Consider the following 144,179-nt stretch of genomic DNA (forward strand, 5'->3'; position numbering starts at 1 on the left):
CATTACGCACACCTGGGGCTCTTAAAGGCACATACACCATAATTGCTCTTAAAGGCACATACACCACAATTCCTCCCCTTCTAGCTAACTAGTACATCATATTTTAAGTAATTATTAATTACATGTTATATGCAAAATAATATACATTGCTGTATTAATTAATTATAAGTTAGTCTCTCAGGAGGCTTCCTGACTCGGTCCGGATAACGCCTCGGGGGTGTAGTAGTTTCTGGTGGTGTAGTAGGTTCTTCTGGCAAGGCTGATTCAGTTTGAAGGCCAGTGTCGGGTTCATCGGGCTCCAGTATCACCGGATCGGAGGTAGATATGGGTATCTCTACTTCATCGTTAGATGTATAGAGTGGTGGTGTAGGTTGTCCCTTTTCGGATGACTTGATGATTTGGTCAGCATGGCGCCTTATTATGCTGTCTCCGATGTCCATGGTATACATCAGTGGTCCTAATCGTGTGCAGATAGTTCCAGGCTGCCATTTCTCGGTACGGTAGTCCCGGGCCAAAACCGGTTGGCCTATCTGGAAGGCCCTAGTTGGCCTTTCATTCATGCCCTGAAACTGCCGGTTCTCCACGTCCCTTTGGATGTTGGGCTTGACCAAATCCAGCCGGCATCTTAGGTTTCTATTGTAGAACATCATGGCGGGAGTTTGGTTAGTAACCATATGCGTTGCATTCCTATATGCAAATAAGAAGTTATCCACCTTGTGCTGAAGTTTTATGTCTTCATTACCCATGGCCTTGATGGCCTTCTTGAAGGTCTGGACAAACCTTTCAGCCAATCCATTGGTGGCGGGATGGTATGGGGCGGACGTGTAGTGCTTTACCCCATTGTTCGTTAAGAACTTTCTGAATTCTTCGGACACAAATTGCGGTCCATTATCAGAACATATCTGATCCGGCAGCCCATTCCTGGCAAATATGGTCCTTAATACTGTGATGGTTTTTTCCGTGGTGGTGGAGGACATCTTTATTACCTCCGGCCACTTGGAGTGTGCATCAACTGCGATTAAGAACATTGAGTCCATAAATGGACCAGCAAAGTTGATGTGCACCCTTTGCCAGGGAGATGAGGGCCACTCCCATGGATGTAGAGGGGCCTGTGGCGGAGCATTTTGGACCTTCTGGCATCCTAGGCAACTCTTGGTCATGTCTTTGATGTCTCCATCGATACCTGGCCACTATACAAACGCCCTAGCTAGGTTCTTCATTTTCACTCCACCCAGATGCCCCTCGTGAAGCTCCTTTAGCACTTTATCCTGGAGTTTGGGTGGAATCACCACTCTGGATCCACACATCAAGGTTCCTCGGCACACTGACAGCTGTTCTCTTCTTTGCGAGAATGCTGGCAACAGTGGTTCGCCATGTGCTGGCCATCCCTTCACTGTTAAATCGTAGACCCGTGAGAGAGTAGGGTCATTTCTTGTCATAGAGTCATAGAGTCATAGAGTTTTACAGCACAGAAAGAGGCCCTTCGGCCCATCGTGTCTGCACAGAATTTGTCACCAGTAGACATTCCACTATGGTAGAGTGGAATATCTCTACTGGGTCTACTGTAGGTGCCTCTTCTATCGTTGGCAACGGTAGGCGTGATAAACCGTCAGCATTCCCATGCTGTTTTGGCCCTTTGTATTCAATGTTGTATTGGTGTGCCCCTTGAAAAAGGGACCACCTCTGTAGTCTTTGTGCCGTCATAATGGGGACACCTTTTTTAGGGTTGAATATGGAGATGAGGGGTTGATGGTCAGTCAGCAAGGTAAATTTTTGTCCGTGTAGGTAATGGTTGAATTTCTTCACTCCCCATACCAGGCTGAGTGCTTCCCTGTCTATCTGGGCATAGTTACGCTCAGCTGAGTTCAATGAGCGTGACGCAAAAGCTATCGGCCGTTCCGAGCCATCAGGGAATTTATGGGACAATACCGCTCCTATGCCGTAAGGGGATGCATCGCACGCCAGTCTGATTGGTAGTGATGGGTTGTAATGAGCCAAAATTTTCTCGGATGTGATTAAGTCTTTACATTTATGGAAGGCACGTTTACAGTCTTCGTTCCATTTCCAAATCACTCCTGTCTGTAGAAGATCATTAAGAGGGTGTAGAATAGTTGATAAATTCGGTAAAAATTTATGATAGTAATTTATTAATCCCAGGAATGACCTTAATTGTGAAACATTTTCAGGTGCTGGGGCTTTTATAACTGCTTCAATTTTTTCAGGTGACTTATGCAACCCTTCCTTATTAATTATGTGGCCACAATATGCTATCTGATTTTGGAAAAATTCGCACTTGGGGCGATTTGCTCGTAGGCCCCGTTCTTTCAGCCTAGTGAGCACCTGCTCCAAATTGGCAAGGTGCTCGTTGTCGTTTTCTCCTGTTATAAGGATGTCATCTAGGTAGCATTGAGTCCCCGGAATCCCTTGCAGGACTTGCTCCATAGCTCTTTGCCAGATAGCTGGAGCTGATGCTATTCCAAAAACCAGTCGATTGTACTGGTACAGGCCTTTGTGTGTGTTTATTGTGAGATACTTTTTAGAGGTCTCCTCAACCTCCATCTGTAGATATGCCTGTGCCAAGTCAATTTTTGTGAAACGTTTCCCTCCGGATAGTGAGGCGAAAATATCTTCTATCCTCGGAAGAGGATACTGTACCGTGTGAAGGACCGGGTTTACAGTCACCTTGAAGTCCCCACAGATGCGAATTTTTTTCTGTTCCTCAGAGTTATTTTTCAATGTTTTTTTCATGACTGGAACGATGGGTGTTGCCCATTCGCTCCAATCTATTTTGGATAATACGCCTGCCTTTTCCAAATTCTTCAGCTCTGCCTCGACTGCCGGACGTATTGCGTATGGCACCGGTCTTGCCTTAAAAAATTTTGGAATTGCTGTATCTTCCACTTTTATTGAGGCGGTGATGCCTTTCAAGGTTCCTAGTTTCTCTTGAAACACTTCTTTGGTGTTGGCCAAGATGTCTTTTAATCGTTCAGGTATGATGTCATCATTGTTTTTTTCCTTACTGGTCACCGTCAGTGCCTGAATGGAGTGCCAGTCTAAACGTATCTTCCTTATCCATTCACGTCCCAACAACGGTGGACCACCATCTTGTAGAATGTATAAATACAACTTTTGTATTTCTTTGCCGTTGTATACCACAGGCACCCTTATTTTTCCTTTGGGGTAGACTTTCTGCCCCGTATATGTTTTTAAGATAATGGATGTGTCTTTTAGAGGTATATGCAAAAATAGCCTCTCATAATCTCGTTGATTTATTACGGTTAGAGCTGACCCTGTATCTAGCTCCATTTTAACTGGGGACCCTGCTATTGTGAGGGTAACCCAAATGGTTTGGTAATCCTCTTTGGCAAGTACATTATGTAATTTGAGACAGCTTAGTCTCTTGTTTCCGGAGTCGCTATCGCTATTCTGGTCTTCGGAGCTATTGTCCGTCATCATTTGTACCTTCCTGTACTTTTCTTTATTGATTTTTTGTTTTCTGTCAGTGGATTTATTTTGTACAGATTGGCATACCCGTGCAATGTGTCCAATCTTACCACATTGCCTGCATGCTTTGCCCTTGAACCAGCAGTCCCTCTGGTTATGGGTGGACCTGCCGCAGCGATAACATCTTCCGAACTCCTGTGTCATTTTATGGGTGCCGAAGTCCTGTGTCTCTTGTTGTATCTCTGCAGCTCCTTTTGCTGCTGCTTCGTATGATACAGCCATACTGAAAGTTTTGTCCAATGTTAAATCTTTTTCAGAAAGCAGTCTTTTTTGTGTTCCTTCACTTAAGAGACCGCAAACAAATTTGTCTCGAAGATAATCCGATAGTCCTGCTCCGAATTGGCAGTACTTTGATAGCTTTCTTAATTCGGTTAGGTAATCAGCGTTACTTTCATTCTTGTGTTGATTTCTCTTGAAGAACTTGAATCGTTCCGCTATCAACTATCAGTGTTGGGTTTAAATGCTCCTGCAGGGTATCAACAATTTCTTTAAAAGTCTTGTCCTTTGGTTTGGCTGGAGTGATTAAATTTCGTAACAGCCCGTATGTGTTCGCGCCCATTAAGTTCAGAAGTACTGAAGCTTTTTTTTCATCTGTTATTCCATTTGCAGTGCAATAAATCTCTACTCTTTCCACGTATGTGGTCCAATCTTCTATTTCGCCATCAAAAACCTCAATATTACCAGATTTAGGCATTTCAGAAAAGATATGGCGCTTCCCGCGCTTTTTTTTTCTCTCTGTAGCAACGATATGGTGCTTCCCGCGCTTTCCCGCCGCTGCTACCGATAACAACGCTGTTTTACTGTGGTTTCCGTTTATTCACTGTTGGAGACTCGTTCCTGACGGAGGTCTAAACGCTGACCTGCTTGCCGCGCCGGCCGTCTCTTGAGTGCACCCTCCCAGTCCGTTATTGCTTGCCTCCGATTTCGCTGCCTGTCTCAGCTGTAGAGCCCGCCGCTGGAGCTCCAGCCTGACGCCCAGGAAGGATTAGCGCAGTACCTGTCACCAGCTTGGCCAGCTGGTGAAACCACAGTTTCTCTTACTTCCTTGAGTCTTCTGGACGCTGGAGGAATCGATGTCCTTGAGGTGCTGCCGAATTGCAGGTAAGTCCGTTTCCACTTCGTCGCCACTGTAGTGTCCGTGTGTAGATAAAGACACTGAAGACAGGAGTTGGTTCATAGGTATTTACTAAGCAAGTCTGGGGGGGGTTTCTAAAGGATATACACAAAACACAGGCTTAGATAGCCCAAGTGGCAATTACCGGCATTACGCACACCTGGGGCTCTTAAAGGCACATACACCATAATTGCTCTTAAAGGCACATACACCACATACCCCACACACTCATCCACCATCCCCCACACACACACACCACACACCCCACACACACAACCCATACACACACACCACACACACCCCACACACACACCACACACACACCACTCACACAAACAACCCACACACAAACCACACACCACACACCCCCACACACACACACCACACACACAACCCCCCCACACATACCCCACACACACACCCCACACACACACACCTCACACACACACCCCACACACCCCCACACACACACCCCACACACACACCCCCACACACACACACACACCCCACACACACCCACACCCCACACACACACCCCACACACACTCCTCACACCCCACACACACACCCCACACACACACACAACACACACACCCCACACAGACACACCTCACACACAACAGACACACCCCACACACACACCCCACACACACCTCACACGCACCCCACACACGCACCCCACACACGCACCCCACACACGCACCCCACACACACACCCCACACACACACCCCACACACACACCCCACACACACACCCCACACACACACCCCACACACACACCCCACACACATACACAAACCACACACACACCACACACACCCCACCCCCCCACACACACACACACCACACACACCCCACACACCCCCACACACACACCCCACACACACACACCCCACAAACACACACACACACACACACAACCATAGACACACCCCACACACATACACACCCCACACAACTGCCCACACACCTCCCACATACACATCCCAGCCACACACACCGCACATCCACCCCACACACACACCCCACACACACCGCACACCCACCCCACACACACACCCCACACACACCCCACACACACCCCACATACATCCCACACACACAGTCATACACACATCCCACACACACACCCACACACACACCTCCCACATACACCCCACACACACACCCAACACACCACCCCCACACACATCCCACACACACCCCCGACATACACCTCACATGCACCCACACACACACACCCCACACACACACCACACACACCCCACACAAACACACCTCACACACACACCCCACACACACACACCACACACACAGACACCCCATACACACCCCACAGACACACATCAAACACACACCAAACACTTAACACATACGCCCCACACACACACCCCACACACACACCCCACACACACACACCCCACACACACACCCCACACACGCACCCGACACACGCACCCGACACACGCACCCGACACACACACCACACACACACCCCACACAACCACACACACACACCCCGCACACACGCACCCCACATACGCACCCGACACACGCACCCCACACACGCACCCCACACACGCACCCCACACACGCACCCCACACGCACCCCACATACGCACCCGACACACACACCACACACACGCACCCCACACACGCACCCCACACACGCACCCCACACGCACCCCACACACGCACCCCACACACACCCCACACACACCCCACACACACACCCCACACACACACCCCACACACGCACCCCACACACGCACCCGACACACGCATCACACGCACCCCACACGCACCCCACACACGCACCCCACACACGCACCCCACACACGCACCCCACACACGCACCCCACACACGCACCCCACACACGCACCCCACACACGCACCCCACACACGCACCCCACACACGCACCCCACACACGCACCCCACACACGCACCCCACACACACCCCACACACACCCCACACACACCCCACACACACCCCACACACACCCCAGACACGCACCCCAGACACGCACCCCACGCACGCACCCCACACAGGCACCCCACACACACCCCACACACACCCCACACACACACCCCACACACACACCCCACACACACACCCCACACACACGCACCCGACACACGCATCACACGCACCCCACACACGCACCCCACACACACGCCACACACACGCCACACACACGCCACACACACGCCACACACACGCACCCCACACGCACCCCACACGCACCCCACACACGCACCCCACACACGCACCCCACACACGCACCCCACACACGCACCCCACACACGCACCCCACACACGCACCCCACACACACACCCCACACACACACCCCACACACACACCCCACACACACACCCCACACACACACCCCAGACAAACACCCCAGACACACACACCACGCACTCACCCCAAACATAGCCACACACACCCCAGACACACCCCACACACACACCACACACATACCCCACACACACGCACCCCACACACGCACCCCACACACGCACCCCACACACGCACCCCACACACGCACCCCACACACTCACCCCACACACACACCCCACACACACACCCCAGACACACACCCCAGACACACACCCCACGCACTCACCCCACACATAGCCACACACACCCCAGACACACCCCACACACGCACCCCACACACGCACCCCACACACACCCCACACACACACCCCACACACACACCCCACACACACACCCCACACACACACCCCACGCACACACCCCACACACACACCCCACACACACACCCCACACACACACACCCCACACACACACACCCCACACACACACACCCCACACACACACCCCACACACACACCCCACACACACACCCCACACACACACCCCACACACACACCCCACACACACCCCACACACATCCCACACACCCCCCCACACCTACACCCCTCACACACACCACACATCCCCACACACCCCACACACACTCCACACACACAACAAACACACACACTGTAGGAATGTTTAGTTCCTATCCAAAAGACTGAGTGCCACTCAGGTGATCAAATAAACGAGGTTTAATGTAAACTAACAGAGTTTAACGGATAACTACAGGAGAACATCGAATACAGGTCTAGTCAGTTCGGAGGCTCCATGAGGACTCCTGGGGCGGTCCCGTGGCTGATGTCATGACATGATCACGTTTACCCGCGCTATTAAAGTGATCGCGCTCTGTACATGTAAACAGGGAAAACAAAGATACAGACTCAGGCTGTAGCCAACATATTATTAAAGGGAATTATATACAATTGATTGGAGTCCCTTAGTGGCTCCGCCACAACACCCCACACACACACCACACACACACACCCCACACACACACCCCACACACACACCACACACACACACCCCACAGACACTCCACACACACACACCGCACACATACACCCCACACACACACACCAGACACAGCCAACACACACACACCACACACATACACCCCACACACGCACCCCACACACACACCCCACACACACACCCCACACACACACCCCACACACACACCCCACACACACAGCCCACACACACACAGCCCACACACACACAGCCCACACACACAGCCCACACACACACCCCACACACACACCCCACACACACGCACCACACACACGCACCACACACACGCACCCCACACACGCACCCCACACACACACCCCACACACACACCCCACACACACAGCCCACACACACACAGCCCACACACACACACCCCACACACACACAGCCCACACACACACCCCACACACACACCCCACACACACAGCCCACACACACACAGCCCACACACACACAGCCCACACACACACAGCCCACACACACAGCCCACACACACACCCCACACACACACCCCACACACACACCCCACACACACACCCCACACACACGCACCCCACTCACACACACCACACACACACACACCCCACACACGCACCCCACACACACACCCCACACACACACCCCACACACACACCCCACACACACACCCCACACACACACCCCACACACACACCCCACACACACACCCCACACACACGCACCCCACACACACGCACCCCACACACACAGCCCACACCCACACCCCACACACACACCCCACACACACACCCCACACACACACCCCACACACACACCCCACACACACACCCCACACACACACCCCACACACACAGCCCACACACACAGCCCACACACACACAGCCCACACACACACACCCCACACACACACCCCACACACACACCCCACACACACACCCCACACACACACACCCCACACACACACCCCACACACACACCCCACACACACACCCCACACACACACCCCACACACACACCACACACACACACCCCACACACACACACCCCACACACACACACCCCACACACACACCCCACACACACCCCACACACATCCCACACAACCCCCCACACCTACACCCCTCACACACACCACACATCCCCACACACCCCACACACACTCCACACACACAACAAACACACACACTGTAGGAATGTTTAGTTCCTATCCAAAAGACTGAGTGCCACTCAGGTGATCAAATAAACGAGGTTTAATGAAAACTAACAGAGTTTAACGGATAACTACAGGAGAACATCGAATACAGGTCTAGTCAGTTCGGAGGCTCCATGAGGACTCCTAGGGCGGTCCCGTGGCTGATGTCATGACATCATCACGTTTACCCGCGCTATTAAAGTGATCGCGCTCTGTACATGTAAACAGGGAAAACAAAGATACAGACTCAGGCTGTAGCCAACATATTATTAAAGGGAATTATATACAATTGATTGGAGTCCCTTAGTGGCTCCGCCATGTGCGCCCCCCCAGAATTGTCTTTAATAGCAAAAGTAAAATGGCGAGGAGGCCTGGCACACCTGTCAGATCGACTTCTGTAGCCTTGAAGTGGAAGCTGATGGACGGCGGGCGAGCTGGCGGGCGGTTGCGTTTGTTCTGGCATGGTGACTATGGGCGGTCGGCCACGTTTCGGCGGTTGTGCGATCTCGACTGGGCGGTCAAGGTCCAAGTGAGCCGGCTTCAACCGGTCAACCGAAATGTGGTCCGGTTTACCTCCGACATCGACCGAAAAAGATTTGTCTCCCGGCTCTATCACACGGAAAGGACCAGTGTAAGGGGGTTTGAGCGGGTCCCGATGAGCGTCGTGGTGGATAAACACATAGTCAGCGTTCTTCAGCTCAGCTGGGACGTGGGAGCTCTGCAAGCCGTGATGCGACGTAGGCACTGGAGCGAAACTTCTGGCTGCTTCCTGGTGGCTGTTGAGCTGCTGGGACGCGGACCATGGCTCTGTTGGAGACGGAAGGAAATCCCCTGGTACACGTAGTGGCTGGCCATACACGAGCTCCGCTGAAGACGATTGAAGATCTTCTTTAGGTGCTGTACGAAGACCCAAAATGACCCATGGAAGCCTGTCCACCCAGCCCGCACCTTGAAGGCTGGCTCGCAGTGCGGCTTTGAGCGACCTGTGGAATCGTTCGCACAGGTCGTTCGCCTGTGGATGGTAGGCAGTGGTGCGATGTAGCTGGACGCCGAGCCCCTGAGCCACAGCGTTCCAGAGCTCCGAAGAAAACTGCAGCTCACGATCGGACGAGATGTCCGCCGGTACCCCGAAGCGGGCGACCCAAGAGGAGATGAATGCCCTGGCGACGTCTGCGGAAGTGGTGGAAGACAGAGGAACCGCCTCCGGCCATCGAGTGGTGCGGTCCACCATTGTAAGAAGATGAGTAAACCCATGCGAAGGCGGAAGTTGCCCCACCAGGTCCACATGCACATGATCAAACCTACATTCTGGAACGGTGAAAGTGGCCAATGGAGCTGCACCTTGGCCTTTTGGCAGACCACGCAGGTGTTGGCCCAGTCACGAACATCCATGTGAATGCCTCGCCACACGAATTTGGACGACATCAGCCATTGCGAGGCCTTCATGCCAGGGTGCGACAACCCGTGTATGGCGTCAAAAACTTTTCGGCGCCAGGCGACCGGGACGATAGGGCGAGGATCTCCTACGGAGACGTCGCAGAGTAGCATAGTGCCCGCGGCATGGAATTTGACGTCAGCCACTTGGAGGCTAGAGGGGTTGGCGCTGTAAGATTGGACCTCCGGATCCGAGGCTTGATCCGCAGCCATGAGGGCATAGTCGATGCCGAGCTGGACTGCATGAACGGTCGCGCGGGAGAGGCAATCTGCTACCAGGTTGTCCTTACCGGACACATGCTGAATGTCAGTGGTGAATTCTGAGATAAACGTCAGCTGACGTTGTTGCCGAGCTGACCACGGTTCGGCGGTCTTGGCCATAGCGAACGTTAGTGGCTTATGGTCCACAAAAGCCGTGAACGGACGCCCTTCTACCAAGAACCGGAAATGGCGGATGGCCAGAAAAAGGGCCAGCAACTCCCGGTCAAACGTGCTGTACTTTCGTTCGTTTTGCTGCAGTTGACGGCTGAAAAACGCCAGCGGTTGCCACGTCCCATGCACCCACTGTTCCTGCACTGCGCCGATGGCGTAGTCTGACGCGTCGGTGGTAAGGGCGATGGTGGCACCTGGCAGCGGGTGTGCCAGCATGGTTGCGTTGGCTAAAGCGCCTTTTGTGTTGACGAACGCCCGGTCCATGTCGACCGTCCAGCTGATCGGATCCTTGCCGGACTTGCCCTTGAGGGCCTCGTACAGGGGCTGCATGAGCAGAGCTGCATTAGGGACGAACCGGTGATAAAAATTTACCATCCCGAGGAACTCCTGCAGGGACTTGACGGACTGCAGGCGCGGGAACGAAGTAACTGCCTCCACCTTCATTTGCAGGGGAATTGCGCCGTCTGATGTGATGCGATGGCCTAAAAAATCAATCTGCTGCAGGCCGAACTGGCACTTGGCCGGGTTGATGATCAAGCCATGTTGACTGAGGCGTCTAAAGAGGGTGCGCAAATGGCAGATGTGCTTTTCTTTATTAGGGCTGGCGATGAGGATGTCGTCGAGGTAGATGAATAGAAACTTGAGGTCCCGAAGCACGGAGTCCATCAAGCGCTGGAAAGCCTGTGCAGCGTTCTTCAATCCAAACGGCATCCGCAGAAATTCAAACAGGCCGAATGGGGTGATGACTGCAGTTTTCGGGACGTCTTGCAGGTGTACGGGGACCTGGTGGTAGCCACGGACAAGGTCGACTTTTGAAAAAATGGTATTTCCCGCCAAATGTGCAGAGAAATCCTGAATATGAGGGATCGGGTACCGATCAGGAGTAGTGGCGTCGTTCAGGCGTCGGTAGTCACCGCAAGGCCGCCATCCGCCGCCAGGTTTCGCAACAATGTGGAGAGGCGAAGACCAGGGACTATTCGCCCGGCGAATAATCCCTAGTCGCTCCATCGTGTCGAATTCCGCTTTCGCAGCCGCGAGCTTGCCAGGTTCGAGGCACCGGGCCCGTGCTTAGACCGGGGAGCCAGTAGTGGTGATGTGATGTTCGACACCATGTTTCATGGCCGTGGGTCTGGTCAGGTCTGGGAAATCTCCGAGGAGGTGAGTGAAGTTATCCGGAGGTGGGGACGCGCAGGAGACAGTGCGTGCCACAGTGTTACCGCGGTGGCACGGGATGGAGTGAAAAGTGGCAGCATTGATCAACCGGCGGTGCCGTACATCCACGAAGAGGCCGTTGGCTTGAGAGACTTTGGCCGTGATGAAATCCCAGTAAAACCGCTGGCCGCCGAAGCACACCTGGACCCGCCGGCTTCCGAAGGTCCGAATGGCCCCGCCATTAGCCGCCTGGAGGGAGGGGCCGTGCCCCCCAACTTGTAGATCAAGATTTGACACGGGTAGGATGCTACACTGCGCCCCGGTGTCGCAAAGGAAATGTCGACCAGATAGGGAGTCGTTGATGAAGAGGAGTTTTCCCGAATTATTGATTGCCATCGCAGCCACGGGGCGCTCGTTATAACCGATCCTCTTTCGACAGGGTGGCTGCTGTATTTTTTTGAGCGAAAAGCTGAAGGGAGGGCGGCAGCATCTTGCTTTCGTGCCAAAACGGGTGTGGTAGAAGCACAACCCCGCAGGTTGAGGGGCTGGAGCGGCATCTGTGGGGGATGGGCGCCTCGTAACAGCGCAGTACTGCTGTGTCACCGCGAAGATCTTACCCGCGCTGTTAAAGTGATCGTGCTCTCTACATATAAACAGTGAAAACAAAGATACAGACTCAGGCTGTAGCCAACATATTATTAAAGGGAATTATATACAATTGATTGGAGTCCCTTAGTGGCTCCGCCACAACACCCCACACACACACCACACACACACACCCCACAGACACTCCACACACACACACCGCACACACACACCCCACAGACACTCCACACACACACACCACACACACACACCACACACACACCCCACACACACACACCCCACACACACACCCCACAGACACTCCACACGCACACACCGCACACATACACCCCACACACACACACCAGACACAGCCAACACACACACACCACACACATACACCCCACACACACCCCCCACACACACCCCACACACACACCCCACACACACACCCCCCACACACACACCCCACACACACACCCCACACACACACCCCACACACACCCCACACACACACCCCACACACACACCCCACACACACAGCCCACACACACACCCCACACACACACCCCACACACACACCCCACACACACATCCCACACACACACCCCACACACACAGCCCACACACACACCCCACACACACACCACACACACACACCCCACAGACACTCCACACACACACACCGCACACATACACCCCACACACACACACCAGACACAGCCAACACACACACACCACACACATACACCCCACACACACCACACACACACACCCCACACACACACCCCACACACACAGCCCACACACACAGCCCACACACACAGCCCACACACACAGCCCACACACACACAGCCCACACACACACAGCCCACACACACACAGCCCACACACACACCCCACACACACACACCCCACACACACACCCCACACACACACCCCACACACACACAGCCCACACACACAGAGCCCACACACACACAGCCCACACACACACAGCCCACACACACCCAGCCCACACACGCGCCCCACACACGCGCCCCACACACGCGCCCCACACACACGAGCCCCACACACACGCGCCCCACACACACGCGCCCCACACACACGCGCCCCACACACGCGCCCCACACACGCGCCCCACACACGCGCCCCACACACGCGCCCCACACACGCGCCCCACACACGCGCCCCACACACGCGCCCCACACACGCGCCCCACACACGCGCCCCACACACGCACCCCACACACGCACCCCACACACGCACCCCACACACACACCCCACACACACACCCCACACACACACCCCACACACACACGCACAGCCCAGGCACACCGTACACACACACCCCACACATACACCACATACACACACCCCACACACCCCCCCACACATACACCCCATACACACCCACACACCCCACATACACACTCCACACACACCTCACACACACCCCACACATACACTACATACACACACCCCATACGCCCCCCCACACATACACCCCACACACACACCCCACACTCACCCCACACACACACCCCACACACCTCCCACATACACACCCCACACACACACCCCACACACACACCCCACACACACACAACAGACACACCCCACACACGCACCCCACACACGCACCCCACACACACACAACAGACACACCCCACACACACACCCCACACACACACCCCACACACACGCCACACACAAACAGCCCAGGCACACCGTACACACACCCCACACACACCCCACACACACACCCCACACACACAACTCACACACACCCCACACACACCCCACACACAAACCCCACACACACACTCCACACACACACCCCACACAACCCACATACACCCCACACACACCTCACACACACCCCACACACAACTCACACACACCCCACACAACCCACACACACACCCCACACACAACTCACACACACCCCACACAACCCACACACACACCCCACACACAACTCACACACACCCCACACAACCCACACAAAGCCCACACTCACCACACACACACACATCCCACACACACACACCCCACACACACTCCACTCACACACAGCCCACACACACCCCACACAAACCCCCCCACACACACACACCCCACACTCCCCCCCACACATCCCACACATCCCACACACACATCCCACACACACCCCACACACACACCCAAACACACACCCCCCACACACATCACACACGCACACCACACACACTCCACACACACACCCCACACATACCCCTGTAGAATTCGCAAAATTGAACATTGTCCTATAAGGGTCTATTGGCAGAAATGGCCTTAAGTTTTAAAGACTGTTTTAAAAGAAGCCCAGAAAAAAGGACACACAAAATGGCCGCCAGACCCCGTGACCAGCTTTTGGGACACTTTAAAATGATTCCTGCAGTCCTCAGACAGCTTTTGTGGATTCAGCCCACAGTAGGTTCTGGAAGGTAATTTCAGGGAAAACGAAACCAGACAGAGCCCCATACATATAGATTGGATGCAGATCCGATCAGATCGGCCTGCAGATAAAGGCCATCAAAATGTTTACCCAGACAAAGGGAAAGTTTCATATTCATAGGGGGAACATCAAGCAGCGTTTAAGACATCAGAAGGACATTAAAGACAATACAGGGTCGTTCCAGACCAGAGATGGCCGTTACCTTTAAAAACAAAGACTACCCCGCTGTGCTACAAGCCCGCCAAAAGTTAAACAAAGACGAACCTTGATTTGGCGGGAGATAAGGGCCTCCACGGAAAAGTATAACTGGAGTCCCAGGGTAGCCATCGGTAGCTTTGCTTGGAGCTTTTTCAGCCTGGAGCTTGTAGCTGGTAGCTTTTGAGCTAGCTTGCTCTTTCGAGAGCCGTGGAGGAACGTCGATCCGGAGACCAGCCAAAAAGGTGATTCGAGTCTGCGTCCCTCCCCGGGGTAACCATCGGGAGATCATCGACAAACCCCGGGCCGTTGACGAGACGAAGGACAGCAGCCCTTCAGAAGAAATCTATCTGAAAATGGTAAACCAGCTGGGCTCTGCGAAGAAACCGATTTGACCATGATCAAATAGGTGGTCTCCGTCCACGCCGCCATCCAGGCCCGCCAGCATCCAGCCTGTCCATGACGTTCACCTCGAGGAAGAAGAGAGAGAGTCGTAGCCCGCAGCGTTGACCACGTGGAGACAGGACGCCTGAAAGGATCAAAACGCAGACCTTTTTCAAAACTCTATACTTTCCAACGGGATTGGTGAGCATGTTTCTGGCCCCTCACAATCTGATCTAGATAGGCTTAGGTGGTGGGCATTTTGGGTATAATTTTAACAATGAGTTGTTGTTCCTCGATGTTCCGTGTGTTTCCCCATTTCGTGATGACTTTTGTAAAGTATAATATGCCTGTATATATGTTGGTTAGTACTGTATTATGATTTGTTTTTCCCTCCCATGTACCTTATTGGCTCACATTCAATTTGTTCCTTTATGCAATAAAGTTTCATTTCGTTTTTCATTAATCCTGGTCTATAGAGTATTCTCTGCATTGTAGTTCCTGCCTCAAAGTCCAGTGTACAGAATCTAAGGGAGAGTGGGTCGAACCACTCGAAAGTTTACTGTGCAAGAGAGAGAGGCCTCTGGAGGGAGAGAGAGACCTCTGTGATCTAAGAACCCCTTACACCCCACACACACATACCCCACACACACCCTCCACACACCACATACACCCCCTACACACTCACCCAACACATACCACACACACACCCCACACACACACAATCAACATGCACCCTACACACACGCCTGACAGACACACACCTCACACACACCCTCCCCACACACACCACACACAGCCCCAACACACCCCACACACAACCCACACACACCCCACACACACACCCCACATACACACCCCCACACACCCCACACACACACACCAGATACACTCCTCACACATACACCTCACACACACCCTCCCCACACACACCACACACAGCCCCAACACACCCCACACACAACCCACACACACCCCACACACACACCCCACATACACACCCCCACACACCCACCAGACATACTCCTCACACATACACCGCACACACACACCTCACACACACACACTACACACACCCCACACACACACCACACACACCCCACACACACCCGACAGACACAACCCATTCACACCACACACACACACCCCACACACATCCCCCCCACACCCCACACCCACACACACCCCACACACACACCCCACACATACCTCACACAGGCACACACCCCACACACACAACCCACACACACCACACACACACCCAACACACAAACCCCACACAAACCCCACACACACACACCCCACACACATCCCCCCCACACCCCACACCCACACACACCCCACACACACACCCCACACACACACCCCACACACACCACACACACACCCCACACCACAAACGTCACACACACACCCCACACACACCCGACAGACACAACCCATTCACACCACACACACACACCCCACACACATCCCCCCCACACAGGCACACACCCCACACACACCCGACAGACACAACCCATTCACACCACACACACACACCCCACACACACCCCACACACACACCCCACACAGGCACACACCCCACACACACAACCCACACACACCACACACACACCCCACACACACACCCCACACACACAAACCCCACACAAACCCCACACACACACCCCACACACACACCCCACACACACAAACCCCACACAAACCCCACACACACACCCCACACACACCCGACAGACACAACCCATTCACACCACACACACACACCCCACACACATCCCCCCACACCCCACACCCACACACACACCACACACACACCCCACACACACCCAACACATACCCCACACACATCCCCCCACACCCACACACACACCACACACACACCCCACACACATCCCCCCACACCCCACACCCCACACACACACCCCACACACACCCCACACACACCCCATACACACACACCCCACACACATCCCCCCACACCCCACACCCCACACACACACCCCACACACACCCCACACACACCCCATACACACACACCCCACACACATCCCCCCACACCCCACACCCCACACACACACCCCACACACACCCCACACACACCCCACACACACCCCACACACACCCCATACACACACACACCACAAACGTCACACACACACACCCCACACACACAACACACACACACCCCACGCACACCCCACGCACACCCCACGCACACCCCACGCACACTCCACGCACACTCCACGCACACACACCCACACACACACCCACACCCCACACACATCCCCCCACACCCCACACACACACCCCACACACACCCCACACACACCCCATACACACACACACCACAAACGTCACACACACACACCCCACACACACAACACACACACACCCCACGCACACCCCACGCACACCCCACGCACACCCCACGCACACTCCACGCACACTCCACGCACACACACCCACACACACACCCACACACACTCTCCACACACCCATCACACACACACACCCAACACACCCACACACCCCTCACAAACACACACACCACACACACACCCCACACACCCACACACACACAAACCCCACACACACACCACACACACACCCCACACACTCACCCCACACACTCCCCCCACACATACCCCACACACACACCCCAGACACACACCCCACACACACCCCACACACACACCCATCACACACACACACCCCACACACACCTCACAAACACACAAACCCCACTCACTCTCACATACATACACTCACACACACTCACACACACACACTCACACGCTCACAGACTCTCACCCACTCACACACACACACACACCCACACACACACACTCACTCACACACCCATCCACACACACACACACCCATCCACACACTCTCACACACACTCACACACACCCCCATCCAAACACACACACACACTCTCACACAATCTCACATGCACACACACCCATCCCTCCCTGTAGTGTATGTACCTTTAAGAGAGAACTACTTTTACAGCTCCTGTATACTGTAGTACCGGCAGTGACCACACCTGTATATAAGCCCTGAGCAGGCATCTGTACTGTTAGTTTTTAGACTACCCTCATCCAGTAAACACCTGTTGATTGTTGATCTGCAGTCTCCGTCTATTTATTGAAGAACACCATACCTTAAGATTCACAGATTTAATAGTGGCGACGAGGTCGATTCGAACCTACCTGCAACTCTGCATTTCCTCCCAAGGATTCGCTCCTGGAGGAGAGTGGAAGAAAGTCGAGGCCAGAAGCACGGACGTCAACCACGAGCAACCGCCCAGTCATCCGGCAGAGAGTGAGCATCGCAGGGGAGGCTGTTGAGAGCTGGGCTTGGTTCTCCAGCCACGACGATCCAGTAACAGGCTGGCAAAAGATACAGCGCAGACCCTTCCAGGACAGCGGCGGCTGGAGCCGACCGATGGGACAGAAAAGGCCGAGCAGTGTCGACGGGGTAAGAGAGAGGGTAAAGCGCACAGGGCGCAGCCGGGGGTTGAAGACCGAGCGGCGTCGACGGAAAACAAAAAGAGAGAGAGGGTAAAGCACAGCCGGGGTTCAGGACCGAGTGGCGGCAACGAGAGAGGCGCACAGGAAAACGCACAGAGTGCAGCCAGGGCTCAAGGGCTGAGCAGCGTCCGCGGGGGAAGAAAGGAAGCACGGGAGATGCCATTTGAGCCGCGGAGAAGAAGGGAGAGCGCGGGAGACGCCATTTTTGAAGCCGCAGCAGAGAAGAAGGGCGAGCGCGGGAAGAAAGGGAAGCGCGGGAGTTGCCACTTTGAGCCAGTGGAGAAGAAGGGAGAGCGCGGGAGACGACATTTTAGCCAGTCTAACCACACCCAGGGATGCCGAAGAGTGGCAGTGTCACAGAGTTCGACAATGAAGTCAAAGATTGGGTGACATATGTGGAATGCATTGAGGTGTACTGCAAGGCGAATGAAGTGCCAGATGCCAGGAAAGCACTGGTTTTGTTGAATTGCATGGGTGCAAAAATGTATGGCTTACTGCGAAACCTAATAACCCCAGAGAAGCCAATGGATCAGGATTTCGAAAACGTAGTGGAAATCCTACAGGACCACTTAAACCCCACACCGCTGCTGATAGCAGAAAGATTTAAGTTTCACAAAAGGAACGAGCATAAAGACGAAAGTAATGCTGAGTATTTAACGGAACTGCGCAAGCTATCGAAACACTGCCAGTTTGGAATGGGACTAGCAGATACGTAAAGGGACAAGTTTGTGTGTGGGCTTCAAAGTGAAGGAACCCAGAAACGGCTTCTATCAGAAAAGGATCTTACGCTGGACCAGCCTTTCAGCATGGCAGTATCACACGAAGCAGCCGCATGGGGCGCTGCAGAGATACAACGGAGACCGCAAGAATATGGCACCAATGAAATGTCATATGGAGCAGGGAAGTGTTATCGCTGCGGCAGAACAGCACACGACCAGAAGGATTGTTGGTTCAAGGACCAAGTGTGCAGACAGTGTGGAAAAGCAGGACACATAGCAAGAGTCTGCAGGTCGGGGAAGAAAACCAGCAGCAAGAAATCTCCACAAAAGAAGTACAAAAAGGTACATAAGGTGACGGAGAGTAGTTCAGACGAACAGAAAAGTGATACGGACTCCAGAAGCAAGGAGCTGGGTTGTCTGAAACTACATAATGTAATCAAAATGGAGGATCACCAGACTATCTGGGTCACGCTCAAGATAGACGGAGTCCAAGTGAAAATGGAATTGGACACAGGATCAGCCCTAACAGTCATAAACCGAAGGGACTACAAGCGGCTATTCTCACATATACCCTTGAGAGCTACAGAGATTGTCTTGAAGACGTACACGGGGCAAAAAGTCTACCCCAAAGGAAAAATAAGGGTGAACGTGATATACAACGGCCAGGAAACACCAAAAATGGACCTATATGTATTGCCAGATGGAGGACCACCACTACTAGGACGTGAATGGATCCGGAAGATACAATTAGATTGGCATTCCATACAGGCACTGACGGTAGAGGCCAAAAAGGATGACGACGTCACACCTGGACGACTGTCAAAAATGCTAACTGATGCACAAGAAGTGTTCCAGGAGGGACTCAGAATACTAAAAGGCATAACAGCGATGATTAAAACAGAGGAAAATGCAAGCCCAAAGTTTTATAAGGCCAGACCTGTGCCTTATGCGATCCGCCCAGCCGTCGAAGCAGAGCTGGAAGGGTTGGAACGTTCAGGAGCACTGTCCAAAGTGGGCTGGAGCGAGTGGGCTACACCCATCGTTCCTGTAATGAAGAGGTCGTTGAGTAATACGCCTGGGGAATCAAAGAAGTTTCGCATCTGTGGGGACTTTAAGGTGACAGTGAACCCAGTCCTTCACACGGTACAATATCCGCTTCCGCGGATTGAAGATATTTTTGCCTCGCTATCTGGAGGAAAACACTTCACTAAGATTGAGCTGGCCCAGTCGTACCTGCAAATGGAGGTAGAAGAAGCCTCGAAACAATACCTCACGATCAACACTCACAAAGGTCTCTACCAATACAACCGGCTGGTGTTCGGGGAAGCATCAGCTCCGGCTATTTGGCAAAGGGCAATGAATCAAGTCCTGCAAGGGATTCCAGGGACTCAGTGTTATTTGGACGACATCCTGGTCACGGGCAAAAATGACAGTGATCACCTCGCCAACCTGGAGCAGGTGCTCACTAGATTGAAGGAATATGGGCTATGAGCTAATCGCCACAAATGCGAGTTTTTCCAGAAGCAGATCTCGTATTGTGGCCACGTTATTGATGAAGAGGGGTTACATAAGTCCCCTGAGAAGGTTGAGGCAGTAGTCAAGGCTCCAGCACCGGAAAATGTGTCACAACTGAGGTCGTTCCTCGGGCTGGTGAACTACTACCATAAGTTCTTACCAAATTTGTCTACAGTATTACACCCACTGAACACCCTACTGCAGAAGGGGGTACCATGGAAGTGGAATGACGAATGTAAAGGAGCTTTCCAGAAGTGCAAAGAATTGATCACATCAAAAGAGGTGTTGGCCCATTTCAACCCAGCACGACCAATTCGTTTGGCGTGTGATACATCACCCTATGGTATTGGAGCAGTGCTGTCGCACAAATTCCCAGACGGGTTGGAGAGGCCAGTAGCCTTTGCGTCTCGGTCACTAACCTCAGCCGAGCGCAACTACGCCCAGATTGACAGGGAGGCCCTCAGCCTAGTATGGGGAGTAAAAAAGTTCAACCACTATCTGCACGGGCAGAAGTTCACCTTGCTGACTGACCACCAACCACTTGTCTCCATCTTTAATCCAAAGAAGGGCGTTCCGGTGATGACTGCGCAACGGCTACAAAGATGGTCCCTTTTTCTAGGGGCGAACCAATATGAAATAGAGTATAAGGGCATGAAACAGCATGGAAACGCTGATGGGCTATCACGCCTGCCACTGCCTACTGCAGAGGAAGCACCAGCAGTGGACCCTGTCGAAATATTTTATTCGTCGATAATTGAATGCTTGCCAGTAACTAACGCGGATATAGAGAAGGAGACCCGAAATGATCCGACACTGTCTCGGGTATATGATTTGACGGTGAAGGGATGGCCAACACATGGCGACTCACTGTTGCCAGCATTCTCATCCAGAAGAGAACAGCTGTCAGTATGCCAGGGGACAATGATGTGTGGATCCCGAGTAGTAATTCCACCCAAGTTAAGGGAGAGAGTGCTCAATGAGCTTCACGAAGGCCATCTGGGAGGGGTGAAAATGAAAAGCCTTGCTAGGGCTTATGTGTGGTGGCCGGGAATCAATCAACAAATCGAGGACCTAACAAAGAGCTGCTCAGGATGCCAGAAGGTCCAAAATGCACCACCACATGCCCCTCTACACCCATGGGAGTGGCCCTCCTCTCCATGGCAACGGGTGCATATTGATTTTGCTGGTCCATTCATGGGCTCAATGTTCTTAATAGCAGTGGATGCGCACTCGAAATGGCCTGAGGTGATCAAAATGTCCTCCACCACTACGGAGAAAACGATTGCAGTCCTACGGACCATATTTGCCAGGAACGGCTTGCCAGAGCAGATTTGCTCTGATAAAGGACCACAGTTTGTGTCCGAAGAGTTTCGGAAATTTATGAGAAGGAATGGGGTAAGGCATTATACATCCGCCCCGTATCATCCTGCCACAAATGGATTGGCTGAGAGGTTCGTACAAACCTTTAAAAAGGCAGTAAGGGCCATGTGCGATGACGACATTCCACTGCAGCATAAGGTGGACAATTTCCTGTTAGCCTACAGAAATGCGACACATGCAGTCACCAACCAGGCCCCGGCCATGATGTTCTTTAACCGAAGGTTGAGATCTCGTCTGGATTTGCTCAGACCAAATGTGCGAAGAAATGTTGAGAATAAGCAATTCCAGCACATCAATGAGAAGCTGGCAAGGAGCTTCAATGTAGGACAACCAGACTTGGCCCGCGACTACCGAACAGAGAAATGGCAACCCGGAACGATATGCACACGGCAGGGGCCACTAATGTACCAAAAATGTCGGGGACAACATTGTGAGATGCCATGTCGACCAGATCCTAGCGTCACAGGAACGAATCAACCCCATGTCTAGCGTACCTGGTGATGAACCCGACATACCGGTAGCACCTACCCCAGAAACAGTAGCATCGGAAACTGATAAACTAACCGACGACAGGGGGCCAGAATCGCCTCCGCACCAAGAACAAGACACTCAGGAAAGGGGCTATCCAGAAAGGATCAGGAAGCTGCCCCAAAGACTGAATCTATAAATGGACTATTTCAGTTAATGTGCATGTTAAAAGAGTTAACTGTTATTTGAATGTTATGGTACTGTTAATCTAAAAGGGGAGGAATTGTAGTGTATGTACCTTTAAGAGAGAACTACTTTTACAGCTCCTGTATACTGTAGTACCGGCAGTGACCACACCTGTATATGAGCCCCGAGCAGGCATCTGTACTGTTAGTTTTTAGACTACCCTCATCCAGTAAACACCTGTTGATTGTTGATCTGCAGTGTCCGCCTATTTATTGAAGAACACCATACATTAAGATTCACGGATTTAATACTCCCCACACACACACACTCACACACACCCCCATCCGCACACACACACACACACACACTGCTTCCAGCTTGATGCAATGGATAGAATTTCCTCCTTGGTAATTTTCTGGCTCTCTGGCTCAGGTGCACTAAAGCCCCTCGTGCACCTAACACTACCTCGGCTGAGATGAGCTAATTCAGCGCAGTTGTGCGAATGAACCTGGGACCTTTGTGATCTGTATGACTCAGGGCCAAATTGTGCAGAACATTTATTGGCCAATGAAATCTCTGGAGCACTCGTGAGGCTATCGCTCACAACTGCAAATCTCTAGCAAGTCAAATAACGGGCAAGCAAACACCCTGTTCTGCCAACTGGCCCAGAGCTAAAGGACTCTTAAGGTCAATTGTGCATTAACTATCTGACGGTGAAGTCTATAAACTCCCCCTCCCCATAGTCAACCATCAGTAATGTCCCAGAGAGATGTTGATATATTGTTGACATTAAACAAATTGTTGTACCCCTAGATGATGAATTGGACCTTTTCATTGCAAACTACAAAAGAACACAATATGTGCGTTATATCAAGGATACTTTATGTTGAATGAGGCTGAGAGAATATATATTTATGCACACACCATGTAAAACTTCCAATCCATCATCTTTCATAATCCATTGTCAAAGCTATTCAAAGAATACATTTACCATCCCAGCTTTCTCATTCTGTCCTTAGAAGGGGTAAATTTGTCAAAGCTGACAGTATTTGGGAAAAAAATATTTACACCAGGAGTACATCTTGCTTTGGAAAGGCCTTGTGGGAACTGTCAGAGGGCAATATCAAACAGTTTGATGTAAATTTATTTCAAAACTACCAAAAGTCTAAATATATGTCTCCTAAAGCCAAGCAATTCCCTCACTGTCCCTCCAGGCTCACTGAAGTTGCCCATTAAAGGTCCCTCAAGTCTAAGCTCTTCACTTCATTTCAGCTGCTCCGGGTGTGGAACTTTTACATAGGGGGAGAAATTCAGTTGGTTAGTGTCTCCCGTTAGCGCCTGGGGGGGTGGTGTGTGGGGGGAGTGCTAACGGGGTGCTAAGGGGTTAGTGACCAGGTGCAGCGAATGCAGCGACGCCCGCCAAATTCATTTCCGGTTTAGCATTGGCGCTACCTCTTACCGCCTGGGGCTCGAGCGCCTCGCACATTGTGAGGTCATCTAGTGTGCAGCGCCCCACTAACGCCCGGATGTGACATTGCCTCCCGTCTCTTGCTGTGTCGCCAGGCATGATCAACGGCAGGAAGAGGAGGCGATGTCCACTCGGTTGGCCGCTTGGGGAGCACTATTTAAAGGGAAGGGTTACCAGGTAGGTCAACCTTTAATATTTCCACCAGTCTGTTTCCTGCTGAAAGTTTTTGGTCGCTTCATTGCTAACAAGATGTCCAAGCCCTCCACTATGTGAGAGTCTTTGGGGCTGTAACGGCAGTCGTGCAGGTCGCCTTGCAATGCAGACCTGCCGACAAGTGGGTTGTGAAGCAGCACTGGCCCTTCCCTTTAAGTGAGGGAGGCAGCCTCCGATGCCATTAGCGATGCGCTCCAAATTGTTCATCGCTCTGCCACTCCCACCTCGCTCCTGGACTTTAGCGCCCCAGGAGAAGTGGTTAGTGCCTGATTTAGCACTCCACATCCCTCTTGGAGCGCTAAAGCTGAATTTCCCATCAGGAGGGAATCATTAGCGCCTGGCGCTACTTTTCCTACTTTTCTAAAGTTAGTGCCCCAGCCGGGGTGATACTCAATTTCTAACCCTTAAGGACGAAGCTGAGGGAGGCTGCTCAGCCTGTCTAGCCCACTCCAGGTATAAATCGCTCTTTGCGTGAAGGGGTCCTCCCTAAACCTGCCCTTTGCCAGTTGGCACCTATGCCCTCTTGCCCTGCAGTCACTGTCGTGTATTGATTGCGAGTTTGACACCAGTCAATACGGCAATGTAATGTGCGAGTTTAGCACCATTAAATATGGTAATGTAATGTGCATTGCATTATGGGAACTACCCGGGAAAGCTGCAGTCAGCCATTTTACCAATAAAGTAAAGATCACAGCTAGAAGCCTGTCTGCCTGACTCTGATTTAATTCGACGTATCTACATGCTTGATTGAACGCATTAAAGCATAGATGCAATATTGGCGACGAGGACAATGAACGGAATCATTTTAGATAAGTAGTTGGCCAAGTTTTAGTTAGCTAGGATGGAGAAGACCGGCATTCAAAATTTTGCTTGTTTCGCCGAGCCAGACACGTTGGGTCCAAGGTGGTTAACGTCTTTTGAGCTTTATGCCGACGGCAAAGGACTCATTATCGATGATACCTCTACAGCTGCCATGAAGCAGAGGAGAAGAGCTCTACTTCTACACCTAGCAGGACCAGATGTCCAGGATATCTTTTCGACTCTACCGGACACAGGAGAGCCAGCAGACTTCACGGCGGCGGTTAGTGCTTTGAATCACTACTTTGTGCCCCAGGTCAACGCAGCATTTGCTAGACAGACTTTTCATAAGTTGTCCCAGAAGGCAACAATTTGCTACTCGCTTGCGGCAGGCTGCTAAAGACTATGCTTTTGGGGGGGATGCGGATAATCAAATAAGAGACGCTATCCTGAGTAGGTGCACGTCAGCCTATGTGCGGAGGAAATTGCTAGTGGAAGGGCATGGTCTAACGCTCGCCCGCACGTTACAATTGGCCTCACGATGTGAAAATGTCGAGGAGCAGATGTCAACGATGTCATGTACAGAGAAGGCGGAGACAGATACTGTTCGTCGTGTTACACAGAAAAGAGAGTATTATGCAAAAAGCTCGACAGAGAAACCAAAGGGAAATGGCGATAGGAACGAAAGGAAATGTTACAGATGTGGACACACAGACCACATGGGCAGAGATCCGAAATGTCCAGCACGCGGACAAATGTGTCATAAGTGCAAGGGAAAGGATCATTTCTCCAAAGCATGCCGCACAAAGGGTACAAAGAAATACAGTGTGAACAATGTAGAGGAACAAAATAACTGTGCATTTGCTGTTACTGGAAATAATGTGACAGAGAGACTTACCTTTTGTGTGGGGGGAGTAAACCTGAGAATGTTAATTGATTCGGGTGCAACTAGTAATGTGATAGATGAGAATACATGGGAAGGATTAAAGTCAGAACACATTAAGTGTCAGTCACATGTCCCTAAGACAGAGAGAAAGTTATTCTCTTATGCTTCTAGCCGACCACTGTCAGTTAAAGGTGTATTCACATGTGGGATTACAATAGGTAAGAGAACTGAGCAGGCGGAGTTCATTGTGGTTAAAGGCCATGGAGAGCCGTTGCTAGGAAGGGAGACAGCCATGAAACTGGGAGTTTTAAAAATAGGCGCAGATGTCTCAGCTGTGGTAGATGTAAGACAGCTACTAGAACAGCGGTATCCAAAGGTGTTCCAGGGAGTAGGAAGGCTGAACACAAGGGAGTAGGAGAGGCCTCAGAGCAGTGGCGGCAGGCAGCGAGAGGCGGGAACTGTGGGAGACTCGGCGGCGGCAATAAAAGGCGGCAGCGGGGCCAGGAGAGGCCTCAGAGCAGCGGCGGCAGGCAGCGAGAGGCGGGACCTGTGGGAGACTCGGCGGCGGCAATAAAAGGCGGCAGCGGGGCCAGGAGAGGCCTCAGAGCAGCGGCGGCAGGCAGCGAGAGGCGGGACCTGTGGGAGACTCGGCGGCAGCAATAAAAGGCGGCAGCGGGGCCAGGAGAGGCCTCAGAGCAGCGGCGGCAGGCAGCGAGAGGCGGGGCCTGTGGGAGACTCGGCGGCGGCAATAAAAGGCGGCAGCGGGGCCAGGAGAGGCATACCAAACTCCAGTCTGCGAGCTCGGAAGTTGCAGAGAGGTAAAAAGTAATCGGGGTGTGACGTCACCAGGGAGCAGGTAAGTGATTGGTTGGTGAGTATTTCTCTCTTTTCATTACAAGCTTGAATTCTGTGGTGTTAAATTTCTAGGGGCTCTGTGTTGTAGTGAGGACAGTTGGTAAATAAAGCGCCCTAGAGTATACCTGTAACTGGGGTATTGAATAAATGTTTAGATTAATTAAAGGAGTAAGTCATGGCAGGAGAGCTCAGACCCGTGTTCTGCTCCTCTTGCTCCATGTGGGAAGTCAGGGACGCTGCCAGTGTCCCTGGCGACCATGTGTGCGAGAAATGCATCCAGCTGCAGCTACTTGTAGACCGCATTGTGGCGCTCGAGCTGCGGGTGGATGAGTTTTGGAGCATGCGCGATGCTGAGAGGCTCGTGGATAGCACGTTTAGCGAGTTGTTCACGCCTCAGGGTAGGGCTGCACAGGGGGTGACCATCAGGCAGAGCAACAGAGGCAGGCAGGAAGTGCAGGGGCCCCCTGCGGACATCCCCCTTTCAAACAAGTATACCAAGTTGGATACTGTTGAGGGGGATGACTCACCAGGGGAAAGCAGCAGCAGCCAGCTTCCTGGCACCAGGGACGCTTCTGCTGCTCAGAAAGGGAGGAAAAAGAGTGGGAGAGCAATAGTGGTAGGGGATTCTATCGTAAGGGGAACAGATAAGCGTTTCTGTGGCCGCAAACGTGACTCCAGGATGGTTTGTTGCCTCCCTGGGGCCAGGGTCATGGATGTCACTGAGCGGCTACAGGGCATTCTTAAGGGGGAGGGTGAGCAGGCAGAGGTCGTGGTCCACATTGGGACCAACGACATAGGTAGGAAGGGGGATGAGGTCCTGCATCAAGAATTTAGGGAGCTAGGTAACAGATTAAAGAGCAGGGCCTCAAAGGTTGGAATCTCTGGATTACTCCCAGTGCCACGTGCTAGTGAGTATAGGAATAGGAGGATAGAGCAGATGAATGCGTGGCTAATGAGTTGGTGTAGGGGGGAGGGTTTTACTTTCCTGGATCACTGGGCCTGCTTCTGGGGAAGGTGGGACTTGTACAAGTCGGACGGGTTGCACCTGAACCAGAGCGGGACAAATATCCTTGCGGGGAGGTTTGCTAGCACTGTTGGGGGGGGTTTAAACTAACTTGGCAGGGGGATGGGATACAGAGGGGAGCTGAAAGAGGGGGTGATGTGCTGCCAATTATAGAGAAAAAAACAAGTCAGCTTGGTAGACAGGGCAAATATACAAGGGCAAGGCTGGATGGCATCTATTTTAATGCAAGGAGTCTTGCAAATAAGGTGGATGAACTGAAGGTGTTGATAAACACATGGGAGTATGATATTGTTGCTATCACGGAGACATGGTTGAGGGAGGGGCAAGACTGGCAGCTCAATATTCTGGGGTACAGAATCTTCAGGTGAGACAGAGGGGGGGGTATAAGAGGAGGGGGTGTAGCAATATTAATTAAGGAGTCAATTACTGCAGTAAGGAGGGATGACATATTAGCAGGTTCCTCTAATGAGGCCATATGCGTGGAGCTTAAAAACAAGAAGGGGGCAAGCACTTTGCTGGGAGTGTACTATAGGCCTCCAAACAGTCAGGGGGAGATAGAGGAACAGATATGTAGGCAAATCTCAGAGAAATGTGCAAATAATAGGGTAATAATAATGGGGGATTTCAACTTCCCCAATATTAACTGGGATAGTCAGAGTGTGAAAGGCACAGAGGGTGTAGAATTCGTAAAGTGCATCCAGGAGAGCTTTTTGAGCCAGCATGTAGAAGGTCCTACAAGAGAGGGGGCGGTACTGGACCTAATTCTAGGGAATGTGGCCGGCCAAGTGGAAGAAGTGCTAGTAGGTGAGCACTTTGGTGACAGTGACCATAATATGGTGAGATTTAAGGTGGTCATGGAAAAGGACAGGGATGGGCCGGAAATAAAGGTTCTAAATTGGGGGAAGGCCGATTTTAATAGGATAAGGCAAGATCTGGCCAAAATGGACTGGGATCAGCTACTGGTAGGAAAATCCGCATCGGAGCAATGGGAGGCTTTCAGAAGGGAGATTGAGATCATACAATGGCAACATGTTCCCGTAAAGGTCAAGGGTGGTTCCAAAAACCACAGGGAACCGTGGATGTCAGGGGATATAAGAGAATGGATTAGAGAAAAAAGGAGGGCTTTTGGCAGATACAAAAGGCTAAAGACGGAGGAAGCCCTAGAGGAGTACAAAAAGTGCAGGGGGATACTTAAAAAAGAAATTAGGAGATCAAGGAGGGGCCATGAAATAACACTGGCGAGCAAAATAAAGGAAAATCCTAAGATGTTTTATAAGTATATTAAGGGTAAGAGGATAACTAGGGAAAAAATAGGGCCCATTAGGGACAAAAGTGGCAATCTGTGTGTGGAGCCGGAAGATGTAGGAGGGGTTCTAAATGAATTTTTTGCATCTGTTTTCACTATGGAGAGGGACGATGTAGACATAGAAATAGGGCGGGGGGACTGTGATATGCTCGAACACATTAACATCGAGAGGGAGGAGGTATTGGCGGTTTTAGCAGGCCTAAAAATGGATAAATCCCCAGGCCCAGACGAAATGTATCCCAGGCTGCTGTGTGAGGCAAAGGAAGAGATTGCGGGGGCTCTAACACACATATTCAGAACCTCTCTGGCCACAGGGGATGTGCCAGAGGACTGGAGAACCGCTAATGTAGTTCCATTATTCAAGAAGGGGAGTAGGGAAAAACCGGGGAACTGCAGGCCAGTGAGCCTAACATCAGTGGTGGGAAAATTATTGGAAAAAATTCTGAGGGACAAAATCAGTCTCCACTTGGAGAGGCAAGGATTAATCAGGGATAGTCAACATGGCTTTGTCAAGGGAAGATCATGTCTGACTAATTTGATTGAATTTTTTGAGGGGGTGACTAGGTGTGAGGATGAGGGTAACGCAGTGGATGTGCTATACATGGATTTCAGTAAGGCCTTCGATAACGTCCCGCACAGGAGACTGGTCAAAAAGGTAAGAGCCCATGGAATCCAGGGTGCCTTGGCACGTTGGATACAAAACTGGCTTAGTGGCAGAAGGCAGAGGGTGATGGTCGAAGGTTGTTTTTGTGACTGGAAGCCTGTGGCCAGTGGGGTACCACAGGGATCGGTGCTGGGTCCCTTGCTGTTTGTGGTCTATATTAATGACTTAGATATGAATGTAAAAGGTATGATCAGTAAGTTCGCGGATGATACAAAAATTGGTAGGGTGGTAAATAGCGAGGAGGGTAGTCTCAGTCTGCAGGACGATATCGATGGGTTGGTCAGATGGGCGGAACAGTGGCAAATGGAATTTAGCCCAGAAAAGTGCGAGGTGATGCACTTTGGGGGGACTAACAAGGCAAGGGAATACACAATGAATGGTAAGACCCTAGGCAAGACGGAGGGTCAGAGGGATCTGGGTGTGCAAGTACACAGATCCCTGAAGGTGGCGGAACAGGTGGATAAGGTGGTAAAAAAGGCATATGGGATACTTGCCTTCATTAGCCGAGGCATAGAATATAAGAGCAAGGAGGTTATGATGGAGCTGTATAAAACACTGGTTAGGCCACAGCTGGAATACTGTGTGCAGTTCTGGTCGCCACACTACAGGAAGGATGTGATAGCTTTGGAGAGGGTGCAGAGGAGATTCACCAGGATGCTACCAGGGCTGGAGCGCTTCAGCTATGAAGAGAGACTGGGCAGATTGGGTTTGTTTTCCTTGGAGCAGAGGAGGCTGAGGGGGGACATGATTGAGGTGTACAAAATTATGAGGGGCATAGATAGGATGGATACTAAGGAGCTTTTTCCCTTAGTAGAAGGGTCAATAACTAGGGGGCACAGATTCAAGGTAAAGGGCGGGAGGTTTAGAGGGGATTTGAGAAAGAACTTTTTCACCCAGAGGGTGGTTGGAGTCTGGAACTCACTGCCCGGAAGGGTTGTGGAGGCTGGAACCCTCACAACATTCAAGACGCAGTTGGATGAGCACTTGAAATGCCATTGCATACAAGGCTACGGACCAAATGCTGGAATATGGGATTAGATTAGACAGGGCGTGATGGCTGGCGCGGACACGATGGGCCGAAGGGCCTCTATCCGTGCTGTATAACTCTATGACTCTATGAGATCAGTTTGTATATCGACCCACAAGTGAAGCCTGTGGCCCAGCCACTCAGGCGTATACCATTCAATTTAAGGAGGGCAGTAGAGGCCAATATAAAACAATTGAGGGACATGGACATTATCGAAACTGTAACTGGTCCCACCCCATGGGTAAATCCTGTGGTTATTGTACCCAAAGCGGATAAGGATGTATGCCTAGACATGAGACGAGCAAACCAGGCAATAGTGAGGGAACGATATCCAATCCCTACCGTTGATGAAATACTCCAAGGTATGAACGGCTCGACGGTGTTTAGTAAACTAGACCTGAAATGGGGTTATCACCAGCTAGAACTGACCCCTGAGTCACGAGAAATCACAACATTTGCAGTACATAATGGAGTATGCAGTTCCAAGAGGCTGATATTCGGTGTATCTTCAGCTAGTGAGCAATATCAGCACGAGATAGCTAATGCCTTAGCTGGAATAGAGGGTGTTGAAAACATCTCAGACGACATTATCGTGCATGCACACGACCAGGAAACGCACAACAGACGCCTACACACTGTCATGACCAGACACTAAACTCAGAGAAGTGTCAATTCAACATGGACCGATTGATTTTCATGGGAATTCTGTTGTCTGAAAAGGGCATCGGACCAACAGCAGAGAGAGTGCGAGCGGTGGCAGAAGCTCAGGAACCAGAGAATGCTACAGAGGTGAGGAGTTTCTTGGGTCTCGTTGGGTACAGTAGCAGATTCATCCGCAGTTTGCAACGCTATCAGAGCCACTGCGACACCTGACGAGAAAAGACACACCATTTAAATTTGGATCACAACAGAGGCAGTCATTCAGTGCACTCAAGGAAGAGTTGGCCAGAGCCGGCACTTTAGCATATTTTGATAAGGACGCACCAACCAAGGTGATAGCAGATGCCAGTCCTGTAGGTTTAGGCGCAGTACTAGTTCAGGACCTACAGGGACAAGAGGTGCCAATATGCTATGTAAGTCGTAGTTTAACAGACTGTGAGAGGAAATACTCTCAAACAGAGAGAGAGGCTTTAGCTCTTGTATGGGCTTGTGAGAGGCTGCATCCATATGTGTATGGCCAAAAATTTAACTTGGTAACTGACCATAAGCCATTACAAGTGATATACGGCCCACACTCTAAACCCTGTGTCCGTATAGAGAGATGGGTACTTAGATTACAGCCGTATGATTTCAAGGTGATACACATTCCAGGCAAGCAAAACATTGCAGACCCTCTGTCACAATTGCTGGGGGAGACAGCAAAACAGGAGAGACATTCTCACGGCTCAGATGAATATGTGAAATTTGTAGCTGTGAGTGCGACACCAAAAGCACTCACTACTCGAGAGCTGATTGAGGTACAGAAGGCAATCACAAACGGACATTTTGAGAACTGTAAAGCTTATGCAGCAATTGCAAACGAGCTGTGTGTAGTGGGGTATCTAGTTCTTCGGGGAACATGCATCGTGCTACCCACAGAGTTACACGCACGAGCCCTGGTGTTAGCACATGAAGGACACTTGGGAATAGTTGGAACAAAGCAACATCTCAGAACCAAGGTTTGGTGGCCTGGCATGGACAAGGCAGCTGAAAAACACTGTAAAGCATGCCACGGCTGTCAGATAGTAGCCAGATCCAACGACCTGAACTGTTGAGACCAACACCATTACCGGAGGGCCCCTGGCAGGATGTAGCTATAGACTTACTGGGACCCTTGCCATCCAACCACTCCATTCTTGTGGTAGTTGATTATTATAGTCGCTACTATGAATACGACATCATGACCTCCACAACAACAGAGAAGGTTATTGATAGTTTAGAGTCAATCTTCAGCCGTCATGGTTTGCCAATCACCTGCAAATCTGATAATGGTCCCCAATTCAGATCTGAATTATTCAAAGAATACTGTGAAAACAACGGGATCAAACACTTGAAAACGACAGCAAAATGGGCTCAGGCTAACGGAGAAGTCGAGCGCTAGAATGCATCGCTGATGAAGAGAATCAGAATTGCTCAGTCAGAAGGACTAGATTGGAAACGTGAACTTAGAAAATCTGTGACTGTGTACAGGAGCATTGACCATGCCACGACAGGAAAGAGCCCGGCAGAGCTGCTCTTTAAACGGAAAATGAGAGGAAAGCTGCCAGACTTCACAGAGTCGCGCGCAGACATGGAAGTACGTGACCGGGACGCAGAAAAAAAAGGCAAGTACAAACTGTACGCAGATGAACAGCGGAGAACACAATACTCAGAGGTGGAAGTTGGCGACACGGTGCTGGTACGGCAGGACAAAGTGGACAAGCTCACCACTCCTTTTAATGCCACACCGCACAAAGTTTTGAGTAAATCAGGGAGTCAAGTAGTAGTGGAATCTCCAGAAGGAGCACGCTACTCGAGAGACACTACGTTTGTGAAGAAATACAGAACCAATGGACCAAAGGAGACACTCCATGAGCAGGATGAAACACAAGGGACTGAGGACAGTATAGTAGACCCTGACAACATACCACTGTGACACAGGCAATACCCACTGACACCAACATGTCAGACATACCCAATACAGCCAGACCTCAAAGGGTTAAAAGAAAACCCCAAAGACTGTCTGATTATGTCACAACATAAACTGTGCAAGAACTGCATGGGTGATGTTAAATGTTTAAACCTAGGAATTATTTAGTTGTGTGGTAAGACACAAGTTTGTAAAAAGTTTATAAATCAAATAAGCTATGCAATGTTATTGTAAGCAACTGTTTGTAAATTGCAAGTTTGTTTCCAAGGAAAAGGGGGATGTTGTGTATTGATTGCGAGTTTGACACCAGTCAATACGGTAATGTAATGTGTGAGTTTAACACCAGTAAATACGGTAATGTAATGTGCATTGCATTATGGGAATTACCCAGGAAAGCTGCAGTCAGCCATTTTACCAATAAAGTAAAGATCACAGTTAGAAGCCTGTCTGCCTGACTCTGATTTATTTCGCCGTATCTACATGCTTGATTGAACGCATTAAAAGCATAGATACAACAGTCACGATATTGGTTAGAGCATGGACCAGTTGGGCCAAATGGCCTGTTTCTGTGCTGTGCTCACTATATGTAAGTAGAGCTCATGATACTGCAAAGCCTTGCAGTGTGGACAAGGCCTCACTGGCGTTAGAGCTCATTTATCAATTAGCTAGCATTTACAGCACAACAAATGGTGTCATATGGGATAGGAAAGAGATTCTGCTTCACTGTTTTGCATATTACAGAGACTGAGCTATTGGACCAGAAATTCGGGTCGGGGGCTTCCCGCAGGTGCAAGCCCCCGATCTGCACTCACCTTGCGCGCCGGCCGTTGAGCTGTGGGCCCCCGTGGAATTCTGATCCTGGGCCTGCTCCAGCTGCCGGCGCACAGTGCTTTCGTATCCCGGGGCACAGTTAATTCGATACGTCCCCTGGGATCACGTGGGCCATGGAGAGCCAATCGGAGCAGGGAATGCTTCATTCATAAGTTTGACAGGAAGTGCTGTCAAAACTTAGAAATACTACGGCCCCAAAACATCACTAAATCTTGAAATAAATTTTAAAAACATCACATTTTTTAAATAAACTATAAATTACATGTAATAACTATTTTAAACAATAATTTAAATTTTTGAAGAAAATAATTTTATTTTCTAACGGGGCTAAAAATAAACTTACCTTTCTTTAAAGTATTTAAAAATAATAAACCTGTGGAAAAAATGTTTTAATTTTAATTAATTAACCACTTACCTTGTAAAAAGCAGGCCTTATGGCTGCTTTTTAAATATCTAACTTCTGGAGACTTACCTGGAAAAAAAACGCTAGTTTGATGCGCACGCGCAGCCTCTGCTGCACACGCGTTCGACCTCTGAACCCCTGCTTTCATTGGAACGGAAGTGCCGGTTTCCCGTGCATGCGCAGTGCATGCAGGAAACCGGCACTTCCATTGGGCCTATGGGTGAGTACCCCATGCGTACTCACCCGTGGAGACCCGAGTTACTGCCCCCTAGTCCTTGGCAGTATTTACTTTGGTGTAAACTCTATCCCTCAACTCCTGACAATGATGTACAACTGCTTGTGCAAATGGAACTTTCTAGGGGCACTTTTAGTGCTCACTAATGGGAATATTGTCCATGTTGGTGACCAGAACATTTGCCACTCAGTATCAGCATCAAGTACTCCCAGGTCATGATCTGATGGAATGACCCCAGACAAGGGGTCCTAATGCTACACCCATGAGCATATCTTTCCACTCTAGTCAACCTTCTAGCCTCTCTCCATTGAAGATTCCCCAGGGCAGTGTCCTAGGCCAAACCATCTTCAGCTGCTTCATCAATGACCTTCCCTCCAACATAAGGTCAGAAATGGTGATATTTGCTGATGACTGCACACTGTTCAGTGCCATTCACAACTCCTCAGATAATGAAGCAGTCCATGCCCGCATGCAGCAAGACCTGGACAACTTTCAGGCTTGGGCTGATAAGTGGCAGGTAACATTCGCGCCACACAAGTGCCAGGCAATGACTATCTCCAACAAGCGAGAGTCTAACCACCGCCCCTTGACATTCAACAGCATTACCATCGCTGAATCCCCCACCATCAATATCCTGGGGGGGGTCACCATTGACCAGAATAACTGGACCAGCCACATAAATACTGTGGCAACAAGAGCAGGTCAGAGGCTGGGTATTCTGCAGCGAGTGTCTCATCTCCTGACTCCCCAAAGCCTTTCCACCATCTACAACCACAAGTAAGGAGTGTGATGGAATACTCTCCACTTGCCTGGATGAGTGCAGCTCCAACAACACTCAAGAAGCTCGACACCATCCAGGACAAAGCAGCCCACTTGATTGGCACCCCATCCACCACCTTAAACATTCACTCCCTCCACCACCTGCACACCGTGGCTGCAGTGTGTACCATCTACAAGATGCACTGCAGCAACTCGCCAAGGCTTCTTCAGCAGCACCTCCCAAACCTGTGTCCTTTTCCACCTAGAAGGACAAGGGCAGCAGGCGCATGGGAACACCATGGCAAGTTCCCCTCCAAGTCACGCACCATCCTGACTTAGAAATATATTGGCCATCCTTCATCGTCGCTGGGTCAAAATCCTGAAACTCCCTCCCTAACAGCACTGTGGGAGTACCTTCACCACACGGACTGCAGCAGTTCAAGGCGCCGGCTCACCACCACCTTCTTAAGGGCAACTAGGGATGGGCTTGCCAGCGACGCCCACATCCCATAAACACATTTTTAAAAATTGCCAATTTCGCAGCAAATGATGGTCAGTTTTGTGCCACATGTCTACAGTGTCCAGGAGCTGAGTGGAAGCTCAAGTAGGACACTTTCAGCCATCGGAGAGTGAGAATCCACCCTCACTGTGGACTCCATTCAAACCTGTGCTCCAGAGGTGAAAAGGCAACTTGCTGACCAACCACTTCACCTAGTCTCCTTAAATAGATAAAACACTTCTGTGGTTTTTAATCAATTGATACACCCAGGACAGCAAGCTGTGAGTCAGTCAGACGTGACGGATTTCCCAAATAACAACAGAAAATGCTTGAAAAACTCAGCAGGCCAGGCAACATCTGTGGAGAGAGAAAGAGAGTCAACGTTTCAGGTCGAAACCCTTCGTCAGGACTGAGAGAAAACACAGGAAATGAAGCAGATTAAAAGGCCAGTTTGGGGGCTGGGAAATGGGGAGGAAAGAACAAAAGAGAAGTGAAGAGACATTAAGAGGTATTCAAAACAAGACGAGATGGTGATAGGGCTAGTTTCATCCCTCAATCAACATCACTAAAACAGATGATCTGGTCATTATCAAATTGCTGTTTGTGGGATCTTGCTGTGCGCAAATTGGCTGCTGTGTTTCCTGCACTACAACAGTGACTCCACTTCAAAAGTACTTCATTGGCTGTAAAGCGCTTTGGGACGTCCTGAGATGGTGAAAGGTGCTATAGAAAACTCCTTAAAAATAAAATTAAGGAACAAACATTACAAATGGTACAGAGTTACAATTTCCACTATAGTTTGAAGTATATGAACATAATGAGGTGGTTTGGATAGAATGCAGAGCCCAGGAACAGTGACCAGAATCAAACTGCTTCAAACTGGGGCTGAAGGTGATGAGAAATATTTCGCAGCGTCTGGAGGATGACGATGCTGAATTTCCACTCGGCGGTGGTAATGTCACGATACTCTATCATTCAGCAGTAATCTGACAGCCTGACACAAACAGAATACCACTCTCTCCTATTTTATTACAAAATCTGACAGGCAGCATCATTTCTGGTTTCACAAGATGGAGTCATCAAATCATACAGCACAGGAGGAGGCCATTCGGCCCATCGTGCCTGTGCCGGCTCTTTGAAAGAGCTCTCCAATTAGTCCCACTCCCCTGCTCTTTCCTCACAGCCCTGCAAATTTTTCCTTTTCAGGTATTTATCCATTTCCCTTTTGAAAGTCACTATTGAATCTGCTTCCACCGCCCTTTCAAGCAGCACATTCCAGATCACAACAACACCGCAAGCTACCACAAACAGCAATGTGATAATAGCCAGATAATCTATTTTTTCGTGATGTTGATTGAGGGATAAATATTGACCAGGACACTGAGGAGATCTCCCCTGCTCCTCTTCGAAATAGGGCCATGGGATTTTTTACATCCACCTGAGAGGGACGATGGGGCCTCGGTTTAATGTCTCATCTGACAGTGCAGCACTCCCTCTAGTACTGCACTGGGAGTCTCTGGATTAGGTGCTGAAGTCTCTGGAGTGGGGCTTGAACCCAATACCTTCTGACCCAGAGACAAGAGGTGCTGCCCACTGAGCCCCAGCTGACACAAGAGAGTGAGGTGCCGCAGGAAGCTGTTTTTAATTGCAGCCTAAGACTTACAATGTGGAGAATATAGATCATTTGTCAAAAATAACAACAGAAAACGCTGGAAAAACTCAGCAGGTCAGGCAGCATCCGTGGAGAGAAATTTGAGTTGACGTTTCGGGTCGAAACCCTTCTTCAAAACTGGAAAGAAAAGAAAATAGATCGAAGGCAAGGCTGCGATCGAACAAAAGAGACAATAAAAGGTATTCGAAGCCAGACGAGATGGTAATAGGCCCGTGGAGATAAAAGGCAGCTGAGATTAGGTGTGAAGTGTACTGGCAGGTAAGAGACAGCTGCCAGGTGAGAGAGAGAAACAAAAGGAAAGGAGGGAGGCGGGGGGGGGGGTGGGAAGGAGGACCCAAAACAAAGGGGTGGAAAAAATTATAAGTAAAAAAGTAATAGGGGCCGAGGTTATGATCTGAAATTGTTGAACTCGATATTGAGTCCGGAAGGCTGCAAAGTGCCTAGTCAGAAGATGAGGTGCTGTTCCTCGAGTTTACGTTGAGCTTCCGTGGAACAATACAAGAGGCCAAGGACGGTGAGGTGCAAGTGGGAATGGAGCGGTGAATTAAAATGACACGCGACCGGAAGCTCGGGGTCACCCTTATGGATTGAACGGAGGTGTTCCGCAAAGCGGTCACCCAATCTGCGTTTGGTCTCCCCAATGTAGAGGAGACCGCATCGTGAGCAGCGAATACAGTATACTAGAGTACAAGTAAATCGCTGTTTCACCTGGAAGGGGTATTTGGGGCCCTGGACAGTGGGAAGGGGGGAGGTATAGGGGCAGGTGTTACATCTCCTGCGCTTGCACGGGAAGGTCCCCTGACTTCTAGAATAAAACATTGCATTTTATTTACACAAGCATATTTTCTAGTCCCATAATGCATTGTGGCCTTGCCCCTCCCTATCTCTGTAACCTCCTTCAGCCCCGCAACCCCCCGAGATATCTGCGCTCCTTTAATTCTGCCCTCTTGAGCATCCCTGATTATAATCACTCCACCATTGGTGGCCGTGCCTTCTGTTGCCTGGGCCCTAAGCTCTGTAATTCCCTCCCTAAACCTCTCCACCTCTCTACCTCTCTTTCCTCCTTTAAGTCGCTCCTTAAAACCTACCTCTTTGACCAAGCTTTTGGTCACCTGTCCTAATATCTCCTTATGTGGCTTGGGGTCAAATTGTATTTGATAACGCTCTTGTGAAGCGCCTTGTAGAAACAGAACATAGAAAAATAGGAGCAGGAGTAGGCCATTCGGTCCTTCGAGCCTTTTTACTACGTTTTACTACGTTAAAGGCGCTATATAAATGCAAGTTGTTGTTGTTGATAGTTGCTCCAGAAGGGAAGATCTGCAAATGGCTATGCAGAATGTCAAGCCTTTTAAAAAATAGGCTCAATTATTCCACTAACAACTTATACGCTGAAATTATTCACAGTCTTTGGTTTATTTACATGGAGCTTAATGCATTTACCAGCTGAAAACGAGCAGCTGGACCTGAGGCAAGTGATTTACTGTGAGGCTGAGACATTACGGTGCGAAGCACTGAAGGAACATTCAACAAGGAAGCAGCATTTTACTTTGATGTATTACATCCCAATCTTCAATAACCATGTTGCTAATGTGCTACTGGTGTGAAATATCTCTGCTGTTTAGCATCACTGAAGTGTTTACTCATTTCTCCCAAAGGATGAATTGAGCCCGGGGCTAGAAGGGTTAAATTATGAGGACAGGTTGCACAGACTGGGCTTGTATTCCCTGGAGCAGAGAAGATTAAGGGGGTGATCTAATCGAGGTGTTTAAGATGATTGTAGGAGTTGATCAGGTAGATAGAGAGAGACTATTTCCTCTGGTGGTGGGGTGGGGAGAGTCCAGGACAAGGGGGCACTCACAATGTTGCAGTGCAGCACGGTGAACTGAAGCCATTTGGGGTTTACACCATCATGTTTCAAGTCCGGTGGCTGCCATATATAAAACCAACTACAATGAACGAACGATGATATATGTTTACATCAGGAAGATGTGGGCCTAGAAATTCAGTGCCCTTAGCGCTGATTTTGCGGCGCTAGAGGGCCTAGCGCTGCAATTGGCGCCGGCGCCTAAATTGCCTGGGGCCCTTCCGCCGCGGTAGACCGGTAGCGCTGCGCCGGCACCGATGACGTCATCGGTGTGCGCAGCGTCCCGGTTGCCATGGTAACCCGCCCGAACTGGGAAATTGACTTGCGGCCGCCTCGCCCGTGGCAGCTGCAAGCAACGTTCTGGCAGAGGTGCCTTGCACAAGTTTGCGCTGGCGCATTAAAGGCCCTGCGGCGGCCGGCCGCTTTCCCGCCGCCCGCCTGGCCGCAGCTCCCTCCCCGGACTTCCCCCCCCCCCCCCCCCCCCGGAACAGAAGCAAGCCCGGCACTTGTCCGAGGTGCCGGGCTCATTTTTAATAAGATTATCGCGGGCCGCGGCCGGGTGCAGGCAGGTCCTCCTTAAGGGAAGGAGGAGGCCTGCACTTCCCGAACCTGCCACACCGCAGCGGGCGCCGAAATTCAGCGCATAGCGCCAGTTTTCAGGCGCTAACAGCTTTCAGCAGCGCCGGCAGCCGTTTGGGCGCAGAAGTAGTGAATTTTTGGCCCGACCAGCGCGACTTAGCTCCGGCACTAACTTCCGGCGCTAAAGCCGTTGCTGCGCCAAAACCCAATTTCTAGGCCGTGGAGTTTAAGAGGGAAAGCGTGCACAGATTATCTTTTCATAGAATCATAGAATGACACAGCACAGAACGAGGCCATTCGGCCCACCGTGCCTGTGCCGGCTTTTGGATAGAGCTGTCCAGTTAGTCCCACTGCCCTGCTCTTTCCCCATAGCCCTGCAAATGTTTCCACTTCAAGTATTTATCCAATTCCCTTTTCAAAGTTATTACTAAATCTGCTTCCACCGCCTTTCCATGCAGCGCATTCCAGATCACAACTCACTGCATAAAAAAATTCTCCTCATCTCCCATCTGGTTCTTTTGCCAATTACCTTAAATCTGCATTCTTTGGTTACCAACCCTTTTACTGTTGTTTCTTTTATTTTTGCTCCACACTCAGGCTCTTCTCAATGGGCGATCCAAACATATGGGTAATAATATGCTTTATTAATTGTTTCAATAATTGAGTGACTATTTGATTACCAAAATAATCTGTTGGAAATGCCCCCCAGTGGAGATTTCAATTACACTGCCCATTCAAAGGGCGTTGTCAATCTGTGTCTGAGCGGTTAAACAGCGGGACGGCCAAACAGCTAACGACACACAGCCCTGTATAGAAAAACATGAAGTTAACAGGGTTTGTACCACACTGGCACACTCCCAGCACAGGGATATTAATTCAATCCTCTTGCCCCTGTACTTCCTGTTTGCTAATTTGTTTTCATCATAATCCTTGCAAGGCTTAAAACAATGAAATGTGATAATCCCTCAATAATAAGATATAATAGCTTGCAACAGTTTAAGTTTCAGAATCTTCCAAAGCCACTTGTAAGTTTGCTGAACCTGACTGACAGTGAAGTGCATTTCACATAATCATTTTTTTTAATGACTAAAATCATGATTTCTTTCTCTGGATCGAACCACAGAGAAGCAGTTAACTCTACGAGTTGCTGTCCAAACTGAGTCTACAAGCTTTTTAAAATTCATTCATGGGATATGGGGGCCACTGGCAAGGTCAGCATTTATTGCCCAGCCCTAATTGCCCTTGAGATGAGCCACCTTCTTGACAACTGAGAGTCTTGCTAGGCCATTTCAGAGGGCAGGTAGACACATGTAGGCCAGACCGTGTAAGGACGGCAGATTTCCTTCCCTAAAGGGCATTAGTGGATGATGACAGCCTTCTCGGGGCCCACCCTGTTACGTGATCTTAGATCACAACTAATGTCATCTCAAAGGACACCGAACTTGTTAAATCGACCTCCCGATGACGGTAGCAAACCAAAAAATCGAGTGGTCCTCTCCAGGACCAAAGAAAACTACATGTAGGCCCAGCCATCCGAATATACCAACTTAACATCAAAGGCATCTCTCGTTCAACATGCAAATACCTTGAAGGGCTACTGAAGAAACACAGCGTCGATGTCCTGGTGCTTCAAGAAACACACATCGAACACATCCACCAGCTCGACACAAGAGGACGTATCATAGGTTTTGACCCAGTCACTTTCTGAGGATTCTGAGGACCAAGGTGAGATATTTTCAAGGGCACCGATGCTGCTGGAATAGATGGCAGGTGAGGTTGAGGTGACAGAAGTAATCTGTCAATGTTGAGAGAGGTTGTTCCAATGAGGTGACACTGGATTGAGAGATTACTCCAAACACTTCAAAAGTGCATAAAGCTCAAAAGTGGGTTCCAAATCAGTAATGCTCCAGATTCTAAGATTGGGAAGTGAACAGATGTGAAATGGTAGGTTTTAGGCCACTTTTGAAGCTTTCATGTAGTAACAGCAATCCACAGTCATTGAGAACCCGACACAATTACCTGACATGATACCCGCTCTCCGGGAACCTCGTTAAAAGCCAGGTAAAATGGTTCTTAAATAACAGTTAATAAGCTTTTAACTATCTAAAAATTGGCTGACCCGCCGCTTGGTGTCGAGTCTGTTCAGGAATGACAGACCCAACAGTTGGGAAACTGACAAGGATGCGGGTTTACAGCGGGATACCGACCCGCCGTCAAACTTTGTGACTGACTCTACGAGCTGGTGTCCAGACTGACTCTACAAGCTGGTATCTAGACTGACTCGATGAGGTAGTGTCTAGACTGACATTATGAGCTTGTGTCTAGACCGACTCTATGAGCTGGTGTCCAGACTGACACTATGAGCTGGTGTCTAGACTGAGTTTACGAGCTGATGTCCAGTCTGACTCTACGAGCTGGTGTCCAGTCAGACGCTACAAGATGGTGTCTAGACTGACTCTACAAGCTCGTGTCCAGACTGACTCTGTGAGCTGGTGTCCCGACTGACTCTACGAGCTGGCGTGTAGACTGAGTCTATGAGCTGGTGTCTAGTCTGAATCTACGAGCTGGTGCCCAGACTGACTCTACGAGCTTTTGTCTAGACTGACTCCATGAGCTGGTGTCTAGACTGTCTATATGAGCTGGTGTCCAGTCTCACTCTACGAGCTGGTGTCCAGACTGACACTACGAGCTGGTATCTAGACTGAATCTATGAGCTGGTATACAGACTGACTCTACGAGCTGGTGTCTAGACTGATTCTATGAGCTGGTGTCTAGACTGACTCTTTGAGCTGGTGTCTAGACTGAATATACAAGCTGGTGGCTAGACTGACTCTACGAGCTTGTGTCTAGACTGAATCTATGAGCTCGTGTCTAGACTGAATATACGAGCTGGTGTCTAGACTGACTCTACAATCTAGTGTTTAGACTGATTCTATGTGCTGGTGTCTAGGCTGACTCTATGAGCTGGTGTCCAGTCTGACCCTACGAGCTGGTGTCTAGACTGACTCTACGAGCTGATGTCCAGACTGATTCTACGAGCTGGTCATAGAGTCATAAAGTTATACAGCTCAGAAAGAGGCCCTTCGGCCCATCGTGTCTGCACCGTCCATCAAGCCCTGTCCAATCTAATCCCATTTTCCAGCATTTGGTCCATAGCCTTGTATGCAATGGCATTTCAAGTGCTCATCCAAATGCTTCTTGAATGTTGTGAGGGTTCCTGCCTCTACCACCCTTTCAGGCAGTGAGTTCCAGACTCCAACCACCCTCTGGGTGAAAAAGTTCCTCCTCAAATCCCCTCTAAACCTCCTGCCCCTTACCTTGAATCTATGCCCCCTTGTTATTGACCCCCCTACTAAGGGGAAAAGTTCCACTTTATCTACCCTATCTATGCCCCTCATCATTTTGTACACCTCAATCAGGTCCCCCCTCAGACTTCTTTGCTCCAAGGAAAACAACCCCAGCCTGTTTAGTCTTTCTTCATAGCTGAGGCGCTCCATCCCAGGTAACATCCTGGCGAATCTTCTCTGCACCCTCTCCAAAGCAATCACATCCTTCCTATAGTGAGGCGACCAGAACTGCACACAGTACTCCAGCTGTGGCCTTACCAGCGTTTTGTACAGCTCCATCATAACCTCCCTGCTCTTATATTCTATGCCTCGGCTAATGAAGCCAAGTATCCCATATGCCTTTTTAACCACCTTATCTACCTGTTCTGCTGCCTTCAGGGATCTATGTACATGTACACCAAGGTCCCTCTTTGTCCGTCCAAAATGCATCACCTCGCACTTTTCAGGGTTAAATTCCATTTGCCACTTTTCCGCCCATCTGACCAACCCGTTTATATCGTCCTGTAGCCTAAGGCTTTCCACCTGGCAATTTACCACCCCACCAATTTTCGTGTCATCTGCGAACTTACTGATCATACCTTTTACATTCTCATCCAAATCATTTATGTAGATCACAAACAGCAAGGGATCCAGCACCGATCCCTGAGGTACCCCACTGGACACAGGCTTCCAGTCACAAAAGCAACCTTCGACCATCACCCTCTGCCTCCTGCCACTCAGCCAGTTTAGGATCCAACGTGCCAAGGCACCCTGGATCCCATGGGCTCTTACCTTCTTGACCAGTCTCCTATGCGGGACTTTGTCAAAAGCCTTACTGAAGTCCATGTATACCACATCCACAGCATTTCCCTCATCCACACACCTAGTCACCCCCTCAAAAAATTCAATCAGATTGGTCAGACATGATTTACCCTTGACAAAGCCATGCTGACTATCCCCGATTAATCCTTGCCTCTCCAAGTGGAGACTAATTTTGTCCCTCAGAATTTTTTCCAATAATTTCCCTACCACAGATGTTAGGCTCACTGGCCTGTAATTCCCTGGTTTATCCCTGCTACCCTTCTTGAATAATGGTACTACCTTAGCTGTTCTCCAGTCCTCTGGTACATCCCCTGTGGCCAGAGAGGTTCTGAAAATTTGTATCAGAGCCCCTGCAATCTCCTCATTTGCCTCACACAGCAGCCTGGGATACATCTCGTCCGGGCCAGGGGATTTATCCACTTTTTGGCCTGCTAAAACCGTTAGTACCTCCTCCCTCTCGATGCTAATATGTTCAAGTATATCACAGTCCCCTTGCCCGATTTCTATGTCTACATCGCCTTTCTCCCTAGTGAACACAGATGCAAAAAATGCATTTAAAACCCTGCCTACATCATCTGCCTCTACACACAGATTGCCACTTTGGTCCCTAATGGGCCCTACCCTTTCCCTGGTTATCCTCTGGCCCTTAATATACTTATAAAACATCTTAGGATTTTCCTTTATTTTGCTCGCCAGTGTTATTTCATGGCCCCTCCTCGCTCTCCTAATTTCTTTTTTAAGTATGCCCCTGCACTTTTTACACTCCTCTAGGGCTTCCTCCGTCTTTAGTCTTTTGTAACTGCCAAAAGCCCCCCTTTTTTTCCTAATGCATTTTTGTATATCCCTTGTCATCCAAGGTTCCCTTTGCTTGTTGGTCCCCCCCTTGACCTTTACGGGAACATGTTGGCGTTGTACTCTCTCTATTTCCCTTCTGAAAGTCTCCCACTGCTTTGATGTGGATTTTCCTATAAGTAGCTGCTCCCAGTCCACTTTGGCCAGATCCTGCCTTATCATATTAAAATCGGCCTTCCCCCAAGTTAGAACCCTTATTTCCAGGCCGTCTTTGTCTTTTTCCATGACCACCTTAAATCTCACCGAATTATGGTCACTGTCGCCAAAATGCTCTCCTACTGACACTTCCACCACTTGCCCGGCTGCATTCCCTAGAATTAGGTTCAGTACCGCCCCCTCTCTTGTAGGACTTTCTACATGTTGGCTCAAAAAGCTCTCCTGGATGCACTTTAAGAATTCTGCACCCTCTAAGCCTTTCACACTCTGACTATCCCAATTAATATTGGGGAAGTTGAAATCCCCCACTATTATTACCCTATTATTTTCGCACTTCTCTGAGATTTGCCTACATATCTGTTCCTCTATCTCCCCCTGACTGTTTGGGGGCCTATAGTACACTCCCAGCAAAGTGCTTGCCCCCTTTTTGTTTTTAAGTTCTACCCATATGTCCTCATTAGAAGAACCCGCTAATATATCATCCCTCCTTACAGCAGTAATTGACTCCTTAATTAATATTGCAACACCCCCTCCCCTTTTACACCCCCTCTGTCTCGCCTGAAGATTCTATACCCCGGAATATTGAGCTGCCAGTCCTGACCCTCCCTCAACCATGTCTCCGTGATAGCAACAATATCGCACTCCCATGTGTTAACAACAACTTCAGTTGCATTAAAATAAATGCCTTCCAGCCTTGCCATATTCCCTTTTGCCTTCACATATTTGCTTTGCCTTCCCAGCTGACTTGTTTTTTCCTCCGTATTTGGCTGTAAATCACCCCCTACTATAGCTCCACTCTGTATCCCATCCCCCTGCCAAGTTAGTTTAAACCCCCCCAACAGTGCTAGCAAACCTCCCCGCAAGGATATTGGTCCCCCTCTGGTTCAGGTGTAAACCGTCTGACTTGTACAAGTCCCACCTTTCCCAGAAGCAGACCCAGTGATTCAGGAAACTAAAGCCCTCCCTCCTGCACCATCCCTTTAGCCACGCATTCATCTGTTCTATCTTCCTATTCCTATACTCACTAGCACGTGGCACCGGGAGTAATCCAGAGATTACAACCTTTGAGTTCCTGCTCTTTAATCTTCTACCTAGCTCCCTAAATTCTTGCTGCAGGACCTCATCCCTCTTTTTACCTATGTCGTTGGTACCAATGTGGACCACGACCTCTGGCTGTTCGCCCTCCCCCTCCAGAATGCCCTGCAGCCGCTCAGTGACATCCTTGACCCTGGCACCAGGGAGGCAACAAACCATCCTGGATTCACGTCTACGGCCACAGAAACGCCTATCTGTTCCCCTTACTATAGAATCCCCTACCACTATTGCTCTCCCACTCTTTTTCCTCCCTTCCTGGGCAGCAGGAGCACCCCCAGTGCCAGGAAGTTGGCTGCTGCTGCCTTCCCCTGATAAGTCATCCCCCCCAACAGTATCCAAAGCATTATACCTGGTTGAAAGGGGGCTGGCCACAGGGGTCCCCTGCACTATCTGCCTGCTTCTATTGTTCCGCCTGGTGGTCACCCATTTCCCTTCTGCCTGTGCAGCCCTACCCTGCGGTGTGACCAACTCACTGTACGAGTAATTCGCGACCCTCTCAGCATCGTGAATGCTCCACAACCCATCCACCCGCAGCTCCAGCGCCCCAAGACGGCCCGTTAGTAGCTGCAGCTGGATGCATTTCTGGCACACGTGTTGGTCAGGGACACTGGCAGCGTCCCTGAATTCCCACATAGAGCAAGAGGAGCATATCATGGGGCTGGGCTCTCCTGGCATGACCTACCCCTTTAATCAAGTTAAATTAAATTAATTCAATACCACCAGTAAAGTAAGCCTTACCTGGTCTCTGGAGCCCTTTGTAGGCACGCTCTACCGCTGAAGCACCCGCCGAAGCTCTGAGGCCTTGCCTCACCTGACTCCCTGACTCACCCAAATCTCAGCACTCTGTTGAAACCGCACTCAGTGCAAAATCGCACTTCAAAGCCTGTTTTTATAGGCCCTGAAACAAAGACTTGCTGAGCCCAGCTACAGGAGAACCAGGTTAACCAGATTACTCCAGTTTCCCTTGTTAACTGCCTTCAGCTGCTCTGAGTTGTAGGACTTGTTTATCCCTTTTTAACCCTGCTTAAAGCTGGGAAATTTAGATTTTAAACAGTAAACAGTACACAGTAAATGTGAAACAAACAAAAGTTTGATTTCGCAGCCAGTTAAGACTCCCTGACTCACCCAACTCTCAGCACTCTGTTGATAACTGCACTCAGTGTCCAGACTTTCTCTACGAGCTGGTGTCCAGTATGACCCTACGAGCTGGTGTCTAAGCTGACTCTACGAGCTGGTGCCCAGACTGACTCTACGAGTTTTATCTAGACTGACTCAATGAGCTGGTGTCTAGACTGACTCTATGAGCTGGTGTCCAGTCAGACTCTACGAGCTGGTGTCTAGACTGATTCTACAAGCTGGTGTCTAGACAGACTCTACAAGCTGTTGTCCAGACTGACTCTACGAGCTGGTGTCCAGACTGACTCTACGAGCTGGTGTCCAGGCTGAATCTACAATCTGGAGTCTAGACTGATTCTACGAGCTGGTGTCTAGACTGACTCTATGAGCTGGTGTCTAGACTGATTCTACGAGCTGGTGTCCAGACTGACTCTACGAGCTGGTGTCCAGTTTGACTCTAGAAGTTGGTGTCTAGATTGTATCTACGAGCTGGTGTCCAGACTGGCTCTCCGAGCTGGTGTCTAGGCTGATTTTACGAGCTGGTGTCCAGACTGACTCTATGAGCTGGTGTCTAGACTGACTCTACGAGCTGGTGTCTAGACTGACACTACCAGCTGATGTCCAGGCTGAATATACGAGCTGGTGTCTAGACGGATTCTAAGAGCTGCTGTCTAGACTGACTCTACGAGCTGGTGTCCAGTCTGACCCTATGAGCTGGTGTCTAGACTGAATCTGCGAACTGGTGAATAGACTGACTCTACGAGTTGGTGTCCAGACTGACTCTACAAGATGGTAACTACACTGACTCTACGAGATGGTATCTGACTGAATTCACGAGCTGGTGTCTAGACAGACTCTACGAGCTGGTGTCCAGACTGATTCTATGAGCTGGTGTCCAGACTGACTCTACAAGCTGGAGTCTAGACTGACTCTACGTGCTGGTGCCTAGACTGACTCTATGAGCTGGTGTCTAGACTGAATCTACGAGCTGGTGTCTAGACTGAATCTATGAGCTGGTGTCTAGACTGAATCTACGAGCTGATGCCCAGACTGACTCTTTAACTGGTGTCCAGTCAGACTCTACGAGCTGGTGCCTAGACTGATTCTACGAGCTGGTGTCTAGACAGGCTCTACAAGCTGGTGTCCAGACTGACTCTACAAGCTGGTGTCCAGACTGATTCTACGAGCTGGTGTCCAGACAGAATCTACAATCTGGAGTCTGGACTGACTCTACGAGCTGGTTTCTAGACTGATGCTATGAGCTGGTGTCTAGACTGAATATACGAGCTGGTGTCTAGACTGACTCTATGAACTGGTTAATAGACTGACTCTATGAGCTGGTGTCTAGACTGACTCTACGAGCTGATGCCCAGAATGAATCTTTAACTGGTGTCTAGACTGACACTATGAGCTGGTGTCTAGACTGACTCACCGAGCTGGTGTCCAGACTGACTCTATGAGCTGGTGTCTAGACTGACAATATGAGCTGTTGTCTAGACTGACTCTATGAGCTGGTGTCTAGACTGAATATACGAACTGGTGTCTAGACTGACTCTGCGAACTGGTTAATAGACTGACTCTATGAGCTGGTGTCTAGACTGAATCTATGAGCTGATGCCCAGACTGACTCTTTAACTGGTGTCTAGACTGACAGTATGAGCTGGTGTCTAGACTGACTCAATGTGCTGGTGTCTAGACTGACTCTAAAAGCTGGTGTCCACTCTGTCTCTATGAGCTGGTGTCTAGACTTGCTCTATGAGCTGGTGTCCAGTTTGACTCTACAAGCTGGTGTCTAGATTGTATCTATGAGCCGGTGTCCAGATTGACTCTACGAGCTGGTGTCTAGGCTGATTTTACGAGCTGGTGTCCAGACTGACACTACCAGCTGATGTCCAGACTGAATATATGAGCTGGTGTCTAGACGGATTCTAAGAGCTGCTGTCTAGACTGACTCTACGAGCTGGTGTCCAGTCTGACCCTATGAGCTGGTGTCTAGACTGAATCTGCGAGCTGGTGAATTGACTGACTCTACAAGTTGGTGTCCAGACTGACTCTACAAGATGGTAACTACACTGACTCTACGAGATGGTATCTGGACTGAATTTACGAGCTGCTGTCTAGACAGACTCTACAAGCTGGTGTCCAGACTGACTCTACAAGCTGGAGTCTAGACTGACTCTACATGCTGGTGCCTAGACTGACTCTATGAGCTGGTGTCTAGACTGACTCTGCGAGCTGATGTCCGGAAAGGCTCTATGAGCTGGTGTCTAGTCTGAATCCATGAGCTGGTGTCTAGGCTGACCCTATGAGCTGGTTTCCAGTCTGATTCTACGAGCTGGTGTCTAGACTGACTCTACAAGCTGGTGTCCAGTCTGACTCTAGGAGCTGGTGTCTAGACTGATTCTATGAGCTGATGTCTAGACTGACTCTATGAGCTGGTGTCTAGACTGAATATACGAGCTGGTGTCTAGACTGACTCTACAAGCTGGTGTCCAGTCTGACTCTAGGAGCTGGTGTCTAGACTGATTCTATGAGCTGATGTCTAGACTGACTCTATGAGCTGGTGTCTAGACTGAATATACGAGCTGGTGTCTAGACTGAATCTATGAGCTGGTGTCCAGTCTACGAGCTGATGCCCCGTCAGACTCTATGAGTTGGTATCCAGACTGACTCTCCGATCTGGTGTCTAGACTGACACTACGAGCTGATGTCCAGACAGAATATATGAGCCGGTGCCTAGACAGTTTCTAAGGGCTGGTGTCTAGACTGAATCTACGAGCTGGTATCCAGTCTGACTCTATGATCTGGTGTCTAGATTGAATCTGCGAGCTGGTGACTAGACTGACTCTACAAGATGGTAACTACACTGACTCTACGAGCTGGTGTCTAGACTGAATTTACAAGCTGGTGTCTAGACAGACTCTACAAGCTGGTGTCCAGACTGATTCTACGAGCTGGTGTCCAGACTGACTCTACAAGCTAGATTCTAGACTGACTCTACATGCTGGTGCCTAGACTGACTATATGAGCTGCTGTCTAGACTGAATTTATGAGCTGGTGTCTAGACTGACACTACGAGCTGGTTTCTAGTCTGACTCTACGAACTGGTGTCCAGACTGATTCTACGAGCTGGTATCCAGACTGAATCTACGAGCCGGTGTTTAGACTGACTCTACGAGTTGGTGTCCAGGCTGACGCTAGGAGCTGGTGTCTAGACTGATTCTATGAGCTGATGTCTAGGCAGAATCTATGAGATGGTTTCAAGTCTGAACCTACAAGATGGTGTCTAGACTGATTCTACGATCTGGTGTCCAGACTGACTCTACCAGCTGGTGTCCAGACGTATTCTACGAGCCGGTGTCTGGACAGACTCTATGAGCGGATGTCCAGACTGATTCTGCGAGACTGTTTCTAGACTGACTATATGAGCTGGTGTCCAGTCTGACTCTACGAGCTGGTGCCCAGACTGACTCTACGAGCTTTTATCAAGGCTGACTCAATGAGCTGGTGTCTAAACAGACACTATGAGCTTGTGTCCAGTCTGACTCCAGGAGCTGGTGCCTAGACTGACTCTACGAGCTGGTATCTAGACTGACTCTACAAGATGGTGACAAGACTGATTCTACAAGCTGGAGTCTATACTGAATTTACGAGCTGGTGTCTAGACTGTCTCTACAAGCTGTTGTCCAGACTGACTCTACGAGCTGGTGTCTAGACTGAAATTACAAGATGGTGACTAGACTGACTCTACATACTGGTTTATAGACTGACTCTATGAGCTGGTGTCTAGACTGACTCTATGAGCTGGTGTCTAGATTTTCTCTATGAGCTGGTGTCCAGACTGACTCTACAAGCTGGTGTCTAGACTGATTCTATGAGCTGGTACCCAATTTATGAGCTGGTGTCCAGTCAGACTCTACGAGCTGGTATCCAGACTGACTCTATGAGCTGGTGTCTAGACTGAAAGTATGAGCTGATGTCCAGACTGAATCGATGAGCTGATGTCTAGGCAGATTCTAAGAGCTGGTGTCTAGACTGACTGTATGAGGTGGTGTCCAGTCTGACCCTACGAGCTGGTATCTAGACTGAATCTACGAGCTGGTGTCTAGACTGACTCTACGAGTTGGTTTCTGGACTGACTCTATGAGGTGGTGTCTAGACTGACTCTGTGAGCTGATGTCCAGACAGACACTTTGAGCTGGTGTCTAGACTGACAATATGAGCTGGTGTCTAGACTGACTCAATGAGCTGGTGTCCAGACTGACTCTATGAGCTGGTATCTAGACTGATTATGTGAGCTGGTGTCCAGACTGACTCTTTTAGCTGGTATCTAGACTGACACTATGAGCTGGTATCTAGTCTGACTCTATGAGCTGGTGTCCAGCCTGATTCTATGAGCTGGTGCCCAGACTGACTCTACGAGCTGGTATCTAGACAGACTCTACGAGCTGATATCCAGATTGAATCTACGAGCCGGTGTCTGGACTGACTCTACGAGCTGAGGTCCAGACTGATTCTATGAGCTGGTTTCCAGTCTGACCCTACAAGCTGGTTTCTAGACTGACTCTATGAGCTGGTGTCCAGTCTGACTCTAGGGGTTGGTGTCTAGACTGATTCTATGAGCTGATATCTAAACAGACTCTATGAGATGGTTTCCAGTCTGAATCTACAAGATGGTGTCTAGACTGACTCTACGAGCTGGTGTGCAGACTGACTTGACGAGCTGGTATCCAGACTGAATCTATGAGCTGGTGTGTAGACTGAGTCTATGAGCTGGTGTCGAGACTAATTCTAATAGCTGGTGTCCAGTCTGACACTACGAGCTTTTATCAAGGCTGAATCAATGAGCTGGTGTCTAGACTGACACTATGAGCTGGTGTCCAGTCTGATTCTACGAGCTGGTATCCAGACAGATTCTAAGAGCTGGTGTCTAGACTGACTCTACGAGCTGGTGTCCAGTCTGACCCTATGAGCTGGTATCTAGACTGACTCTACGAGCTAGTATCCAGACTGACTCTATGAGCTGGTGTCTAGACTGACACTACAAGATGAAGTCCAGACGGAATCTACGAGCTGGTGTCTAGACTGATCCTATGTGCTTGTGTCTAGACTGACTCTACAAGCTGGTGTCCAGCCTGACCCTATGAGCTGGTGCCTAGACTGACTCCAGATGCCGGTGTCTAGACTGACTCTACAAGATGGTGACTAGACTGACTCTACAAGCTGGTGTCTAGGCTGAATTTACGAGCTGGTGTCTAGACTGACTCTACAAGCTGTTGTCCAGACAGACTCTACAACCTGGAAACTAGAGTGACTCTATGAGCTGGTGTCTAGACTGACACTTCAAGATGGTGAGTAGACTGACTCTACGAGCTGGTGTCTAGACAGTCTCTACAAGCTGTTGTCCAGATTGACTCTACGAGCTGGTGTCCAGACTGATTCTATGAGCTGGTGTCCAGACTGAATCTACAAGGTGGAGTCTAGAATGACTCTACGAGCTGGTGTCTAGACTGACTCTATGAGCTGGTGTCTAGACTGCTTCTACGAGCTGGTGTCTAGACTGACTCTACGAACTGTTTTATAGACTGACTCTATGAGCTGGTGTCTAGACTGACTCTACAAGCTGACGCCCAGACTGTCCCTACGAGCTAGTGTCTTGTCTGAATCTGCGAGCTGGTGTCTAAACTGACTCTACAAGAAATTGTTTAATCTGACTCTACAAGCTGGTGTCCAGACTGATTCTATGAGCTGGTGTCCAGACTGACCCCAGAACCTGGATTCTAGACTGATTCTACCTGCTGGTGCCTAGACTGACTCTATGAGCTGGTGTCTAGACTGAGTCTATGAGCTGGTGATTAGACTGACTCTACGAGCTGGTATCTAGACTGACTCTATGAGCTGGTGTCCAGTCTACGAGCTGGTTTCCAGTTTGACTCTATGAGCTGGTGTCTAGATTGTCTCTACGAGCTGGTGTCCAGACGGAATCTACGAGCTGGTGTCTAGGCTGATTTTACGAGCTGGTGTCTAGACTGATTCTTTGAGCTGGTGTCTAGGCTAACTATGAGCTGGTATCCAGTCTGACCCTACGAGCTGTTGTCTAGACTGACTCTACGAGCTGGTGTCTGGACTGATTCTATGAGCTGGTGTCTAGACAAACTCTACAAGCTGTTGTCCAGACAGAATCTACAATCTGGAGTCTAGATTGACTCTACGAGCTGGTGTCTAGACGGATGCTATGAGCTGGTGTCTAGACTGAATATACGAGCTGGTGTTTAGACTGACTCAACGAGCTGGTGTCCAGACTGACTCTACGAGCTGGTGTCTAGACTGATTCTATGAGCTGATGTCTAGGCTGACTCTATGAGCTGGTGTCCAGCCTGACTCAATGAGCTGGTGTCTAGACTGACTCTACGAGCTGGTGCCCAGCCTGAATCTAGGAGCTGGTGTCTAGACTGGTAATATGAGCTGATGTCTAGACTGACTCCATGAGATGGTGTCCAGTCTGAATCTACAAGATGTTGTCTAGACTGACTCTACGAGCTGATTTCCAGATTGATTCTATGAGCTGGTGTCTAGACTGAATCTATGAGCTGGTGTCCAGTCTGTCTTTATGAGCTAGTGTCTAGGCTGACTCTACGAGCTGGTGCCCAGACTGACCCTACTAGCTTTTATCTAGACTGACTCAATGAGCTGGTGTCTAGACTGTCTCTATGAGCTTGTATCCAGTCTGACTCCAGGAGCTGGTGTCTAGAGTGACTCTACTAGCTGGTGTCCAGTCTACGATCTGGTGTCCAGTCAAACTCTACAAGATGGTGTCTAGACTGACTCTACAAGCTGGTGTCCAGACTGACTCTACGAGCTGGTGACCAGACTGACACTACGAGCTGGTATCTAGACTGAATCTACGAGCTGGTATCTAGACTGACTCTACAAGCTGGTGTCCAGTCTGACCCTATGAGCTGGTATCTAGCCGGACTCTACGAGCTGGTATACAGACTGTCTCTATGAGCTGGTGTCTAGACTGACTGTATGAGCTGGTGTCCAGACTGACACTACAAAATGTTGTCTAGACTGTATATATGAGCTAGTGTCTGGATTGAATATATGAGCTGATGTCTAGACTGATTCTGCGAGCTTATGTCCAGACAGACTCTTTGAGCTGGTGTCTAGAATGACACTATGAGTTGGTGTCTAGACTAACTCAATGAGCTGGTGTCCAGACTGACTCTATGAGCATGTGTCTAGACTGAATCTACGAGCTGGTGTCTAGACTGACTCTATGAGCTGATATCCAGACTGACTCTTTTAGCTGGTATCCAGACTGACACTATGAGCAGGTGTCTAGACTGAATCTATGTGCTGTTGTCTAGACTGACTCTATGAACGTTTGTCTAGAAGGACTCTACGAGCTGGTGTCCAGACTGATTCTACGAGCTGGTGTCTAGACTGATTCTATGAGCTGGTGTCCAGTCTGACTCTACAAGCTGGTGTCTAGGCTGACATTATGAGCTGGTGCCCAGACTGACTCTACGAGCTTTTATCAAGACTGACTAAATGAGCTGGTGTCTAGACTGACAGTATGAGCTGGTTTCCAGTCTGAATCCAGGAGCTGGTGTCCAGACTGACTCTACGAGCTGGTATCTAGACTGAATCTATGAGCTGGTATCCAGACTGACTCGATGAGCTGGTGTCTAGACTGACACTACAAGCTGATTTCCAGACTGAATCTAGGAGCTGGTGTCTAGACTGATTCTATGAGCTTGTGTCTAGACTGACTCTATGAGCTGGTGTCTAGACTGACTCTACTAGCTGGTGTCCAGTCTGACGCTACGAGCTGGTGTCTAGACTGAATCTACGAACTGCTGTCTGGACGCACTCTACGAGCTGGTGTCTAGACCAAATATGAGCTGGTGTCTTGACTGACTCTACGTTCTGGTGTCCAGTCTGACTCTAGGAGCTGGTGTCTCGACTGATTCTATGAGGTTGTGTCTAGACTGACTCTACGAGCTGGTTTCACTTCTGACCCTACGAGCTGGTGCCTAGACTGACTCTACAAGATGGTGACTAGACTGACTCTACAAGCTGGTGTCTGCAATGATCAGTAACCTGTAATTCTGGAATGGTACACTGTTTGGTGCTGTATGTATATAAGAGTGGGCTACCCACGATGCACTAGGCTACCCACAAGGCAGCAGTCAAGATGGAGGCCTCTACAGATACTGTACCTAGTCCACATGTGCTCAATAAAGTGTCTAGCAAAAGCTAGCTGTTCTTAATAAAAACGACTAGTTATTAATGAACATAACATGGTACCAGGATTGGTAAGATCTGCTGAATATTGTGCAACGCGACATGGAGAATTTGAAGCCACCAGAGCGTTTGAAACTCACAGGAAATGTCAACTACAATTGGCAGACTTTTAAACAACAATTCGAACTCTACATTGCTGCCATCGGGTACGGTACGAAGCCAGACACAAGGACAATAGCGTTGCTGCTCACGGTTGCAGGCCCACAGGCGATAGAGGTATTTAATACATTTGTACTTAATCCAGAGGAGAACAGAGAAAAATTAGAGGATATGCTAAAGAAAATTGATACACATTGTTCTCCCAAAAAGAATGAAACCTATGAGAGGTACATCTTCTGTTCTTGGACACAGCAGCAAAATGAGACTTTTGATAGCTTTTTGACTGACCTGAAACTGAAAGCACAGACATGTAATTTCTCTGAGCTGAAAGCATCCATGATTCGTGACCAGATTGTGTTTGGTAGTCATGATAAAAAAGTCAGGGAACGTCTGTTGAGAGAAACCGAACTAACATTGGAAATTGCTGTGAAAATATGCCAAGCTAGCGAGCTAGCTCAAAAGCATGCCAAGACTTTCAGTGAAATCAATGATGATGTGATTGTAGTAAGTGCTGCTTTCGATGCTGTGTCCTACAAGGGGAAGAAACATGGGCAGAACAGAAGTGAAAAGCAATTGGAGGAAGGAATTTTTAAAAAGCAGTATCATAATGCATGTGAAATCCATCTTCGCCAGACATGGAATTCCCAGGATTGCTGTTAGCGACAGTGGTCCGTGCTTCAACTGTAAGGAGTGGCAACAGTTTGCAGCACATTATGACTTTGAACACATCACATCTAGTCCTTTGTATGCTCAGTCGAATGGTAAGGCAGAGAAAGGTGTTCAAGTTCTCAAGCAGCTACTGAAGAAAGCAAGTCTGATCCTTATCTCGCCCTGCTGAGCTACCGAGCCTCACCTTTAGACTCTGGTTCTTCACCTGCTGAACGCCTAATGGGTCGCAAGTTGCGTACCATGCTACCCTGCTGTGCAAAAGAAAAGCAGAGTAAGGAACTGAGACAGAGACTTCAACTGTTAAAGCTGAAACAGAAATCATACTATGACAAGTCATCCAAAACTCTGAAACCATTGACAAGGGATGATGTTGTCAGGATTGAGGATCCAGATGCATGGAACAGGAAAGCTACAGTTCTTGAGGAAGTAGGACCAAGGTCATACACTGTTAGAACTGAGGAAGGACAGATTCTCAGGAGGAACCGCCGTTCTGTCCTAAAAACACAAGAGTCTATCGAAGAGCAAATCGATGACAATGCCGCAACTGAATCTTGTCACTCACCACCAGAACAATCTAACACAAATACACATACAGGCTCTCATGAAAACACATCAGACTTACCTGTGCTGAGAAGATCCACACGTGAAGTAAAAAAGCCTGATAGACTTAATCTTTGAGTACAAAGAAAACTACATTGAAAATGTATTGACTGTTGAAGATGTTTATGTTGTTATTGATTGTGAAATGGAACTTGGTGAACCCAACTGCAGGAAGGCAAACTGAGGCAGAGGTTAGGTTGCAAAAACAAAGATAGACTTTACTTGAAATAAACAAAATAACAACAGCACAGATACAGGCTAGCAGGCCGGCAAGAGGAATCACAAGGCAGTGAAACTCGAGACTGAGCAATGAACATAAACTAAGCACCACTTAAACAGTAGGCATATAACCATGCACAGGCGAGTACAATTAAGAATAAAGAAGGAAACAATTAAGAGTCCTTGGTGCCGAGGTGAGGCAGAACCTGGGTCATTCCTGACAGGACCCCCCGCCCCTAGGAATGGCCCCTGATGTTCCCCCAGAAGGTTTATGCTGACGACGAAGAAAGTTCTGCACTAAATCGCGATCCAGGATGTTCCGGTCCGGGACCCAGGTGAGTTCCTCCGGACCATATCCCTCCCAGTCCACTAGGAACTGGAGGCCCCCACGAACCCGGCAAGAGTCCATCAGGTGACGGACCATGTAGGCAGGCTGGCCTTCGATGATGCGGGGAGCAGGAGGAGGCCTCGTGGCGGGCGCCAGGGAACTGATGGCCACTGGCCTGAGCCGGGAGACATGGAAGGTAGGATGAATCCGCATGGAGCGGGGCAGCTGGAGACGGTAGGACACCGGGTTGACCTTCCTCAACACCGTGAAGGGACTGATGAAACGGGGCGCCAGCTTGCGGGACTCCACTCGCAGCGGGAGATCCTGCGTAGAAAGCCAGACCCTCTGACTAGGACGGAATGAAGGAGCCGGTCTGTGCCGCTTGTTGACCTGGATCTGTCGTTGCCGAGAAGCTCATTGTAAGGCCAGCCGTGCTCTCCTCCAGGTCCGTCGACAGCGCTGGACAAACCTCTCCACGGAGGGAACCCCCACCTCAAGCTCCTGCTCCTGGAACAGTGGAGGCTGAAACCTGAACTGGCACTCGAATTGCGACATTCCTGTGGGGGAGCAGCGCAAGGTGTTGTGCGCGTACTCAGCCCAGACGATGTGACGACTCCAGGTCGCAGGATTAGCAGACACGAGACACCTCAGGGTCGTCTCCAGGTCTTGGTTGATCCGTTCTGTTTGACCGTTAGACTGAGGGTGGAAACCCAAGGAAATGCTGACAGTAGCTCTAATGAGCTTATAGAAAGCTCTCCAAAACCGGGAGGCGAATTGTGGACCACGGTCAGAGACGATGTCAAGAGGCAAACCGAACAACCTGAAAACATGCTGGACCATGAGCTCGGCTGTCTCTTGGGCTGAGCGAAGCTTGGGCAAGGGCAGAAAGCGACAGGCTTTGGAGAAGCGATCTACGATGACCAGAATGACAGTGTTGCCTTGAGATGGTGGAAGACCTGTGATGAAATCCACAGCGAGGTGTGACCAGGGCAGGTGGGAATGGGGAGAGGATGCAGCAAACCCTGGGGGCGAGATCGAGGGTTCTTGTTTCGTGCACAAATAGCACAAGCTGCCATGAACGCCTTTACGTCCTTCTCCATGGTGGGCCACCAGAACCTTCTGCGAAGGAACTCCAGCATCCTGGATGTGCCTGGATGACCGGTGAGTCGCGACGAATGCCCCCACTGCAGGACTTGAGCGTGCCGTGTTGGGAACAAAAAGGCGACCTGGTGGGCCATTGCCAGGGTCTGCCTCCCTCTGTTGCGCCTTTCTGACCAGCGTCTCGATCCCCCAGCGAACCGGTGCTACAATTCGAGAAGTTGGAAGAATAGGTTCTGGTTGTCTCTCCCGCTCGGGTGGATCAAATTGCCTGGAGAGAGCATCAGGCTTGAGATTCTTGGAACCTGGACGATATGACAGGACAAAGTCGAAACGATTGAAAAACAGTGCCCAGCGAGCTTGACGAGAGTTAAGCTGTTTGGCCTCCTGGATATAGGCCAGATTCTTATGGTCTGTCCAGACAATGAACGGGTGTTTAGACCCCTCCAACCAATGTCTCCACTCCTCCAGTGCCAACTTGACTGCTAGTAGTTCCCTGTTTCCAATATCGTAGTTTCATTCTGCAGGAGTGAGTCGCCGAGAAAAGAAGGCGCAAGGGTGCAGTTTGTTGTCGTTAGACCGCTGGGACAAAACGGCACCCACTCCGATATCAGAGGCATCCACCTCAACAATGAAGGGGAGTGAGGGATCCGGAATCACGAGGACAGGAGCAGACGTGAAGCGCCGCGTGAGATCCTCGACAGCCTGTGCAGCCTCAGCGGGCCAACTGAACCGGGTGGAAGCGGTTTTGGTGAGGGCGTTGAGAGGGGCAGCAATGGTGCCGAAGTTCCTGATGAATCTCCGATAGAAATGAGCAAACCCCAAGAAACGTTGCACCTGTTTGAGAGAGGTGGGTGGTGGCCAATTTCGGACAGCTTGGGTCTTGCCAGGGTCCATTTGGATGTTGCCGCTGGAGATGATGAAGCCCAGGAATGAAACCGTGGAAACGTGAAACTCACACTTCTCAGCCTTGACAAACAAGAGGTTATTAAGTAGACGTTGCAGGACTTGCCTTACATGCTGGACATGATCGTGAAGAGTTTTGGAGAAAATGAGAATGTCGTCCAGGTAGACAAAGACAAAGCGATTCAGCATGTCTAGGAGGACGTCGTTGATGAGCGCCTGGAACACAGCGTTGGCCAATCCAAAAGGCATGACCAGGTTCTCATAGTGCCCGGTAGGTGTGTTGAATGTCGTCTTCCACTCGTCCCCTTCGCGGACGCGGATGAGGTTGTAGGCATTGCCGAGATCCAATTTTGTGAAGACTGCGGCTCCCTGTAGTAGCTCGAAGGCCGTCGACATGAGCGGAAGAGGATAACGGTTCTTTATAGTAATCTTGTTAAGGCCACGGTAGTCGATGCAGGGGCGGAGACCTCCATCTTTCTTACTCATGAAGAAAAAACCGGCACCAGCAGGAGAGGTGGACGGACGGATGAAGCCAGCGGCGAGGGCGTCACGGATGTAATCCTCCATGGCGGCGGTCTCTGGAGCAGAAAGGGAGAAGTTCCTGCCCCTAGGTGGGCATGTCCCAGGCAGGAGGTCAATGGCACAGTCATATGGCCTATGAGGGGTAAGTGATGTGGCTCGAACCTTACTGAAGACCTCTTTTAAATCCTCATACTCGGGAGGCACTCGGGACAATTCAGAGTGCGATGGGGGCTCCTGGGGCTGGGAAGGAGACTTGGAGCGAAGACAGGTGGTATGGCAGGTGGAATGGCAGGTGGAGCCCCATTCCGTAAGCCGGCCGGCGGCCCAATCCATGCGTGGATTATGGCAGGGCAACCAAAGGTAACCCAGAACTAATGGAAACTCGGGAGAGTGGATAAGGGAGAATTGGATGGTCTCGAAATGTTGTCCTTCCACGCCCAAACACAGGGGGGCAGTAAGATGGTGAATAGTTCCGGAGCCCAAGGGTCTTCCATCCACGGCGACAACAGTGAAGGGGTGATCTGGACGGGTCAGGGGAATCTTGAGCTGTTTAGCTAAACCCAGATCCATGAAGTTACCATCGGACCCAGAATCCACCAGGGCCTTAAGATCATGTTGTTGATTGCCCCAGAAAAGGGAGGATGCCAGCAGGACCCTAGAAACAGTGGGAGCAGGAGGGATGGCTACGCTCATCTCAGGTCCCTCCATCCTGGATGAGCCCTGGCTTTTCCCACCAACTTTGGGCAAGAAGAGCGAAAGTGGCCCGGTTCCCCACAATAGAGGCAAGATCCCTCTCTCATTCGGTGATCACGTTCAGGCTGCGAGAGATGAGTTACTCCCAACTGCATGGGCTCCTCTGGATCAGTCAAAGGTGGACTCGGGATGGCTCGGAGGTTCTCGGATGGCAGGGAAGGCTCTTGTCTCCAGAAGCGGGGTGAAAAAGGAGTGGCGTTCTCTTTACCTCTCACGGAGACGATTACCCACTCGAATGGAGATATCAAAGAGAGACTCCAAATCACTCACCGGATCTCTGGAAGCCAGTTCATCCTTGATTTCATTCGTGAGACCATGGCGAAAAGTGGCGACGAGCGCCTCCGAATTCCATTGGCTCTCTGCAGCGAGAGTGCTAAACTCAATGGCGTAGTCCGCAACGCTACGAGCCCCCTGGCAAAGCCGAAGTAGTTTGTTAGATGCCTCTCTCCCACTGACAGGATGATCAAAGACCCTTCTCATTTCTTCAGAGAAAAGTTGGTAGTTTGAACATGCCGGAGTTTGCTGTTCCCAGACAGCCGTAGCCCAGGGAAGTGCTTTGCCGGTGGGTAGCGAAATGATGTAGGCTACTCGGGAACGGTCACTGGGAAATAATGAACCTTGCAGTTGGAAAGCCAGGGAATACTGGGTTAGAAAGCCTCGACATCCTCCTGGGTTACCGTCGTAGCGCTCGGGTGCAGGTAATCGGAGTTCTTTCAGAGAGGGAGGCGAAACCGGAAGAGCGGGTAACGGTGCTGGAGTAGCTTGGGTCGCCTGAGTCTGGCTCTGATGGAAAGCAATGATGAGGGCCTCCAGCTGTTTCTGGCTTCGGGAGAATGATGTGGCGAGGCACCGTAGCTCATCCAAGATCAGTTGTAGCTGTTCAAAGACTTGTCGTAGCCATCGGTCCTTCTCTGCTGGGTCCATGTTTGGCTCAGTCTTGCTGTGAAATGGAACTTGGTGAACCCAACTGCAGGAAGGCAAACTGAGGCAGAGGTTAGGTTGCAAAAACAAAGATAGACTTTACTTGAAATAAACTAAAAAACAACAGCACAGATATAGGCTAGCAGATGGCAAGAGCAATCACAAGGCAGTGAAACTCAAGACTGAGCAATGAACATAAACTAAGCACCACTTAAATAGTAGGCATATAACCATGCACAGGTGAGTACAATTAAGAATAAAGAAGGAAACAATTAAGAGTTCTTGGTGCCCTCTGGTGGCGAGGCGAGGCAGAACCTGGGTCATTCCTGACATTGATTGATATTATTTGATACTGATTTTGTTGAACCTCAAAGAAAGGGGGATGTAATGTCATTCTGGAATGGTACACTAGGTGGTGCTATATGTATATAAGAGTGGGCTACCCACGATGCACTAGGCTACCCCACAAGGCAACAGTAAAGATGGAGGCCTCTACAGATACTGTACCTAGTCCAGATGTGCTCAATAAAGTGTCTAGCAAAAGCTAGCTGTTCTTAATAAAAACGACTAGTTATTAATGAACATAACAGTGTCTAGACTGAATTTATGAGTTGATGTCTAGACTGACACTACAAGCTGTTGTCCAGACTGACTCTACAAGCTGGTGTCCAGACTGACTCTACAAGCTGGAAACTAGACTGAATCTACGAGCTGGTTTCTAGTCTGAATTTATGAGCTGGTGTCTAGACAGACACTACGAGCTGTTGTCCAGACTGACACTAGGAGCTGGTGTCCAGACTGACTCTGCGAGCTGGTGCCCAGACTGAATCTACAAGCTGGAAACTAGACTGAATCTATGAGCTGGTTTCTAGTCTGAATTTACGAGCTGGTGTCTAGACAGACACTACGAGCTGTTGTCCAGACTGACACTAGGAGCTGGTGTCCAGACTGACTCTGCGAGCTGGTGCCCAGACTGAATCTACAAGCTGGAGTCTAGACAGACTCTACAAGCTGGTGTCTAGACTGGCTCAATGAGCTGGTGTCCAGACTGACTCTATGAGCTGGTGTCTAGACTGACTCTACGAGCTGGTTTCTAGACTGATTCTATGAGCTGGTGTCTAGACTAATTCTGCGAGCTGATATCCAGACTGATTCTTTTAGCTGGTATCTAGACTGACACTATGAGCTGGTGTCTAGTCTGACTCTATGAGCTGGTGTCCAGTCTGAATCTACGAGCTGGTGTCCAGACTGACTCTACAAGCTGGTATCTAGACAGATTCTACGAGCTGGTATCCAGACTGAAACTATGAGCCGGTGTCTAGACTGACTCTACGAGCTGGTGTCTAGACTGATTCTATGAGCTGGTTTCTAGGCTGACTCTACGAGCTGGTTTCCAGTCTGACCCTACGAGCTGGTGTCTAGACTGACTCTAAGAGCTGGTATCCAGTCTGACTCTAGGAGCTGGTGTCTAGACTGATTCTATGAGCTGAGGTCTAGACTGAATCTATGAGACTGTTTCCAGTCTGAAACTACAAGATGGTGTCTAGACTGACTCTACGAGCTTGTTTCTAGACTGACTCTATGAGCTGGTGTCTAGATTGATTCTGCGAGCTGATATCCAGACTGATTCTTTTAGCTGGTATCTAGACTGACACTATGAGCTGGTGTCTAGTCTGACTCTATGAGCTGGTGTCCAGTCTAACTCTACGAGCTGAAGTCCAGACTGACTCTACAAGCTGGTATCTAGACAGACTCTACGAGCTGGTATCCAGACTGAAACTATGAGCCGGTGTCTAGACTGACTCTACGAGCTGGTGTCTAGACTGATTATATGAGCTGGTTTCTAGGCTGACTCTATGAGCTGGTTTCCAGTCTGACCCTACGAGCTGGTGTCTAGACTGACTCTAAGAGCTGGTGTCGAGTCTGACTCTAGGAGCTGGTGTCTAGACTGATTCTATGAGCTGAGGTCTAGACTGACTCTATGAGACGGTTTCCAGTCTGAATCTACAAGATGGTGTCTAGACTGACTCTACGAGTTGGTGTCCAGACTGAATCTACGAGCTGGTGTCCAGACTGAATCTATGAGCTGGTGTCTAGACTGACTCTATGAGCGTTTGTCTAGATGGAATCTATGAGCTGGTGTCTAGACTGACTCTACGAGCTGGTGTCCAGTCTGACTCTATGAGCTGGTGTCTAGACTGTCTCTATGAGCTGGTGTCCAGTCTGACTCCAGGAGCTGGTGTCTAGAGTGGCTCTATGAGCTGGTGTCCAGTCTACGATCTGGTGTCCAGTCAAACTCTACAAGATGGTGTTTAGACTGACTCTTCAAACTGGTGTTCAGACTGACTCTACGCGCTGGTGTCCCGACTGACTCTACGAGCTGGTGTCCAGACTGACACTACGAGCTGGTATCTAGACTGAATCTTCGAGCTGTTATACAGACTGACTCTACAAGCTGGTGTCTAGACTGGTTCTACGAGCTGGTGTCTACACTGAATATATGAGCTGGTGTCTAGACTGACTCTATGAGCTGGTGTCCAGTCTGACCCTACGAGCTGGTATCTAGTCTGACTCTACGAGCTGGTATACAGACTGTCTCTATGAGCTGGTGTCTAGATTGACTGTATGAGCTGGTGTCCAGTCTGACTCTACGAGCTGGTGTCCAGACTGACAATACAAGCTGGTGTCTAGACTGTATATATGAGCTAGTGTCCAGATTGAATATACAAGCTGGTGTCTAGACTGACCCTACGAGCTGGTTTCTAGACTGACTCAATGAGCTGGTGTCTAGACTGACTCTATGAGCTGGTGTCCAGTCAGACTCTACGAGCTGGTGTCTAGACTGATTCTACGAGCTGGTGTCTAGACAGACTCTACAAGCTGTTCTCCAGACTGAATCTATGAGCTGGTGTCCAGACTGACTCTACGAGCTGGTGTCCAGGTTGAATTTACAACCTGGAGTCTAGACTGACTCTACGAGCTGGTGTCTGGACTGACGCTATGAGCTGGTGTCTAGACTGAATATACGAGCTGGTGTCTAGAATGAATCTACGAAGTGGTTAATAGACTGACTCTATGAGCTGATGCCCAGAATGACTCTTTAACTGATGTCTAGACTGACATTATGAGCTGGAGTCTAGACTGACTCAACGAGTTGGTATCCAGTCTGACTCTATGAGCTGGTGTCTAGACTGACTCTACAAGCTGGTGTCCACTCTTACACTACGAGCTGGTGTCTTGAATGATTCTATGAGCTGGTGTACAGTCTATGAGCTGGTGTCCAGTTTCGTCTATGAGCTGGTGCCTTGATTGTCTCTACGAGCCGGTGTCCAGACTGACTCTACGAGCTGGTGCCTAGGCTGATTATACGAGCTGGTGTCCAGACTGACTCTAGGAGCTGGTGTCTAGACTGACTCTACGAGCTGGTGTCCAGTCTATGAGCAGATGCCCCGTCAGACTCGACGAGCTGGTATCTAGATTGTATCTATTAGCTGGTGTACAGACTGACTCTGCGAGCTGGTATCTAGACTGAATCTACGACCTGGTATACAGACTGACTCTATGAGCTGGTGTCTAGACTGAATTTATGAGCTGGTGTCTAGAGAGACTCTACAAGCTGGTGTCCAGATTGAGTCTACGAGCTGGTGTCCAGACTGACTCTACAATTTGGAGTCCAGACTGATTCTATGTGCTGGTGCCTAGACTGGCTCAATGAGCAGGTGTCCAGACTGACACTATGAGCTGGTGTCTAGACTGAATCTACGAGTTGGTGTCTAGATTGACTCTACGAGCTGGTTTCTAGGCTGACTCTATGAGCTGGTGTCTAGACTGATTCTGTGAGCTGGTATACAGACTGACTCTACAAGCTGGTATCTAGACTGACTCTACGAGCTGGTGTCTAGACTGAATCTACGAGCCGGTGTCTAGACTGACTCTACGAGCTGAGGTCCAGACTGACTCTACGAGCTGGTGTCTAGACTGATTCTATGAGCTGGTGTCTAGGCTGACTCTACGAGCTGGTGTCCAGTCTGACCCTACGAGCTGCTGTCTAGGCTGACACTATGAGCTGGTGTCCAGTCTGTATCTTGGAGCTGGTTTCCAGACTGATTCTATGAGCTGGTGTCCAGACTGACTCTACAAGCTGGTATCTAGACAGACTCTACGAGCTGGTATCCAGACTGAAACTATGAGCCGGTGTCTAGACTGACTCTATGAGCTGGTGTCTAGACTGATTCTATGAGCTGGTGTCTAGGCTGACTCTACGAGCTGGTTTCCAGTCTGACCCTACGAGCTGGTGTCTAGACTGACTCTAAGAGCTGGTGTCCAGCCTGACTCTAGGAGCTGGTGTCTAGACTGATTCCATGAGCTGGTTTCTAGGCTGACTCTACGAGCTGGTTTCCAGTCTGACCCTATGAGCTGGTGTCTAGACTGACTCTAAGAGCTGGTGTCCAGACTGACTCTAGGAGCTGGTTTCTAGACTGATTCTATGAGCTGAGGTCTAGACTGACTCTATGAGATGGTTTCCAGTCTGAATCTACAAGATGGTGTCTAGACTGTCTCTACGAGCTGGTGTCCAGACTGAATCTATGAGCTGGTGTCTAGACTGACTCTATGAGCGTTTTTCTAGATGGAATCTATGAGCTGGTGTCTAGACTGACTCTACGAGCTGGTGTCCAGTCTGACTCTATGAGCTGGCGTCTAGACTGTCTCTATGAGCTGGTGTCCAGTCTGACTCCAGGAGCTGGTGTCTAGAGTGACTCTATGAGCTGGTGTCCAGTCTACGATCTGGTGTCCAGTCAAACTCTACAAGATGGTGGTTAGACTGACTCTTCAAACTGGTGTCCAGACTGACTCTATGAGCTGGTGTACCGACTGACTCTACGAGCTGGTGTCCAGACTGACATTACGAGCTGGTATCTAGACTGAATCTATGAGCTGTTATACAGACTGACTCTACAAGCTGGTGTCTAGACTGATTCTACGAGCTGGTGTCTACACTGAATATATGAGCTGGTGCCTAGACTGACTCTATGAACAGGTGTCCAGTCTGAGCCTACGAGCTGTTATCTAGTCTGACTCTACGAGCTGGTATACAGACTGTCTCTACGAACTGGTGTCTAGACTGACTCTACGAGCTGGTGCCTATACTGGCTCTATGAGCTGGTGTCTAGACTGACTGTATGAGCTGGTGTCCAGTCTGACTCTACGAGCTGGTGTCCAGACTGACACTACAAGTTGTTGTCTAGACTGTATATATGAGCTAGTGTCTAGATTGAATATACGAGCTGGTGTCTAGAGTGTCCCTACGATCTGGTTTCTAGACTGACTCAATGAGCTGGTGTCTAGACTGACTCTATGAGCTGGTGTCCAGTCAGACTCTACGAGCTGGTGTCTAGACTGATTCTACGAGCTGGTGTCTAGACAGACTCTACAAGCTGTTCTCCAGACTGTCTCTACGAGCTGGTGTCCAGACTGACTCTACGAGCTGGTGTCCAGGTTGAATCTACAACCTGGAGTCTAGACTGACTCTATGAGCTGGTGTCTAGACTGACGCTATGAGCTGGTGTCTAGACTGAATATACGAGCTGGTGTCTAGTCTGACTCTACGAACTGGTTAATAGACTGACTCTATGAGCTGATGCCCAGAATGACTCAATAACTGGTGTCTAGACTGACTCTATGAGCTGGTGTCCAGTCTGAATCTAAGAGCTTGTTTCTAGACTGACTCAATGAGCTGGTGTCTAGACTGACTCAACGAGCTGGTATCCAGACTGATTCTATGAGCTGGTGTCTAGACTGACTCCACAAGCTGGTGTCCACTCAGACTTTACGAGCTGGTGTCTTGAATGATTCTATGAGCTGGTGTCCAGTCTATGAGCTGGTGTCCAGTTTCGTCTACAAGCTGGTCTCTAGATTGTCTCTACGAGACGGAGTCCAGACTGACTCTACGAGCTGGTGCCAAGGCTGATTATATGAGCTGGTGTCCAGACTGACTGTAAGAGCTGGTGTCTAGACTGACTCTACGAGCTGGTGTCCAGTCTATGAGCAGATGTCCCGTCAGACTCTACGAGCTGGTATCTAGATTGTATCTATGAGCTGGTGTACAGACTGACTCTGCGAGCTGGTATCTAGACTGAATCTACGACCTGGTATTCAGACTGACTCTATGAGCTGGTGTCTAGACTGACTCTACGAGCTGGTGTCTAGACTGACTCTACGAGCTGCTGTCCAGTCTGACCCTATGAGGTGGGGTCTAGACTGAATCTGCGAGCTGGTGACTAGGCTGACTCTATGAGTTGGTGGCTAGACTGACTCTACAAGATGGCAACTACACTGACACTACGAGTTGGTGTCTAGACTGAATTTATGAGCTGGTGTCTAGACAGACTCTATAAGCTGGTGTCCAGACTGAGTCTACGAGCTGGTGTCCAGACTGACTCTACAAGTTGGAGTCTAGACTGATTCTATGTGCTGGTGCATAGACTGGCTCAATGAGCTGGTCTCCAGACTGACACTATGAGCTGGTGTCTACACTGAATCTACGAGTTGGTGTCTAGACTGACTCTATGAGCTGGTTTCTAGGCTGACTCTATGAGCTGGTGTCTAGACTGATTCTGCGAGCTGGTATACAGTCTGACTCTACAAGCTGGTCTTTAGACTGACTCTACGAGCTGGTGTCTAGACTGAATCTACGAACCGGTGTCTAGACTGACTCTACGAGCTGAGGTCCAGACTGACTCTATGAGCTGGTGTCTAGACTGATTCTATGAGCTGTTGTCTAGGCTGACTCTACGAGCTGGTGTCCAGTCTGACCCTACGAGCTGCTGTCTAGACTGACTCTATGAGCGTTTGTCTAGATGGAATCTATGAGCTGGTGTCTAGACTGACTCTACGAGCTGGTGTCCAGTCTGACTCTACGAGCTGGTGTCTAGACTGTCTCTATGAGCTGGTGTCCAGTCTGACTCCAGGAGCTGGTGTCTAGAGTGACTCTATGAGCTGGTGTCCAGTCTATGATCTGGTGTCCTGTCAAACTCTACAAGATGGTGTCTAGACTGACTCTTCAAACTGGTGTCCAGACTGACTCTATGAGCTGGTGTCCCGACTGACTCTATGAGCTGGTGTCCAGACTGACACTATGAGCTGGTATCTAGACTGAATCTACGAGCTGTTATACAGACTGACTTTACAAGCTGGTGTGTAGACTGATTCTACGAGCTGATGTCTACACTGAATATATGAGCTGGTGTCTAGACTGACTCTATGAACTGGTGTCCAGCCTGACCCTACGAGCTGTTATCTAGTCTGACTCTACGAGCTGGTATACAGACAGTCTCTACGAACTGGTGTCTAGACTGACTCTACGAGCTGGTGCCTATACTGGCTCTATGAGCTGGTGTCTAGACTGACTGTATGAGCTGGTGTCCAGTCTGACTCTATGAGCTGGTGTCCAGACTGACACTACAAGCTGGTGTCTAGACTGTATATATGAGCTAGTGTCTAAATTGAATATACGAGCTGGTGTCTAGACTGAACCTACGATCTGGTTTCTAGACTGACTCAATGAGCTGGTGTCTAGACTGACTCAATGAGCTGTTATCCAGACTGAGTCTATGAGCTGGTGTCTAGACTGACTCCACAAGCTGGTGTCCACTCTGACTTTACGAGCTGGTGTCTTGAATGATTCTATGAGCTGGTGTCCAGTCTATGAGCTGATGTCCAGTTTCGTCTACGAGCTGGTGTCTAGATTGTCTCCACGAGCCGGTGTCCAGACTGACTCTACGAGCTGGTGCCTAGGCTGATTATATGAGCTGGTGTCCAGACTGACTCTAGGAGCTGGTGTCTAGACTGACTCTACGAGCTGCTGTCCAGTCTGACCCTATGAGCTGGTGTCTAGACTGAATCTGCGAGCTGGTGACTAGGCTGACTCTACGAGTTGGTGGCTAGGCTGACTCTACAAGATGGCAACTACACTGACACTACGAGTTGGTGTCTAGACTGAATTTATGAGCTGGTGTCTAGACAGACTCTATAAGCTGGTGTCCAGACTGAGTCTACGAGCTGGTGCCCAGACTGACTCTACAAGTTGGAGTCTAGACTGACTCTACGTGCTGGTGCCTAGACTGGCTCAATGAGCTGGTGTCCAGACTGACACTATGAGCTGGTGTCTAGACTGAATCTGCGAGTTGGTGTCTAGACTGACTCTACAAGCTGGTTTCTAGACTGACTCTATGAGCTAGTGTCTAGACTGATTCTGCGAGCTGGTATACAGACTGACTCTACAAGCTGGTCTTTAGACTGACTCTACGAGCTGGTGTCTAGACTGACTCTACAAGCTGAGGTCCAGACTGACTCTATGAGCTGGTGTCTAGACTGATTCTATGAGCAGGTGTCTAGGATGACTCTACGAGCTGGTGTCCAGTCTGACCCTACGAGCTGCTGTCTAGACTGACTCTATGAGCTGGTGTCCTGTCTGAATCTAGGAGCTGGTTTCTAGACTGATTCTATGAGCTGATGTCTAGACTGATTCTATGAGATGGTTTCCAGTCTGAATCTACAAGATGGCGTCTAGACTGATTCTACGAGCTGGTGTCCAGACTGACACTACGAGCTGGTGTCCAGACTGAATCTATGAGCTGGTCTCTAGACTGACTCTATGAGCGTTTGTCTAGATGGACTCTATGAGCTAGTGTCTAGACTGACTCTACGAGCTGGTGTCTAGACAGACTCTATGAGCAGATGTCCAGACTGATTCTACGAGCTGGTGTGTAGACTGACTCTACGAGCTGGTGTACAGTCTGACTCTACGGGCTGGTGTCTAGGCTGACTCTATGAGCTGGTGCCTAGACTGACTCTACGAGCTTTTATCAAGACTGAATCAATGAGCTGGTTTCTAGACTGACTCTATGAGATGGTTTCCAGTCTGAATCTACAAGATGGTGTCTAGACTGACTCTACGAGCTGGTGTCCAGACTGAATCTTCGAGCTGGTGTCCAGGCTGAATCTATGAGCTGGTGTCTAGACTGACTCTATGAGTGTTTGTCTAGATGGACTCTACGAGCTGGTGTCTAGACTGACTCTACGAGCTGGTGTCTAGACAGACTCTATGAGCGGATGTCCAGACTGCTTCTACGAGCTGGTGTGTAGACTGACTCTACGAGCTCTTGTCCAGTCTGACTCTACGAGCTGGTGTCTAGGCTGACTCTATGAGCTGGTGCCTAGACTGACTCTACGAGTCAGGTTTGGAGAGTAGCTAATGTTACCCCACTATTCAAAAAAGGTGGTCGAGAAAAAGCGGGGAATTATAGACCGTTAAGCCTGACATCGGTAGTGGGGAAAATGCTAGAATCTATTATAAAAGATGTAATAGCAGAGCATTTGTTAAGCAGTGACAGGGTCGGACAAAGTCAACATGGATTTACAAAAGGTAAATCATGCTTGACTAATCTACTGGAATTTTTTGAGGATGTAACTGGTAATATAGATAAGGGACAACCAGTGGATGTGGTGTATTTGGACTTTCAGAAGGCTTTCGATAAGGTCCCACATAAGAGATTAGCGTGCAAAATTAAGGCACATGGGATTGGGGGCAAGGTATTGACTTGGATAGAGCACTGGTTGGCGGACAGAAAGCAAAGAGTTGGAATAAACGGGTCGCTTTCCGAGTGGCAGGCAGTGACTAGTGGGGTACCACAAGGATCGGTCCTAGGACCCCAGCTGTTCACAATATATATTAATGATCTGGACGAGGGAATTGGATGTAATATCTCCAAATTTACAGACGACACAAAGCTGGGTGGGAGGGTAAGCTGTGAGGAGGATGTCGTGAAATTCCAGTACGATTTGGACAGATTGGGTGATTGGGCAGAAACATGGCAAATGCACTATAATGTGGATAAATGTGAGGTTATCCACTTTGGTGGCAAAAACAGGAAGGCAGATTATTATTTGAAAGGCAATAGATTGGGAGAAGGGGAAGTGCAAAGAGACCTGGGTGTTCTTGTGCACCAGTCGCTGAAGGTAAGCATGCAGGTGCAGCAGGCGGTTAAGAAGGCAAATGGTATGTTGGCCTTCATAGCAAGAGGGTTCGAGTACAGGAACAAGGATGTCTTGCTACAGTTATACAGGGCATTGGTGAGACTGCACCTTGAGTATTGTGTGCAGTTTTGGCCGCCTTACCTGAGGAAGGACGTTCTTGCCATGGAAGGAGTGCAGTGAAGATTCACCAGGCTGATACCTGGGATGGCAGGAATGACGTATGAGGAGAGATTGTGTCGATTGGGCTTATACTCACTGGAGTTTAGAAGCTTGAGAGGGGATCTCATCGAAACTTATAAAATTCTGTCAGGCCTGGACAGACTAGATGCAGGAAGGATGTTTATGATGGCCGGGGAGTCCAGAACCAGGGGCCATAGTCTAAGGATAAGGGGTAAGCCATTTAGGACTGAAATGAGGAGGAATTTCTTCACCCAGAGAGTGGTGAACCTGTGGAATTCTCTGCCACAGAGGGCGGTGGAGGCCAGTTCATTAAATATATTCAAAAAAGAGTTGGATATATTTCTTAAGGCTAAAGGGATCAAGGGATATGGGGAGAAGGCAGGGACAGGGTACTGAATTTGGATGATCAGCCATGATCTCATTGAATGGCGGAGCAGGCTCAAAGGGCCGAATGGCCTACTCCTGCTCCTATCTTCTATGTTTCTATGTTTCTATGAGCTTTTATCAAGACTGGATCAATGAGCTGGTTTTTAGACTGACTCTATGAGCTGGTGTCCAGTCTGAATCCAGCAGCTGTTGTACAGACGGACTCTACGAGCTGGTATCTGGACTGAATCAATGAGCTGGTGTCCAGTCTGAATCCAGCAGCTGTTGTACAGACTGGCTCTATGAGCTGGTATCTGGACTGAATCTATGAGCTGGTTTCTAGACTGACACTATGAGCTGGTGTCTAGACTGACACTACGAGCTGAAGTCCAGACTGAATCTAGGAGCTGGTGTCTAGACTGACTCTATCAGATGGTGTCCAGTCTGTCTTTACAAGCTGGTGTCGAGGCTGACTCTACTAGCTTTTATCTAGACTGACTCAATGAGCTGGTGTCTAGACTGTCTCTATCAGCTGGTGTCCAGTCTAACTCCAGGAGCTATTGTCCAGACTGACTCTACGAGCTGGTATCTAGACTGACTCTACGAGCTGGTATCCAGATTGACTCTATGAGCTGGTGTCTAGACTGACACTACGAGCTGATGTCCAACTGAATCTATGAACTGGGGTCTAGACTGATTCTATGAGCTTGTGTCTAGACTGACTCTACGAGCTGGTGTCTAGACTGTCTCTACTAGCTGGTGTCCAGTCTGACCCTACGAGCTGGTGTCTAGACTGACTCTACGAGCTGGTGTCTGGACGTACTCTATGAGCTGGTGTCCAGACTGACTCTATGAGCTGGTGTCTAGACCGACTCTATGAGCTGGTGTCTAGACTGACTCTACGAGCTGGTATCTAGTCTGACTCTAGGAGCTGGTGTCTAGATTGATTCTATGAGCTTGTGTCTAGACTGACTATACGAGCTGGTGCCCAGTCTGACCCTACGAGCTGGTGCCTTGACTGACTCTAGGAGCTGGTTTCTAGACTGAATTTACGAGCTGGTGTCTAGACAGACTCTACAAGCTGTTGTCCAGACTGACTCTATGAGCTGGCGTCCAGACTGACTCTGCAAGCTGGTGTCCAGACTGAATCTACAAGCTGGAGTCTAGACTGACTCTACGAGCTGGTGTCTAGACTGACTCTACAAGCTGGTATCCAGTCTACGAGCTGGTGTCCAGTCAGACTCTACGAGCTGGTATACAGACTGACTCTACAAGCTGGTCTCTAGACTGACTCTACGAGCTGGTGTCTAGACTGAATCTACGAGCCGGTGTCTAGACTGACTCTACGAGCTGAGGTCCAGACTGACTCTACGAGCTGGTGTCTAGACTGATTCTATGAGCTGGTGTCTAGGCTGACTCTATGAGCTGGTGTCCAGTCTGAATCTAGGAGCTGGTTTCTAGACTGATTCTATGAGCTGATGTCTAGACTGATTCTATGAGATGGTTTCCAGTCTGAATCTACAAGATGGTGTCTAGACTGATTCTACGAGCTGGTGTCCAGACTGACTCTACGAGCTGGTGTCCAGACTGAATCTATGAGCTGGTGTCTAGACTGACTCTATGAGCGTTTGTCTAGATGGACTCTATGAGCTGGTGTCTAGACTTACTCTTTGATCTGGTGTCTAGACTGACACTATGAGCTGGTGTCTAGACTGACTCAACGAGCTGGTATCCAGACTGACTCTATGAGCTGGTGTCTAGACTGACTCTATGAGCTGGTGTCTAGGTTGCCTCTACCAGCTGGTGTCCAGACTGACTTTACGAGCTGGTGCCTAGACTGATTTTACGAGCTAGTGTCCAGAATGACTCTGCGAGCTGGTGTCTAGACTGACTCTGCAAGCTGGTATCCAGTCTACGAGCTGGTGTCCAGCCAGACTCTACGAGCTGGTATCCAGACTGACTCTACGAGCTGGTGTCTAGACTGACACTATGAGCTGATGTCCAGACTGAATCTACGATCTGCTTTCTAGACAGATTCTAAGAGCTGGTGTCTAGACTGACTCTACGAGCTGGTGTCCAGACTGACTCTACAAGCTGGAAACTAGACTGACTCTACGAGCTGGTGTCTAGACTGACTCTACAAGCTGGTATCCAGTCTACGAGCTGGTATCCAGTCAGACTCTACGAGCTGGTATCCAGACTGACTCTACGAGCTGGTGTCTAGACTGACACTATGAGCTGATGTCCAGACTGAACCTACGATCTGCTTTCTAGACAGATTCTAAGAGCTGGTGTCTAGACTGACTCTATGAGCTGGTGTCTAGACTGAATCTATGAACTGGTGTCTAGACTGACTCTATGAGCTGGTGTCTAGACTGACTCTATGAGCTGGTGTCTAGGTTGCCTCTACCAGCTGGTGTCCAGAATGACTCTACGAGCTGGTGCCTAGACTGATTTTACGAGCTAGTGTCCAGAATGACTCTACAAGCTGGTATCCAGACTGACTCTACGAGCTGGTGTCTAGACTGACACTATGAGCTGATGTCCAGACTGAATCTACGATCTGCTTTCTAGACAGATTCTAAGAGCTGGTGTCTAGACTGACTCTATGAGCTGGTGTCCAGTCTGACCCTACGAGCTGGTGTCTAGACTGAATCTGCGAGCTGGTGCCTAGACTGATTCTACGAGCTGGTGTCTAGGCTGAATCTACAAGATGGTGACTACACTGACACTACGAGCTGGTGTCTAGACTGAATTTACGAGCTGGTGTCTAGACAGACTCTACAAGCTTGTGTCCAGACTGATTCTGCGAGTTGGTGTCCAGACTGAACCTACAAGCTGGATTCTAGACTGATTCTATGTGCTGGTGTCTGGACTGAATCTACGAGCTGGTGTCTAGACTGACTCTAATAGCTGGTGTCTAGACTGACTCTACGAACCGGTGTCCAGACTGACTCCACGAGCTGGTGTCTAGACTGAATCTATGAGCTGATGCCCAGACTGAATCTACGAGCTGGTGTCTAGACTGATTCTATGAGCTGATATCTGGACTGACTCCATGAGATGGTTTCCTGTCTGAATCTACAAGATGGTGTCTAAACTGACTCTACGAGCTGGTGTCTAGACCGACTCTACCATCTGGTGTCTAGACAGATTCTATGAGCTGATGTCCAGACTGATTCTATGAGCTGGTGTCCAGTCTGTCTTTACAAGCTGGTGTCTAGGCTGACTCTACGAGCTGGTGTCCAGACTGACTCAATAGCTTTTATCTAGACTGACTCAATGAGCTGGTGTCTAGACTGTCTCTATCAGCTGGTGTCCAGTCTAACTCCAGGAGCTAGTGTCCAGACTGACCCTACGAGCTGGTATCTAGACTGACTCTACGAGCTGGTATCCAGACTGATTCTATGAGCTGGTGTCTAGACTGACACTAGGAGCTGATGTCCAACTGAATTGACGAGCTGGTGTCTAGACTGATTCTATGAGCTTGTGTCTAGGCTGACTCTATGAGCTGGTGTCTAGACTGATTCTATGAGCTGGTGTCTAGACTGACTCTATGAGCTGGTGTCTAGGTTGCCTCTACCAGCTGGTGTCCAGACTGACTTTATGAGCTGGTGCCTAGACTGATTTTACGAGCTAGTGTCCAGAATGACTCTACGAGCTGGTGTCTGGACTGACTCTATAATCTGGTATCCAGTCTACGAGCTGGTGTCCAGTCAGACTCTACAAGCTGGTATCCAGACTGACTCTACGAGCTGGTGTCTAGACTGACACTATGAGCTGATGTCCAGACTGAATCTACGATCTGCTTTCTAGACAGATTCTAAGAGCTGGTGTCTAGACTGACTCTATGAGCTTGTGTCTCGGCTGACTCTATGAGCTGGTGTCTAGACTGACTCTATAATCTGGTATCCAGTCTACGAGCTGGTGTCCAGTCAGACTCTACAAGCTGGTATCCAGACTGACTCTACGAGCTGGTGTCTAGACTGACACTATGAGCTGATGTCCAGACTGAATCTACGATCTGCTTTCTAGACAGATTCTAAGAGCTGGTGTCTAGACTGACTCTATGAGCTGGTGTCCAGTCTGACCCTACGAGCTGGTGTCTAGACTGAATCTGCGAGCTGGTGCCTAGACTGATTCTACGAGCTGGTGTCTAGGCTGAATCTACAAGATGGTGACTACACTGACACTACGAGCTGGTGTCTAGAATGAATTTACGAGCTGGTGTCTAGACAGACTCTACAAGCTTGTGTCCAGACTGATTCTGCGAGTTGGTGTCCAGACTGAACCTACAAGCTGGATTCTAGACTGATTCTACGTGCTGGTGCCTCGACTGACTCTATGAGCTGGTGTCTGGACTGAATCTACGAGCTGGTGTCTAGACTGACTCTATGAGCTGGTGTCTAGACTGACTCTATGAGCTGGTGTCCAGACTGACTCCACGAGCTGGTGTCTAGACTGAATCTATGAGCTGATGCCCAGACTGAATCTATGAGCTGGTGTCTAGACTGATTCTATGAGCTGATATCTAGACTGACTCCATGAGATGGTTTCCTGTCTGAATCTACAAGATGGTGTCTAAACTGACTCTACGAGATGGTGTCTAGACCGACTCTACCATCTGGTGTCTAGACAGATTCTATGAGCTGATGTCCAGACTGATTCTATGAGCTGGTGTCCAGTCTGTCTTTACAAGCTGGTGTCTAGGCTGACTCTACGAGCTGGTGTCCAGACTGACTCAATAGCTTTTATCTAGACTGACTCAATGAGCTGCTGTCTAGACTGTCTCTATCAGCTGGTGTCCAGTCTAACTCCAGGAGCTAGTGTCCAGACTGACCCTACGAGCTGGTATCTAGACTGACTCTACGAGCTGGTATCCAGACTGATTCTATGAGCTGGTGTCTAGACTGACACTAGGAGCTGATGTCCAACTGAATCTACGAGCTGGTGTCTAGACTGATTCTATGAGCTTGTGTCTAGACTGACTCTACGAGCTGGTGTCTAGACTGACTCTACTAGCTGGTGTCATGTCTGACCCTACGAGCTGGTGTCTAGACTGACTCTACGAGCTGGTGTTTGGACGTACTCTACGAGCTGGTGTCCTAACTGACTCTATGAGCTGGTGTCTAGACCGACTCTATGAGCTGGTGACTAGACTGACTCTACGAGCTGGTGTTTGGACGTACTCTATGAGCTGGTGTCCTAACTGACTCTATGAGCTGGTGTCTAGACCGACTCTATGAGCTGGTGACTAGACTGACTCTACGAGCTGGTGTCCAGTCTGACTCTAGGAGCTGGTGTCTAGACTGATTCTATGAGCTTGTGTCTAGATTGACTCTACGAGCTGGTGCCCAGTCTGACCCTACGAGCTGGTGCCTAGACTGAATCTACGAGCTGGTGTCTAGACTGACTCTACAAGATGGTGACTAGACTGACTCTACAAGCAGCTGTCTAGACTGCAATTAGGAGCTGGTGTCTAGACTTACTCTACAAGCTGTTGTCCAGACTGACTCTACAAGCTGGTGTCCAGACTGACTCTACGAGCTGGTGTCCAGACTGACTCTACAAGCTGGAAACTAGACTGACTCTACGAGCTTGTGTCTAGACTGACTTTACGAGCTGGTGCCTAGACTGATTTTATGAGCTGGTGTCCAGAATGACTCTACGAGCTGGTGTCTAGACTGACTCTACAAGCTGGTATCCAGTCTACGAGCTGGTGTCCCGTCAGACTCTACGAGCTGGTATCCAGACTGACTCTACGAGCTGGTGTCTAGACTGACACTATGAGCTGATGTCCAGACTGAACCTACGATCTGCTTTCTAGACAGATTCTAAGAGCTGGTGTCTAGACTGAATCTATGAACTGGTGTCTAGACTGACTCTATGAGCTGGTGTCTAGACTGACTCTATGAGCTGGTGTCTAGGTTGCCTCTACCAGCTGGTGTCCAGACTGACTTTACGAGCTGGTGCCTAGACTGATTTTACGAGCTAGTGTCCAGAATGACTCTACGAGCTGGTGTCTAGACTGACTCTACAAGCTGGTATCCAGTCTACGAGCTGGTGTCCAGTCAGACTCTACAAGCTGGTATCCAGACTGACTCTACGAGCTGGTGTCTAGACTGACACTATGAGCTGATGTCCAGACTGAATCTACGATCTGCTTTCTAGACAGATTCTAAGAGCTGGTGTCTAGACTGACTCAATGAGCTGGTGTCCAGTCTGACCCTACGAGCTGGTGTCTAGACTGAATCTGCGAGCTGGTGCCTAGACTGATTCTACGAGCTGGTGTCTAGGCTGAATCTACAAGATGGTGACTACACTGACACTACGAGCTGGTGTCTAGACTGAATTTACGAGCTGGTGTCTAGACAGACTCTACAAGCTTGTGTCCAGACTGATTCTGCGAGTTGGTGTCCAGACTGAACCTACAAGCTGGATTCTAGACTGATTCTACGTGCTGGTGCCTCGACTGACTCTATGAGCTGGTGTCTGGACTGAATCTACGAGCTGGTGTCTAGACTGACTCTAATAGCTGGTGTCCAGACTGACTCCACGAGCTGGTGTCTAGACTGAATCTATGAGCTGATGCCCAGACTGAATCTACGAGCTGGTGTCTAGACTGATTCTATGAGCTGATATCTAGACTGACTCCATGAGATGGTTTCCTGTCTGAAGCTACAAGATGGTGTCTAAACTGACTCTACGAGCTGGTGTCTAGACCGACTCTACCATCTGGTGTCTAGACAGATTCTATGAGCTGATGTCCAGACTGATTCTATGAGCTGGTGTCCAGTCTGTCTTTACAAGTTGGTGTCTAGGCTGACTCTACGAGCTGGTGTCCAGACTGACTCAATAGCTTTTATCTAGACTGACTCAATGAGCTGCTGTCTAGACTGTCTCTATCAGCTGGTGTCCAGTCTAACTCCAGGAGCTAGTGTCCAGACTGACCCTACGAGCTGGTATCTAGACTGACTCTACGAGCTGGTATCCAGACTGATTCTATGAGCTGGTGTCTAGACTGACACTAGGAGCTGATGTCCAACTGAATCTACGAGCTGGTGTCTAGGCTGATTCTATGAGCTTGTTTCTAGACTGACTCTACGAGCTGGTGTCTAGACTGACTCTACTAGCTGGTGTCATGTCTGACCCTACGAGCTGGTGTCTAGACTGACTCTAAGTGCTGGTGTTTGGACGTACTCTACGCGCTGGTGTCCTAGCTGACTCTATGAGCTGGTGTCTAGACCGACTCTATGAGCTGGTGACTAGACTGACTCTACGAGCTGGTGTCCAGTCTGACTCTAGGAGCTGGTGTCTAGACTGATTCTATGAGCTTGTGTCTAGATTGACTCTACGAGCTGGTGCCCAGTCTGATCCTACGAGCTGGTGCCTAGACTGAATCTACGAGCTGGTGTCTAGACTGACTCTACAAGATGGTGACTAGACTGACTCTACAAGCAGCTGTCTAGACTGCAATTAGGAGCTGGTGTCTAGACTTACTCAACAAGCTGTTGTCCAGATTGACTCTACAAGCTGGTGTCCAGACTGACTCTACGAGCTGGTGTCCAGACTGAATCTACGAGCTGGTGTCCAGACTGACTCTACAAGCTGGAAACTAGACTGACTCTACGAGCTTGTGTCTAGACTGACTTTACAAGCTAGTGCCTAGAATGATTTTACGAGCTGGTGTCCAGAATGACTCTACGAGCTGGTGTCTAGACTGACTCTACAAGCTGGTATCCAGTCTACGAGCTGGTGTCCAGTCAGACTCTACGAGCTGGCATCCAGACTGACTCTACGAGCTGGTGTCTAGACTGACACTATGAGCTGATGTCCAGACTGAACCTACGATCTGCTTTCTAGACAGATTCTAAGAGCTGGTGTCTAGACTGACTCTATGAGCTGGTGTCCAGACTGAATCTACGAGCTGGTGTCTAGACTGAATCTATGAGCTGATGCCCAGACTGAATCTACGAGCAGGTGTCTAGACTGATTCTATGAGCTGATATCTAGACTGGCTCCATGAGATGGTTTCCTGTCTGAAACTACAAAATGGTGTCTAAACTGACTCTACGAGCTTGTGTCTAGACCGACTCTACCATCTGGTGTCTAGACAGACTCTATGAGCTGATGTCCAGACTGATTCTATGAGCTTGTGTCCAGTCTGTCTTTACAAGCTGGTGACTAGGCTGACTCTACGAGCTGGTGCCCAGACTGACTCTACTAGCTTTTATCTAGACTGATTCAATGAGCTGGTGTTTAGACTGTCTCTATCAGCTGGTGTCAAGGCTAACTCCAGGAGCTAGTGTCCAGACTGACTCTACGAGCTGGTATCTAGACTGAATCTACGAGCTGGTATCCAGACTGATTCTATGAGCTGGTGTCTAGACTGACACTAGGCGCTGATGTCCAACTGAATCTATGAGCTGGTGTCTAGGCTGATTCTATGAGCTTGTGTCTAGGTTGACTCTACGAGCTGGTGCCTAGGCTGACTCTACTAGCTGGTGTCATGTCTGACCCTACGAGCTGGTGTCTAGACTGACTCTACGAGCTGGTGTCTGGACGTATTCTACGAGCTGGTGTCCTAACTGACTCTATGAGCTGGTGTCTAGACCGACTCTATGAGCTGGTGTCTAGACTGACTCTACGAGCTGGTGTCCAGTCTGACTCTAGGAGCTGGTGTCTATACTGATTCTATGAGCTTGTGTCTAGACTGACTCTACGAGCTGGTGCCCAGTCTGACCCTACGAGCTGGTGCCTAGACTGACTCTACGAGCTGGTGTTTAGACTGACTCTACAAGATGGTGACTAGACTGACACTACAAGCAGGTGTCTAGACTGCATTTAGGAGCTGGTGTCTAGACTTACTCTACAAGCTGTTGTCCAGACTGACTCTACAAGCTGGTCTCCAGACTGACTCTACGAGCTGGTGTCCAGACTGACTCTACAAGCTTGAAACTAGGCTGGCTCTATGAGCTTGTGTCTAGACTGAATTTACGAGCTGGTGCCTAGACTGATTTTATGAGCTGGTGTCCAGAATGACTCTACGAGCTGGCGTCTAGACTGACTCTACAAGCTGGTATCCAGTCTACGAGCTGGTGTCTAGTCAGACTCTATGAGCTGGTATCCAGACTGACTCTACGAGCTGGTGTCTAGACTGACACTATGAGCTGATGTCCAGACTGAATCTACGATCTGCTTTCTAGACAGATTCTAAGAGCTGGTGTCTAGACTGACTCTATGAGCTGGTGTCCAGTCTGACCCTATGAGCTGGTGTCCAGTCTGACCCTAGGAGATGGTGTCTAGACTGAATCTGCGAGCTGGTGCCTAGAATGATGCTATGAGCTGGTGTCTAGACTGAATCTACAAGATGGTGATGACACTGACTCTACGAGCTGGTGTCTAGACTGAATTTATGAGCTGGTATCTAGACAGACTCTACAAGCTTGTGTCCAGACTGATTCTACGAGTTGGTGTCCAGACTGAACCTACAAGCTGGATTCTAGACTGATTCTACATGCTGGTGCCTAGACTGACTCTATGAGCTGGTGTCTAGACTGAATCTACAAGCTTGTGTCTAGACTGACTCCATGAGCTGGTGTCTAGACTGACTCTATGAGCTGGTGTCCAGACTGATTCCACGACCTGGTGTCTAGACTGAATCTATGAGCTGATGCCCAGACTGACTCCATGAGCTGGTATCTAGACTGACTCCATGAGATGGTTTCCTGTCTGAATCTACAAGATGGTTTCTAAACTGACTCTACGAGCTGGTGTCTAGACCGACTCTACCATCTGGTGTCTAGACAGATTCTATGAGCTGATGTCCAGACTGATTCTATGAGCTGGTGTCCAGTCTGTCTTTACAAGCTGGTGTCTAGGCTGACTCTACGAGCTGGTGTCCAGACTGATTCTATGAGCTGGTGTCTAGACTGACTGTCCGAGCTGAGGTCCAGACTGGCTCTATGAGATGGTGTCTAGACTGACTCGCTGAGCTGTTGTGCTCTTGACTCAAGAGCTGGTGTCCAGACTAAATCTACGAGCTTTGGTCTAGACTGACTCTACAAGCTGGTGTCAAGACTGATTTTACAAACTGGTGTCTAGACTGTCTCTAAAAGCTGGTGTCTAGATGGACTCTACAAGCTGTTGTCCAGAATGACTCTGCGAGCTGGTGTCTAAACTGTCACTATGACCTGGTGTCCAGACAGACTCTACAAACTTTTTTCTAGACTGACTCAATGAGCGGGTGTCTAGACTGACTCTACAGGCTGGTGGGCAGGCAGACTCTATGAGCCTTTGTCTAGACTGAATCAATGAGCTGGTGTCTAGACTGACTCTATGAGATGGTGTCCAGTCTGACTCTACGAGCTGGTATCCAGACTGATTCAATGAGCTGGTGTCTAGACTGAAGCTACAAGCTGGTTTCCAGACTGACTCTACGAGCTGGTGTCTAGACTGACTCTACGAACTGGAGTCTAGACTGACTCTACAAGCTGGTGTCTTGACGTACTCTACGAGGTGGTGTCCAGACTGATTCTATGAGCTGGTGTCTAGACCGACTCTATGAGCTGCTGTCTAGACTGAATCTATGAGCTGGTGTCCAGTCTGACTCTCGGAGCTGGTGTCTAGACTGACTCTACGAGCTGATGTCTAGACTGACTCTATGAGCTGGTGTCCAGTCTGACTCTACAAGCTGGTGTCTAGGCTGGCTCTACGAGCTGGTGCCCAGACTGACTCTACGAGCTTTTACCTAGACTGACTCAATAAGCTGGTGTCTAGACTGAATCTATGAGCTGGTGTCCAGTCTGACTCTACGAGCTGGTATCCAGACTGAAGCTATGAGCTGGTGTCTAGACTGACTCTGCGAGCTGATGTCCAGGCTGGCTCTTTGAGTTGGTATCTACACTGACACTATGAGCTGGTGTCTAGACTGACTCTACGATCTGGAGTCTAGACTGACTCTACGAGCTGGTTTCTTGACGTACTCTACGAGGTGGTGTCCAGACTGACTCTATGAGCTGGTGTCTAGACCGACTCTATGAGCTGGTGTCTAGACTGATTCTATGAGCTAGTGTCCAGTCTGACTCTCGGAGCTGGTGTCTAGACTGACACTACGAGCTGGTGTCTAGACTGACTCTACAAGATGGTGTCTAGACTGGCTCTATGAGCTGGTGTCTAGACTGAGGCTATGAGCTGATGTCTAAACTGACTCTGCGAGCTGATGTCCAGACTGACTCTTTGAGCTGGTATCTATACTGACACTATGAGCTGGTGTCTAGACTGACTCTACGAGCTGATGTCAAGACTGACTCTACGAGCTGGTGTCTGGACTGATTCTATGAGCTGGTGTCTAGGCTGACTCCACGAGCTGGTGTCCAGTCTAACCCTACGAGCTGGTGTCTAGACTGACTCTACGAGCTGGTGTCCAGTCTGACTCTAGGAGCTGGTGTATAGACTGATTATATGATCTGATGTCTAGACTGAATCTGTGAGATGGTTTCCAGGCTGAATCTACAAGATGGTGTCTAGACTGAATCTACAAGCTAGTGTCTAGACTGACTGCATGAGCTGGTGTCTAGACTGACTCTACGAGCTGGTGTCCAGACTGAATCTATGAGCTGGTGTCCAGACTGATTCTATGACATTTTGTTTAGATGGACTCAATGAGCTGGTGTCTAGACTGACTCTACGAGCTGGTGTTTAGACAGACTCTACGAGCTGATGTCCAGACTGATTCTACGAGCTGATGTCTAGACTGACTCTACGAGCTGGTGTCCAGTCTGATTCTACGAGCTGTAGTCTAGGCTGATTCTACGAGCTTGTGCCCAGACTGAATCTATGAGCATTTATGTAGACTGACTCAATGAGCTGGTGTCTAGACTGACTCTATGAGCTGGTGTCCAGTCTGACTCGAGGAGTTGGTGTCCAGACTGACTCTACGAGCTGGTATCCAGACTGACTCTACGAACTGGTGTCCAGACTGAATCTATGAGCTGGTGTCTAGACTGACTCTATGAGCTTTTGTCTAGATGGACTCTACGAGCTGGTGTCTAGACTGACTCTACGAGCTGGTGTCTAGACAGACTCTATGAGCTGATGTCCAGACTGATTCTATGAGCTGGTGTCCAGACTGACTCTATGAGCTTGTGTCCAGTCTGATTCTACAAGCTGGTGTCTAGGCTGACTCTACGAGCTGGTGCCCAGACTGACTCTACGAGCTTTTACCTAGACTGACTCAATAAGCTGGTGTCTAGACTGAATCTATGAGCTGGTGTCCAGTCTGAATCTACGAGCTGGTATCCAGACTGAAGCTATGAGCTGGTGTCTAGACTGACACTCCGAGCTGATGTCCAGACTGATTCTACGAGCTGGTGTCCCGTCTGACCCAATGAGCTGGTGCCTAGATGACTCTACGAGCTGGTGTCTAGACTGACTCTACAAGATGGTGACTAGTCTGACTCTACAAGCTGGTGCCTAGACTGAATTTACGAGCTGGTGTCTAGCCTGACTCGACAAGCTGCTGTCCAGACTGACTCTACAAGCTGGTGTCCAGACTAACTTTACGAGCTGGTGTCCAGACTGACTCTACAAGCTGGAAACTAGACTGAAACTACGAGCTGGTGACTGGACTGACTCTACAAGCTGTTGTCGAGACTGACTCTATGAGCTGGTGTCTAGACTGAATCTACAAGCTAATGTCTAGAGTGACTCTACGAACTGATTAATAGACTGACACTATGAGCTGGTGTCTAGACTGACAGTATGAGCTGGTGTCTAGACTGAATCAACGAGCTGGTGCCCAGCCTGACTGTATGAGCTGGTGTCTAGACTGACTCTACAAGCTGGTGTCCAACCTGACTCTACGAGCTGGTGTCTAGACTGACCCTATGAGCTGGTGTCCAGTCGATGAGCTGGTGTCCAGTCTGACTCAACGAGCTGGTGTCTACATTGTCTCTACGTGCTGGTTTCCAGACTGAATCTATGAGCTGGTGTCTAGACTGATTCTACGAGCTGATGTCCAGACTAACTCTATGAGCTGGATTCTAGACTGACTCTATGAGCTGGTGTCCAGTCGATGAGCTGGTGTCCAGTCTGACTCAACGAGCTGGTGTCTACATTGTCTCTACGTGCTGGTTTCTAGGCTGAATCTACGAGCTGGTGTCTAGACTGATTCTACGAGCTGATGTCCAGACTGACTCTATGAGCTGGTGTCTAGACTGGCTCTACGAGCTGGTGTCCAGTCTATGAGCTGGTGTCCAGTCAGACTCTACAAGCTGTTGTCCAGTCTGACCCAACGAGCTGGTGCAAAGACTGACTCTACGAGCTGGTGTCTAGACTGGCTCTACGAGCTGGTGTCCAGTCTATGAGCTGGTGTCCAGTCAGACTCTACAAGCTGGTGTCCAGTCTGACCCAACGAGCTGGTGCAAAGACTGACTCTACGAGCTGGTGTCTAGACTGACTCTACAAGATGGTGACTAGACTGACTCTACAAGCTGGTGCCTATACGGAATTTACTAGCTCGTGTCTAGACTGACTCTATGAGCTGGTGTCTTGATGTACTCTACGAGGTGGCGTCCAGACTGACTCTATGAGCTGGTGACTAGACCGACTCTATGAGCTGGTGTCTAGACTGACTCTACGAGCTGGTGTCCAGTCTGACTCTCGGAGCTGGTGCCTAGACTGACTCTACGAGCTGATGTCTTAACTGACTCTATGAGCTGGTGTCTAAACTGACACTATGAGCTGGTTTCTAGACTGACTCTAAAAGATGGTGTCTAGACTGAATCTACAAGCTAGTGTCTAGACCGACTGTATGAGCTGGTGTCTAGACTGAATCTACGAGCTGGTGTCTAGACTGAATCTACGAGCTGGTGTCCAGACTGAATCTACGAGCTGGTGTCCAGACCGATTCTATGACCTTTTGTTTAGATGGACTCAACGAGCTGGTTTCTAGACTGGCTCTATGAGATGGTGTCTAGACTGACTCTGCGAGCTGATGTCCAGACTGACACTTTGAGCTGGTATCTACACTGACACTATGAGCTGGTGTCTAGACTGAATCTACAAGATGGTGATGACACTGACTCTACGAGCTGGTGTCTAGACTGAATTTATGAGCTGGTATCTAGACAGACTCTACAAGCTTGTGTCCAGACTGATTCTACGAGTTGGTGTCCAGACTGAACCTACAAGCTGGATTCTAGACTGATTCTACATGCTGGTGCCTAGACTGACTCTATGAGCTGGTGTCTAGACTGAATCTACAAGCTTGTGTCTAGACTGACTCCATGAGCTGGTGTCTAGACTGACTCTATGAGCTGGTGTCCAGACTGATTCCACGACCTGGTGTCTAGACTGAATCTATGAGCTGATGCCCAGACTGACTCCATGAGCTGGTATCTAGACTGACTCCATGAGATGGTTTCCTGTCTGAATCTACAAGATGGTTTCTAAACTGACTCTACGAGCTGGTGTCTAGACCGACTCTACCATCTGGTGTCTAGACAGATTCTATGAGCTGATGTCCAGACTGATTCTATGAGCTGGTGTCCAGTCTGTCTTTACAAGCTGGTGTCTAGGCTGACTCTACGAGCTGGTGTCCAGACTGATTCTATGAGCTGGTGTCTAGACTGACTGTCCGAGCTGAGGTCCAGACTGGCTCTATGAGATGGTGTCTAGACTGACTCGCTGAGCTGTTGTGCTCTTGACTCAAGAGCTGGTGTCCAGACTAAATCTACGAGCTTTGGTCTAGACTGACTCTACAAGCTGGTGTCAAGACTGATTTTACAAACTGGTGTCTAGACTGTCTCTAAAAGCTGGTGTCTAGATGGACTCTACAAGCTGTTGTCCAGAATGACTCTGCGAGCTGGTGTCTAAACTGTCACTATGACCTGGTGTCCAGACAGACTCTACAAACTTTTTTCTAGACTGACTCAATGAGCGGGTGTCTAGACTGACTCTACAGGCTGGTGGGCAGGCAGACTCTATGAGCCTTTGTCTAGACTGAATCAATGAGCTGGTGTCTAGACTGACTCTATGAGATGGTGTCCAGTCTGACTCTACGAGCTGGTATCCAGACTGATTCAATGAGCTGGTGTCTAGACTGAAGCTACAAGCTGGTTTCCAGACTGACTCTACGAGCTGGTGTCTAGACTGACTCTACGAACTGGAGTCTAGACTGACTCTACAAGCTGGTGTCTTGACGTACTCTACGAGGTGGTGTCCAGACTGATTCTATGAGCTGGTGTCTAGACCGACTCTATGAGCTGCTGTCTAGACTGAATCTATGAGCTGGTGTCCAGTCTGACTCTCGGAGCTGGTGTCTAGACTGACTCTACGAGCTGATGTCTAGACTGACTCTATGAGCTGGTGTCCAGTCTGACTCTACAAGCTGGTGTCTAGGCTGGCTCTACGAGCTGGTGCCCAGACTGACTCTACGAGCTTTTACCTAGACTGACTCAATAAGCTGGTGTCTAGACTGAATCTATGAGCTGGTGTCCAGTCTGACTCTACGAGCTGGTATCCAGACTGAAGCTATGAGCTGGTGTCTAGACTGACTCTGCGAGCTGATGTCCAGGCTGGCTCTTTGAGTTGGTATCTACACTGACACTATGAGCTGGTGTCTAGACTGACTCTACGATCTGGAGTCTAGACTGACTCTACGAGCTGGTTTCTTGACGTACTCTACGAGGTGGTGTCCAGACTGACTCTATGAGCTGGTGTCTAGACCGACTCTATGAGCTGGTGTCTAGACTGATTCTATGAGCTAGTGTCCAGTCTGACTCTCGGAGCTGGTGTCTAGACTGACACTACGAGCTGGTGTCTAGACTGACTCTACAAGATGGTGTCTAGACTGGCTCTATGAGCTGGTGTCTAGACTGAGGCTATGAGCTGATGTCTAAACTGACTCTGCGAGCTGATGTCCAGACTGACTCTTTGAGCTGGTATCTATACTGACACTATGAGCTGGTGTCTAGACTGACTCTACGAGCTGATGTCAAGACTGACTCTACGAGCTGGTGTCTGGACTGATTCTATGAGCTGGTGTCTAGGCTGACTCCACGAGCTGGTGTCCAGTCTAACCCTACGAGCTGGTGTCTAGACTGACTCTACGAGCTGGTGTCCAGTCTGACTCTAGGAGCTGGTGTATAGACTGATTATATGATCTGATGTCTAGACTGAATCTGTGAGATGGTTTCCAGGCTGAATCTACAAGATGGTGTCTAGACTGAATCTACAAGCTAGTGTCTAGACTGACTGCATGAGCTGGTGTCTAGACTGACTCTACGAGCTGGTGTCCAGACTGAATCTATGAGCTGGTGTCCAGACTGATTCTATGACATTTTGTTTAGATGGACTCAATGAGCTGGTGTCTAGACTGACTCTACGAGCTGGTGTTTAGACAGACTCTACGAGCTGATGTCCAGACTGATTCTACGAGCTGATGTCTAGACTGACTCTACGAGCTGGTGTCCAGTCTGATTCTACGAGCTGTAGTCTAGGCTGATTCTACGAGCTTGTGCCCAGACTGAATCTATGAGCATTTATGTAGACTGACTCAATGAGCTGGTGTCTAGACTGACTCTATGAGCTGGTGTCCAGTCTGACTCGAGGAGTTGGTGTCCAGACTGACTCTACGAGCTGGTATCCAGACTGACTCTACGAACTGGTGTCCAGACTGAATCTATGAGCTGGTGTCTAGACTGACTCTATGAGCTTTTGTCTAGATGGACTCTACGAGCTGGTGTCTAGACTGACTCTACGAGCTGGTGTCTAGACAGACTCTATGAGCTGATGTCCAGACTGATTCTATGAGCTGGTGTCCAGACTGACTCTATGAGCTTGTGTCCAGTCTGATTCTACAAGCTGGTGTCTAGGCTGACTCTACGAGCTGGTGCCCAGACTGACTCTACGAGCTTTTACCTAGACTGACTCAATAAGCTGGTGTCTAGACTGAATCTATGAGCTGGTGTCCAGTCTGAATCTACGAGCTGGTATCCAGACTGAAGCTATGAGCTGGTGTCTAGACTGACACTCCGAGCTGATGTCCAGACTGATTCTACGAGCTGGTGTCCCGTCTGACCCAATGAGCTGGTGCCTAGATGACTCTACGAGCTGGTGTCTAGACTGACTCTACAAGATGGTGACTAGTCTGACTCTACAAGCTGGTGCCTAGACTGAATTTACGAGCTGGTGTCTAGCCTGACTCGACAAGCTGCTGTCCAGACTGACTCTACAAGCTGGTGTCCAGACTAACTTTACGAGCTGGTGTCCAGACTGACTCTACAAGCTGGAAACTAGACTGAAACTACGAGCTGGTGACTGGACTGACTCTACAAGCTGTTGTCGAGACTGACTCTATGAGCTGGTGTCTAGACTGAATCTACAAGCTAATGTCTAGAGTGACTCTACGAACTGATTAATAGACTGACACTATGAGCTGGTGTCTAGACTGACAGTATGAGCTGGTGTCTAGACTGAATCAACGAGCTGGTGCCCAGCCTGACTGTATGAGCTGGTGTCTAGACTGACTCTACAAGCTGGTGTCCAACCTGACTCTACGAGCTGGTGTCTAGACTGACCCTATGAGCTGGTGTCCAGTCGATGAGCTGGTGTCCAGTCTGACTCAACGAGCTGGTGTCTACATTGTCTCTACGTGCTGGTTTCCAGACTGAATCTATGAGCTGGTGTCTAGACTGATTCTACGAGCTGATGTCCAGACTAACTCTATGAGCTGGATTCTAGACTGACTCTATGAGCTGGTGTCCAGTCGATGAGCTGGTGTCCAGTCTGACTCAACGAGCTGGTGTCTACATTGTCTCTACGTGCTGGTTTCTAGGCTGAATCTACGAGCTGGTGTCTAGACTGATTCTACGAGCTGATGTCCAGACTGACTCTATGAGCTGGTGTCTAGACTGGCTCTACGAGCTGGTGTCCAGTCTATGAGCTGGTGTCCAGTCAGACTCTACAAGCTGTTGTCCAGTCTGACCCAACGAGCTGGTGCAAAGACTGACTCTACGAGCTGGTGTCTAGACTGGCTCTACGAGCTGGTGTCCAGTCTATGAGCTGGTGTCCAGTCAGACTCTACAAGCTGGTGTCCAGTCTGACCCAACGAGCTGGTGCAAAGACTGACTCTACGAGCTGGTGTCTAGACTGACTCTACAAGATGGTGACTAGACTGACTCTACAAGCTGGTGCCTATACGGAATTTACTAGCTCGTGTCTAGACTGACTCTATGAGCTGGTGTCTTGATGTACTCTACGAGGTGGCGTCCAGACTGACTCTATGAGCTGGTGACTAGACCGACTCTATGAGCTGGTGTCTAGACTGACTCTACGAGCTGGTGTCCAGTCTGACTCTCGGAGCTGGTGCCTAGACTGACTCTACGAGCTGATGTCTTAACTGACTCTATGAGCTGGTGTCTAAACTGACACTATGAGCTGGTTTCTAGACTGACTCTAAAAGATGGTGTCTAGACTGAATCTACAAGCTAGTGTCTAGACCGACTGTATGAGCTGGTGTCTAGACTGAATCTACGAGCTGGTGTCTAGACTGAATCTACGAGCTGGTGTCCAGACTGAATCTACGAGCTGGTGTCCAGACCGATTCTATGACCTTTTGTTTAGATGGACTCAACGAGCTGGTTTCTAGACTGGCTCTATGAGATGGTGTCTAGACTGACTCTGCGAGCTGATGTCCAGACTGACACTTTGAGCTGGTATCTACACTGACACTATGAGCTGGTGTCTAGACTGAACCTATGAGATGGTGTCCAGTCTGACTCTACGATCTGGTGTCCAGACTGATTCTATGAGCTTGTATCTAGACTGATTTTATGAGCTGGTATCCAGACTGACTCTACGAGCTGGTGTCTAGACTGACTCTATGAGCTGGTGTCGAGACTGACTCTACGAGCTGGTGTCTGGACTGATTCTATGAGCTGGTGTCTAGGCTGACTCCACGAGCTGGTGTCCAGTCTGACCCTACAAGCTGGTGTCTAGACTGACTCTATGATCTGATGTCTAGACTGAATCTATGAGATGCTTTCCAGTCTGAATCTACAAGATGGTGTCTAGACTGAATCTACAAGCTAGTGTCTAGACTGACTGTATGAGCTGGTGTCTAGACTGAATCTACGAGCTGGTGTCCAGACTGAATCTATGTGCTGGTGTCCAGACTGACTCTATGACATTTTGTTTAGACGGCCTCAATGAGCTGGTGTCTAGACTGACTCTACGAGCTGGTGTCTAGACAGACTCTACGAGCTGATGTCCAGACTGATTCTACGAGCTGGTGTCTAGACTGACTCTACGAGCTGGTGTCCAGTCTGACTCTACGAGCTGTTGTCTAGGCTGATTCTACGAGCTTGTGCCCAGACTGAATCTACGAGCTTTTATCTAGACTGACTCAATCAGCTGGTGTCTAGACTGACTCTATGAGCTGGTGTCCTGTCTGACTCGAGGAGTTGGTGTCCAGACTGAGTCTACGAGCTGGTATCTAGACTGACTCTACGAGCTGGTATCCAGACTGACTCTACGAACTGGTGTCCAGACTGAATCTATGAGCTGGTGTCTAGACTGACTCTATGAGCTTTTCTCTAGATGGACTCTACAAGCTGGTGTCTAGACTGACTCTAAGAGCTGGTGTCTAGACAGAATCTATGAGCTGATGTCCAGACTGATTCTATGATCTGGTGTCTAGACTGACTCGATGAGCTGATGTCCAGTCTGACTCTACAAGCTGGTGTCTAGGCTGACTCTACGAGCTGGTGCCCAGACTGACTCTACGAACTTTTACCTAGACTGACTCAATAAGCTGGTGTCTAGACTGAATCTATGAGCTGGTGTCCAGTCTGACTCTACAAGCTGGTATCCAGACTGAAGCTATGAGCTGGTGTCTAGACTGAAACTCCGAGCTGATGTCCAGACTCACTCTACGAGCTGGTGTCCCGTCTGACCGAATGAGCTGGTGCCTAGATGATTCTACGAGCTGGTGTCTAGACTGACTCGACAAGATGGTGACTAGTCTGAATCTACAAGCTGGTGCCTAGACTGAATTTATGAGCTGGTGTCTAGCCTGATTCGACAAGCTGTTGTCCAGACTGACTCTACGAGCTGGTGTCCAGACTGACTCTACAAGCTGGAAACTAGACTGAAACTAGGAGCTGGTGTCTAGACTGACACTACAAGATGGTGACTGGACTGACTCTACGAGCTGTTGTCTAGCCTGACTCTATGAGCTGGTTTCTAGACTGAATCTATGAGCTAGTGTCTAGACTGACACTATGAGCTGGTGTCTAGACTGACAGTATGAGCTGGTGCCTAGACTGACTCAATGAGCTGGTGTCCAGCCTGACTCTATGAGCTGGTGTCTAGACTGACTCTACAAGCTGGTGTCTACCCTGACTCTGCGAGCTGGTGTCTAGACTGACCCTACGAGCTGGTGTCTAGACTGATTCTACGAGCTGATGTCCAGACAGGCTCTACGAGCTGGTGTCCAGACTGAATCTACGAGCTGGTGTCCAGTCTACGAGCTGGTGTCCAGTCTACGAGCTGGTGTCCAGTCAGAATCTACAAGCTGGTGTCCAGTCTGACCCAACGAGCTGGTGCCTAGACTGACTCTACGAGCTGGTGTCTAGACTGACTCTACAAGATGGTGACTAGACTGACTCTACAAGCTGGTGCCTATATTGAATTTACTAGCTGGTGTCTAGACTGACTCTACAAGGGGGTGTCCAGACTGACTCTACGAGCTGGTGTCCAGACTGACACTACAAGATGGTGACTAGACTGACTCTACAAGCTGGTGCCTATATTGAATTTAATACCTGGTGTCTAGACTGACACTACAAGATGGTGACTAGACTGACTCTACGAGCTTATACCTAAACTTACTCAATAAGCTGGTGTCTAGACTTAATCTACGAGCTGGTGTCTAGACTGACTCTGCGAGCTGGTGTCCAGTCTATGAGATGGTGTCCAGTCAGACTCTACAAGCTGGTGTCCAGTCTGACCCAAATAGTTGGTGCTTCGACTTACTCTACGAGCTGGTGTCTAGACTGACTCTACAAGATGGTGACTAGACTGAATCTACAAGCTGGTGCCTAGACTGAATTTACGAGCTGGTGTCTAGACTGACTCTACGAGCTGGTGTCTAGACTGACACTACAAGATGGTGACTAGACTGACTCTACAAGCTGGTGTCTAGACTGAATCTATTCGCTGGTGTCTAGACTGCATCTATGAGCTAGTTTCTAGACTGACCCTACCAACTGATTAATAGACTGACACAAGAGCTGGTGTCTAGACTGACAGTATGAGCTGATGTCTAGACTGAATCTATGAGCTGGTGTCCAGCCTGACTCTATGAGCTGGTGTCTAGACTGACTCTACAAGCTGGTGTCCACTCTGACTCTACGAGCTGGTGTCTAGACTGACCCTATGAGCTGGTGTCCAGTCGACGAGCTGGTGTCCAGTCTGACTCAACGAGCTGGTGTCTACATTGCCTCTACGTGCTGGTGTCCAGACTGAATCTACGGGCGGGTGTCTAGACTGATTCTACGAGCTGACGTCCAGACTGACTCTACGAGCTGGTGTCTAGACTGACTCTATGAGCTGGTGTCCAGTCTACGAGCTGGTGTCCAGTCAGACACTACGAGCTGGTATCCAAACTGACTCTACGAGCTGGTGTCCAGACTGAATCTACGAGCTGGTGTCCAGACGGATTCTAAGAGCTCGTGTCTAGACTGATTCTACGAGCTGGTGTCCAGTCTGACCCTACGAGCTGGTGCCTAGACTGGCTCTGCGAGCTGCTGCCTAGACTGACTCTACGAGCTGGTGTCTAGACTGAAATAATGAGCTGGTGTCTAGACAGACACGATAAGCTGGTGTCCAGACTGACTATACGAGCTGGTGTCCAGACTGACTCTACAAGCAGGAGCCTAGACTGACTCTACGTGCTGGTGCCTAGACTGAATCGATGAGATGGTTTCCAGTCTGAATCTCCAAGATGGTGTCCAGACTGACTCTACAAGCTGGTGTCCAGACTGACTCTACGAACTGGTGTCCAGTCTGAATCTATGAGCTGGTGTCTAGACTGGCTCTATGTGCTTTTGTCTAGATGGACTCTACGAGCTGGTGTCTAGACAGATTCTATGAGCTGATATCCAGACTGATTCTATGAGTTGGTGTCTAGACTGACTCTATGACCTGGTGTCCAGTCTGACTCTACGAGCTGATGTCTAGGCTGACTCTACGAGCTGGTGCCCAGACTGACTGTACGAGCTTTAACCTAAACTGAATCAATAAGCTGGTGTCTAGACTGAATCTATGAGCTGGTGTCCAGTCTGACTCTATGAGCTGGTTTCCAGACTGACGATATGAGCTGTGGTCTAGACTGATACTCCGAGCTGATGTCCAGACTGAATCTATGAGCTGGTGCCTTGACTGATTCTATGAGCAGGTGTCTAGACTGACTCTACGAGCTGGTTTCCAGTCTGACTGAATGAGCTGGTGCCTAGACTGACTCTACGAGCTGGTGTCTAGACTGACTCTACAAGATGCTGACTAGACTGACTCAACAAACTGGTGCCTAGACTGAATTTACCAGCTGGTGTCTAGACTGACTCTACAAGCTGTTGTCCAGACTGACTCTACAAGCTGGTTTCAAGACTGACTCTACGAGCTGGTGTCCAGACTGACTCTACAAGCTGGAAACTAGACTGAATCAACGAGCTGGTTTCTAGACTGACACTACAAGATGGTGACTAGACTGACTCCAGAAGCTGGTGTCTAGACTGAATCTATTCGCTGGTGTCTAGACTGCATCTATGAGCTAGTGTCTAGACTGACTCTACGAACTGATTAATAGACTGACACAAGAGCTGGTGTCTAGACTGACAGGATGAGCTGGTGTCTAGACTGACTCAACGAGCTGGTGTCCAGCCTGACTCTTTGAGCTGGTGTCTAGACTGACTCTACAAGCTAGTGTCCACTCTAACTCTATGAGCTGGTATCCAGATTGAATCTACGAGCTGATGTCTAGACTGACACTACGAGCTGATATCCAGACTGAATCTACGAGCTGGTGCCTAGACGGATTCTAAGAGCTGGTGTCTAGACTGACTCTACGAGCTGGTGTCTAGACTGACCCTATGAGCTGGTGTCCAGTCGACGAGCTGGTGTCCAGTCTGACTCAACGCGCTGGTGTCTACATTGCCTCTACGTGCTGGTGTCCAGACTGAATCTACGGGCGGGTGTCTAGACTGATTCTACGAGCTGACGTCCAGACTGACTCTACGAGCTGGTGTCTAGACTGACTCTATGAGCTGGTGTCCAGTCTACGAGCTGGTGTCCAGTCAGACACTACGAGCTGGTATCCAAACTGACTCTACGAGCTGGTGTCCAAACTGAATCTACGAGCTGGTGTCCAGACGGATTCTAAGAGCTCGTGTCTAGACTGATTCTATGAGCTGGTGTCCAGTCTGACCCTACGAGCTGGTGCCTAGACTGGCTCTGCGAGCTGCTGCCTAGACTGACTCTACGAGCTGGTGTCTAGACTGAAATAATGAGCTGGTGTCTAGACAGACACTATAAGCTGGTGTCCAGACTGACTATACGAGCTGGTGTCCAGACTGACTCTACAAGCAGGAGCCTAGACTGACTCTACGTGCTGGTGCCTAGACTGAATCTATGAGATGGTTTCCAGTCTGAATCTACAAGATGGTGTCCAGACTGACTCTACAAGCTGGTGTCCAGACTGACTCTACGAACTGGTGTCCAGTCTGAATCTATGAGCTGGTGTCCAGACTGGCTCTATGTGCTTTTGTCTAGATGGACCCTACGAGCTGGTGTCTAGACAGATTCTATGAGCTGATATCCAGACTGATTCTATGAGTTGGTGTCTAGACTGACTCTATGACCTGGTGTCCAGTCTGACTCTACGAGCTGGTGTCTAGGCTGACTCTACGAGCTGGTGCCCAGACTGACTGTACGAGCTTTAACCTAAACTGACTCAATAAACTGGTGTCTAGACTGAATCTATGAGCTGGTGTCCAGTCTGACTCTATGAGCTGGTTTCCAGACTGACGCTATGAGCTGTGGTCTAGACTGATACTCCGAGCTGATGTCCAGACTGAATCTATGAGCTGGTGCCTTGACTGATTCTATGAGCAGGTGTCTAGACTGACTCTACGAGCTGGTTTCCAGTCTGACTTAATGAGCTGGTGCCTAGACTGACTCTACGAGCTGGTGTCTAGACTGACTCTACAAGATGCTGACTAGGCTGACTCTACAAACTGGTGCCTAGACTGAATTTACCAGCTGGTGTCTAGACTGACTCTACAAGCTGTTGTCCAGACTGACTCTACAAGCTGGTTTCAAGACTGACTCTACGAGCTGGTGTCCAGACTGACTCTACAAGCTGGAAACTAGACTGAATCAACGAGCTGGTATCTAGACTGACACTACAAGATGGTGATTAGACTGACTCTATGAGCTGGTGTCTAGACTGAATCTACGAGCTAGTGTCTAGACTGACTCTACGAACTGATTAATAGACTGACACTATGAGCTGGTGTCTAGACTGACAGTATGAGCTGGTGTCTAGACTGACTCAACGAGCTGGTGTCCAGCCTGACTCTTTGAGCTGGTGTCTAGACTGACTCTACAAGCTAGTGTCCACTCTGACTCGATGAGCTGGTATGCAGATTGAATCTACGAGCTGATGTCTAGACTGACACTACGAGCTGATATCCAGACTGAATCTACGAGCTGGTGCCTAGACGGATCCTAAGAGCTGGTGTCTAGACTGACTCTACGAGCTGGTGTCTAGACTGACTCTATGAGCTGGTGTCCAGTCTACGAGCTGGTTTCCAGTCAGGCTCTACGAGCTGGTATCCAGACTGACTCTACGAGCTGGTGTCTAGACTGAGTCTACAAGCTGTTGTCTAGACTGATTCAATAGCTGGTGTCCAGTCTGACCCTATGATCTGGTGTCTAGACTGACTCTACGAGCTGGTGTCTGGAAGTACTCTACAAGCTGGTGTCCAGACTGACTCTATGAGCTGGTGTCTAGACTGACTCTATGTGCTGGTGTCTAGACTGACTCTACGAGCTAGTGTCCAGTCTGACTCTCGGAGCTGGTGTCGAGACTGACTTTACGAGCTGATGTCTAAACTAACTCTAAGAGCTTGTGTCTAGACTGACTCTACAAGATGGTGTCTAGACTGGCTCTACGAGCTGGTGTCTAGACTGACACTATGGGCTGGTTTCGAGCCTGACTCCAAAAGATGGTGTCTAGACTGAATCTACAAGCTAGTGTCTAGACTGACTGTATGAGCTGGTGTCTAGACTGACTCTACGAGCTGGTGTCCAGACTGAATCTATGAGCTGGTGTACAGACTGATTCTATGACATTTTGTTTAGATGGACTCAACTGAGCTGGTGTCTAGACTGACTCTACGAACTGGTGTCTAGACAGACTCTACGAGCCGATGTCCAGACTGATTCTACGAGCTGGGCTCTAGACTGACTCTATGAGCTGGTGTCCGGTCTGAGTCTACGAGCTGTTGTCTTGGCTGATTCTACGAGCTTGTGCCCAGACTGAATCTATGAGCTTTTATCTAGACTGACTCAATGAGCTGGTGTCTAGACTGACTCGATGAGCTGGTATCCAGTCTGACTCTACAAGCTGGAAACTAGATTGACTCTACGAGCTGCTGTCCAGACTGACGCTACAAGATGGTGACTAGACTGACTCTACGAGCTTATACCTAAACTTACTCAATAAGCTGGTGTCTAGACTTAATCTACGAGCTGGTGTCTAGACTGACTCTGCGAGCTGGTGTCCAGTCTATGAGATGGTGTCCAGTCAGACTCTACAAGCTGGTGTCCAGTCTGACCCAAATAGTTGGTGCCTCGACTTACTCTACGAGCTGGTGTCTAGACTGACTCTACAAGATGGTGACTAGACTGAATCTACAAGCTGGTGCCTAGACTGAATTTATGAGCTGGTGTCTAGACTGACTCTACGAGCTGGTGTCTAGACTGACACTACAAGATGGTGACTAGACTGACTCTACAAGCTGGTGTCTAGACTGAATCTATTCGCTGGTGTCTAGACTGCATCTATGAGCTAGTTTCTAGACTGACCCTACCAACTGATTAATAGACTGACACAAGAGCTGGTGTCTAGACTGACAGTATGAGCTGATGTCTAGACTGAATCTATGAGCTGGTGTCCAGCCTGACTCTATGAGCTGGTGTCTAGACTGACTCTACAAGCTGGTGTCCACTCTGACTCTACGAGCTGGTGTCTAGACTGACCCAATGAGCTGGTGTCCAGTCGACGAGCTGGTGTCCAGTCTGACTCAACGAGCTGGTGTCTACATTGCCTCTACGTGCTGGTGTCCAGACTGAATCTACGGGCGGGTGTCTAGACTGATTCTACGAGCTGACGTCCCGACTGACTCTACGAGCTGGTGTCTAGACTGACTCTATGAGCTGGTGTCCAGTCTACGAGCTGGTGTCCAGTCAGACACTACGAGCTGGTATCCAAACTGACTCTAAGAGCTCGTGTCTAGACTGATTCTACGAGCTGGTGTCCAGTCTGACCCTACGAGCTGGTGCCTAGACTGGCTCTGCGAGCTGCTGCCTAGACTGACTCTACGAGCTGGTGTCTAGACTGAAATAATGAGCTGGTGTCTAGACAGACACGATAAGCTGGTGTCCAGACTGACTATACGAGCTGGTGTCCAGACTGACTCTACAAGCAGGAGCCTAGACTGACTCTACGTGCTGGTGCCTAGACTGAATCTATGAGATGGTTTCCAGTCTGAATCTCCAAGATGGTGTCCAGACTGACTCTACAAGCTGGTGTCCAGACTGACTCTACGAACTGGTGTCCAGTCTGAATCTATGAGCTGGTGTCTAGACTGGCTCTATGTGCTTTTGTCTAGATGGACTCTACGAGCTGGTGTCTAGACAGATTCTATGAGCTGATATCCAGACTGATTCTATGAGTTGGTGTCTAGACTGACTCTATGACCTGGTGTCCAGTCTGACTCTACGAGCTGATGTCTAGGCTGACTCTACGAGCTGGTGCCCAGACTGACTGTACGAGCTTTAACCTAAACTGAATCAATAAGCTGGTGTCTAGACTGAATCTATGAGCTGGTGTCCAGTCTGACTCTATGAGCTGGTTTCCAGACTGAAGATATGAGCTGTGGTCTAGACTGATACTCCGAGCTGATGTCCAGACTGAATCTATGAGCTGGTGCCTTGACTGATTCTATGAGCAGGTGTCTAGACTGACTCTACGAGCTGGTTTCCAGTCTGACTGAATGAGCTGGTGCCTAGACTGACTCTACGAGCTGGTGTCTAGACTGACTCTACAAGATGCTGACTAGACTGACTCTACAAACTGGTGCCTAGACTGAATTTACCAGCTGGTGTCTAGACTGACTCTACAAGCTGTTGTCCAGACTGACTCTACAAGCTGGTTTCAAGACTGACTCTACGAGCTGGTGTCCAGACTGACTCTACAAGCTGGAAACTAGACTGAATCAACGAGCTGGTTTCTAGACTGCATCTATGAGCTAGTGTCTAGACTGACTCTACGAACTGATTAATAGACTGACACAAGAGCTGGTGTCTAGACTGACAGTATGAGCTGGTGTCTAGACTGACTCAACGAGCTGGTGTCCAGCCTGACTCTTTGAGCTGGTGTCTAGACTGACTCTACAAGCTAGTGTCCACTCTGACTCTATGAGCTGGTATCCAGATTGAATCTACGAGCTGATGTCTAGACTGACACTACGAGCTGATATCCAGACTGAATCTACGAGCTGGTGCCTAGACGGATTCTAAGAGCTGGTGTCTAGACTGACTCTACGAGCTGGTGTCTAGACTGACTCTATGAGCTGGTGTCCAGTCTACGAGCTGGTTTCCAGTCAGGCTCTACGAGCTGGTATCCAGACTGACTCTACGAGCTGGTGTCTAGACTGAGTCTACAAGCTGTTGTCTAGACTGATTCAATAGCTGGTGTCCAGTCTGACCCTATGATCTGGTGTCTAGACTGACTCTACGAGCTGGTGTCTGGACGTACTCTACAAGCTGGTGTCCAGACTGACTCTATGAGCTGGTGTCTAGACTGACTCTATGTGCTGGTGTCTAGACTGACTCTACGAGCTAGTGTCCAGTCTGACTCTCGGAGCTGGTGTCGAGACTGATTTTACGAGCTGATGTCTAAACTAGCTCTACGAGCTTGTGTCTAGACTGACTCTACAAGATGGTGTCTAGACTGGCTCTATGAGCTGGTGTCTAGACTGACACTATGGGCTGGTTTCTAGCCTGACTCCAAAAGATGGTGTCTAGACTGAATCTACAAGCTAGTGTCTAGACTGACTGTATGAGCTGGTGTCTAGACTGACTCTACGAGCTGGTGTCCAGACTGAATCTATGAGCTGGTGTCCAGACAGATTCTATGACATTTTGTTTAGATGGACTCAACGAGCTGGTGTCTAGACTGACTCTACGAGCCAATGTCCAGACTGATTCTACGAGCTGGGCTCTAGACTGACTCTACGAGCTGGTGTCCAGTCTGAGCCTACGAGCTGTTGTCTTGGCTGATTCTACGAGCTTGTGCCCAGACTGAATCTATGAGCTTTTATCTAGACTGACTCAATGAGCTGGTGTCTAGACTGACTCTATGAGCTGGTATCCAGTCTGACTCTACAAGCTGGAAACTAGATTGACTCTACGAGCTGCTGTCCAGACTGACACTACAAGATGGTGACTAGACTGACTCTACGAGCTTATACCTAAACTTACTCAATAAGCTGGTGTCTAGACTTAATCTACGAGCTGGTGTCTAGACTGACTCTGCGAGCTGGTGTCCAGTCTATGAGATGGTGTCCAGTCAGACTCTACAAGCTGGTGTCCAGTCTGACCCAAATAGTTAGTGCCTCGACTTACTCTACGAGCTGGTGTCTAGACTGACTCTACAAGATGGTGACTAGACTGAATCTACAAGCTGGTGCCTAGACTGAATTTACGAGCTGGTGTCTAGACTGACTCTACGAGCTGGTGTCTAGACTGACACTACAAGATGGTGACTAGACTGACTCTACAAGCTGGTGTCTAGACTGAATCTATTCGCTGGTGTCTAGACTGCATCTATGAGCTAGTGTCTAGACTGACTCTACGAACTGATTAATAGACTGACACAAGAGCTGGTGTCTAGACTGACAGTATGAGCTGATATCTAGACTGAATCTATGAGCTGGTGTCCAGCCTGACTCTATGAGCTGGTGTCTAGACTGACTCTACAAGCTGGTGTCCACTCTGACTCTACGAGCTGGTGTCTAGACTGACCCTATGAGCTGGTGTCCAGTCGACGAGCTGGTGTCCAGTCTGACTCAACGAGCTGGTGTCTACATTGCCTCTACGTGCTGGTGTCCAGACTGAATCTACGGGCGGGTGTCTAGACTGATTCTACGAGCTGACGTCCAGACTGACTCTACGAGCTGGTGTCTAGACTGACTCTATGAGCTGGTGTCCAGTCTACGAGCTGGTGTCCAGTCAGACACTACGAGCTGGTATCCAAACTGACTCTACGAGCTGGTGTCCAGACTGAATCTACGAGCTGGTGTCCAGACGGATTCTAAGAGCTCGTGTCTAGACTGATTCTACGAGCTGGTGTCCAGTCTGACCCTACGAGCTGGTGCCTAGACTGGCTCTGCGAGCTGCTGCCTAGACTGACTCTACGAGCTGGTGTCTAGACTGAAATAATGAGCTGGTGTCCAGACAGACACTTTAAGCTGGTGTCCAGACTGACTATACGAGCTGGTGTCCAGACTGACTCTACAAGCAGGAGCCTAGACTGACTCTACGTGCTGGTGCCTAGACTGAATCTATGAGATGGTTTCCAGTCTGAATCTACAAGATGGTGTCCAGACTGACTCTACAAGCTGGTGTCCAGACTGACTCTACGAACTGGTGTCCAGTCTGAATCTATGAGCTGGTGTCTAGACTGGCTCTATGTGCTTTTGTCTAGATGGACTCTACGAGCTGGTGTCTAGACAGATTCTATGAGCTGATATCCAGGCTGATTCTATGAGTTGGTGTCTAGACTGACTCTATGACTTGGTGTCCAGTCTGACTCTACAAGCTGGTGTCTAGGCTGACTCTACGAGCTGGTGCCCAGACTGACTGTACGAGCTTTAACCTAAACTGACTCAATAAGCTGGTGTCTAGACTGAATCTATGAGCTGGAGTCCAGTCTGACTCTATGAGCTGGTTTCCAGACTGACGCTATGAGCTGTGGTCTAGACTGATACTCCGAGCTGATGTCCAGACTGAATCTATGAGCTGGTGCCTTGACTGATTCTATGAGCAGGTGTCTAGACTGACTCTACGAGCTGGTTTCCAGTCTGACTGAATGAGCTGGTGCCTAGACTGACTCTACGAGCTGGTGTCTAGACTGACTCTATAAGATGCTGACTAGACTGACTCTACAAACTGGTGCCTAGACTGAATTTACTAGCTGGTGTCTAGACTGACTCTACAAGCTGTTGTCCAGACTGACTCTACAAGCTGGTTTCAAGACTGACTCTACGAGCTGGTGTCCAGACTGACTCTACAAGCTGGAAACTAGACTGAATCAACGAGCTGGTATCTAGACTGACACTACAAGATGGTGATTAGACTGACTCTATGAGCTGGTGTCTAGACTGAATCTACAAGCTAGTGTCTAGACTGACTCTACGAACTGATTAATAGACTGACACTATGAGCTGGTGTCTAGACTGACAGTATGAGCTGGTGTCTAGACTGACTCAACGAGCTGGTGTCCAGCCTGACACTTTGAGCTGGTGTCTAGACTGACTCTACAAGCTAGTGTCCACTCTGACTCTATGAGCTGGTATCCAGATTGAATCTACGAGCTGATGTCTAGACTGACACTACGAGCTGATATCCAGACTGAATCTACGAGCTGGTGCCTAGACGGATTCTAAGAGCTGGTGTCTAGACTGACTCTACGAGCTGGTGTCTAGACTGATTCAATAGCTGGTATCCAGTCTGACCCTATGATCTGGTGTCTAGACTGACTCTATGAGCTGGTGTCCAGTCTATGAGTTGGTTTCCAGTCAGGCTCTACGAGCTGGTATCCAGACTGACTCTACGAGCTGGTGTCTAGACTGAGTCTACAAGCTGTTGTCTAGACTGATTCAATAGCTGGTATCCAGTCTGACCCTATGATCTGGTGTCTAGACTGACTCTACGAGCTGGTGTCTGGACGTACTCTACAAGCTGGTGTCCAGACTGACTCTATGAGCTGGTGTCTAGACTGACTCTATGTGCTGGTGTCTAGACTGACTCTACGAGCTAGTGTCCAGTCTGACTCTCGGAGCTGGTGTCGAGACTGACTTTACGAGCTGATGTCTAAACTAACTCTACGAGCTTGTGTCTAGACTGACTCTACAAGATGGTGTCTAGACTGGCTCTACGAGCTGGTGTCTAGACTGACACTGTGGGCTGGTTTCTAGCCTGACTCCAAAAGGTGGTGTCTAGACTGAATCTACAAGCTAGTGTCTAGACTGACTGTATGAGCTGGTGTCTAGACTGACTCTACAAGCTGGTGTCCACTCTGACTCTACGAGCTGGTGTCTAGACTGACCCTATGAGCTGGTGTCCAGTCGACGAGCTGGTGTCCAGTCTGACTCAACGAGCTGGTGTCTACATTGCCTCTACGTGCTGGTGTCCAGACTGAATCTACGGGCGGGTGTCTAGACTGATTCTACGAGCTGACGTCCAGACTGACTCTACGAGCTGGTGTCTAGACTGACTCTATGAGCTGGTGTCCAGTCTACGAGCTGGTGTCCAGTCAGACACTACGAGCTGGTATCCAAACTGACTCTACGAGCTGGTGTCCAGACTGAATCTACGAGCTGGTGTCCAGACGGATTCTAAGAGCTCGTGTCTAGACTGATTCTACGAGCTGGTGTCCAGTCTGACCCTACGAGCTGGTGCCTAGACTGGCTCTGCGAGCTGCTGCCTAGACTGACTCTACGAGCTGGTGTCTAGACTGAAATAATGAGCTGGTGTCCAGACAGACACTTTAAGCTGGTGTCCAGACTGACTATACGAGCTGGTGTCCAGACTGACTCTACAAGCAGGAGCCTAGACTGACTCTACGTGCTGGTGCCTAGACTGAATCTATGAGATGGTTTCCAGTCTGAATCTACAAGATGGTGTCCAGACTGACTCTACAAGCTGGTGTCCAGACTGACTCTACGAACTGGTGTCCAGTCTGAATCTATGAGCTGGTGTCTAGACTGGCTCTATGTGCTTTTGTCTAGATGGACTCTACGAGCTGGTGTCTAGACAGATTCTATGAGCTGATATCCAGGCTGATTCTATGAGTTGGTGTCTAGACTGACTCTATGACTTGGTGTCCAGTCTGACTCTACAAGCTGGTGTCTAGGCTGACTCTACGAGCTGGTGCCCAGACTGACTGTACGAGCTTTAACCTAAACTGACTCAATAAGCTGGTGTCTAGACTGAATCTATGAGCTGGAGTCCAGTCTGACTCTATGAGCTGGTTTCCAGACTGACGCTATGAGCTGTGGTCTAGACTGATACTCCGAGCTGATGTCCAGACTGAATCTATGAGCTGGTGCCTTGACTGATTCTATGAGCAGGTGTCTAGACTGACTCTACGAGCTGGTTTCCAGTCTGACTGAATGAGCTGGTGCCTAGACTGACTCTACGAGCTGGTGTCTAGACTGACTCTATAAGATGCTGACTAGACTGACTCTACAAACTGGTGCCTAGACTGAATTTACTAGCTGGTGTCTAGACTGACTCTACAAGCTGTTGTCCAGACTGACTCTACAAGCTGGTTTCAAGACTGACTCTACAAGCTGGAAACTAGACTGAATCAACGAGCTGGTATCTAGACTGACACTACAAGATGGTGATTAGACTGACTCTATGAGCTGGTGTCTAGACTGAATCTACAAGCTAGTGTCTAGACTGACTCTACGAACTGATTAATAGACTGACACTATGAGCTGGTGTCTAGACTGACAGTATGAGCTGGTGTCTAGACTGACTCAACGAGCTGGTGTCCAGCCTGACACTTTGAGCTGGTGTCTAGACTGACTCTACAAGCTAGTGTCCACTCTGACTCTATGAGCTGGTATCCAGATTGAATCTACGAGCTGATGTCTAGACTGACACTACGAGCTGATATCCAGACTGAATCTACGAGCTGGTGCCTAGACGGATTCTAAGAGCTGGTGTCTAGACTGACTCTACGAGCTGGTGTCTAGACTGATTCAATAGCTGGTATCCAGTCTGACCCTATGATCTGGTGTCTAGACTGACTCTATGAGCTGGTGTCCAGTCTATGAGTTGGTTTCCAGTCAGGCTCTACGAGCTGGTATCCAGACTGACTCTACGAGCTGGTGTCTAGACTGAGTCTACAAGCTGTTGTCTAGACTGATTCAATAGCTGGTATCCAGTCTGACCCTATGATCTGGTGTCTAGACTGACTCTACGAGCTGGTGTCTGGACGTACTCTACAAGCTGGTGTCCAGACTGACTCTATGAGCTGGTGTCTAGACTGACTCTATGTGCTGGTGTCTAGACTGACTCTACGAGCTAGTGTCCAGTCTGACTCTCGGAGCTGGTGTCGAGACTGACTTTACGAGCTGATGTCTAAACTAACTCTACGAGCTTGTGTCTAGACTGACTCTACAAGATGGTGTCTAGACTGGCTCTACGAGCTGGTGTCTAGACTGACACTGTGGGCTGGTTTCTAGCCTGACTCCAAAAGGTGGTGTCTAGACTGAATCTACAAGCTAGTGTCTAGACTGACTGTATGAGCTGGTGTCTAGACTGACTCTACGAGCTGGTGTCCAGACTGACTATACGAGCTGGTTTCAAGACTGACTCTACGAGCTGGTGTCCAGACTGACTCTACAAGCTGTTGTCCAGACTGACTCTACAAGCTGGAAACTAGACTGAATCAATGAGCTGGTATCTAGACTGACACTACAAGATGGTGATTAGACTGACTCTATGAGCTGGTGTCTAGACTGAATCTACAAGCTAGTGTCTAGACTGACTCTATGAACTGATTAATAGACTGACACTATGAGCTGGTGTCTAGTCTGACAGTATGAGCTGGTGTCTAGACTGACTCAACGAGCTGGTGTCCAGCCTGACTCTTTGAGCTGGTGTCTAGACTGACTCTACAAGCTAGTGTCCACTCTGACTCTATGAGCTGGTATCCAGATTGAATCTACGAGCTGATGTCTAGACTGACACTACGAGCTGCTATCCAGACTGAATCTACGAGCTGGTGCCTAGACGGATTCTAAGAGCTGGTGTCTAGACTGACTCTACGAGCTGGTGTCTAGACTGACTCTATGAGCTGGTGTCCAGTCTACGAGTTGGTTTCCAGTCAGGCTCTACGAGCTGGTATCCAGACTGACTCTACGAGCTGGTGTCTAGACTGAGTCTACAAGCTGTTGTCTAGACTGATTCAATAGCTGGTGTCCAGTCTGACCCTATGATCTGGTGTCTAGACTGACTCTACGAGCTGGTGTCTGGACGTACTCTACAAGCTGGTGTCCAGACTGACTCTATGAGCTGGTGTCTAGACTGACTCTATGTGCTGGTGTCTAGACTGACTCTACGAGCTAGTGTCCAGTCTGACTCGCGGAGCTGGTGTCGAGACTGACTTTACAAGATGGTGTCTAGACTGGCTCTACGAGCTGGTGTCTAGACTGACACTATGGGCTGGTTTCTAGCCTGACTCCAAAAGGTGGTGTCTAGACTGAATCTACAAGCTAGTGTCTAGACTGACTGTATGAGCTGGTGTCTAGACTGACTCTACGAGCTGGTGTCCAGACTGAATCTATGAGCTGGTGTCCAGACTGATTCTATGACATTTTGTTTAGATGATCTCAATGAGCTGGTGTCTAGACTGACTCTACGAGCTGGTGTCTAGACAGACTCTACGAGCCGATGTCCAGACTGATTCTACGAGCTGGGCTCTAGACTGACTCTACGAGCTGGTGTCCAGTCTGAGTCTACGAGCTGTTGTCTTGGCTGATTCTACGAGCTTGTGCCCAGACTGAATCTATGAGCTTTTATCTAGACTGACTCTGCGAGCTGATGTCCAGACTAAATTTTTCATCTGGTGCCTAGACTGACACTATTAGCTGTTGTCTAGACTGAATCAATGAGCTGTTGTCCAGACTGACTCTAGGAGCTTGTGTCTAGAGTGAACCTATGAGCTGGTGTCCAGACTGACTCTACGAGCTGGTATCTAGACTGAATCTACGAGAAGGTATCCAGACTGAATCTACGAGCTGGTGTCTAGACTGATTTTATGAGCTTGTGTCTAGACTGATTCTATGAGCTGGTGTCCAGTCTGACCATACAAGCTAGTTCCTCGACTGACTCTACGAGCTGGTGTCTAGATTGAATCTACAAGATGGTGACTATACTGAATCTATGAGCTGGTGTCTAGACTGAATTTACGTGCTTGTGCCTAGTATGACTCTATGAGCTGGTGTCGAGACTGAATCTATGAGCTGGTGTCTAGACTGACTCTACGAGCTGGTTTCTAGACTGAATCTATGAGCTGGTGTCTAGACTGACTCTGCGAGCTGATGTCCAGACTAAATTTTTCATCTGGTGCCTAGACTGACACTTTTAGCTGTTGTCTAGACTGAATCAATGAGCTGTTGTCCAGACTGACTCTATGAGCTTGTGTCTAGACTGAACCTATGAGCTGGTGTCTAGACTGACTCTACGAGCTGGTTTCTAGACTGACACTATGAGCTGGTGTCCAGACTGACTCTGCGAGCTGATGTCCAGACTGATTCTTTGAGCTGGTATCTACACTGACACTATGATCTGGTGTCTAGACTGTCTCTATGAGATGGTGTCCAGTCAGAATCTATTATCTGGTGTCCAGACTGATTCTACGTGCTGGTATCTCGACTGATTCTATGAGCTGGTTTCCAGACTGACTCTATGAGCTGGTGTCTAGACTGACTCTACGAGCTGATGTCCAGACTGATTCTACGAGCTGGTGTCTAGACTGATTCTATGAGCTGGTGTCTAGGCTGACTCCACAAGCTGGTGTCCAGTCTGACCCTTCGAGCTGGTGTCTAGACTGAATCTACGAGCTGGTGTCCAGTCTGATTCTATGAGCTGGTGTCTAGACTGACTGTACGAGCTGAGGTCCAGACTGGCTCTATGAGATGGTGTCTAGACTGACTCGCTGAGCTGTTGTGCTCTTGGCTCAAGAGCTGGTGTCCAGACTAAATCTACGAGCTTTTGTCTAGACTGACTCTACAAGCTGGTGTCAAGACTGATTTTACAAACTGGTGTCTAGACTGTCTCTAAAAGCTGGTGTCTAGATGGACTCTACAAGCTGTTGTCCAGAATGACTCTGCGAGCTGGTGTCTAAACTGTCACTATGACCTGGTGTCCAGACAGACTCTACAAACTTTTTTCTAGACTGACTCAATGAGCGGGTGTCTAGACTGACTCTACAGGCTGGTGGGCAGGCAGACTCTATGAGCCTTTGTCTAGACTGAATCAATGAGCTGGTGTCCAGACTGACTCTATGAGATGGTGTCCAGTCTGATTCTACGAGCTGGTATCCAGACTGATTCAATGAGCTGGTGTCTAGACTGAAGCTACAAGCTGGTTTCCAGACTGACTCTACGAGCTGGTGTCTAGACTGACTCTACGATCTGGAGTCTAGACTGACTCTACAAGCTGGTGTCTTGACGTACTCTACGAGGTGGTGTCCAGACTGATTCTATGAGCTGGTGTCTAGACCGACTCTATGAGCTGCTGTCTAGACTGACTCTATGAGCTGGTGTCCAGTCTGACTCTCGGAGCTGGTGTCTAGACTGACTCTACGAGCTGATGTCTAGACTGACTCTATGAGCTGGTGTCCAGTCTGACTCTACAAGCTGGTGTCTAGGCTGGCTCTACGAGCTGGTGCCCAGACTGACTCTACGAGCTTTTACCTAGACTGACTCAATAAGCTGGTGTCTAGACTGAATCTATGAGCTGGTGTCCAGTCTGACTCTACGAGCTGGTATCCAGACTGAAGCTATGAGCTGGTGTCTAGACTGACTCTGCGAGCTGATGTCCAGACTGACTCTTTGAGTTGGTATCTACACTGACACTATGAGCTGGTGTCTAGACTGACTCTATGATCTGGATTCTAGACTGACTCTACGAGCTGGTGTCTTGACGTACTCTACGAGTTGGTGTCCAGACTGACTCTATGAGCTGGTGTCCAGTCTGACTCTCGGAGCTGGTGTCCAAACTGACTCTACGAGCTGGTGTCTAGACTGACTCTACAAGATGGTGTCTCGACTGGCTCTATGAGCTGGTGTCTAGACTGACGCTATGAGCTGATGTCTAAACTGATTCTGCAAGCTGATGTCCAGACTGACTCTTTGAGCTGGTATCTATACTGACACTATGAGCTGGTGTCTAGACTGACTCTACGAGCTGATGTCGAGACTGACTCTACGAGCTGGTGTCTGGACTGATTCTATGAGCTGGTGTCTAGGCTGACTCCACGAGCTGGTGTCCAGTCTAACCCTACGAGCTGGTGTCTAGGCTGACTCTACGAGCTGGTGTCCAGTCTGACTCTAGGAGCTGGTGTATAGACTGATTATATGATCTGATGTCTAGATTGAATCTGTGAGATGGTTTCCAGGCTGAATCTACAAGATGGTGTCTAGACTGAATCTACAAGCTAGTGTCTAGACTGACTGCATGAGCTGGTGTCTAGACTGACTCTACGAGCTGGTGTCCAGACTGAATCTATGAGCTGGTGTCCAGACTGACTCTATGACATTTTGTTTAGATGGACTCAATGAGCTGGTGTCTAGACTGACTCTACGAGCTGGTGTTTAGACAGACTCTACGAGCTGATGTCCAGACTGATTCTACGAGCTGGTGTCTAGACTGACTCTACGAGCTGGTGTCCAGTCTGATTCTACGAGCTGTAGTCTAGGCTGATTCTACGAGCTTGTGCCCAGACTGAATCTACGAGCATTTATGTAGACTGACTCAATGAGCTGGTGTCTAGACTGACTCTATGAGCTGGTGTCCAGTCTGACTCGAGGAGTTGGTGTCCAGACTGATTCTACGAGCTGGTATCCAGACTGACTCTACGAACCGGTTTCCAGACTGAATCTATGAGCTGGTGTCTAGACTGACTCTATGAGCTTTTGTCTAGATGGACTCTACGAGCTGGTGTCTAGACTGACTCTACGAGCTGGTTTCTAGACAGACTCTATGAGCTGATGTCCAGACTGATTCTATGAGCTGGTGTCTAGACTGACTCTATGAGCTGGTATCCAGACTGAAGCTATGAGCTGGTGTCTAGACTGACACTCCGAGCTGATGTCCAGACTGATTCTACGAGCTGGTGTCCCGTCTGACCCAATGAGCTGGTGCCTAGATGACTCTACGAGCTGGTGTCTAGACTGACTCTACAAGATGGTGACTAGTCTGACTCTACAAGCTGGTGCCTAGACTGAATTTACGAGCTGGTGTCCAGACTAACTCTACAAGCTGGAAACTAGACTGAAACTACGAGCTGGTGTCCAGACTGACACTACAAGATGGTGACTGGACTGACTCTACAAGCTGTTGTCTAGACTGACTCTATGAGCTGGTGTCTAGACTGAATCTACGAGCTAGTGTCTAGAGTGACTCTACGAACTGATTAATAGACTGACACTTTGAGCTGGTGTCTAGACTGACAGTATGAGCTGGTGTCTAGACTGACTCAACGAGCTGGTGCCCAGCCTGACTGTATGAGCTGGTGTCTAGACTGACTCTACAAGCTGGTGTCCACCCTGACTCTATGCGCTGGTGTCTAGACTGAACCTATGAGCTGGTGTCCAGTCGATGAGCTGGTGTCCAGTCTGACTCAACGAGCTGGTGTCTACATTGTCTCTACGTGCTGGTTTCCAGACTGAATCTATGAGCTGGTGTCTAGACTGATTCTACGAGCTGATTTCCAGACTAACTCTACGAGCTGGTTTCTAGACTGACTCTATGAGCTGGTGTCCAGTCGATGAGCTGGTGTCCAGTCTGACTCAATGAGCTGGTGTCTACATTGTCTCTACGTGCTGGTTTCTAGGCTGAATCTACGAGCTGGTGTCTAGACTGATTCTACGAGCTGATGTCCAGACTGACTCTATGAGCTGGTGTCTAGACTGGCTCTACGAGCTGGTGTCCAGTCTATGAGCTGGTGTCCAGTCAGACTCTACAAGCTGTTGTCCAGTCTGACCCAACGAGCTGGTGCAAAGACTGACTCTACGAGCTGGTGTCTAGACTGACTCTACAAGATGGTGACTAGACTGACTCTACAAGCTGGTGCCTATACTGAATTTACTCGCTGGTGTCTAGACTGAATCTATGAGCTGGTGTCTTGACGTAATCTACGAGGTGGCGTCCAGACTGACTCTATGAGCTGGTGACTAGACCGACTCTATGAGCTGGTGTCTAGACTGACTCTACGAGCTGGTGTCCAGTCTGGCTCTCAGAGCTGGTGTCTAGACTGACTCTACGAGCTGATGTCTTAACTGACTCTATGAGCTGGTGTCTAAACTGACAGTATGAGCTGGTTTCTAGACTGACTCTAAAAGATGATGTCTAGACTGAATCTACAAGCTAGTGTCTAGACCGACTGTATGAGCTGGTGTCTAGACTGAATCTACGAGCTGGTGTCCAGACTGAATCTACGAGCTGGTGTCCAGACCGACTCTATGACCTTTTGTTTAGATGGACTCAACGAGCTGGTTTCTAGACTGACTCTATGAGATGGTGTCTAGACTGACTCTGCGAGCTGATGTCCAGACTGACTCTTTGAGCTGGTATCTACACTGACACTATGAGCTGGTGTCTAGACTGACTCTATGAGATGGTGTCCAGTCTGACTCTACGATCTGGTGTCCAGACTGATTCTATGAGCTTGTATCGAGACTGATTTTACGAGCTGGTATCCAGACTGACTCTACGAGCTGGTGCCTAGACTGACTCTATGAGCTGGTGTCGAGACTGACTCTACGAGCGGGTTTCTGGACTGATTCTATGAGCTGGTGTCTAGGCTGACTCCACGAGCTGGTGTCCAGTCTGACCCTACAAGCTGGTGTCTAGACTGACTCTATGATCTGATGTCTAAACTGAATCTATGAGATGCTTTCCAGTGTGAATCTACAAGATGGTGTCTAGACTGAATCTACAAGCTAGTGTCTAGACTGACTGTATGAGCTGGTGTCTAGACTGACTCTACGAGCTGGTGTCCAGACTGAATCTATGTGCTGGTGTCCAGACTGACTCTATGACATTTTGTTTAGATGGACTCAATGAGCTGGTGTCTAGACTGACTCTACGAGCTGGTGTCTGGACAGACTCTACAAGCTGATGTCCAGACTGATTCTACGAGCTGGTGTCTAGACTGACTCTACGAGCTGGTGTCCAGTCTGACTCTACGAGCTGTTGTCTAGGCTGATTCTACGAGCTTGTGCCCAGACTGAATCTATGAGGTTTTATCTAGACTGACTCAATCAGCTGGTGTCTAGACTGACTCTATGAGCTGGTGTCCAGTCTGACTCGAGGAGTTGGTGTCCAGAATGAGTCTACGAGCTGGTATCTAGACTGACTCTACGAGCTGGTATCCAGACTGACTCTACGAACTGGTGTCCAGACTGAATCTATGAGCTGGTGTCTAGACTGACTCTATGAGCTTTTCTCTAGATGGACTCTACGAGCTGGTGTCTAGACTGACTCTAAGAGCTGGTGTCTCGACAGAATCTATGAGCTGATGTCCAGACTGATTCTATGATCTGGTGTCTAGACTGACTCTATGAGCTGATGTCCAGTCTGACTCTACAAGCTGGTGTCTAGGCTGACTCTACAAGCTGGTGCCCAGACTGACTCTACGAACTTTTACCTAGACTGACTCAATAAGCTGGTGTCTAGACTGAATCTATGAGCTGGTGTCCAGTCTGACACTCCGAGCTGATGTCCAGACTCACTCTACGAGCTGGTGTCCCGTCTGACCGAATGAGCTGGTGCCTAGATGATTCTACGAGCTGGTGTCTAGACTGACTCTACAAGATGGTGACTAGTCTGACTCTACAAGCTGGTGCCTAGACTGAATTTATGAGCTGGTGTCTAGCCTGACTCGACAAGCTGATGTCCAGACTGACTCTACGAGCTGGTGTCCAGACTGACTCTACAAGATGGAAACTAGACTGAAACTAGGAGCTGGTGTCTAGACTGACACTACAAGATGGTGACTGGACTGACTCTACGAGCTGTTGTCTAGCCTGACTCTATGAGCTGGTTTCTAGACTGAATCTACGAGCCAATGTCTAGACTGACACTATGAGCTGGTGTCTAGACTGACAGTATGAGCTGGTGCCTAGACTGACTCTACGAGCTGTTGTCTAGCCTGACTCTATGAGCTGGTTTCTAGACTGAATCTACGAGCCAATGTCTAGACTGACACTATGAGCTGGTGTCTAGACTGACAGTATGAGCTGGTGCCTAGACTGACTCAACGAGCTGGTGTCCAGCCTGACTCTATGAGCTGGTGTCCAGACCGACTCTACAAGCTGGTGTCCAGACCGACTCTACAAGCTGATGTCCAGACTGACTCTACAAGCTGATGTCCAGACTGACTCTACGAGCTGGTGTCCAGACTGACTCTATGAGCTGGTGTCCAGACCGACTCTACAAGCTGGTGTCCAGACCGACTCTACAAGCTGATGTCCAGACTGACTCTACGAGCTGGTGTCCAGACTGACTCTACAAGATGGAAACTAGACTGAAACTAGGAGCTGGTGTCTAGACTGACACTACAAGATGGTGACTGGACTGACTCTACGAGCTGTTGTCTAGCCTGACTCTATGAGCTGGTTTCTAGACTGAATCTACGAGCCAATGTCTAGACTGACACTATGAGCTGGTGTCTAGACTGACAGTATGAGCTGGTGCCTAGACTGACTCAACGAGCTGGTGTCCAGCCTGACTCTATGAGCTGGTGTCTAGACTGACTCTACAAGCTGGTGTCTACCCTGACTCTGCGAGCTGGTGTCTAGACTGACCCTATGAGCTGGTGTCCAGTCGATGAGCTGGTGTCCAGTCTGGCTCAACGAGCTGGTGTCTACCTTGTCTCTACGTGATGGTTTCCAGACTGAATCTACGAGCTGGTGTCTAGACGGATTCTACGAGCTGATGTCCAGACAGGCTCTACGAGCTGGTGTCTAGACTGAATCTACGAGCTGGTGTCCAGTCTATGAGCTGGTGTCCAGTCAGAATCTACAAGCTGGTGTCCAGTCTGACCCAACGAGCCGGTGCCTAGACTGACTCTACGAGCTGGTGTCTAGACTGACTCTACAAGATTGTGACTAGACTGACTCTACAAGCTGGTGCCTATATTGAATTTACTAGCTGGTGTCTAGACTGACTCTACAAGGGGGTGTCCAGACTGACTCTACGAGCTGGAGTCCAGACTGACTCTACAAGCTGGAAACTAGATTGACTCTATGAGCTGCTGTCCAGACTGACACTACAAGATGGTGACTAGACTGACTCTACGAGCTTATACCTAAACTGACTCAATAAGCTGGTGTCTAGACTTAATCTACGAGCTGGTGTCTAGACTGACTCTGCGAGCTGGTGTCCAGTCTATGAGATGGTGTCCAGTCAGACTCTACAAGCTGGTGTCCAGTCTGACCCAAATAGTTGGTGCCTCGACTTACTCTATGAGCTGGTGTCTAGACTGACTCGACAAGATGGTGACTAGTCTGAATCTACAAGCTGGAGCCTAGACTGAATTTACGAGCTGGTGTCTAGACTGACTCTATGAGCTGGTGTCTAGACTGACACTACAAGATGGTGACTAGACTGACTCTACAACCTGGTGTCTAGACTGAATCTATTCGCTGGTGTCTAGACTGCATCAATGAGCTAGTGTCTAGACTGACTCTACGAACTGATTAATAGACTGACACAAGAGCTGGTGTCTAGACTGACAGTATGAGCTGGTGTCTAGACTGACTCTACAAGCTGGTGTCCACTCTGACTCTACGAGCTGGTGTCTAGACTGACCCTATGAGCTGGTGTCCAGTCGACGAGCTGGTGTCCAGTCTGACTCAACGAGCTGGTGTCTACATTGCCTCTACGTGCTGGTGTCCAGACTGAATCTACGGGCGGGTGTCTAGACTGATTCTACGAGCTGACGTCCAGACTGACTCTATGAGCTGTTGTCCAGTCTACGAGCTGGTGTCCAGTCAGACACTACGAGCTGGTATCCAAACTGACTCTACGAGCTGGTGTCCAGACTGAATCTACGAGCTGGTGTCCAGACGGATTCTAAGGGCTCGTGTCCAGACTGATTCTACGAGCTGGTGTCCAGTCTGACCCTACGAGCTGGTGCCTAGACTGGCTCTGCGAGCTGCTGCCTAGACTGACTCTACGAGCTGGTGTCTAGACTGAAATAATGAGCTGGTGTCTAGACAGACACTATAAGCTGGTGTCCAGACTGACTATATGAGCTGGTGTCCAGACTGACTCTACAAGCAGGAGCCTAGACTGACTCTACGTGCTGGTGCCTAGACTGAATCTATGAGATGGTTTCCAGTCTGAATCTACAAGATGGTGTCCAGACTGACTCTACAAGCTGGTGTCCAGACTGACTCTACGAACTGGTTTCCAGTCTGAATCTATGAGCTGGTGTCTAGACTGGCTCTATGTGCTTTTGTCTAGATGGACTCTACGAGCTGGTGTCTAGACAGATTCTATGAGCTGATATCCAGACTGATTCTATGAGTTGGTGTCTAGACTGACTCTATGACCTGGTGTCCAGTCTGACTCTACGAGCTGGTGTCTAGGCTGACTCTATGAGCTGGTGCCCAGACTGACTGTACGAGCTTTAACCTAAACTGACTCAATAAGCTGGTGTCTAGACTGAATCTATGAGCTGGTGTCCAGTCTGACTCTATGAGCTGGTTTCGAGACTGACGCTATGAGCTGTGGTCTAGACTGATACTCCGAGCTGATGTCCAGACTGAATCTATGAGCTGGTGCCTTGACTGATTCTATGAGCAGGTGTCTAGACTGACTCTACGAGCTGGTTTCCAGTCTGACTGAATGAGCTGATGCCTAGACTGACTCTACGAGCTGGTGTCTAGACTGACTCTACAAGATGCTGACTAGACTGACTCTACAAACTGGTGCCTAGACTGAATTTACCAGCTGGTGTCTAGACTGACTCTACAAGCTGTTGTCCAGACTGACTCTACAAGCTGGTTTCAAGACTGACTCTACGAGCTGGTGTCCAGACTGACTCTACAAGCTGGAAACTAGACTGAATCAACGAGCTGGTATCTCGACTGACACTACAAGATGGTGATTAGACTGAGTCTATGAGCTGGTGTCTTGACTGAATCTACGAGTTAGTGTCTAGACTGACTCTACGAACTGATTAATAGACTGACACTATGAGCTGGTGTCTAGACTGACAGTATGAGCTGGTGTCTAGACTGACTCAACGAGCTGGTGTCCAGCCTGACTCTTTGAGCTGGTGTCTAGACTGACTCTACAAGCTGGTGTCCACTCTGACTCTATGAGCTGGTATCCAGATTGAATCTACGAGCTGATGTCTAGACTGACACTATGAGCTGATATCCAGACTGAATCTACGAGCTGGTGCCTAGACGGATTCTAAGAGCTGGTGTCTAGACTGACTCTACGAGCTGGTGTCTAGACTGACTCTATGAGCTGGTGTCCAGTCTATGAGCTGGTTTCCAGTCAGGCTCTACGAGCTGGTATCCAGACTGACTCTACGAGCTGGTGTCTAGACTGACACTACGAGCTGGTGCCTAGACTGACTCTACGAGCTGGTGTCTAGACTGACTCTGCAAGATGGTGACTACACTGACTCTACGAGCTGGTGTCTAGACTAAATTTATGAGCTGGTGTCTAGACAGACTCTATAAGCTGGTGTCCAGACTGAGTATACGAGCTGGTGTCCAGACTGATTCTACAAGCTGGAGTCTAGACGGACTCTACGTGCTGGTGCCTAGACTGATTCTATGAGCTGGTGTCCAGTCTGCCTCTAGGAGCTGGTGTCTGGACTGACACTATTCGCTAATGTCTAGACTGACTCTATGAGATGGTTTCCAGTCTGAATCTACAAGATGGTGTCTAGAATGACTCTACAAGCTGGTGTCCAGACTGACACTATGAACTGGTGTCAAGACTGAATCTATGAGCTGGTGTCTAGACTGACTCTACGAGCTGGTGTACAGTCTGACTCTAGGAGCTGGTGTATAGACTGATTCTATGATCTGAAGTCTAGACTGAATCTATGAGATGGATTCCAGTCTGAATCTACAAGATGGTGTCTAGACTGCCTCTACAAGCTGGTGTCCATACTGACTCAACGAACTGGTGTCCAGACTGAATCTATGAGCTGGTGTCTAGACTGACTCTATGAGCTTTTGTCTAGATGGACTCTACGAGCTGGTGTCTAGACTGACTCTACGATCTGGTGTCTAGACAGACCCTATGAGATGATGTCCAGACTGATTCTATGAGCTGGTGTCTAGACTGATTCTATGAGCTGGTGTCCAGTCTGACTCTACGAGCTGGTGTCTAGGCTGACTCTACGAGCTGGTGCCCAGACTGACTCTACGATCTTTTACCTAGGCTGACTCAATAAGCTAGTGTCTAGACTGAATTTATGAGCTGGTGTCCAGTCTGACTCTACGAGCTGGTATCCAGACTGACTCTACGAGCTGGTGTCTAGACTGACTCTACGAGCTGATGTCGAGACTGACTCTACGAGCTGGTGTCTGGACTGATTTTATGAGCTGGTGTCTAGGCTGACTCCACGAGCTGGTGTCCAGTCTGACCCTACGAGCTGGTGTCTAGACTGACTCTACGAGCTGGTGTACAGTCTGACTCTAGGAGCTGGTGTATAGACTGATTCTATGATCTGAAGTCTAGACTGAATCTATGAGATGGATTCCAGTCTGAATCTACAAGATGGTGTCTAGACTGCCTCTACAAGCTGGTGTCCATACTGACTCAACGAACTGGTGTCCAGACTGAATCTATGAGCTGGTGTCTAGACTGACTCTATGAGCTTTTGTCTAGATGGACTCTACGATCTGGTGTCTAGACTGACACTACGAACTGGTGTCTAGACAGACTCTATGAGCTGGTGTCCAGTCTGATTCTACGAGCTGGTATCTAGACTGATTCTACGAGCTGGTTTCCAGACTGATCCTATGAGCTGGTGTCTAGACTGACTCTACGAGCTGGTGTCCAGTCTGACACTTCGAGCTGGTGTCTAGACTGACTATGCGAGCTGGTGTCTCGACTGTCTCTACAAGATGGTGTCTAGACTCAGTCTACGAGCTGGTGTCAAGACTGACTCTACGAGCTGGGGTCTAGACTGAATTTACGAGCTGGTGTCCAGACTGATTCTACAATATGGTGTCTAGAATGACTCTAGAGCTAGTGACTAGACCGACTCTACAAGTTGAATTCCAGACTGACTGTACGAGCTTGTGTCCAGACTGACCCTACGAGCTGGTGCCTAGACTGACTCTACGAGCTGGTGTCTAGACTGACTCAACGAGCTGGTTTCTAGACTGAATCTTTGAGCTGGTGTCTAGACTGACTCTACGAGCTGATGTCCAGGCTGACTCTATGAGCTCGTGTCTAGACTGACATTATGAGCTTGTGTCTACACTGAATCTATGAGCTGGTGTCCTGACTGAATCTCTGAGCTGGTGTCTAGACTGACTCTACGAGATGGTGTCCAGTCTGACTCTACAAGCTGGTGTCTAGACTGAATCTACGAGCTGGTGTCCAGTCTATGAGCTGGTGTCCAGTCAGACTCTACGAGCTGGTGTCTAGTCTGAATCTACAAGCTGCTATCCAGACTGACTCTACGAGCTGATGTGTAGACTGGCTCTACGAGCTGATGTCCAGACTGATTCTAGGAGCTGGTGTCTAGACTGAGACTATGAGCTGGTGTCTAGACTGATTCTAAGAGCTGGTGTCCAGTCTGACCCTACAAGCTGGTGTCTAGACTGATTCTATGAGCTGGTGTCCAGGCTGACTCTACAAGCTGGTTAGCTGACTGCATCTCTGAGCTGGTGTGTAGACTGACTCTATGATCTTTTGTCTAGATGGACTCTATGAGCTGGTGTCTAGACTGACTCTATGAGCTGCTCTCTAGACAGACTCTACGAGCTGATGTTCAGACTGATTCTACGAGCTGGTGTCTAGACTGCCTCTATGAGCTGCTGTCTAGACTTACTCTATGAGCTGGTGTCTAGACTGACTCTATGAGCAGGTGTCCAGTCTGAATCTACGAGCTGGTGTCCAGACTGATTCTACGAGCTGGTATCTAGACTGACTCTACAAGCTTGTATCCAGACTGACTCTATGAGCTGGTGTCCTGACTGAATTTAAAAGCTGGTGTCTAGACTGATTCAATGAGCTGGTGTCTAGACTGACTCTACGAGCTGGTGCCCAGACTGACTCTACGAGCTTTTGTCTAGAATGACTCAATGAGCTGGTGTCTAGACTGATTCTATGAGCTGGTGTCCAGTCTGACTCTACGAGTATGTGTGCAGACTGACTCTATGACCTGGTATCTAGACTGACTCTACGAGCTGCTATCCAGACTGACTCTATGAGCTGGTGTCTAGACTGGCTCTACGAGCTGATGTCCAGACTGATTCTATGAGCTGGTGACTAGACTAAATCTATGGGCTGGTGTCTAGACTGAATATATGAGCTGGTGTCCAGTCTGACCCTACGAGTTGGTTTCTAGACTGATTCTACGAGCTGGTGTCCAGTCTGACCCTACGAGCTGGTGTCTAGACTGATTCTACGAGCTGGTGTCCAGGCTGACTCTACGAGCTGGTTTGCAGACTACATTTATGAGCTGGTGTGTAGACTGACTCTATGGCCTAGAAATTCAGTATAGCCACTTTTGGGGCGGTAAAGTCGGGCGGCCGCTAAAGTTTGCGCCCGGCGCAAAGTCGCGCCCCGTTCGCCGATATTCAGTCGCATCGCCCCAAGAGGTTGCTGCTGCACAAAAACAGGCGATGCACGACTATCTTTAGGCGCTAAGCCGGCGGTGCTGAGCGATACCCCCGAGGCCGGGCGCAGCGCAGGTGCGGCGAGTTCTTGATTGACGGCACTCTGGCGCCGGTCATCTCTTAAAGGGATTTGTTTGCCTGCCACGCCCTGCACACTGAAGCCCTCAACCTAGGCCTGACCACTTCAGCTTCACCTGTACAACGCCCAGGACTATGGAGAAGGCCAGGGAGAGAGCGCAGCGCTTCAGTGATGGTGACCTGAGGCTGCTGGTTGGCGCAGTGGAGCGCAGGCGCCATGTTTTGTACCCAGAAGGTGGCAAGAGGCCGCTGCCCAGCGCCTACCGGAAAGCCTGGAGGGAGGTGTCCAACAGGGTGTCTTCCAACAGCGTGGTTGCCAGGACTCCTTTACAATGCCGGAAGAAGTTCAACGACCTCACTCGGATTGTCAGGGTGAGTACCCTTTCCAGTGTCCTCCTCATCCTTGCATGTGCACCTCACATTATGGGCAAAGGGTCCTGAAAGCCCTAATGGCCAACCCTCATCCAGCAGCTATGGGCCTGGCATGAAAATCAATTGCACATTCAGCACTTTACACACTGTCCAAGCTATTCAACCATGGGAGGCATTGCAGACAAGATCAGGGCTACACACTGTCCAAGCTATTCGACTATGGGAGGCAGTGCAGACAAGATCAGGGCTACACACTGTCCAAGCTATTCGACCATGGGAGGCATTGCAGACAAGATCAGGGCTACACACTGTCCAAGCTATTCGACCATGGGAGGCAGTGCAGACAAGATCAGGGCTACACACTGTACAAGCTATTCGACCATGGGAGGCAGTGCAGACAAGATCAGGGCTACACACTATACTTAGAGGCCGTCCTTTCTCTTGCAGGCCAAGGTTGCGCACAACCGGCGCAACCAAACCGAGACCGGGGGAGGCCGTCCTGACCTCAAAGAGCTCTCCGACCTCGACCAGCATGTGGAGCGCATTATGGGAGGCCGGCTGATTGGTCCCGTCGCCACTGGAGGTGCCGACCCTGTTCTGGGCACCAATGGTAAGGGCATCACCTTTTGGACCTCTCTCGTTCCACTTGCGCATCAGATCAGCATCCTTTGCCACTGTCCGACCAAAGCGGTGAATGGCACCACTCATGCCTCCCTCGCTGCCGCCCTGTCCTCACTCTAAAGCTACTCTTGTGCCTTCCTGCTTTCAGATGGTGAATCGCCAGGTGAGGAGGCGGGCCCTCAAGCTGCCACTGTCAGCCCTTCAGAAGACGAGGAGGAGGAAGAGGAAGCCGGCCCATCAGTGCCACCCTCAGCCGTGCCAGCCCATGGCGATGTAGGGGATGTTTACACCTGAACCAGAGGGGAACCAATATCCTTGCGGGGAGGTTTGCTAGCACTGCTGGGGGGGGTTTAAACTAACTTGGCAGGGGGATGGGATACAGAGTGGAGCTATAGTAGGGGGTGATTTACAGCCAAATACGGAGGAAAAAACAAGTCAGCTGGGAAGGCAGAGCAAATATGTGAAGGCAAAAGGGAATATGGCTGGGCTGGAAGGCATTTATTTTACTGCAAGGAGTCTTGCAAATAAGGTGGATGAACTGAAGTTGTTGTTGAACAACCACCACACACACTCACACACACCACAAACTCACTCACACACACACACAGCCTCACACACCACAAACTCACACTCACAACCACGTACTCTCTCACACACTCTCTCGCACACACACACACTCACACACTGTCTCTCACACACACGCACTCTCACGTACTCACACACTCACGCACACTCACACTCACACTCACACACACACTCACACTCACTCACACTTACATAAACACAACACACACTCACATACACACAACACACACTCACACAAACACATTCACTCTCACACACATACACACACACTTACTCTCACACACATACACACACACTCACACTCACTCACATACACTCACACACACTCACACACAGTCTCTCACACAGACACACACTCACACACACTCACATACACCACACACACTCACTCACACACCACACACACTCACACACACACACGCACACTCACACACATACACGCACATACATACACACTCTCACTCACTCACACACACTCAAACATGCACACTCACACTCTACACACTCACACACCACACACACTCACACACACTACACACACACTCACACAAACACATCCTCTCACACAATACACACTCACCCTCATACTCACACACCACACACACTCACAACACACACTCTCACACTCTACAAACTCACACACCACACACACTCACACACACCACACACACACACTCTCAAACACACTCACTCACACAAAGTCACAAACACTCTCACCACACACAGATACTCGCTCACACACACACTCTCACACACACACACACTCACTCATTCTCACACACATTCTATCACATACATACTCACACACTCACACACACAATCACACACACACACTCACACACACTCACACACATTCTTTCACACACTCACACACACCACACACACTCACACACACCACACACTCACTCACACACACACCCACTCTCACACACCACACACTCACTCACACACACACACAGTCTCACACACCACAAACTCACACTCACAACCACGTACTCTCTCACACACTCTCTCACACACACACACACTCACACACTGTCTCTCACACACACGCACTCTCACACACTTACAGACTCTCGCACACTTACACTAACACTCACACTCACTCTCGCACACATACACACACACTTACTCTCACACACATACAGACACATACACACTCACACTCACTCACACACACTCACACACAGTCTCTCACACAGACGCACACTCACATACACACTCACTCACACACCACGCACACTCTCACGCTGTCTCACACACACACACGCACACTCTCACACACATACACACACATACATACACACTCTCACTCACTCACACACACTCACACACTCTCAAACACACTCACACACACAGACACACACTCACACAAACACACTTACTCTCACACACATACACACACACACTCTCACACTCACAGTCTCTCACACAGATGCACACTCACACACACTCATATACACCACACACACTCACTCACACACCACACACACTCACACACACTCTCATACAACACACACACATGTACACACACACACACTCACACACACTCACACACACACACTCTCACACACACTCTCACACATACTCTCTCACACACACACACTCTCTCTCACACTCTCTCATACAGTCACACACTGTCTCACACACACACGCACACTCATATACACTCACACACACACAAACACGTACAATCACACACACTCATATTCACACACATGCTCACACTCACTCACACACACTCACACACACTCTCACATACTCAGACACATTCTTTCACACACACAATCACACACTCACTCACACACACACACACTCACACACTCTCAGAAACATTCACTCACACACACATTCACACACACTCACACACACTCTCACACACATTCTTTCACACACACACTCACTCACACACACACTCTCAAACACACTCACACACACATACTTTCACACACACACACTCACACACTCTCAAACACAATCACACACACAATCACAAACCACACACTCACACACACTCTCACACACATTCTTTCACACACACACACTCACACTCTTTCACATATTCTTTCACACACACACACACTCATACACACTCTCACACTCACTCACACTCATTCACACACACACATTCACACCACACACACACACTCGCTTACACACACACACTCACACACACTGCACACACACTCACACACCACACACACTCACACACACACTCCCTCACATACACTCTCACACACACTCACACACCACACACACTCACTCACACCACACACACTCACACACTCTCACACATCACACACACACATGTACACACACACACACTCACACTCTCACATGCACACTCTCTCACTCACACTGTCACACACACTCACACACACATGCACTCTCACACACCAAACACTCACTCTCTCACACACTCTCACACACACACACTCACACACTGTTTCTCATACACACTCACACACACTCACACACACACAAACATGCACACTCACACACACTCAGATACACACTACACACACTCACTCACATCACACACACTCTCACACACTCTCACACATCACACACACACACATGTACACACACACACACTCACACTCTCACAGGCACACTCTCTCACTCACACTCTCACACACACACTCACACACACATGCACTCTCACACACCAAACACTCACACTCACAAACACACTCTCTCTCACACACTGTCTCTCATACACACTCGCACACACTCACGCACACTCACACACTCAGATACACACTCACACTCACACTCACACACACTCACACACACACTCACACACACTCACACACATTCTGTCAAACACATGCTCACACACTAACACACAGTCCACACTCAAACTCACAGTCACACACCCCTCACATTCACACACACACACCACACACACAAACACTCTCACACACACACACACTCACACACACATGCACACTCACACTCTACACACTCACACACCACACACACTCAGACACAACACACACACACTCACACAAACACACTCTCTCACACAATACACACTCACACTCACACACCACATAAATGCACACACACCACACACTCACACACACACTCACACTCTCACACATTCTTTCACACACACACTCATTCACAGACACACACACTCACACACACACACACTCTCACACACACACTCACAATCACACACTCACTCACACTCGCTCACACACACACACTCTTACACACACACACACACACACACTGTCTCTCACACAAACACTCACACATACTCTCACACACCACACACACATATAATCACACACTCACACACACACATGCACACAAACACACACACACACTCTCACTCACCAAACACTCACACTCACACACACCACACACACACACACACAAACACACTCACTCACACAAAGTCACACACACTCACATACACCACACACACTCACTCACACACCACACACACTCTCTCACACACACCCACACACACACATGCACTCTCACACACCACATACTCACAAACACATACTCTCTCACACACACACACTCACACACACTCTCATACACACACAAACATGCAAACTCACACACACTCACACACACTCTCACACACATTCTTTCACATCACACTCACACACAGTCACACACACACTCACACTCTCTCACACATTCTTTCACACACGCACATTCACACACACACTCTCACATACACATTCACACTCACTCACACACACACCACACTGTCTCTCACACAGACGCATACTCACACATACTCTCACACTCCACACATACATACACACACGCGCGCTCACACTCACCCCACACTCACACTCACACACACTCTCAGACACCACACACACTCACTCACTCACCACACACACTCACACACACTCTCACACACCACACACTCACTCACACTCTCACAACACACTCTCTCACACACACTCTCTCACACATACCACACACACTCACACACACACACCACAAACTCACACTCACAAACACACACTCTCTCACACACTCTCTCGCACCCACACACTCACACACTGTCTCTCACACACACGCAAACTCACACAGTCACGTACACTCACACTCACACACACACTCACACTCACTCTCAAACACACTCACTCACACAAAGTCACACACACTCTCACCACACACAGACACTCGCTCACACAAACACTCTCACACACACACACACTCACTCTCACACACATTCTTTCACATACATACTCACACACACTCACACACACACACTCACACACACTCACACACATTCTTTCACACATACACACACACACTCACACACACCCCACACTCACACTCACACACACCCTCACACACCACGCTCACACACCACACACACTCACACACACCACACGCACTCACACACACCACACACTCACACACACACTCACACTCTCACACATTCTTTCACACACACACTCACTCACACACACACACACTCACACACACACACACTCACACACACTCTCACACACACACTCACAATCACACACACACTCACACTCGCTCACACACACACACTCTTACACACACACACACACACACACACACACACTGTCTCTCACACAAACACTCATGCATACTCTCACACACCACACACACATATACACACACACTCACACACACTCTCACACACAAACACACACACACACTCTCACTCACCAAACTCTCACACTCACACACACACTCACATGCCACACACACTCGCATACAGAATCTCACACACTCACACTCACACACACTCACACACACACTCACATGCACTCTCTCACACACACACACACACTCACACACACACATGCACACTCACACACCACACACACTCACACACCACACACACTCACAAACACCACACACACACACACACACACACACAAACACACTCACTCACACAAAGTCACACACACTCTCACCACATACGGACATTCACTCACACACACACATCTCACACACATTCACACACACACAGCCTCTCACAGAGACGCACACTCACACACCCTCACATACACCACACACTCACTCACACACCACACACACTCTCTCACACACACCCACACACACACATGCACCCTCACACACCACACACTCACAAACACATACTCTCTCACACACCACACACTCAAACACACACACTCACATTCTCTCACACATTCTTTCACACACACACATTCACACACACACACTCTCACATACACATTCACACTCACTCACACACACTCACACCACACTGTCTCTCACACAGACGCATACTCACACATACTCTCACACTCCACACATACATACAGACACACACGCTCACACTCACCCCACACACACGCTCACACTCACCCCACACTCACACTCACACACACTCTCAGACACCACACACACTCACTCACTCACCACACACACTCACACACACTCACACACACCACACACTCACTCACACTCTCACATACACACTCTCTCACACACAATCTCTCACACATACCACACACACTCACACACACACACACTCTCACACACCACAAACTCACACTCACAAACACACACTCCCTCACACACTCTCTCACACACACGCACACTCACACACTCACGTACACTCACACTCACACACACACTCACACTCACTCTCAAACACACTCACTCACACACACTCTCACCACACACAGACACTCGCTCACACACACACTCTCACACACACACACACACACTCACTCACTCTCACACACATTCTTTCACATACATACTCACACACTCAAATGCACAATCACACACACACACTCACACACTCTCACACACATTCTTTCACATCACACTCACACACACTCACACACACACACTCACACACACTCACACACATTCTTTCACACACACACACACTCTCACACACACCCCACACTCACACTCACACACACCCTCACACACCACGCTCACACACCACACACACTCACACACACCACACACACTCACACACACCACAAACTCACTCACACACACACACAGTCTCACACACCACAAACTCACACTCACAACCACGTACTCTCTCACACACTCTCTTGCACACACACACACTCACACACTGTCTCTCACACACACGCACTCTCACGTACTCACACACTCACGCACACTCACACTCACACTCACACACACTCACACTCACTCACACTTACATGCACACAACACACACTCACACAAACACATTCACTCTCACACACATACACACACACTTACTCTCACACACATACACACACACTCACACTCACTCACATACACTCACACACACTCACACACAGTCTCTCACACAGACGCACACTCACACACACTCACATACACCACACACACTCACTCACACACCACACACACTCACACACTGTCTCACACACACACACACGCACACTCTCACACACATACACACACATACATACACACTCTCACTCACTCACACACACTCACACACTCTCAAACACACTCACACACACAGACGCACACTCACACACACTCATATACACCACACACACTCGCTCACACACCACACACACTCACACACACTCACACACACTCTCACACACCAAACACACATGTACACACACACACTCACACACACACACTCACACACACACTCTCACACACACTCTCTCACACACACACACACTCTCTCACACTCTCTCACACACAGTCACACACTGTCTCACACACACACGCATACTCATATACACTCACACACACACAAACACGTACAATCACACACACTCATATTCACACACATGCTCACACTCACTCACACACACTCACACACACTCTCACTCACTCACTCACACATTCACACACACAATCACACACTCACACGCACACACACACACTCACACACTCAGAAACATTCACTCACACACACACTCACACACACACTCACACATACTCTCACACGCATTCTTTTACACACACACTCACTCACACACACACTCTCAAACACACTCACACACATACTTTCACACACACACACTCACACACTCTCAAACACAATCACACACACAATCACAAACCACACACTCACACACATTCTCACACACATTCTTTCACACACACACACACTCACACTCGTTCACATATACTTTCGCACACACACACACTCACACACACACACTCTCACACTCACTCACACTCACTCACACACACACACACATTCACACCACACACACACACACACTCGCTTACACACACACACACACACTGCACACACACTCACACACCACACACACTCACACACACACTCCCTCACACACACTCTCACACACACTCACACACCACACACACTCACTCACACCACACACACTCACACACTCTCACACATCACACACACACACATGTACACACACACACTCACACTCTCACACGCACACTCTCTCACTCACACTGTCACACACAAACTCACACACACATGCACTCTCTCACACCAAACACTCACACTCTCAAACACACTCTCTCTCACACACTCTCACACAATCACACTCACACACTGTTTCTCATACACACTCGCATACACTCACACACACACAAACATGCACACTCACACACACTCAGATACACACTACACACACTCACTCACATCACACACACTCTCACACACTCTCACACATCACACACACACATGTACACACACACACACTCCCACTCTCACAGGCACACTCTCTCACTCACACTCTCACACACACACTCACAAACACACTCTCTCTCACACACTGTCTCTCTCATGCACACTCGCACACACTCACACACACACACAAACACGCACACTCACACACTCAGATACACACACACACTCACACTCACACGCGCTCACACACACACTCACACACACTCACACACATTCTGTCACACACACGCTCACACACTCACACACAACCCACACTCACACTCACACTCACACACCCCTCACATTCACACACACACCACACACACAAACACTCTCACACACACACACACACTCACACACACATGCACACTCACACTCTACACACTCACACACCACACACACACACACAACACACACACACTCACACAAACACACTTTCTCACACAATACACACTCACACTCACACACCACACAAATGCACACACACCACACACTCACACTCACACACACACTCATACACACACTCACACACCACACACACTCACACACACCACACACACTCACACACACACTCACTCAAACACACTCACTCACACACACTCACACACAAACACTCTCATACACACTCACACACAGTCTCTCACACAGATGCACACTCACACACACTCACATACACCTCACACACTCACTCACATACCACACACACTCACACACCACACACACACATGTACACACACACACTCACAAACTCTCTCTCACACACACATGCACACTTATACACCACACCACCCACACACTCACACAAACACATTCTCTCGCACAATACGCATTCACACTCACACACACACACTCTCTCACACACTCACACCCACACACACATCCACAAACTCTCTCATACACACACAAACACGCACACTCACACACACTCACACTCACACACACACACTCACACCCACACTCTCACACTCTCACACACATTGTTTCACACAGACACTCACACACACAATCACACACACAATCACACACACTCTCACACACATTGGGGGAGAAATTCGGTTGATGGCGCCAGCGATTAGCGCCTAAAGAGGCTGAGAATTGGGGTGTTACCCAATTTTCGGGTGTGTGCAGTGAACCCAGCGCCTCTTGCCATATTGAGTGGGCTTTTAGCGCCGGCGCTAAATCTTAGCGCCCGCTCGCGGGCGCAGGTGGATCATGATGTCATTTCAGTGTGCAACGCCTTTTTGGCGCCCCGGACCGGAAATTCAGTGGCGCCCCCCTCTGTTCCGACTGGCGCTAATAAGGACAGCTTCCTGGAACATTCCCCAGTTGCTCTCGGGCTTAGGGGGGCGCTCTTTAATGGGGACTGCACTGGTATAAAAGTGGCAGCCATTTTGGGAGCACAACTTATGAGATTTACACAGAGTTGCAAAGTTGAACTCTGAGCCATTTCACTAGTCACCCAGTGCTGCCAGATGACCTTCAGCCTTCATACCATCACCCTGCTGCTGGTGAGCGTTTACACCCTACTTATTTTCTGCTGACCTATTATTATGGGGGCTGCTTTGGAGGGGAACGTCCTGCTGCTCGACCATCTGGAAAGGGCACAGGGACAGAGGGAGAGAGGGCCAGGAATGGCCAGACGGAGGAGGGCCAACAGACGTCGCCACACCAGACCTTACGCTGCCAGAGTATTCAGGCAGCAGTTCTCTTACCTCAACATGTCGGAGGAGCAGTGTGTTAGGAGGCTGCGATTCCGAAAGGAGGTGGTGACTGAGCTGTGCCACCTGCTTCAGGAAGATCTGCAGCCGCAGATAAGGTGCAGGACCTCTCTGTTGGTGGCTGTGAAGATAACAGTGGCATTGAATTTCTATGCGACCGGCTCCTTCCAGTCGGCAACTGGGGACATTGCCAACATATCCCAGTTTGCGGTGCATAGCTGCATCCAGCAGGTTACAGATGCCCTGTTTAAAAGGCGGCGTCAGTACATCTCCTTCAATGTGACACCGGAGAAGCAGCGGGAGTGCGCAGAGGGCTTCGCGGCAATAGCGGACTTCCCCATGGTGCAGGCGCCATTGACTGCACGCACGTGGCTTTGCGGGCGCCTGTACAGAATCCTGAGGAGTTCCGCAACCGCAAGGGGTTCCACTCCTTGAATGTGCAGCTGGTCTGTGACCACCGGCAGCTGATCCTCGCGGTCAATGCACAGTTCCCAGGTAGCAGCCACGACACCTTCATCCTGCGCCAGACTTCAGTCGCTGACCTTTTCGAGGCCCCGGCTCACCCAGAAGGCTGGCTTCTCGGTGACAAGGGCTATCCACTGTGCCCATGACTGATGACCCATTTCGTACGCCCAGCACCCCTGCAGAAGAGCACTACAATGTCAGCCATCAGGCGACAAGGAACATTGTGGAGCACACAATTGGCGTGCTGAAGCAACGGTTACGCTGTTTGGACCATTCGGGAGGAGCCTTGCAGTACTCACCAGAGAGAGTCTCTCACTTCGTCGTTGTCTGCTGCATACTCCATAACCTCGCCACCCTGTGGACCCAGCCAATGCCAGCAGACATTGAAGGACCAGCAGAGGAGGAGGAGGAGCAGGAGCAGGAGCGGGAGGAGGAGGAGGAGGAGGAGGAGGACCAAGACGGGAGGGTCCAAGAAACTGGAAGGGCCGTCTGTCTGAGGCTGATAAGGAGTCGGTTCTAGGCCCCTCTCACGGACTGCTTGGTGCCATTCGAAGACCAGGAATGGAACCATTCGGAGAACCCAAAGCCTATGAAGGCCACAATGATTGTAAATAGCAGACATGGCCAATGACAATAAAAATTTTTGTTTATTTTGAAAACTGTGCTTCCTTCCAACATGACAAAGCAATGGCAACAGGAAGCTTAACTAACAAACTAACACATAAGGGACTCGCACACCCGGGAGACTATCCAAAACATGACTAACATTCAGACCAGCATCCACGGCCTTGATTTCTAGAAATAGAACATTTCAGCAGCATCTTTACTCTTTCCCCTTTGATGGTGATCTACTTCTCTTGCGAGAACGGCCCCTTCCCTCCCTGCAGCTCCTCCGTAATGGGACCCCAGTGGCTGTATGAAGGCTGGGGGATGCCTGCTGACTGTCCGAAAGCACAGATGCCCCTGAGGGACGGCCTGGGTGGACTCTGGGCTTGTAGGGGCCGGATGCTGACTGCTCCAAATGGGCATGGGTGGAAGCAGTCTGTCCTGCAGGTGGTGGCAGCTGCAGTGGAGATGTGCCAGCATTGGCATCAGGAATGCTGACATCCTGAGAGCGGACACCTGCTCCGTGGTCGGCCGACACACTGGCACTCTGACGGGGCAGCACGGCAGCATGCGGACCAATCGGCTGGTCCACAGATTGCTGGCCTGCTGTGGTGCTGCAAGGGCCCCGGGTAATCTTGCCTGATCCATCGAGGGTGGCAGCAGTCAGTGCTTGTGTGGCCTCAATCTGCCTCTGCATGAGGCCAGCGAGGGGCTGCGTGGCAGCACTCAGCACTTGCGTGGCAGGTGCCAGTGCTTCAGTGAAGCCCTGGACAGTCCTTTCCAGTGATGTAGCGACGCCCTGGACAGTCTTTTCCAGGGCTGCCCCGAAGCCCTGGGCACTCCTTTCCTGTGCTGCCCCGAAATCTTGCACAATCCTTTCCTGTGCTGTCCCGAAGCCTTGCACACTCCTTGCCAGTGTCTCGATGGATTCAGGCATCCTTGCAACTTCAGCCATCAGCTCAGTGTGCCTGAGTCGAGCCTGGGTGCTCATTGCTGCGAGGGAACGCACCTCTTCTGCGCTCTATGCAGCAGTCATCATGGCCTGACGCACCCTCCGGGGAGACAGCTCCCAAACTTCCCTACCCCCTTTGCGCTGCTGGAGGCCGCTGGTTCCTGCAACTGGTTTCTCCTCAGAGCCATCCCCCCCCGCTCCCTTCTAGGGAAGCACTATCCCCAGTCTGCAGATGGGCTGGCTCTCCTGAGGGTGGGACGGATGGTCTGGCTTTCTCCTGCTTGTCGCCTCCGGAGTCAGTGTCCCTGGCAGCTTGATGGCCCAGCTCCCGAGCTGGTGATGCAGCATCTGAAAGCAGGGAGGTTGAAGAGCGGCGTTAGCGAAAGGACAAGGTGGCAGCAAGGGATGCAAGAGTGCTGCAATGCTCTGACTTGGGTCCAGACTGAAAAAGCATGCTGGTGGGTGTTGTGTATGTACCTTTATGAGAATAACTGGTCTCAGACTGCAGTACCGGCAGTGACCACCCCTGTATAAAAGGTGCTAGCAGCCTTCTGTAGTTTCAGTTTCCAGAGTGTCTCCATTCAGTAAAGACTTGTTAAACCAACTCCTGTGATGTGCCTCAATAAATCCGAGACTCGATGTTAGCGAAACAAAACAAGGCTTTTATTGACTTAGAAGGTAACACACAGAGGAGAATGTATCTTACATCCAGAGGTCTGCCGTACTGGATGTGCTGCAGGCTGGGCCAGCTTACATAGGAGCCAGGTATGGGCGGAGCCCTACACACAGTACAATACAATGGAAATGAAACTGAAACCAACCACAGTCACAGGCAGAGAAATACTGATGAGTGATGAATGGAATATTTCATCACATTCACCCCTTCTATAGATTTAGTCTGTTCGGGGGTTTGATAGTCCTCTGCGACCGACGTGGCTGTTGTGGTGCAGCGGGTGTCGGCTGGGTGTCCCCGGTGGCCTCCTGGGTCTCTGCCGGGGGTGCCGCCAGGGTTGTTGAAGGGGTAGTTGGTGGGGGTACCATTGGTCGATGTTCTTCCGGGGGTGATGAAAGAGTAGTGGGTGGGTAAGAGTTGCTGTGGTCGTTGTTGCTGCTGTTGTCGTGGTTGCTGTCGTTACCGGCTGGGGCGACGTCTTTTATGGACACGGTGTCCTCCCTTCCATCGGCGTGCCGGACATACGCGTATTAGGGGTTGGCGTGGAGTAGGTGCACTGACTCCACGAGAGGGTCCGTCTTGTGGCCCCTCACATGCCTTCGCATGAATACCGGACCTGGGGTGGAGAGCCATGACGGCATGGATACGCCTGAGGTGGATTTCCGGGGAAAGACAAACATTCACTCGTGAGGCGTGGCATTAGTGGCAGTACACAATAGTGACCGTATCGAATGGAGCACATCTGGGAGGACTTCCTGCCAGCGGCAGATAGGGAGGCCTTTGGTCCTTAGAGCTAGAGTGACTGCTTTCCATACTGTCCCGTTCTCTCGCTCCACTTGACCATTACCCCGGGGGTTGTAGCTGGTGGTGCGGCTCGTGGCGATCCCCCTGGACAGCATGTACTGGCATAGCTCTTCACTCATGAAGGACGCCCCCCTATCCGTATGGATGTAGCTCGGCATACCGAATAGGCAGAACAGGCTGTTGAGGCATTTAATGACCGTGGCGCTGGTCATGTCTGGGCAGGGGAAGGCGAATGGGAAACGAGAGTATTCGTCCACAATGTTCAGGAAGTAAACATTGCGGTCGACGGACGGGAGGGGGCCTTTGAAATCTAAGCTGAGCCGCTCAAAGGGCCGTGTAGCTTTGATTAAGTGGGCTCTATCTGGGCGGTAGAACCGAGGCTTGCACTCAGCGCAAGTGCGACAGTTCCTGGTCAGGGACCGAACTTCCTCAATCGAGTAGGGTAAGTTGCGGGACTTTATGAAGTGGAACAGCCGCCTGACCCCTGGGTGGCAGAGGTCATTGTGGAGGGTCTGTAGCCGATCTCCGGTGGCGCTGGCACACATCCCTCGTGAGAGGGCGTCGGGGGATTCGTTAAGGGCCCCTGGCCGGTAAATGATGTCATAATCGAAGGTGGAGAGCTCGACCCGCCACCTAAGAATCTTATCATTTTTAATCTTCCCCCTCTGTTTATTATTGAACATAAACGCTACCGACCGCTGGTCGGTAAGTAGGGTGAAGCGTTTGCCGGCTAGGTAGTGGCGCCAGTGGCGCACTTCCTCCACGATGGCTTGGGCCTCCTTTTCTACGGAGGAGTGTCTTATCTCGGGCCCTTGGAGGGTCCTCGAGAAGAAAGCTACGGGCCGCCCCGCCTGGTTGAGGGTGGCCGCCAAGGCAAAGTCAGACGCATCACTTTCCACTTGAAAGGGAGTGTTCTTGTCCACTGCCTGTAGCGTGGCCCGCTCAATATCCTGCTTAATGCTTTTGAAGGCGGCATGGGCCTCAGCAGAGAGCGGAAAAGAGGATGCTTTCAAGAGGGGGCGGGCTTTGTCGGAGTAGTTGGGGACCCATTGGGAATAATAAGAAAACAACCCCAGGCAACTTTTCAGGGCTTTGGGAGTGTTGGGCAGGGGCAGCTCCCGTAGGGGGTGCAATCGGTCGGGGTCTGGTCCGATTTCCCCATTCTCCACCACGCTGCCTAGTATGCAGAGGCGCGTGGTTTTGTAAACGCACTTGTCCTCGTTGTAGGTGAGGTTGAGTTTTTGTGCGGTTTTCAGGAAACTCTCGAGGTTTGAGTCGTGATCCTGCTGGTTGTGACCGCAGATGGTGACGTTGTCGAGGTAGGGGAAGGTTGCCTGCAAGTGGTGGTCATCGACCATGCGGTCCATCTCCCTCTGGAAGACCGAGACCCCATTCGTCACCCCAAAGGGGACTCTGAGGAATTGGTAGAGGCGTCCGTTCGCCTCGAAGGCAGTGTACGGGCGGTCCTCTGGTCTGATAGGGAGCTGGTGGTACGCTGACTTGAGGTCGATGGTGGAGAACACCCGGTATTGGGTGATTTGGTTCACCATTTCTGATATGTGGGGTAGCGGGTAGGCGTCTAGTTGCGTGTACCTGTTGATCGTTTGGCTATAGTCGATCACCATCCGTTTCTTCTCGCTACCCCTTATCACCACCACTTGGGTGCGCCACGGGCTATTGCTGCGTTCAATAATGCGCTCTTTCAGGAGCCTGTCTACCTCGGTCGCGATAAACCGCCTGTCCTCCCAGCTGTACCTCCTGCTTTTGGTCGCTATTGGCCGGCAGTTAGGGGTAAGGTTCGCGAATAGCGAAGGCGGCTTTACCTTCAGGGTAGCCAGACCGCACACTGTGAGGGGCGGCTGGGACCCACCGTAATTGAGCGTGATGCTTTGGTGGTAGCACTGGAAATCCAGGCCCAAGATCACGCTCGCACATAGATTCTTCATGATTAATACTTTAAAATTATCGTATACAGTTCCGTTAATGGACAATTGTACCGTGCAGTAACCCATAATGGTCGATGCCTGGGTTTTATCAGCCATAGAGATGGTACCCCGAGTAGGGACCACCTTTAGGGAGAGTTGTTGTACCAGTTCAGGGTGGATAAAACTCTCCATGCTTCCACTGTCAATTAAACATTTAACCCTGCACCCGTTTACCTCGATGTCCACCATTGATTTGGATAGCGGGTGCGGCCTGGTCTGGTCCACTGTGACCGATGCCACTGTAGGGCCCTGATCGAGACAAGATGGCATCCGCGCTGTCTGCTCACAAGATGGCGGACCCCACGAGGTCGGGCAAGGTGGCGTCCAAGATGGCCGCTCCCACGGCGCACACGCGGCGGTGGCGGGTTTTCCGGCGGGGTTCCCTCTGCACACCTTCCCGAAGTGCCCCTTCTTACCGCACTTAAAGCAGGTGGTGCCTTTCGCCGGGCACAGGTTTCTGGTGTGCTTCGGCTGCCCGCAGAAGTAGCAGTTGGGTCCCCGACGCGTCGCGGCTGTCGTAGGGCTTCTGGGGGGAGAGCGGGGCCCCGACGGTGTCGGGCTGCCGGGCGGGGAAGATGCCTTCCAAGATGGCGGCACCCTTGGTGCACACGTGGCGGCGTGGACGGCGCGGGCTGAAGAGTAGGCGTCCGCATTTCTCTGGGCCACATCCAGGGATCGTGCTGTGTCCGCAGCCTGTTTCAGGTCCAATCCCGTTTTTTCCAGCAGTCTCTGCCGGATGTAAGTGGAGCTGAGGCCTGTGATAAAGGCATCACGAACAAGCTCGTCAGTGTACACTGCGGCTTTTACATCTTGGCACTTGCAGTCTTTGCCAAGCGTTTTCAGGGTGCCTAGGAACTCCTCCACCGATTCCCCAGGTCGCTGTGCGCGAGTAGCGAGCAGATGCCTAGCATACACCTCATTCGTAGGCTGCTGGTAACGCGCCTTTAAGATGTCGCAGGCGGCCGGGTACGCGTCGGCGTCTTGAATGAGGGGGTAAACCCGGTGGCTTACCCAATTCCGCAGAATTCCGAGTTTCATACTCGCAGCGTCCGTAGCGCCTTTGACGGCTGCGGAATTGTCCAGGAAGAATTCCATACACATAAACCAGTGTCCGAAGCGTGCCGATGCGTCCGAAGCATGCTGGTCCAAATCCAAACGTTCGGGTTTCAAGAGTTGATCCATTGTGTTGAAAATTAAGTCAATAAAATTGATGTGCCTCAATAAATCTGAGACTCGATGTTAGCGAAACAAAAGAAGGCTTTTATTGACTTAGAAGGTAACACACAGAGGAGAATGTATCATCCATCCAGAGGTCTGCCGTACTGGATGTGCTGCAGGCTGGGCCAGCTTACATAGGAGCCAGGTATGGGCGGAGCCCTACACACAGTACAATACAATGGAAATGAAACTGAAACCAACCACAGTCACAGGCAGAGAAATACTGATGAGTGATGAATGGAATATTTCATCACATCCTGCATTCCGTGTCTCCATTAACACACGGATTTAATACTGGCGACGAGTAAGAAACGAACTTACCTGCAACTCGGCAGCACCTCAGACGACGTTATTGAAGGTCGAAGCCAGAAGAAAGAAAAAATATATAATCCAAAGAAACTCGAGAAACGGGCGTCAACCGTGGGCAACCGCCCTCCAAATCATCGGATTGAAAACTTGCAGGAGAGACTGTCAAGAACCAAGCTTGGTTCCCCAGTCTGTGGTTTCCCAGCTAATCAGGCTGGTGACAGGTAGTGCACTAATCCTTCCTGGGCTGCGGCGGGCTACAGCTCAATCGGGTGGCTCTGCAACGCGGCCAGGCAGCGAGCCGGGAAGCAAAGAGAGAGAGAGAGGGTGGAGCACACAGGGCGCGGCCGGTGCTTCGCAGCCGGGCAGCGTTCGGACCTAAGAAGAGGGAGGGAAGTGTCCCAGAGGGTCCGCTCCACGACGGGAATGGTTAAAAATAAAAATACCGCGGAGAGCGGCGTTGACAGCAGCGGCAGCGGCGGGAAAGCGTGGGAGGCGCCATCTTAACTCAGTGGGGAAGAAGGAAAAGCATGGGAGGTGCCATTTTGATCCATCGGGGACGAAGGAAAAGCGCGGGAGATGCCATCTTAGATTTTCAAGATGCCAAAGACTGGCGATATCACTGCCTTCGATAATGCAATAGAAGACTGGACCACGTATGTGGAAAGAGTCGAGGTATATTGCGAGGCAAACGAAATAGCCGAGGAGAAAAAGGCATCGGTATTGCTAAATTTAATGGGCGCAAGAACGTACGGCCTATTGTGGGACCTGATTACTCCAGCCAAACCGAAGGCAAAGAGTTTTAACGAAATTGTTGCTATCCTACAGGAACACCTAAATCCTACACCGCTGCTGATAGCAGAAAGATTTAAATTCCACAGGAGAAATCAGCATAAAAATGAGAGCAATGCTGATTACCTTACGGAACTACACAAGCTATCAAAGCACTGCCAGTTCGGAGCAGGACTGGCAGATACCTTACGGGACAAATTTGTCTGTGAACTCCTGAGTGAAGGAACCCAGAAGAGGTTACTCTCAGAGAAAGAGCTGACGCTAGATAAGGCTTTCAGCGTGGCAGTATCGTACGAAGCAGCAGCAAGGGGAGCTGCGGAAATACAAAAAAAGCCACAGGAATACGGCACCCACGAAATGATACGGGGATTTGCAAAATGTTATCGCTGCGGCAGAACAAACCATGACCAGAAGGACTGCTGGTCCAAGGACAAAATATGCAGGCAATGCGGAAAGATGGGACACATTGCATGAGTTTGCAGGTCTGAGAAGAAGACCAACGACAACAAAAAGGCTACTAAGGAACCGTACAGGAAAGTACAAAAGATGACGGACAGTAGTTCTGAAGACCAGATGAGCGATAGTGAATCCGGGAACAAGAGACTAAGCTGTCTCAAACTTCACAACATAATCACAAAAGAGGATCACCAAACCATTTGGGTCACCCTCACGATAGCAGGGTCCCAAGTCAAAATGGAATTGGATACAGGATCAGCTCTAACCGTCATGAATCGACGAGACTACGAGCGGCTATTCTCACACATACCCTTGAGAGAGACATCCATTGTCTTGAGGATGTATACGGGGCAAAAAGTATACCCCAGAGGAAAAATAAGGGTGCCTATCGAATACAACGGCAAGAAAATACGGAAATTGTATCTCTACATTCTGCAAGATGGTGGACCACCATTATTGGGACGTGAATGGATCAGAAAGATAAGTTTAGACTGGCACTCCATTCAGACACTGATGTTGGCTGGTAAAAAGGATGACGACATCACTCCTGGACGATTGTCAACAATCTTAGCTGACGCCAAAGAGGTATTTCAACAAGAACTGGGCACTCTTAAAGGCGTAACCGCCTTGATAAAAATAGAAGAGAATGCAATTCCCAAGCTTTTCAAAGCAAGACCGGTACCATATGCAATTCGCCCAGCCGTTGAGGCAGAGCTGGAGAATCTGGTGAATGCAGGCGTATTGTCTAAGGTAGACTGGAGCGAGTGGGCAACACCCATCGTTCCTGTCATAAAGAAAACGTTAAACAATCAGTCTGAGGAGCCAAGGAAGGTTCGCATCTGTGGGGGCTTCAAGGTGACGGTGAACCCAATCCTTCACACAGAACAATATTCTCTTCCAAGGATAGAAGACATCTTCGCCTCACTATCTGGAGGGAAGCGTTTTACAAAAGTTGACCTAGCACAAGCATATTTACAGATGGAGGTTGAAGAATCCTCTAGGAAGTATCTCACGATAAACACTCACAAAGGTCTTTACCAGTATCATCGATTGGTACTCGGAGTAGCATCGGCTCCGGCGATATGGCAAAGAGCGATGGAACAAGTCCTGCAAGGGATTCCGGGGACTCAGTGTTACTTGGACGACATCCTAGTGACAGGTGAAGATGACAGTGAACACCTTAACAACCTAGAACAGGTGCTCACTGGACTACGTGAACATGGGCTACGAGCCAACCGCCCCAAGTGCGAGTTTTTTAAGAAACAGATATCATATTGTGGCCACGTGATTGATGAAGAGGGGTTCCATAAGCCCCCTGACAAAATTGAAGCGGTTGTTAAGGCCCCAGCGCCTGAAAATGTGTCGCAACTGAGGTCATTCCTCGGATTGTTGAATTGCTACCATAAGTTTTTACCGAATTTGTCCACAATTCTGCACCCACTGAATGCCCTACTACGAACGGGAGTAGCATGGAAATGGAGCAATGACTGTAAGCGGGCCTTTCAGAAGAGTAAGGACTTAATCACTTCAAGAGAAGTATTGGTTCACTACAACCCATCACTACCGATAAGACTGGCGTGTGATGCGTCTCCCTACGGCATTGGGGCGGTACTGTCACATAAATTCCTTGATGGTTTAGAGAGGCCGATAGCTTTTGCGTCACGCTCGTTAACTTCAGCCGAGCGTAACTACGCCCAGATTGACAGAGAGGCCCTCAGCCTAGTGTGGTGGGTGAAGAAGTTCAATCACTACCTGCACGGTCAAAATTTACTCTAATAACTGATCATCAACCTCTTGTCTCCATTTTCAACCCACAGAAGGGCGCACCGATAATGACAGCACAACGGCTACAGAGGTGGTCCCTTTTCCTAGGGGCACACCAATATGACATCAAGTACAAAGAAACTAAACAGCTTGGGAATGCTGATGGATTGTCGTGCCTACCGTTGCCGACGGTGGAAGAAGAACTTGCATTGGATCCAATGGAGATATTCCACTCGACCATAGTCGAATGTCTCCCTGTGACGAATGCAAACATAGAAAAGGAAACACGAAATGACCCGACACTATCCCGGGTCTATGATTTAATGGTGAAGGGATGGCCAGCACATGGCGAACCACTGCTGTCAGCATTCTCGCCGAGAAGAGAACAGCTGTCAGTGTGCAGAGGAACCTTGATGTGTGGATCCAGAGTAGTGATTCCACCCAAATTGAAGGATAGAGTGCTCAATGAGCTTCATGAGGGTCATCTGGGAGAGGTAAAAATGAAGAACTTAGCTAGAGCATTTGTGTGGTGGCCGGGAATCGATAGAGAAATCGAAGAGATGACCAAGAGCTGTACAGGATGCCAGAAGGTCCAAAATGCCCCGCCACAAGCCCCTCTACATCCATGGGAGTGGCCATCATCTCCATGGCAAAGGGTGCACATTGATTTTGCTGGTCCCTTCATGGACTCGATGTTTTTAATTGCGGTGGATGCACATTCAAAGTGGCCAGAGGTAATAAAAATGCCCTCAACCACCACAGAAAAAACTATCACAGTCTTACGAACCATATTCGCCAGGAATGGGCTGCCTGAACAGATTTGCTCTGACAATGGACCACAGCTTGTGTCTGAAGAGTTCCGGAGGTTCTTAAAGAACAATGGTGTTAAGCATTACACCATCTGCCCCATATCATCCAGCCACTAATGGATTGGCCGAGAGGTTTGTTCAAACATTCAAGAAGGCTATCAAGGCAATGTGTAATGAAGATATACCCCTACAACACAAGGTGGACAACTTCTTGTTTGCCTACCGGAATGCGACACATGCGGTTACCAACCAAACTCCTGCCATGATGTTCTTCAATTGAAGACTACGATGCCGCTTGGATTTGGTTAAGCCAAACATCAGGAGAGATGTGGAGAACAGGCAGTTTCAGAATATGAATGAAAGGCCGACCAGGAGTTTTAAGATAGGTCAACCAGTTTTGGCCCGGGACTACCGCACAGA

Source organism: Somniosus microcephalus, chromosome 11 (genome assembly GCF_052327205.1).
Source record: "Somniosus microcephalus isolate GS21.2 chromosome 11, FLI_Smic_1.0, whole genome shotgun sequence".
NCBI lineage: Eukaryota > Metazoa > Chordata > Chondrichthyes > Squaliformes > Somniosidae > Somniosus > Somniosus microcephalus.